Source organism: Oryctolagus cuniculus, chromosome 6, assembly GCF_964237555.1.
Source record: "Oryctolagus cuniculus chromosome 6, mOryCun1.1, whole genome shotgun sequence".
In the NCBI taxonomy this organism is placed as follows: domain Eukaryota; kingdom Metazoa; phylum Chordata; class Mammalia; order Lagomorpha; family Leporidae; genus Oryctolagus; species Oryctolagus cuniculus.
Window position 1 is genome coordinate 21,374,067 of NC_091437.1, and position 116,827 is coordinate 21,490,893.

Below are 116,827 nucleotides of genomic sequence, written 5' to 3' on the forward strand. Positions count from 1 at the left end.
AGGCCCCAGATGGTTGCCCCGGTCTTTGGGTCCCTCCCACCAACATGAAGACCTGGATGGAGTTTCTGGCTCCTGCCATAGGCCTGGCCCAGCCCCCGTTGTTCGATTTATTTGGGGAGTGAACCAACAGATGGGAGAGATAAGGGATGCTGTTGTCACAAGCATTGGTTTAACTGTCTGTGGCACAACACTGGTCCCCATAATTTTTTTAAAGATTTATTTAAAGGGGGAGAGAGAGTCTTCCATCTACTGGTTCACTCCCCAGATGGCCTCAATGGCTGGAGCTGTGCAATTCGAAGCCCATATAGGATGCTGGCAGTGCAGGCAGCGGCTGTACTGCATTTATTTTCACTGCTGTGTATTTTGGCAGTGTCACTACCATCTCCTTTTTTTTTTTTTTTTTTTTTTTTTTTACCGATTTATTTATTTCAAAGACTCCCCAAATGGCCTCAATGGCTTGAGCTGGGCCAATCCAAAGTCAGGAGACAGGAGCTTCTTCTGAGTCTCCCACACTTTCCCAGGCCATAGCAGAGAGCTGGATTGGAAATGGAGCGGCTGGGACTCAAACCGGTGCCCATATGGGATGCCTGCACAGCAGGCAGCCATTTTACCTGCTATGACACAGTGCTGGTCCCCACTTCATCTTTTAAGAAAAAAAAGGTTTATGTTCCTGCTCTAGAGCCTTTGCATTACCTTTTTTTTTGGACAGGCAGTTAGACAGTGAGAGACAGAGAAAGGTCTTCCTTTGCCGTTGGTTCACCCCCTAATGGTTGCTGCGGCTGGCGCCCCACGCCGATCCGAAGCCAGGAGCCAGGTGCTTCTGGTATCCCATGCGGGTGCAAGGACCAAGCACTTAGGCCATCCTCCACTGCCCTCCCGGACCACAGCAGAGAGCTGGACTGGAAGAGGAGCCACTGGGACAGAATCCAGCGCCCCAACCGGGACTAGAATCTGGGGTGCCGGCGCCGCAGGTGGAGGATTAGCCTAGTGAGGCGCTGCGCCGGCCTTGAATTACCTTTTGAGTAGGAAAAGTGCTGTTTTCTTCATCAGGAGGTAATGGTGATAGGTGTGGTTGGCAGTTGGTGCTCCTGCTGTCATTTTGGAATCCTCTAAGGAGGCTTCCTGCTAGTTAGCAGCTCTCACAGGCAGGCTCAGGCTGAACTCCCTCTCCCCCACCCCCTTTTATAGATTATTTTAAATAGTTGGGGGAGAAAGCACTTCTGTCCCCTGGTTCATTGACCACAAAGGCTGGGACTGGGCCAGGCTGAAGCCAGGAGCCAAGAATTCCATCCCAGTCTCCCAGATGGGTGGTAGAGGCTGAGGCACTTAGGCCATCTGCTGCTGCTTTCCCAGGGTGCATTAGCAGGAATGGACGTAGAGCAGCTGGGACCTGAACCAGTGCTCTGTACAATTACGACGTTACAGGTGGCAGCTTTCACTTGCTCTACCACAAAGCTGGCCCCATATTTTCCCTTATTCTAATGACTGCTATGGCCTTTTTTTTTTTTTTTTTTTTTTTTTTGAAGATTTCTTTATTTGAAATAGTTACATGGAGAGATTTATCCATGCATACCAGCACTGGTATGCCTTTTTTTTTTTTTTTTTTTTTTTTTTTTTTTTTTTGAGAGGCAGTTATAGAGAGAGTGGTGTTCCATCTTCTGGTTCACTCCTCAATTGGTTGCAATGGCTGGAGCTGGGCCAGTCCAAAGACAGGAGCCAGGAGCTTCTTTCTGGTCTCTCACACGAGTTCAGGGGCCCAAGAACTTGGGTCATCTTACACTGCTTCCCGAGGCTGTTAGCAGGGAGCTGGAGAGGAAGTAGAGCAGCTGGGACTCAAACCGGTGCCCAAATGGGATGCTAGTGCTGCAGGTGCAGGTGTAACATGCTACATCACAATGCTAGACCCCCAGTATTGCTTTTTAAGAATCAAAATTAAGGGTGGACATGTAATCTAGTGTTTAAATAGGAATCGAGACCCACCTCTCCCCAAACAACTCACCAGTTGGAGTACCTGGGTTCCACACCTGCCTCCACCTTCCTGCTAACACAGACCCTGGGAGGCAGCTGTGATGGCTCAAGTGATTGGATTCTTGCCACCAGCCCTGGCCACTGTGGACATTTGGGAAGTGAACCTGCAGAAGGGAACTCTGTTGCTCAACTTTTTAAGAAAGTACTAGAAAAAGTCCAATATTAAACTACTTTAAAATCCAAGAAAAATTGCACTGATTGTAAGGCAGGATGTGGGGTAGTGGCTGGGTCAGACAGTTGGACCCATACCTTAAGTGGTCATTGTTGGCCCAGTCTCTTGGCATGGTGAGTTGTCACTGCCTACAATGTCAGATCAAGTCTCGGCTGCTCCACTTCTGATCCAGCTCCCTGCTAATGTGTGTGGGAAAGCGATGGAAGATGGCCCAAATGCTTGGGCCCCCACACCCACACGGGAGACCTGGCTGAAGCTTCCCAGGCTCCTGGCATTGGCCTGGTACAACCCTGGCTGTTGGAGCCAGTTGGGGGAATGAACCAGCAGATGGAAGCTCGCTCTAAATCTTGGAAATAAATGCAGTCACTTCCATGCTGTGATACAGGCAAACAGCTGGCATTCTTCAGCTACAGGTGTCTCACTCAGAAAATGGGGCTGTTAATACACAGTCCTTGGGAAGTGGAGATGGAGCAGTGAGTGGCAGGTGTCTGGTAAGGCGGTGCAGCCTTCACAGGGGCAGGTGTCTGGTAAGGTGGTGCAGCCTTCACAGGGGCAGCTGTCTGGGGAAACCTCAGACATGGTCCGATCTTCCTGTGTGGCTCTTTGTTCACATTTATTCACAGGTCTTGCAACATGCTTGAGAATCGATGAGCGCTGCAAAACCGAAAACAGTGTAAATTCACCCAGCCTTGCCCTGCAGATCAGGCAGCCCTGCAGGCTGGGGGAGGCCCCTAGGGGGCTGGCTGTCCTCTCCTGTCTTCCTGGCCTTGTCTTACCCTTAGCCGATGTCTGTGTGCCTCTTTGAGTCCTTTGGTGATACCAGCTCTAAAGAAGCAACCTCACCCTCACTCCTCACCCAGCCAGGCACTGTGCCTGCTCATCTGAGTCCTCTGTGTCCCAGGAGTGCTCTCTGAGAACCCTGGTCTCGGCCCCACAAGGGGCTTTTGGATCACGTTAAAGGCTGCTCTGAGCCTGTCTCACCCAAGGGCTTCCCTAAGCTGCAGGGATGTCAGCCGTGGCCTGGGCACTGAGGCAGCCGGGGTGTGGAATGTGGTGAGCTGGCATAGCTCGGTGCTTCTGAACTGGATGGGCGACCTATGATGTTTTTAGGGACTTGAGAAAGGCCTTTTTAATGACAGCTGTGCAAGGCCTCACTGCCTGTGAGCTGATTACCTGGAGCCCCCAGCCCTGGGTGTGGCTGCCTCACCTGCCACTGGCCTACTTGGCTCCATTACTCTTCTTCTCCCACGTTTCTCTGGATGAAGCTCTCTTCAGTCAGCCAACACAGTCCCCAGGGTGCGGGTCTACCTGGTGCAGGCCCACAAGTCCGTGTCTATTCCAGCCAGCAAAAAAAGCAAATACACTTTGCCCCTGCATTGAAATTTTACCTGGAAAAGTTTTCCCGTTTCAGTCTTTCATCTTTTATTAGGCTCCTCCTGCTCAGGCACAACAGAGTTTCCAGTTACCACCGGTCCTAATGATCCGCCCTCTGCCTGGAAAGAGTCTGAAACAGCGGCTCCGGTATACTAGCAGGGAGCTGGATCAGAAGATTCTCAGCCTGTTTCTCCCCTTACAACCCAGGCCCCCCCTCTGACACAGAGTCCCCATGAGCTGAGTCCAGAGTGGCCAAGCTCTCAGCTAGCAAACCTCCAGGGTCATTTCTTTATGTAAATGCATCATTCCTACATCCAAATGTCAGTCCCGGGGGGGCTCCAGGTCTATCTCTCACAGATAGAACCACAGACTGAAGCCCCAAGTGGACAGGGCTGGCCTAGCTCAGCTCCTGCCTCGCAGTCGAGCAACTTCTCAAGATGGGTGTTGCTGAGGGCTGCTGAAGCCCTTGTTGGAAGGAGGAGCATGTAGTTATGTCTGTTCACTCAGCAGAAGACTTGATTTGCAGAGGGCACATGAATTTAAAAAATTAGAAATTGGCCTCCCTTCACTCTCGAGGCTGAGAGACAGCTGTGGACAACTGCTGTCAATTCAGTTATGTGCTGCTTTGCTCCTGAGTTTGGTTTTTGCTCTGAATTTAATGTAACTCAAACAACTTCTGCGCTCATGTTCGTGGATGCTGAAACGCCCTCCGCAGACACTGATGGGTGTTGGGTCTTTTGGGAGGGCGGTGGCCAAAAAGGCAGAGGCTCCAGCTGCGAAGGCTTCTGCAGTGCTGCACCCCTGGGGAGGGTGGCTCTTTTTCCCATCTGCACAAGGGGCCCAGGACTGCACACTCCTTCCTGGACTGCAGCATAGGCATCACACGTGAACGTAAAAGCCTAGTTTGTGCTCAGAATGCAGGGCCAGAAATGGAGGGCTAGGAGAAGCCCCATCTCCAGATCCCACGTGGCACGTCACCAAGGCTGCTGGGGTGGCGAAGGGGAGGCTGGCACCGAGTCTACAGACCCAGCTGGCTCCAGGACATCACGTTGTTCAGTCTTTTGCTTATCTAATCAGATCTGTGTTCTTTACCCAGTGTTCACTCGGTTATCACACAACCTCTTTGCGACCCTGCTGAAGTTCCTTACCAGGCTTCCTATCCAGAGCTATCTGTATCCAAGCTCAGGACAGGGAGGGAGCAGCTCGCTCGGCTTCCATCTGCAGAACTGTCAGGAGGGTTTGGTGTATAGGTCTACCCATCAGTGTACCTCAAGGGTAAGCAGTGGTTGCATGGTCCTGAGAGGACAGGGACTAGGACAACCTGATCTGTGAAGTCACATTTCACCCCATCCTGGCTCGAGGGCCACCCCCTCCCCCCTTAGCAACAAGCACCATAGCTGGCCTGGCTGCAGGACTGCTGGCGGCCCATCCTGTTCCCCTCTCAGCTGTGCAGTAACTCATCTACTGTTCCTTGGGGTAAGGGAGCAAGCAGGCTCTCACCCGAACACCTAACCTGGGAGTATGGGAAGAGCTGTGGGATGAGGTGTGGCCAAGTGTTTAGTGAGAAACCAAGCGGACATCTCGTTGCAGGTCTTGGCTTACCCTTCCAGGTTACAGCACGATGTAGATCTGTGGATATTTTGGACTTCAAGACAGCTCAGCCTTACACCTGCTGCCCTGAGGCTGCTGGAAGGAAATGGCCCCAGGGAACTCCTGGGAAGAAAGCCCCATGAATCAAGGCTCCCAGAAGTATTTGCCATTCTACAAGTTCAGCCACTGAGCTCCATCCTGGAGCTCCTGCTACCTCCTCATCCATGTTTTAAAAAGTAAAACCACCTATAACCACTCAGTCAACTCACCCCTGGCTCCACTAAGTCCTGCTTCAGTCCTCACAGCCCTGTGAGAGGGCAGGCAGGGAGGCCAGACAGCTGGGTCTTCATTCTGCTAGGAGAATGAAATGGCATCGTCAGGCTGGCAGTTCATACATGCAGTGGGGGGGTCCAGGGCACTGCAGTTCACATCTGCCTAAGTCCCCCCCGTCCTGTGTGTGGGAGGGGAGGGCCATGGTCAGCTAACCGCCTGTACACAGTAACCAGTGCTTCCTTCCCAGACAAGACCACAAGAGGTCAACAGTATTTCTGAAGATTTCATTGTTAGAATTCTATTTTGATGAGAGTGATCTCATTGAGCTATTTTGGAATAGAAACGTGGCCAGGTGCCTTGCCTCCCTCAGTGGTTTCACGTGGCTTTCAAAGGGAGTGCTGACTTTTGGGAAAATGGGTGAAAAAGTCCAGGCCAGCAATGCCACCACTCAAAGTCCAGATGAGGGATCAGTCAATACAACGTGCCTGAAAGGCAACTCCTGAGCACATTCCTCTGGTAGACATTAACTTATTAAACTGATCCTGATTACAAATACAAACTTTGCCCCCATCTCATCTGGCAACCACGGAGGAGGCAGACATCAGTCTATAAAAGAAAGTGGGAGCTGTCCGTGGCTCTCAGGCTCCGACATCATCCCTCTAAGATGTGGCACCTCAAACTCTTTGCAGTGCTCATGATCTGCCTATTGCTGTTGGGCCAGGTAAGGAGGGTTCTGGGAGTGGCAGTGTGGAAATGGCAATGGCAGTGGCTCCTCTGCCTCGAGTGTCCTTGGCAATGACCATTTTTCCAAGGTGTGCAGCAAGGTGTCACCTCTCCCCTTAAGGGATAAATCTGCTTTCGCTCTACAGGTAGATGGCTCCCCAGTACCAGAGCTGAGCTCAGCAAAGAGGCGGCCACGGAGAATGACCCCGTTTTGGAGAGGGGTCTCCCTCAGGCCCATTGGAGCCTCGTGTCGGGACAATGCTGAGTGTGTCACAAGGCTATGCAGGTACTCCACGAGCCTGGAGCTGGGAAAGAGTGCCTGGGAGGGCTGGGGTTAGGAAGTGAGCCCTGGGAAAGGGTGAGGCCTCCCATCTCCCATCTTCCCTAAGACTTGATCGATGGAGGCGCAGCAGAGGTGGCTCTGGACGCTCCTAGACCCGATGTCTTAAGCTGTTTTCCTTTCCCCTAGAAAAAGACGCTGCTCCCTGAGTGTGGCCCAGGAATGATGTCCAGTCTAGGGGAAGAGAGGACAGCAGTCACCTCTGACAATGCTCCGTTCTATGGAATGTTGACTATGTTCTGGCTGGAGACATCCAAGTGAAGCAACCTTGTGTTTTTAATATTTAAAGACAGATGCTTTAAATTGGTCTCCATTTCTTCTTAGAATGCTGACATATGGATGAACATAACCTTTACAATTTAGAGTTTATTTTTTTATGGATACTATTAAATGTCTCATCGAAACTTTGGCAGTTGGAGTCCAAGCTTCTGAGGGGATTCCATGTGTCTACTACAGCAAAACCCCAGCATCCATACAGTGTGGTGAGAGGTAACATTTTTTCAAAAATCTCATAAAGAACACAATGGCAGTTTAAAGGCAAAAACCTAGCAATAGCTACTTAGTCACCTGTGGCAAGTCCACACGCTGTGGCCCTTCGCTCCACATGCAGAACTTGGGTGGGGGGGCGTGGGTGTCACAAATGGGCAGGATTGGGCCCAGCTTTCTTCTTGACTGCATGAACATGAGGAGGAACTGGCAGAAACAACTGGTTTCATAACATCACAGAAGCTCAAACCACCAAGAACACCTAAAGGACTCGGGGTTCCTGTTGGGGCAGGGTGAATTTTGGTCTGTGCACAAGGACCCACAGCTGGCATGTTCAGAATTTCTGTAGTCAGAAAGTGAGACTGGGAGGACCAGATCCATGGAGACCAGTAGTATCAGACCCTAAAAGGCAAAACAGGAACTGCACGAAAGGGCAGAGTATGAGCTGAGAAAGAGCACAGTGTACACAGACTTTAATACAGAAAATCTATTTGATATTTATTAAACTTAGTTTCTCCAGCTATGGTTTGGCATTATACAAAGCATCTTAATGACACAGTAGAGTTAAAAAGATCTTTACAAATTGAAATGTGATACCCTTGTCTCCAAATATTTTAATTGCCATAAATTTGTTTAAAAATACACATTAAACGCATGTTTGACACTCTAAACTTTCTATAATCTCAATACCACAAAATACATATAATATACTATACAGATGTGGAAAAATCTAGTTAGTATATAATACTTTGCTCACCATTAACAGCTTTCTTATGTGAAATGCACATACTGACTTAGAAATCCTAGCTTTTGAACCCCAAAGTACCTCTGAAATTTTAATGTATTGCAACAAATAAAAAACACAGTATATAATTGAAATTTTGGTTGAAAATGTCAGATACCTAGGTATTTGAGATAAAAGAAATGTAGAACAAACATCTGGGTCATGTACAAAACAAAGGCGTCCTCCCAGTCACTAACAGTACCTTTCCGCTGAGTCAACAGGCTTTAAACTTATCAACAGTATCATCTCCCCTTAAAACCCTCCCCAAATATCAAACCGTTATTTACCAAATAGTTTTAATTTCAAATAAAAGGACTTTTCAATAAATATATAAGCATTTCCATCCTCCATATACAAAGTTTCTTAAAACCACTCAAAACGGAGGCTAGACAGAAAGTTTCATTTTCATAACTGTGCTTACCAACCCCGTATTTGGCCCCCAAAGGTGGTGCCTTTCCAGGTACTGCCAACTGGGCCAGTTTTGTTGGTGAGCCCTACCCTCCCACCCCAATCCCAGTACTGTTGAATGCTCATGTCAGTGATTTGCCAGGTGCGTGCAAAAAGTTGTAAAATGGGGACACTTCTTAAACAGCAACAACAAACTCAACAGTATAGGTAACCACGGCACTGATTTGAAAGGCAGTATTTTCAAAAAGCTATTCTCCAGAGAGGAACACAGAAAACCCCAATGATTAAAAGCTGAAAAGAAACCTCACATAGAAGCTGTAAGAGATCAAACTGAGTATTACTAGAACTTCTAGATGGGAGCTTTTCTATGCTCGTTCAGGAAGCTTTTTAAGAACGGCAATTTATACTCAGCTGGACAATGGTGGCATAGAGAGGCAATGCTGACATTCCTGGACTCAGCTTCCTTACAAGGACACTTGAGGCTACCAGTTTTAGGCTGCTTATTAGGATTTATACGACTCAGTTTAGACAACCAGATACCTTATCTTGTGACCAAATTCCACTAAAAGAAGACAATTAGCCACTTCTCCCATTCCCTTTTCTGCAGACAGCACATTTTTTTCATCTGTTTACAATCAATCACAGGTTCACGTGAATAGGAACTAAAGACCAGTTTCCACTCTACCAAGTAATAACTTTCTTCCCGTCGTTTGCTTGGTTTTAGGGTCTAGGTCTAAATGGAATTTCTTCATTTGTGGGTATGTGAAAGATACTCTCACAAACATGACCAATTTGGCTTTTGTCCCTACACCTTCCAAGCCATTCAATGGTTAGCTCTTTTCTATTGATATTACTGAATAGCAACCTTAAATATGAAGTATTATTACTGGAAAAAATCTGCCTCTTCCACACACAATGATACACAAAGCTGAAATGAAATCTGTGTTCCTTTCAATCTGGGAGTATGAGTTATAGGAGTCTATATGGATCTGAAATACTCTGGCTCCCCAAGTTACTTAGGTTTTTTGTAAAACCTAAGGCATCACAATCTGTCTAGAACACCCAGAATATGTCACCCCCAGGAGATGTTCCTGGGACCAGACACAATCTCCTATAAATCAAAAGCACAATGAAGCCAGTTTGTTCAATTAGCGACTGGAAAATTAAAATTCTTCCCCCCCACCCCATAAGAGCCCTGTTACACTACAGAAGGGCTCAAATATATTTTAAAAGTTAATTTACTACAAATCATAGTAATTAAGCTTTAACAATCTAAAGGAATACACATTGCACCCTTGAACATTAATATTCAAGGTGTCAACAAGAAAGTGTCTTAGATCAATTTAATAAATAATGTGGAAATAGCTGCACTAAGCTAAAATACTAAACACACACATTTTGACGAACTAATTTCATGTTTTCATACATACATACATACATATATATAAAGTGTGTATGTGTACATAATTTTAAGATCCAAAGTTGCAGACCCTCATACCCGGAAGAGTGCACAGCGTACTCTCCTCCACACAACTAAGCATGTCTGAACCTCCCCCGCGTCCTGGCCTCTGCAGCCAGTACTTTCATTCATTACAGGTGCCTTTCGTAGGCTCTTGCTTCACTGCAAGTTCATGTACCAAAGTTCCTGTCATTAAATACAAAATGATGTCTTCCGAGCTAGCTGATTAAACCTTTAATGAAAAAAAAACAAACAATTAAAACAAAAACAGTGAATCTAATAAAGCCACAAGTATGTCACTCAAAGTACAGCCCAGATGCCTGGGGAGTCACCAGTGCGAGAGCTCCCGAGAAGGACAGGCGTGCGTGGGCAGGCGCACACATTACCCTAAGCTGCTTTGATACTGGAGAATTTAATCAGTGGTGGACAATCTTCTCCACCCTTCAGCAACTATAGCTGTGAATTTATCTGAAGGATTCACTGCTTAAAAAGTCAATTCGTGGCTCCTTGCCCAGAAAAAGGTGACAATGAGGCAAGGAATGGGCTGGATGCCGTCTAGACTAGAGCCTGGGCTGGGCTGTGGAAGCCTGAATCATCTGGTAGTGCTCCCCACAGCTCAGTCAGCTCCGGCAAGGCTACCGTGACAACTTCATCCCCCACGGTTCGCTGGTTGCCTGTAAAGAGTCCAGCTGTGTGGCCTGCTGCCTCCTGGCAAATAAGTGTGGTCTCAAAAGAGCAGTCAACAGAATACCTTTTGAAATAGTTGCTATTTCTATAATTTCTACGTATTAAGCCTAGGTTTCAGACTAAGTAAGTTTTTAGCCACTTGTCAAAATTTAATTTTAGATGGTGAGGAGACCCTGAGGACACCTACTGAGGAGGGAGGAATGGGCACCTGTCAAGGAGTCCGAAGTATGTGCCGGAGCAGATGACGACACAGAATGCTGGAAACGACAGACATGGGAGACAGGGAGTGGCATTTCCACAGACTACGACAGTGAAGACCCCACTGTTTAGGATGGGATTCTGATGCATTGCCCATTTCCACCTGCTGGGAAATACCCTCCACAATGAAAAGTTTGCAAATTCATTTTCAAAGAATTGTTTTAAAGAGAAAATATCACGGAGCAGCACCATAAGACACGCAGGAAACTCGGCTTTCAGAAAATATCAGTGGGACACGAGAAGTGCTCTGGCTGCCTTTCAGGACACAGAAGAGACTAGAACATACTGGGAACTCAGAGGTGCCCTGGGGGCTGCTGCTGCTCAAAGTCGAAAAGCCCAGACGATATTGATTCCACTTCTTAGACATCACAGCAGATTACAGTCAAGTCAGAGAAATCAGAGGGCAGGGCATATGTCTAACTTGATTAACAAGTTATTTCTCACTAAATAACTATTATGATCACTGAGAAGTTCTCCTCTTAAGGAAAACTGTTTCAAGAACACACTGAAGTTACATCAGAAAGATTGAAGAGGCAATTTCTCCAAGGGAAAAAAGTTAAATCCAACATAATTTATAGATTGCAATTGTCAATGATATATAAAAAATAACTTGAGGTACAAAACAGGTAAGAACAGGCCACAGGACAATGAAATTTCACTAGTTTCAGAAAGAAGTGTAAAAGAGACTCAAACACACACAAAAAGATTCACTGCACCATTAAACTTTGAGATTTTCCATCCTGTCTTTTCCCTTTCCAATTTCAAGCCTTAGCAATCATCTATACTTAGTAGGGCAACCTTTTCTTCTGATTGGATGGATTCATTTTTGGAATGGGAAGAAGGACAAACTATTTTTTGAAGCAACATTACCCAACTGGTTAGACTACGTCATTAGTACCAAAGCATTGGTTTTTTTGAAAAGACTGATGTGGCCCTAAGGGAAAATTTGAAAGGAAAAAGAATTTAACATTACTACAGAAGACCAACCACGTATGGATGATCTGCTTCTAGTGTAAAACTTCATCTGTAAACAATCTGTAGAGTTTTCATTTAAAGGTAAGATTTAAGGCACACTAGAGAAGATATGGGCACTAAAAACAAAATACGGAGCGTCCAGCTTTCACATGTGACTTCTCCATGTCCTTCGCAGGGAAAGGTACTTTGATATACAACTCTCACGGGGCTGGTTTCTTAAGCTCTGCCCCAGGTCCCCTCCCCTTCCCAAGAGAGCTCATCATGAACCAAGTTAGGTACATTTCTAGTGTGAAATTTCTGATCCCATCAGAAACATACATCATTGATGAGGGCCTTCATAACACAAAGGGAGCAAATACAAGATCCGTTTAAAAATTGAGAAAAATTCATCATCTCCACATTAGGTATTAGAACTGTAAGCTGTATAGCAAAGCACACACACCAAAGCTCCAGCCCATCTCCACATCAGTCGCTGCACAAGCTCTTCTCAGAGCAGTGTAATCTACTATGGGAAAAAGTAATCTGAAAAGAGATTTTAACCTTCAAATATTATCAATTCAAGAGACACAGGCAACAACCCTCAGGAGCTGGATCTTTTTTTTTTTCAATAGTAACTTATTCTACTTCAATTAAGTGTCAAAGGATTAGCAACAAAAAAGAATATACGGTTTTAACAAAATCCATACAGTTCAAGATTGTCCTTTTATGAAACTGTTCAAAATGATATATTTCTCCTGGAAAGTTGCCTTTTCTCTTCTGTAATGCATTAAATGCAAATCATAGTCACCTTGTGATTGCTATAGTGTTATAAACACACATTCACAGTTTCTGAAATAATGCACACCAAATCAGACACATTTCATTTCACATCCACGTACAATGACATCTCTCATATTTAAGTGATTTTTCATGTGTAGAATATCCTTAATATTAAGCATCAATTCTACAATAATAAAATTGTAGTTAAGATCTGAAACAGTATCAGGTAGTAGGTACAGAAAGAACAGGTTCATATTTTAGATGAACCAACTCTTACTCTTAGAAGAGCTACCACAAAAAGACATTATTAGGTAACAAACCTCCCCAAAGTATATAAATAAAAATGCCTACGTTAAATTTATGCTAAATATTCAACAGAGTAAATTTATAGGCAGAAATAGCTAAGTTTTAAACAAGCCCCAGTCTGGGAACTTAAAAAATTAAAATAAATAAAATTTCATTGCATTAGTTATGAATCACAACTGGAATTCCAATCTTATTATAGATCACTAAAACCATCTTATAAGTGTGCTGCAGATTTAAAAGCATTTAAATAACTTTTCACATTGGGAATATTGAAAGGGTCAACTGACATGATGGTTTGAGTTATAAAAAACAACACATGAACCAAGGAGGAGAAAACCATTCCCCATTCTTAGTGTCAACTAAGTGGCGTGTTATGGCAGTTTTCCTTCGTGATGTGACACAGTGTTGTGGAGAAAATCAGAGGCAACAAGAATACGTTCAGTTCAAGACATCAACTTGGTATCCTGGCGAAGCCAGTGCAGTCCCTGCCGGGTATAACGAACCAGATCTGTCATGATGCTTGCATTAAAGATGAGCGGGCCCATTACTTTATCCAGTTCAGCAAAGAATTCTAGAAACAAAGATATTTATTAAATAATGTACACCCTTTCAAATCACTGCTTTAAAATTTTGTATCTAGACCATAAAAGAGCATTTACATCAAGTCAAAAATATTACTCCCTACACTAAAATATTACTGTTTATCTTTTAGAGCAAAGCACCCCCTAGTCTCTCTAGTTATATTTGTTTCCTAATAATACAACATTTTCAACAGGATGCATGGTCAGGAATTAAATGTTATACATACAAAAAGAATTCTGTTTACAGAAATTATAAATTGCTATTATACAGTAAACATCATTAAATGGAGACCTAGTGTTACAACATATCATGTGATTACTTCAAAATATTGTCTGTTTTATATGAAAAGCAAATGGCAGAAAAAAGGAAGATTACTTTTACCTGTTTCCCATAACAGCCCATGTGAGGTTAGATACTTAATGACAGCCTGTATCCAACCTTTCTGCTCTGTTTGTCATGCATCACTGATAAATTAAATGTCATATTTTCAGATTTTTTTTTAATTAAAGTGATTGAAATGAGGATTCTTCCTATATGAACAAATACAGGCTGTAAGCAAGCAACGAAGGGGTGGTATGGAGGAAAGGAAGGAGCACAGTATCCTAAGGTTGGAGCCCAGTGTAACCTCTCCTGTTATTCAAACAAGGCAAGAAGTACCTAAACACTTGAGAGGACTCTCCTTAACAGAATTTGAGTTAATAAACAAAGAAGAAATTTCAGAATAGAAAACTCTTGATGAATTTTCTATTTCTTAGCAGAATAATGGATCTAGGCAATGACTGTCAATGAATGCTACAAGTTTCAGTTAGAGTTTAATAGGGAATCTGACATCAAAATGGTCAGGGTGATACCACCAGAATGAACCCACTGACCAATTATTACATGCTTCCAAACATGATGCAGCAGGAAATCTAGAGCACCGTGCATGATACATGCTCACCCACAACGCTGAACTTTAACCTATCAAGTATCGAGATGAAGCCACTGTATAAAGAAAATGAGTGGGCAGAACAAGTTATGCGGCATCAGGAAGAAGGCATTAGTGAAATACAGAATATTACACATTCTACGGCTTCTCCTCAACAGCAACAGCACGGCCAAAAACATCGAGGAGGGGGAGGGACTAAAGAGTCTATCAGGGAAATGTAACGTGCAGACATGGCTTGGAATCTGTGTGAAATTAAACTGATTTTTCAACAGGCCTACTTGTCACAACATGATAAAGTGTGATAGGAGACTAGAGACGAGTTGGTGTAAGGTAGCTGTGGCAAACCTCAGCAGCTGTAATGAAGGTGTGGTGGGCATGGTTTTGGAAAGCCCTTAGCACTACCAAAGTATTTTCAGGTAATATGTCATTGTGTCTTGTATCCACTCTAAAATACTTCTGGGGGTAGGAAACGTTATGAGATAGAGAAAGTGAGGGAAGAAAACTGGCAAAACGCTGTGTTGTTGAAGACAGAGCTGAATGAGAGGAGCATGTGGTTCATTAAACCTTTCCCCTTCCTCAGTCAGCATTTCAAATTGCCATACAACAAATAAAGAAGAAGAAAGCAGAGGCTAGAGGACCAGCATGGGAGAACGGAGAGCAGGCTGACTGGGGAGGATTTCAGCTCCATAACCTCTCCTGGGCACTACCAACAGCATTCTAACTTTCAGAAGCAAATCAGGTTTTTAAAAACCTAACTTTATGTTAAATACTGGCATCTGTCTTCTACCTTTCTCTCTCCGTTATTCCTAGTTATCTGCGTCTGATGGTCTGTCAGTACTCTAAGTATGTAGATGCGCACTGTGACAACATCAACTGGTGCACTCCTTCAGTGATTCTCTGTAAACGATCTACCTGAGTTGATGCTAGTACAAAAGCACTTTCTTAAGTATCTCAGGTGTAAAAGACATCTGGATGTAATCCTATACCTCGAACCAAATTTACTGGCAATCATCCCAAAACAGGACATGTTTTATGACTTTTATGGTAAGGGCTGCAATTAAATGTGCCAGAATACAGGCATATTTGTTTGTCTTAGACCAAGAACCAGTTTACTTTAGTTTGAGTCGTTAGTTTCTTCCTATCTTTTTATTTATTTATTTATTTTTATTTATTTATTTTTGACAGGGAGAGTGGACAGTGAGAGAGAGAGACAGAGAGAAAGGTCTTCCTTTGCCGTTGGTTTACCCCGCAATGGCCACCGTGGCAGGCTTGCTGTGGCTGGCACACCACGCTGATCTGAAGCCAGGAGCCGGGTACTTCCTCCTGGTCTCCCATGCGGGTGTAGGGCCCAAGCACTTGGGCCATCCTCCACTGCACTCCCGGGCCACAGCAGAGAGCTGGACTGGAAGAGGAGCAACCGGGACAGAATCCAGCGCCCCGACTGGGACTAGAACCCGGGGTGCCAGTGCCACAGGCAGAGGATTAGCCCATTGAGCCGTGGCGCCGGCTGTCATTAGTTTCATGACATATATTTTTGAACAAATTCAGTTACATTTAATACGATTACTAGCAAACTGATTATACTGTTAGCTCTAAACCAGATAACAAACTAAATACAGAACAGCCACTTGTTTAACTACATTGTAACAGTTTCTTTCAACAATTCCATCCTTCAAAGTTTATCCAGAGACCTATCTACCTTTTTGCTCTTTGGAAAGCTGTTCAGCTTGGTCCCAGATTTCGGTGGCATAGAGGAAGTTGGATGTAACCTGAACATAGATGGCTGCCATCTGGTGGATCTTCTGTGAAATGGTCACTGATGAGCCACTTGCTGAAGCACTACTGGCCCCAGAAGAGTAATTTCCTGAATTGCCTGGTGACAGCTTTGGAGAAACTGGGGAAGGCATCCCAACAGCTTTGCTACACACAGAAAAACAGGAAGCATGTTCAGACAGACATGGTAAACATTATAATCAACGTATACTGGAATCCTTCTACACCATGGTTTTGGAAATTTAATGATTCTTTTAACTAGAAGGCTTTTCAGAGAAGTACCATTTTTTCTAAATAAGAACTAAACGCCACAGTGAATTATAATATTCTCTAGATCCTTTATTACAATGAGTAACAACAGAAGAATAGATGGCAGGACTGAAGAACTCATACACCTTATTGGCAGCAGTTCAGTGGCTTAGAAGCCACTCCTCCTCACTCTGGCCCAGCACACATCTCCCATCCAGTAAGACACGTAATTACCTCTTTTTCAAATTGTTCTGAACCTCATAATTGCTGGCATTTTTCAAAAGTGATCAAGCGGCACACCTTTTTAATCAACTACAATCATCTTAAAATTCCTATCAATTAAATACTTTTTAGGAAACACATACATTGAAATCTTTCATGTTTACTGAAAGAGTGCTCAATCTACAGAAATGCCAAACACTACGGTCACACACTGAAAAAGGAAAATCAAACAAAAGCTGGGGTAAAAAGCTGTTTGTTTACACTTTTACCTGCACTTTTAGCGTGATAAACTTGGCCGGACAGAGACAGAATGTCCCTTCATGCAAGTATAGTAACTGAACACATAAAACTACAAAATAAAAAAAGATTTCATTTGATTCTCCTCCTTTTGGGTGAGGGAGTGATGTAGGGTTGGAGGACAAGCCACAATCACGCCACTTTCATTAAATTCTGGCAATGCCAAGACTTGAGTGAAGCTAAGTACACTGTACACACTCAAGTTGCTGGAAATCAAATGCCAGAAGAGTGGAGGTGCTGTTAAAAAAGCAAGATTGCTGCACGTAAAAATGTTCCATCTCCAACTTTTCTAGGATTACATTCATTTATATCTTTACATTTATACAAAAGAGGAAAAAAGTTTTTAAAAATACTTCATTAAAAATGGGTTTTATTTTTTAAATAGTCACCTTTCCATTTTTGGGAACTGGACCCTACCCATTCCACCTTTATATTATAAATAAATAAACCTGTCACAAATAATATTTTATATAATAAAATTTTACCTACCTTCCCAAGCCAGGGGATGGTGCTTGAGAATTATTATAAGAATTCTGTGGAAAAATAAAATGTACTTGAAAAAAACCCTTTTACATAAGAAGTACTAAATATACTGAAAAGTACTGAGCCAGAGCTGATGTTAAGCTTTATACATTTAAGACACCAAAACATGTATGCATGGGTGTTTATGAACATACAACAGAAAGAAGTTACTAAGTGAGAGATGGAATCTGCAATAATTTACAGAAGGCAAGGGGCCAATGAATCACATTCAGAAAGATAAAGGGGAGAAGTAAGGGCAGAGAGCTGAATACAAAGAGACAACGTACATGACCCATAAAAGTTACCTACAGCAAAGGTAGGCACAAGCAAGGAACAAGATTATGAGGGCCTAAGAAGCAGGGCAAGGAGTTTAAACTGGATGCGGCAGGCACTGCTAAGCTACTGCTGCTCTGAAAAACCACAGAAGATGTTTTAGGAAGCTAAGACAACAGTTTAAAGAAGGACAGTTGAGTAAACAAAGGATGACTAATGAAGTGTAGATGTGGCAGCTACATTTGCCTGCACTGAGCCATACGTGCATTTAAATACATTCCGAGAAACCTCAAACTTGTCTGAAAGTTCTCTAACAGTAGCTCCTGGCCTGCTATTTTACCTAAACACAACAGTACTTGTGGCAACGGGAGCCAATAACTTCTGTCTCCTAGGCACTGGACTGACACACTTACCTTGAGGTGCTCTGTCAGTGTCTTTGAGTACTTCAGAGCATTCTCCTTCTTCAGCTTGAATAGCCTCAGGTACAGCAAAGACTGGCATCGCAGGCTGGCAAATGAAAAAGGGCAGTTTGCTTATTACTAGGACAGCAGACTCTGGCCACGTCTGCACAGACTATCTTTGCATTTTGCAAGAGTACAACACTGGCTTTTGACAGCAGACCCAGGTATAATGTGAACAACAACATCAACCTTTAAGCAAAACCAAAAAATGTGCTACACTTATAGTACATACCCTAGAGTAGGGGAAGATGGCTAAGAAACCTAGGACTAGGGACTGGCACTGTGGTGTAGTGGGTAAAGCTGCTGCCTGAAGTGCCAGCATCCCATAAGGGTACTGGTTCGAGTCCCGGATGTTCCACTTCCTATCCAGCTCTCTACTATGGCCAGGGAAAGCTGTAGAAGATGGTCCAAGTCCTTGGGCTCCTGCACCCATGTGGTAGACCCAGAAGAAGCTCCTGCCTCCTGGCTTTGGATTCACCCACTTCCGGCTGTTATGGCCATTTGGGGAATGAATCAGCAGATGGAAGACTTCTTTCTCTCTCTCTGCTTCTGCCTGTGTGTAACTCTGCCTTTCATATAAATAAATAAATCTTTTTTTTTTTTAATTTTTTTTGACAGGCAGAGTGGACAGTGAGAGAGAGATACAGAGAGAAAGGTCTTTCTTTGCTGTTGGTTCACCCTCCAATGGCCACAGTGGCCGGCACGCTGTGGCTGGCGCATCGCACTGATCCGATGGCAGGAGCCAGGTGCTTCTCCTGGTCTCCCATGCGGGTGCAGGGCCGAAGCACTTGGGCCATCCTCCACTGCACTCCCGGTGTGCCGGCGCCGCAGGCGGAGGATTAGCCTATTGAGCCACGGCACCGGCCAATAAACAAATCTTTAAAAAAAAAAAAAGAAAAGAAAAGAAACCTAGGACTAGTCCCTATTATTTGTTGACATTCAAACTCAAAACCCACAGGACACAAATATGTCCTAGTGATGTATGCATTAAAAACAAAACTGCTAAGGGGCAGAATCTCCAAATCAAATTATAAACAATCTGAATAAAAAAAAAAAAACTAGGAAATTCAAGTATCACCTTACAACTCTGATGGAACATATAAATCTTAACACAGCTTAGGAAGATGCTGTGAGATCGCCCCTCTTCCCTACCCAGCCACGGCCACTTCTCACCGCTCTTCTTGTTCTGTCTCCTACTTTATTCCTTTCCACCATCCATGTTGTTCCTTTCGCCTGGAGTAGGTCTCCCTGTCCCTAATTTTTTTCTTTTTAAAAAATTATTTACTTGAGAGGACTGGAGAGAGAAAGAGAGGAACAGACAGACAGAACGACTGACTCTGCTGGTGCACTCTCCAAACACTCACAATGGCAGCAGGAGTAAGCGAGGTAGGAGATGACTCAGAAACTAGAGAGCTGGAAATTCAATCCGGGTCTCTCCTGTGAGTGGCAGGAATATAATTACTTGAGTCATCATCACTACATCCCAGATGTGCAACAGGAGCTGTAATCAGGAGCCAGAGCTGTAGTCGAGAATTGAACCCAGCTTCTCTGATGTAGGATGTGGGTGTCCTAACCATTAACCTAAGTGCCTGCTCCCACCCTCTGTTCTTTTTTTTAATTTTTATTTATTTATTAATTTACTTACTTATTTATTTATTTTTGACAGGCAGAGTGGACAGTGAGAGAGAGAGAGACAGAGAGAAAGGTCTTCCTTTTTGCCGTTGGTTCACCCTCCAATGGCCACCCCGGCCGGCGCGCTGCGGCCGCCGTGCCGCACTGATCTGATGGCAGGAGCCAGGTACTTCTCCTGGTCTCCCATGGGGTGCAGGGCCCAAGTACTTGGGCCATCCTCCACTGCACTCCCTGGCCACAGCAGAGAGCTGGCCTGGAAGAGGGGCAACCGGGACAGAATCCAGCGCCCCAACCGGGACTAGAACCCGGTGTGCCAGCGCCACAAGGCGAAGGATTAGCCTAGTGAGCCGCGGCACCGGCCCCACCCTCTGTTCTTATACTCAGGGTTATATATTTTTTCCTGTCAAGGGACTTAGTTCACATAATTTCTGTCTCCTCACACCATACTATAAATTCCATGACAAACAGGACTGTGTCTGTTTTATTCACAGTTGTATTCCCACTGTTAAACACAAGGACAGGTAAAGAAAATGTCTATTAACAAAACTAACTCACAAAATCTCCCTGGGACAAAAAAACTTACATTCTGTATTCTGGGCAGGCTAGGTACTTGCTCCCTAAGGAAAGATATGCATGTGAAGGGGAGAGAAGAGGGCACCGAAAGAAGGGTCCTGGGGGCTGTGGGGAAGCAGTGTGCATTTGGCTTGGTGAGGACGCCACCTGAAACATCCACATCCCATATCCAAGTGTCTGAGTTTGACTCTTGGCTCCACTTCTCATCCCAGTTTCCTGCTAATGCACACGTTGGAAAATAGTGGTGATAGCTCAAACATTTGGGTCTGTATCACCCACATGGGAGACTGAACCGAGTTACTCCCTGCCAGCCTTTGCTTGGCCCAACCTCAGCTGTTGCAGGCATTTGGAGAGTGAGCCAGTAGATGGAACACCTTTCTAACTCTGTACTTTCCAAAACAAAAAAAAATCACAAAAGCCAGAAGACTCTGGAAAAGTGACCGTTTAAGGTCATAGAGGGGGCCAGTGCTGTGGCAGAGTGGGTTAAAACCCCCACCTGCAGGGCCAGCATCCCATATGGGCACCGGTTCTAGTCTGGCTGCTCCACTTCCAATCCACTCCCTGCAAATGTGCCTGGGAAAGCAGCAGAGGATGGCTCAAGTCCTTGGGCCCCTGCACTCACGTGGGAGACCCAGAAGAAGCTCCTAATTCCTGGCTTCAGATCGGCTCAGCTCCAGGTGTTGCAGCCATTTGGGGAATGAATTAGCAGATGGAAGACCTCTCTCTCTCTCTGCTACCTCTCTCTATAACTCTTTCAAAAAATAAAATAAATCTTGAAAGAAAAAAACAGATAATAGAGGATGGGGCCGGCACTGTGGCACAGTAGATTAAGCCTCCGCCTATAGCACGACATCCCTATGACAGCTGGTTCATATCCTGGCTGCCTTCTTCCAATCCAGCTCTCTACTATTGCCTGGGAAAGCAGCAGAGGATGGCCCAACCCTGTACCCGAGTGGGAGGTCCAGAGGAAGCTTCTGGCTCCTGGCTTCGAGTGGACTAGCTCTGCTCTGGACATTTAGGGAGTGAACCAGTGGATGCAAGACTTTTCTCTCTGTCACTCTCTCTCTCTGTAACTCTGTCAAATAAATATAATCTTTAAAAAAAAAAAAAAGATAATGGAGGGTTCTAATATCAGCCGCACCCTACCAAGGCTTTCATTAAGAGGGCAATGGATCAGAGATTGACAACAACTAAAATCTTTCCGTAAGAATTTAGAGTTATTTCCTACCCATCCATCAAGAACAGAATTATGCCAGGGTTACAGAAGGCTGACTCCAGGGTAACACTGGGAGGAGCACACACAGTTGATTAAGAAACCGCCTGTCATCAGCAGAAGCAGAATCCACAACACTCACCAGAGCACCGTGAGTCTCTTATCTGCAGCTGTGGCGTCTGGTGCTAAGTAACTCTTCAGCTTCATAGTGTACCTGTGAGTCACAAATAACAAATGACAAGCTCAATGTAAGTCTCTATCTGGATCTCACGATTTCTGTTGTCCTCCAAGCATAAGAATCAAACCTAAGCATAGGCAAAACAACAACAAAAAACAGAAAAAAAAAAACAACCCCACTGAATGATCTAGTTCTCCTCATCCAAGGAAAATAAAGGGTTAAGCATCCCCTTCAGTTCACTGCATATAGAGATTGGAGCCTCTGCCTAGACAGACCAAAAATGTGACTGCCCAGGATATGACAAGTTCTCCCACTTACTTGATGAGCTCCACTGTCTCTGAATACATGGGGAATGGGGATTTAGATTCCTGAGCATTTTTCTCCAAAGCGTTCCCACATTCAATGAAAGATACCACAGCATCAAGATAGTACACAGCTTTCTCAAACCTATCAGACTGAAGAAAGAAGAATAAAAATAGTGAGCAGTGATCTACCATTATTAAAAACAAGAAATGAGGTGAAGTTAGTATGATTAAAGACAAAACGTGAGGAGAAAATTTACATACCAATGCATCTGCATTGTGCTTTAACTTTTTTGCTTCTTGTAAATAATGGTCTGCGGAGTAACTTCTGCAATGGAAATTTTCATTTTAAGTGACATGATAAGATAATAATATTAGTTTTCTTGTCCGCAAGTAAAGAAAAGTGAGCTGCTACTACATGCTCAGTTCAATTCTTTTCTCACGAATGTTTCTATCAGGTTAACAGCATGAGTCGTATTCACCAACTCAAAGTAAATCAAACTATTTAGTTCAATACTAATTTGCCCAAGTTGCTTGAAAGAATAGGAGTAATTAAGATGCTGGCTAGCAGAAACAACCTTTTACCAAAATGGGAAAAAAGAACACTGCTCTTCTTTGTGTAAGAAAATCCCTACCTTAAACAGTGACATCAGCAGCAATAAGGTTTTTCTGGAAGGCACATCATTTACCTTGTTTATCAAATCACAGAAGTAAAGTCAATGAAGCAGTATGTGGCCTAGTGGGTACCTTTCAAACTCAAGCCTAAATATTCTATGGCTCACATACAAATATAAATCCTTCTAACTGCAGACAGAAACTAAAATGAGCTTCTGACAGGAATAATTTCTTTAGGGCATAAAAGAATCAAAAAAAACTCACCTGTCATCAAAGGCGAGCTTTGTTCTACGAGGCTTAGAAGCATCAGGAGTCGGTGTAGATGGAGGACAATTAGAGGTGCTATTTGGAGCCTTTTCCTGACGAACAAAATATATAACCACATTGAAAACTATGAGATTAAAAGTGGAACTCATAGTGTTTCTTCAGCCACTGGTAAAAAAGAAACAAATTCCACTGCCTTCAATAATTAAATCTACCCATGGATGTATGAGTATTTCACCATGAGAACACCCAACATCACATTATTTTACTACTTGGGCTTAATATCCATCTAAAAAGAACTAAAAATGTAACTCATGAGATCAGAGTAAATTCTAAGTTCTTTACAGTAAAATTTGCCTGTTTAGTTAGGAAATAGCTTTCTGAATTTTATGTTTCAATGTAAAATTTCTAGGATACCTTTTCTTCTGTTTTGTACAGACCTAAAAGCACCTGAATTTTAGAAGCCAGTGTTGTGGTGCAGCAGGTAAAAAAGCATCCCGTGTGGGTGCCGATTTGTGTCCCACCTGCTCCACTGCTGATCCAGTTCCCTGCTGATGGCCTTGGGAAAAGCAGCAGAAGATGGCCCAAGTGTTTGGGTCCCTGTGACCCACATGGGAGACATAAAAGCAGCTCTGGGCTCCTGGCTTCAGCCTGCTTCAGCCCTGGCCGTTGTGGCCATCTGGGGAAGGAACCAGAGGGTAGAAGATTCCCCTTTCTGTCTCTCCCTCTCTTTCAAATAAATCAATAAATCTTAAAAAACAAACAAACAAACAAACAAAAAAACAAATACATGGGGGCTTGTGTTGTGCCACAGTGGGTTAACACCCTGGCCTGGAAGTGCCGGCATCCTATATGGGTGCAGGTTTGAGACCTGGCTACTCCACTTCCAATCCAGCTCTCTGTTGTGGCCTGGGAAAGCAGTAGAGGTAGCCCAAGTCCCTGGGCCCTTGCACCTATATGGGAGACCCAGAAGAAGCTCCTGGCTCCAGCTGTTGAGGCCAATTGGGGAGTGAACCATCAGATGGAAGACCTCTCTCTCTCTCTGCCTCTCCTCTCCCTGTGTAACTCTTTCAAATAAATAAATAAATTTTTTTTTAATGAGTTTCGATTTAAGGAAAATGGAAAGTCTTCTGAAGAAAAAAACAAAAAAAGCCTGTCAACATACTTTATTATTACAGAAAAAATGTGTATGAAATCCTGGCCTTCTAGATTATGCAATTTTCCTTTTTCTTTTTTTTTAAGATTTATTTATTCATTTTATTATTATATTTTTTTTGACAGGCAGAGTTAGACAGTGAGAGAGAGAGACAGAGAGAAAGGTCTTCTTTTTCCATTGGTTCACCCCCCAAATGGCTACTACGGCCGGCGCTGCACCGATCTGAAGTCAGGAGCCAGGTGCTTCCTCCTGGTCTCCCAAGTGCAGGGCCCAAGCATTTGGGCCATCCTCCACTGCCTTCCCGGGCCACAGCAGAGAGCTGGACTGGAAGAGGAGCAACTGGGACAGAATCCAGCATCCCGATCAGAACTAGAACCCGGGGTGCCGGCGCCACAGGCGGAGAATTAGCCTAGTGAGCCTCAGCACCAGCCTAAAAGATTTATTTTTATTTATTTGAAAGACAGAGCTACAGAGGTAGAGACACAGAGAGAGAGGTCTTCCATCTGCTGGTTCACTCCCCAGATGGCCTCAATGGCCGGAGCTGTGCCGATCTGAAGCCAGGACCCAGGAGCTTCTTCCAGGTTTCCCACAAGGGTGCAGGGGCCCAAGGACTTGGGCCATCTTCTACTGCTATCCCAGGCCACAGCAGAGAGCTGGGTTGGAAGAGGAGCTGCCAGGACTAGAACCGAAGCCCAAATGGGATATTGGCACTTCAGGCCAGGGCTTTAACCCGCTGTGCCACAGTGCCGGCCCCCTAATTTTTCTTAGTTGAGGTGAAAAACAGCATACTCTCTACCTAAATTGTGAACTTTTCTTTTTTTAAAAAAGATTTATTTATTTATGTGAAAGGCAGAGTTACAGAGAGACAGAGATAAAAAGAGGTCTTCCACCTGCTGGCTCACTCCCCAAATGGCAGCAATGAATTATACTTTTAAAATTTAGTTATTTTCATAAATTTTGTTTTGTTACTCTGATTTCAGGGAGTTTGCTTCTGATCACAACAGTCTAGAAAGAAATGCCAACAATATAGTAAACAAATAGAAGGTTAGTCAACAGTATTGAGTTACTCTGATCCAAATCCCCATCCACAAATATGAGAAACATTCCTCCACATTATGAGCGTGCAAGGAATAATAATAATGAAGAATTTCAATGCTAAACTGAATAGATTTTTCTCTATTTCATGAATCAAAGCCAAATAGTTGCTTTGTCACTTCACGTAATGTAAAGTCTAATTCTAAAAAAACTCAAAGCCCTTTTCAAACTTCAGCAGTTGGAGCCATTCAGTTATTATTTTAAAAACTTCCGGGGCCAGTGCTGTGGCGTAGTAGGTAAAACCGCTGCCTGCAGGGCCGGCATCCCATATGTGTGCCGGTTCGAGTCCCGGCTGCTCCACTTCTGATCCAGCTCCTTGCTATGGCCTGGGAGAGCTCAGAAGATGGCCCAAGTCCTTAGGCCCCGAGCCCAAGCTCCTGGCTGCTGGCTTTGGATCTGCACAGCTCCGGCCATTGCAGCCGATTGGGGAGTGAACCAGTGGTTGGAAGACCTCTCTCTCCCTCTTTCTGCCTCTCCTTCTCTGTGTGTTTAACTTTTTTTTTTTTTGACAGGCAGAGTGGACAGTGAGAGAGAGAGACAGAGAAAGGTCTTCCTTTGCCGTTGGTTCACCCTCCAATGGCCGGCGCAGCCGGCGCGCTGCAGCCAGCGCACTGCGCTGATCCGATGGCAGGAGCCAGGTACTTCTCCTGGTCTCCCATGGGGTGCAGGGCCCAAGTACTTGGCCATCCTCCACTGCACTCCCTGGCCACAGCAGAGAGCTGGCCTGGAAGAGGGGCAACCGGGACAGAATCTGGCGCCCCGACCAGGACTAGAACCTGGTGTGCCGGCGCCACAAGGCGGAGGATTAGCCTAGTGAGCTGCGGCGCCGGCCTGTGTTTGTAACTCTTTCAAAGAAATAATTAAGTCTTTAAAAAAATAAAAAATTCTATGGTTGAGCATTTAGCTTATGATGTTGTTTGGGATGCCTTCCATCCCGTATCACAGTGCTAGGTGTGAGTTCTGGCTTTGTTTCTGATCCACTTCCTACTGATATGCATCCTGGAAGGCAGCAGGTGATGGCTCAAGTACTTGGGTTTCTGTCGACCATGTGGTGGACCAGGATTTAGTTCTGGATTCCTGGCTTCAGCCTAGCCCAAACCTGACTGCTATGGAATTTGGAAAGTAATCAATGGACAGATTTCTCTCACTTTGTATGTCTGTCTCTCTCTCTTCCTTTCAGGTAAAGTAAATATATGTAACTAAAAACCAGAAACAGAAATAAAAACTTCCAAAGCCAACTTTTCCTATTTTGGATTTCTATGTTAATTAATATGCATGTGGCCAGATGACTAACTGCTTCCATTGCCTCAGATCACTGTAGAAGCTTAGCATTAAGATTCTATCATAGGGGCCGGTGAGGTGGTACACAGTAGGTTAAGCTGCATATTGACACTGGTATCCCATATCACAGTGCTTGTTGGAGTCCCCAGTTGCCTAAATTCCAACCCAGCTTTCTGCTAATGAAACTGGGAAAGAAGCAGAAGGCCCAAATACTTGGGCCTCTGCCACTCACTTGCCCATAGGGAGTTCTGGGAATCCTAGTGCAGACCCAGATGAGCCTCCTTGGCTGGTGTGGCCATTTGGGGAGTGAACCAGTGGACAGAAGATCTCACTCTCTCCCTTTTTATCACTTGCCTTTTCAAATAAATAAATAAATAAATAAGTCATAAGAAATATGACATAGGGAGCAAAGCACACAGGCTTACATATTAAATAGGATGTTTACAAAAACTTCAAAGTACCACCCTGAAAAAGTCACATGGAATTGAGAATGATTTCCCTTATATATCATTTAATATATATATATATATATATACACACACATATTTATGATTTATTTATTTGAAAGGCAAAGCTATAGAGGAGGAGGAAGAGATAGAGAGGCAACAGCTAGAGCTGGACCAGGCCAAATCCAGAAGCCTGAAATTCTATCCATGTCTCCCACAGAGGTAGCAGGGACTCAAGCACTCAAACCATCTTCTGCTCCTTTCCCAAGCACGTTAACAAGGAGCGGCATAGGAAGTGAAGCAGCCAGGACTCAAATCAGCTCTTGTGGTTTGCCAGTGTGGCAAGTGGGGGCTTAACCTGCTCTGTCACAGTGCTGGCCTCGAGAATGATTTCTCAAAGTCTCTGAGACCCCAACACCATACCTTAACCTCCTTGGAGCTACTTGAGGTCTTCCCTTCAGTCTTTTTCAGCTTTGATGTGGAGGAACTGCTTTTGCTGCTGCCACTGTTCTCCTTATTGCTGTTACTGCTTGACTTCAAGGAAGATGACTGACTAATGGTCCTCTTTCGAGAACTATGCTCTGATTTTGGATCTTTTGAAGGAACAGGCCCAGCAGGAGAAGGCAACAAATCTTTTTCTTTTGCAGTACTCTGCTTAGATGACCTGCCAAACCAAAAAATGTTCTTATTTCTCCACATAGTAATATAAGGTTGATGGATTTTTTTCATTTTCTTTATCTGCTTTCAAGACAAATATATTTTTCCCCATTTGATTATTAGGACATAAGATTTCTACAAAAACAAGACTGTAAACTCCACAATGGTGGGCATCCTGCCTGTTTTTTTTTCCCCAATAGCTGTATGGTATCTAAACTGGCTACTATCCAATAAGCACTCAGTAAGTACTGGTTGAGTGAATCAACATATGAATCATGAATGAAGAGACCAACTTCTCAACTTACCAATCAGTCATTCAGGATTTATAGGTAAGCGTGCCATATAATGTTCTTACCCTGCGCTTACCCCTGTCCTATTAAAAAGACAGGAAGAAGTAACTGAATCTTACATCTTTTATATCCCTACTAGCTAAAAATCAAAAGCTCCCAGTATTTGATGTATGAATGCATGTGTATCACAGAAATTTACTACATCGAACACCATGAAAGAACATTAGAAAGAACCCAGTACCAATTGATAGACATGTTAACAACAGTGGTATGTAGCATGTTTGGTGGACATACTCTCGATTGCTGGATGGCTTGTGGCTTGTTGAATTCTTATCTTCTGTTTTGGGTTTCTTGCTCTCATTGGCTCGGTTATCATCTTCACTCTGGATGAGAAACAGAAAATGGCAGATACTAAGTCTGATTTTCATTCATGCAACTTCAGTGTCCAGCACCAGTCACACCTCAATTGTTTATCTTTGATAAAACTTTAGAAATAAGACAAATGAGGAGCCAGGGTGGTGACACAGTGGGTGAGGCTGCCACTTAACGATGCTAGCATTTCCTATCAGGTGCTGGTTCAAGTCCTGACTGCTCTGCTTTGGATCCAGCTTTTTGCTAATGTATTTAGAAAGTCAATAGTAATGGCCTATGTACAATGGCTCATGCCACCCATGTGAGAGAAGTTCCTAGCTTCTGGCTTTGGCTTTACCCAACTCTAGCTGTTGCAGCTATTTGGGGGAGTGAACCAGCAGATGCAAAATTTCTCTTGCTGTCTCTTTGTCTCCCCTCTTTCTGCTGCTCTACCTTTCAAAAACAAACAAACAAAAATCCTAAAAAGATGTAAGACAAATGAGAAGTCAAAGGACTCATTTAAACAATGTCCTATAAATCTGGTCTTTTGTAAAGATTAAAGACAGAATTATATAGAGAGAAGAAGAGACAGAAACAGAGAGAGAGAGATAGTTCACCTGCTGGTTTACTCTGAAAAATGGCCACAACAGCTGGAAATGGGACAGGCAAAAGCCAGGAGCATGGAACTACATCTGGGTCTCCCACATGGGTGATGGGATCCCAAAGCATTTGGACCAACTTCCAATCCTTTCCCAGACACATTACCAGGGAGCTGGATCTACGTGGAGTGGCTGGGACACCAACCAGCATCCATATGGAAAGCTGGCATTGTAGGCAATGGTTTAACCCCCTATACCACAACACGGTCCCTAAATCTGGTCATAAGGTTGGAAAGATACATCCAGTTGCAGATACATCCAGCTTTCTGATGGCATCTTCTTCATGTAATGACTTTAGGGATTGGAGATATCCATAAAAATAAAATGAAGATAAAATTCACATATCATAAAATTAGCTGTTTAAAAATGCACAATTCCATAGCATTAATATATTCATATAACCATACAACTATCACAACAATCAACTTTAGAACATTTTGATCATCTGAAAAACACACCCTAATCCACGAATGATCACTCTTCAATCTGTTCTCTCTCAGGTCCTGGCAACCACCACATAGTCTTTTTGTATTTGTTTATTCTAGACACCTCCTCTAAAAGGATCATATAGTATGTGTAGCCTTTTTTGTCTGGTTCTTTTCACTTAGCATAATATTTTTCTTAAAGATTTATTTATTTACTTGAAAAGCAGAGTTACAAAGAGAGATCTTGCATCCACTGGTTCACTCCCCAAATGACCTCAATGGCAGGGGCTGGGCCAGGATGAAGCCAGGAGCTAGGAGTTCTCTAGGATCTCCTACATGGATGGTTGCGGCCCATGGACTTGGGTCAAGTTTTGCTGTTTTCCCAGGTACAATTAGCAAGGAATTGGATCAGAAGTAGAACAGCTGGTACTCAAACGGGTACCCATATGGGATTCTAGGGCTACAGGTGGTAGCTTAACCTGCTGCACCACAGTCCTGGCCCCAGCATAATATTTCTGAGGTTCAGCCATGTAGCAGCATGGATTAGTACTTTACTTGCATTTATCCGTGGACAGCACTCCACTGTATGGATATGCCACACTGCAGTTAGTCATTCATCAGCTGATGACCATCTGGGTTTTTAAAAACTTTACTTATTTGAGAGGTTGAGAGGTAGAGCCATAGAGAGAAAGAGAGAAAGAGAGAGAGAGAGAAAGGGCTTCCATCCAATGATCAGAAGCCTGGGACTCCATCTGGATCTCCCACATGGGTAAAGCGCCCAAGCACTTAGGCCATCTTCTGGTGCTTTTCCTAGACCATTAGGAGGGAGCTGGATCAGAAGAGGAGCAGCCAGGACTTGAATCAGCACACATATGGGATGCCGGCATCACAGGTGGCAGCTTTACCTACCATGCCACAATGCTGGCCCCCGTGTGTCATTTTTTAATGTAAAATGTCGCAGTACATAAAAATGTTGCACTTATTTCTCTTACTACACTGAAAATAGTCAAAGTTTGGCAATTTTAAATTTTCCATGTGTCCAGGCAGGGAAATGACTCCTACTGATGGGGTCTATTCAACAAACTACTTTCAAGTTTGGCGATCAGCAAATCGGAACCTGTAATTAAACATGTGGGAATAAATGTTCCAGAGTGGTAAAATGTCATTCCCATAATGCCAAAGTCCTAGATGTAGACAGGAAAATCCATGTTCCTTGTATCCTGAGACAGGTGGTAAGCGACCAGGCCTGTGAGGCACCCAAAAAGGAGCGCTGGAGCCCAGGAGGGCACACCAGCTGCTGCTGCGTAGCCAGTGATCTCACCAGTAGCAACCAGTGCGGTGTAGCAAGAGTCAAAATTATGTAAAGGCATTGTTGAACCCATGTTCTTCTGTATAGTTCTCTTCTCGCTCTGTCCAGGCAGGGGACTACACTAGGCCTGCTCTCCCGAAGTCACTGGCTGCAGGCTGAAGACATGCAAGCCACAAAGCTAGGAACTACGAGCTCTTTTTGTTGCACTCTCTGAGGTACTGCCAAAATGTGTTCTAAAGGAGCTATATCATTATATACTGTATGAAAGTTTTAGCATTGCATGAAAACTTCTAACTCCCACAACTGGACCAATATTTGCTATGATCTGTCCTTCTGATTATAGCCAAGCCTAACGACTTTTCAAAAACTTTTTGACTAAAAACGTTAAGTGGTAGGCTTATCTACTGTCCGTGTTACTTTCCATATGAAAATAAGGTTTCCTATTACTTCACATATAAGAACACAAAAAAAGCAAATATTTGGGAGGGTGTTGGGATACGCTCATCCCAAGTTAGAGTGTCTAGGATTGAGTTCTGCGTCTACCATCTGACCCAGCTTTCTGCTAAATGCTCTTGGGAGGCAGCAGATAATGGCTCAAGCACTTGAGTGCCCGTTTACCATGTAGGAAACCCAGATCCTGGCTTCCGGTTTCAGTCTGGTCTAGCCCTGACTGTTGTAAGCATTTTGCAGAGATAATCAGTAAACTCTTTCTCTGTCTCTCTTCATCACTTTGCCTTTCAAATAAACAAAAGTGAATAAGTAAACAGTTTTTTAAAAAAAGTCAGTATTCTACTATGATAAAAATGTGATTGTTGCCTTGCACAAATGATTAAATATGGATAAATGAAAAAATGAAAGAAATTAATCCATACCTTTCACTGACCTTGACTGGGATCACTCTCAGTATCTGCTTTATCTCTAGGAAAGGCCTCTGACACTTTGTTTTTACCAATGTCATGAGTTTTAAAAATTATTACTGAGTTTCATAGCATATACTTTATGAAATAAAAATCTGACTTAAATAGTCATTGATATAAAACAAGCTTTCTAGAAAAAACACCAATGAGTTATGGGGGAGATATGGGGCACTTTTGAAGGACGAGGAATTTTTTTTTTTTTTTTTTTTGGTGGGGAAATGGTGGGGGGTGGTGGTGGTGGTGGAAGGACGAGGATTTTTTAATTACAAGTCTACATAGCGAACGTTTTAAACAAAAGACTAAAAAGGACATTCAATTTCTATATTCTAAATATCTGAATATGTTATAAAGAATATATAATAGGGGCGGCACTGTGGCGCAGTGGGTTGATGCCCTGGCCTGAAGTGCCGGCATCCCATATGGGCGCTGGTTCGGGACCTGGCTGCTCCACTTCCGATCCAGCTCTCTGCTATGGCCTGGGAAAGCAGTAGAAGATGGCCCAAGGCCTTGGGCCCCTGCACCCGCGTGGGAGGCCCGGAGGAAGCTCCTGGCTTCAGATCAGTGCAGCTCCGACTGTTGCGGCCAATTGGGGACTGAACCATTGGATGGAAGACCTCTCTCTCTCTGTCTCTCTGCCTCTCTTCTCTCTGTGTAACTCTTTCAAATAAATAAATAAATCTTAAAAAAAATAATATATAGTTTTTAAAAGCACAAAAGGACAATTTTTTTTAAATTTTATAATAAACAACTGTATCTAAAGAGTAGACTCTATAATATATAACATATATAATTATATAATTATTTATAATATATACTATATATAATATATAGTATGTATATAATATATAATTCCTGTTTTATACAATTCTACAAATTAAACCCCATAACCACATCTAACAATCTGAGGCTGTCGGCTAGAGGAGCCACCAGCCATACATAGTTCACTAAATAGCTTTGGAAACTCATTGGCTAGAGCAAATAAAATAATATGCCTCAGTTTCCTAGAAATTCAAATAATATGGACAATTTAAATCTCCGAAGATTTTCATTTGTTAGAATAGCATCTGCACTGGGGGTTTAATAAAAGGAGAGCAGAAAAACATCTCTGGATGATTTTGTTGAGGAAATAATCTCTATCCTGTTTGTGATTCTCAAGTCAGCTTGATTGGGGTTTATCTCCTAGGTTTACTTGATAAGGCCAGTCTCGGTACCTATCTGTTCACCCACTGAAGCTCAACTTTATGTCTTTTACAATCACACTCAAAGGTATTCATTAGGGGAAACTATAGTATTCTTCAACAAATATTATTTAAAAGTTTACTTTCCTCTAAAAATTCCTCACTATAGCAGAAAAGATCTTTAGGGCCGGCACTGTGGTACAGCAGGTAAAGCTGCTACCTATGGTGCTGGCATCCCATATGGGCGCCCATTCGAGCCCCCGCTGCTCCGTTTCTGACCCAGTTCCCTGCTACTGTGCCTGGGAAAGCAGCGGAAGATGATCCAAGCACTTGGGCCCGTGTACCCACATGTGAGACCTGGAAGAAACTCCTGGTTCCTGGCTCCTGGCTTTGAACCGGCCTAGGTCTGGCCACTGTGGCCATTTCAGGAGTGAACCAGTGGATGGAAGATCTCTCTCTGTAACTCTGCCTTTCAAATAAATAAATAAAACTTAAAAATAAAAAGCTATTTTTCCCTCAGAAGTCTCCACTATATATGTAAATTTGTGACTTACTGATATTTCCACAGCATTTCAAATTATGATGTTTAAAAAACAAATGGAGGTGCTGGTGCTGTGGCATAATTGGTAAAGTTGCTGCCTGCAGTGATGGCATCCCATTTGGGTGCTGGTTCGAGTACTGGCTGCTCCACTTCTGATCCAGCTCCATGCTAATGTGCCTATGAAAGCAGTGGAGGATGGCCCAAGTACTTGGGCCCCTACCCAGGTGGGAGACCCAGAAGAAGCTCCAGGCTCCTGGCTTGAGATCAGCCCAGCTCTGGCTGTTGTAGCCATTTGGAGAGTGAAACAGCAGATGAAGACCTCTCTGTCTGCCTCTGCCTGTTTGTCAAATATATAAATCTTTAGCAAAAACAAAACAAAACAAAAACAAACGGGGGGCTGGCGCCTGCAGTGCAGACATCCCAGATAGGCGCCAGTTCGAGTCCCAGCTACTGTACTTCTTTATGCAGCTCTCTGTCTGTTACAGCCTGGGAAAGCAGTAGAAGATGGCTCAAGTCCTTGGGCCACTGCACCCACATGAGAGACCTGAAAGAAGCTCCTGGCTCCTGGCTTTGGATTGGCCCAGTTGTGGCCGCTGTGGCCAACTGGGGAGTACACCAGGGGATGTAGACCTCTCTCTCTGTCTCTCCTTTTCTCTCTAACTCTGACTTTCAAATAAATAAATAAATCTCTTAAAAAAAAAAAAAAGTGGTACAGCAGGTTAAAGCCCCAGCCTGCAGTGCCAGCATCCCATATGGGTGCCGGTTGGAGTCCCAGCTGCTCCACTTCCAATCTAGCTCCTTGGTAATGCTCCTGGGAAAGCAGGGGAGGATGTCTCAAGTCCTTGGGCCCCTGCACCCATGTAGGAGACCCAGAAGGAGCCCCTGGCTCCTGGTTTCTTATCAGCTCAGCTCCAGCTATTGCAGCCATTTGGGGAGTGAACCAGCACATGAAGACCTTTCTTTCTCTCTCTCTCTCTCGTCTCTACAGATCTCTATAACTCTTTCAAATAAATAAAATCAATCTTTACAAAAAACAGAAACAAATGGAGACAGGCATTTGTCCTAGAGATTACCATGCCTGCACTCCCTACCAGAGTGCCTGGGTTTGATATGCAACTAGGGCTCCAGCTCCTGATTCCAGCTTCCAGCTAATGCAGATCCCAGGAAGCAGCAGTGACAGCTCAAGTAACTGGTTTCCTACCATCCAGGAGAGAGACCTGGACTGTTTTCCCAGCTCCCCAGTTTTGGCCCAGACTAGTCCTAGCTGCTGCAGGTATGTGGGCTATGAATCAGCAGATGGGAGATTGCTCGCTCACTCTCTCTAATAAAAAAGAATGAGAGTAACACCACAATCTTTACATACCTTATGTTTCCTCTTGCCTTTGTTGGACACTTTCTCTGAGGCTTGTTTCTGGGCCTCTCTTGTGTGCTTTTCTGGCACATTTTTCTTTTCCCCCTTAGGTGGCTCTGTCTCTTTGTAAGGCTTTCCTGGTATTCTAGTCAAAAGATTCAGGTCAATCTTCACAATAAGTGGATACCTGTCATCAGGCTCACTAAGGGGTGAAAGAAGTTCCTTCTCTTCCATAGGAGAGAACATTCGCTGCCGAAAAAAGCTATCTTCTTCCTCCACTGAGGAGGGTTTAACAGGAGTCCTATTGCTGTCAGGGTACTTAGGAGTTTGAGAGGAAGGAGGAAGGCTCTCACTTTCATCTGAATCTGAGGATGAGGTATCTGTTTCTATGATTTCCCTTGATTTCTGGGAAGACTTACTCGTTGACTTGTATTTCTTTTTCTCTGCTGGAGGCCGAGGGGAAGATTTAGACTCCTTCTTTATATTGGGTTTCCTTGAGCCTTTGGTGGCTGCTTTGTGTCTGCTGGAGGGCATGCTGGCAGCCATGTCGACAGGCGTCTCACTTTCTATCTTCAGGCCTCCACGGGGTTCTTCAACAGCTGCCTTCTCGGCCTTTTTGGGTTGTTTTTTGCCTACAGTTCTCCTCTGTGTTGTGCTGTCACTCTGTGCAGGAGACTTCTGCCTTCCGCGCCCACTTTCTGATCCCTTTTGGATGGTTTTAGAGTCTCGCCCAGGAGTAGCAGAACTTGTTTCTTTAGGTGCACTCGTCTCCGTGTAGCTATTCCCAGTGCTCTGTTCTCGGCCCTCCTTTTTGTAGCCTTGAGATGATGGGATGTTACTATCCACAGAAGAAGCTGGAGACACCTTATGCGGGTTCACTTTATTCAACCAATTATCTAGTTGCCATTTGTTTGTTGGTGGTGGTTCAGGCTGAAAAACAAATATATGTATATATATATACTTTTTCAATATTGAAACTCTTTTATAATCAGAAGGAAAGAATACAATGTCTAATGCAACAAAAGCATTGCTTTTTCATAGTTCTGACTGAATCAAAGCATCTTATCAGCTCTAATCACTTCAGTGAGATTATGCACTTAATGTTATATAAGGACACTTTAAAAATTCTGTGGAATATAGCATTAAAACCTAAGCTTATTGTGGTGCAAAAAAATTTGGGATCTGTGAAGAATCCATTTCCTATGAAATTTTTAAAACTTCCCCAAGTACGGGCTTTAAAACAGCAAATATTCACGTTAGGAATTCAACTTCAAAGGCATTCTGACAAATGACCACACAGAATATTTAATTCCACGAAGTAAATAATATAGGTAGCAAGACAGATTTTTACCTGAATTTTACTGAGCCACAGTGAAATTATATGACTCATTTTATTCACAATTATTACACAATATGAATTACCATTTTGAAACACAAAAATAAATTCAGTATTTAAATGCCCTGCAAGCATTTCCTAATCTAGATGAAATGTCCATTAAAAGAATAAGGAAACTGAAGTATCTAGTTTTTTTCTAAAAGACATAGTTGAATTTCCCTTTGTTGGAATATGTAAACTGCTTTCCTTCAACTCTCACACTGGAGTTGGGTCTGAAGCAAACATCACCAAGAGCCCTAAGAGGGCTATGGAAGGTAGCTCTTCCTTCTGTCTCACCTCAGGAGATGCACTCTGGGATGGCTCATTTGCCTCACTATCACTGGAACTACTTTCACTCTCGGAGTCAGATCCAGAGCTGCTTTCAGACCCACTGTGGCTGCTAGAATCATCTCTGGAGTTATCTGCCCCTTCACTATTATGATGTGAAGGTTCAGAGTTACTGAAAAAGATTAAAAATGAACATTTTTTAATATAATCACAACAGGAAAACATTCAAATCTGACAATCAACTTTATTTAAAATGTTTGCTATTTTTTAGAAGTTTTTATTTAGAGGCCAGTGTTGTGGTATAGCCAGTTAAGCCGCTGCCTGTGACATCGGCATCTCACATGGGCACCAGTTTGTGTCCTGGCTGCTCCACTTCTAATCCAGTTCCCTGCTAATGGCCTGAGAAAGCACCAAAAGATGGTCATAGTGCTTGGATCACTTCCACCCACGTGAGAGACCCAGAAGAAGCTCCTGGTTTCAGCCTGGCTTAGCCATGGCCATTGCAGCCATCTGGGGAGTGAACCACTAGAAGGAAGACCTCTCTCTCTCTGTAACCCTTTCAAATAAATAAATAATTTTTTTTTAAAAAGTTTTTATTTGTTTGTGAGAGAAAGGCAGAAAGACAGATAGAGCCATACAGACAGCTCCCATTCTCTGGTTCACTCCCAAAATACCTACAATAGCTGGACTGGGGTAGGGTAGCAACTGGGAGCTGGGACTCATTTCAGGTCTCCCACAAGGCTGAAAGTTATTGAGTACTTGAGCCACCACCATTGCTTCCCAGGATCTGCATTAGCAGGAAGCTGAAGGCTGGAGCCAAGAGTCAGGAATCAAACACAGATACTCTTATGTGGGACACAGAAGTTTTACCCACTAGGCTACAGGTGTGCTCCCTAAATGCTTATTATTTGTTAAGCTGTTTCAATTCTATGAATCCAGAATTTGAAAATAAATTAACTAAATATTAAAAATAATTTGAAGTATAATTTATATACAAAATTCATCCATTAACATAATTCAATGATTTTTAATTTAGTTGTATACCAACTATGACAATTGATAACATTTAATTTATAAGGCCACTTATTATATCACTACAATATTATCAGGTTGACTTTATCTCTCCAAATTGAAAAAAAAAAAAAAAGAAAACAATGTCTACCTTCCTGGTGTACTTCTTGGCATTGTTTTATCACAATCCTAAAATAAAAGCACAAGAAGAAAATCTATGAATGAATAAACAGTACTCTATTTGCCTAAAATGAACAAAAGTTGAATTCCTGATGAAGAAACTGGCGTTCTCTAATGCATGTATCAATGCTTACTTAACATTCATACTGTTTTACCTAAAGAATAACACAATTGTCAGGATGAGATCAAAGGCTTTGCTAATAGTCTTTCTTATCAATAACCTCCTGCTTCATGAATATCCTTTGATCTATAACAAATGTTAAGGAAAAGTCAATACTGGTAAAAGAAGAAACAAATGGAAGATAAAACACAGAGTAGAAAACTAAAACATCTGAATGTCAGAAAGCCTGCAGGAAGAAATTTATTTTAAATAAATGGATCACAAATATATGACTCAATTACACATAAAATACAATGAAACAAATACTGGATGAGACAGGCAAAAATAACATAGTAAACATACCTGTTCCCCATCACTGTCTTCACTGCTGCTGAGTTTTAAGTCATCTTTTAACATACTAGAGGGAAAAGGCAGAAAGGATTATTATATCTGAAACAGTTTAACATGGCATGCCAGAATATTAAATATCTACCAGCAATTCTAGAAATAATCATTGCAATCGTCAAAGATTTAATTGAAAAACAAAGAAAAAAGAAAGCCCAAGTCTTACTCTCAGTTTCATTCATTTAGAATACAAACAGAGTAATTTAACCATTTCATGAACTCTAACCTTTCCATGGGTAATATGTTCACCTTTCTTTTCTATTAAGTGAAAGCTACTTTCTATAAACTCTCATACTAATTTCTGTAATCTAGAAGTTTCCTCGAATTGCACTCCCACACACATTATATCACTATTAAAACAAATTAACACAGCCATACCTAACCGTCCACTAGGAAGACTTAACTCCTAAAAACAGGGAAGATAAAATGAAAGGATCAAGCAATTCTTTCTTTGTCTCCAGTATTCTATGAAGACAGATTTGTGTAACTGCTGGCAACTGGATAATTGTAAAAATCAGAAGAACACAATACCCTAAGCCAAAGTTCTAGCTCACAAATGCCTTGCTATGAAAGACAAGTGCCCTCCATAGAAGCAACACTTTTGGGTGACAGCCTTGGTTACACAACAGAAATGACTATGTAGGAGTTTTTTAAACTCCAGGTTCCAAGTCCTCAAAATCCAAATCAAGTTTAAAAACCACCCAATAATATAATTTAATACTAACTTAAAAACCACATACTAATACTAATAGATAAGCCAACAGTTTTTAGAATGTGTTTTGAAAGTAAAAATAAAGATCTAAATTTTCCTTAATGCCACAAAATCAAAACCATTACGCTTAAAAACTGAGTAACAATTTACAAACACTATGTCTTTTTATAGGAGAGGAAAAATTATTATGCAGTTTAAGGAGAAATGCAACCAGAAAATAGGTCATTTCTCATTAAAGTAGCCCCATTACCTTTCTTTTAAAAATTTTATGGCAGTCTCCCATCAGTGGGAAAGAAATGCTCAATATTACACAAAAGACCACCTTGAAATTAAGTAAACAGATGATTATAGAATTATGAAAAGAGTTTAAAAACTAGCCCAAGAAAGTGGGATGGACAGAGTATTCTTTAGGACATGAGCTTTAGAGTGGATCTCCATGCAGGGAAATATACTTATTCTGAATTCCCTCAATCCTTCTGATTTAATAATGGCAACTCAATGAACCGGTTCACACATGTTAGTATGTCCAAAATTTTATCAGACTACTTATGCTTTCTTATCTTCAACAAAACGATGTGCACATTTATAGTAGGCACTGAACAGTTTTTTGTGCATATATTTATATGATAAATAGAAATACAATTTCAATTTTTCAGAAGTGGCAGAGGGGAGCCTGTATTCATACATGTTCATTTTTACTTGGTTCTCCCAATGCTGATTGTAGTGGTGCCAGACAGATTATCAGCAGTTGGTGGCTATGACATAGGAACCTGACACTATGGGCCATGATTTCTTTAGAATTTCATTTTAGTCACTGAGGTAACAGGAATTCAGTTCATTGTGTAAGCTGAAATTTTATCATCATCCTATCACATTTTGATGTATCTTCCTGGTTCTGACTACATAAAATTGGAAAATCTTAAAGACAGTAAACTACATTGGTTCTTACACTGAGTGGTTCTGACTTATTAAATACAAACTATGAACACACACACACACACACACACACACACACACACAAACCTGTGAGATATGAGGAAAGAAACTGTGATCTCAGAGCAGAGATAGGCAAACTATGGCCCACAAGCCAAATTCAGCCTATCACCTTTTTTGCAAGGAAAGTTTTATTGCAACACAGTGATACCCATGGTCTCTGGCTGCTTTCATATTACAATGGCAGAATTAAAGACAGTACATAGACAAAGTAGTCCTGAAAGTCTCAAATATTTCACTATCAGGTCCCTTACATAACAGTTTGTCCACTCTTGCCTTAAAAGATTAAGTAAATATTTCTAAGTACTTTCCAAAATATTCAGGTATCACAAACTACTTTTAGCAAAAACATTTTAATAAAAAGTTAAATACGTAAGTAAACTTACGATTTAGGTTGGTGTCCATTTGAAGTTTTAGAAGAAGGGTTATATCTTTCTAGAACAAAAAGAATGTGTAACTAAGCAACTGATTGGCTATTTAGACTGTAAAATATCTATCCTCAACTAAATATAAATCAAAACAATGAGATATAATTCTTCACCCATGAAAATGGCAAAACATTAAAGCTCAATAATATGAGACACTGGTTGGTAAGTACTCCGGAAGCAGGCACACTTACATGCTATTGGCATGTAAGGAATGTAGACTTATATGATCTTTCTAGAAGGCAATCTGGCAATACTATCTCATCAATACTATAACTGTACTGCTATTGACCTGGCAATTCCAATGAAAGGAATTTACCTTACAGGTGTAACTGCAGAAATAGACACACACACATGAATATTTATATTTCCAACAGGAGAAACTGAAAATAAATGTCCATCAGTAAATGACTAGTTAAATAATGATTCTTTCATATAATATAGTACAATTTTTAAATTTAAAAAAATATTTTATTTATTTATTTGAGAGGTAGAGTTATAGACAGACAGAGAGAAAAGTCTTCCATCATCTGGTGCACTGATCAAATGGCTGCAAGGGCCAGAACTGAGCTAATCCAAAGCCAGGAACCAGGAGCCTCTTCCGGGTGCAAGGGACCATGCACTTGGGCTATCTGCTGCCTTCCCAGGCCATAAGCAGAGAGCTGGATTGGAAGAGGAGCAGCCAGGACACGAACTGAAGCCCCTATGGGATACTGCTACCACAGGCAGAGGCTTAGCCTACTACACCACAGCACCAGCTATAGTACAATTTTAACATTAAAAAGAACGAATTAGAGCTTTATATTGATAAACAGTTCTAAAATAACAAGTGAAAAAAATACAAAGTTACAAAGAACAGGTGCAGCTATAATCCCATTTGCCAATACGTAGCTTTGGGGAGAGAAAATGGGGGAGGAGTAAGGATGATATGTTCTTTTTTTTATTTTATTTTTTTTTTTTTTACAGGCAGAGTGGGCAGTGAGAGAGAGAGACAGAGAGAAAGGTCTTCCTTTGCCGTTGGTTCACCCTCCAATGGTTGCCGCAGCAGGCGCACCACAGCCGGTGCACCGTGCTGATCCGAAGGCAGAAGCCAGGTGCTTATCCTGGTCTCCCATGGGGTGCAGGGCCCAAGCACTTGGGCCATCCTCCACTGCCCTCCCGGGCCACAGCAGAGAGCTGGCCTGGAAGAGGGGCAACCGGGACAGAATCCGGCTCCCTGATATGTTCTTAAAAAAAGAGAAAATGGGCCGGCACCATGGCTCACTTGGCTAATCCTCTGCCTGCGGCGCCGGCACCCCGGGTTCTAGTGCCAGTTGCTCCTCTTCCAGTCCAGTTCTCTGCTGTGGCCCAGGAGGGCAGTGGAGGATGGCCCAAGTGCTTGGGCCCTGCACCCCATGGGAGACCAGGAGGAGGCACCTGGCCCCTGGCTTCGGATTGCAGCACCGGCCGTGGTGGCCATTAGGGGAGTGAACCAACGGAAGGAAGACCTTTCTCTCTGTCTCTCTCTGACTGTCTATAATTCTGTCTCTCTGTTTCTCTCTCTCTCTCACTGTCTAACTCTGCTTGTCAAAAATAAATAAATAAATAAAAAATAAGAGAAAATGTCAATTTTCTTGCCTACAGTTAGCTATTTTCTGTGTATCAAAAATATCAAGCTCCTTTTTTTTTTGAATACCTAAACCTTCAAGGAAGAACTAAGAATTCTACAAGGGTATATCAAAATCTTTATGGAAAAACGTATTTAAAAGGTAAGTTTATTTTGGTTTCAAAATTCTGAAATTCATGCAAGTTCTTACATAGTAACATCTTTATTAACTTTCTGAAAACAATGTACATGTGTGTTTCAAAATTTTTGTACCTAAATTAAAATTATCACTTAATTTTATTTTCCTCAAACTTTCTGAAGCCCCCCTCAACTCTATATATAATGATACTTCAAAATTTCATGTAAAAATTTAAATTTTCATCTTTTTATTTTTTAAGATTTATTTATTTGAAAGGCAAAGTTACAGAGATACAGAGGCAGAGGCAGAAAGATAGAGAGAGAGAGAGAGAGAAAAGAGAGAAAGGTCTTCCATCCTCTGGTTCACTCCCCAAATGGCCACTACAGCTGGAACTGGGCAGATCCAAAGCCAGAAGCCGGGAGCTTCTTCTGGGTCTCCCACATGGGTGTAGGGGCCCAAGCACTTGAACCATCTTCTACTGCTTTCCTAGGCTACAACAGAGAGCTGCATTGGAAGAGGAACAACTAAGTCTTGAACTGGTGCCCACACGGGATGTTGGCACTGCAGGCAGCGGCTTTACCAGCTACTCCACAGCGCCAGCCCCTTGGTTTCATCTCTTTTAAGATCACTAAAAAGAACTAGCAAGCATTCAAAAGTTCCACATTTTCATTTCCCCACAAACCTTAAAACCAGGATAAAATTACCTTATTTAAAAAGTTGTTACTTTTGGCAAAAAGACTACCTATTTTGTTAACAGAGGTATAGGGTGAAGCTCGCACATTTGTAATGGTTCCTGACATTATCACTATCAATTTACACAATCAGTATCCCTTGGGACCACATTTGCATTCCCTAAAGTTCTCTTCTGCTTAGGTTCTTCTGAGAGATCTAGAGAGTAGAGGTAAAGATTGGGATGTAGCACTCAGCAGACCAGGCTTTCCACCCAGACCAGAAGACCAAGGAAGCATAAATGGGGAATGTACAGACTTGGGAAGAGAAGAGCCATATTCAGCTACGATGACCCTTTCTTGCCTGAAGTTTTACCATCACAAAACCAAGTATCTTCATGAAGGAAGTAGAAAGTCAGAAGAATGAGGGGCCGGTACTGTGGCATGGTTAATACGCGGCACCAGCATATGATATGGGCGCCATTTCCCGTCTTGGCTGCTCCTCTTCTGACCCAGCTCTCAGCTATGGCCTGAGAAAGCAGTGGAAGATGGCCCAAGCACCTGGGCCCCTGCACCCATGTGGGAGACCAGAAGAAGCTCCTGGCTCCTGGGTTGGATTGGCTCAGCTCCGGCTATTGTGGCCATTTGGGGAGTGAACCAGTGGATCTAAGACTTTTCTCTCCGTCTCTCCCTCTCACTGCCTGTGACTCCACCTCTCAAATAAACAAATAAAAATAAAAAAGAAAACAATAGAAAGTCAGAAGAATGACTCGAGTTTATGAGGTGACCATCCAAATATATGAACTGTTTTAGTGAAGTTTATTTTAATTTCCCAAGACCCATAGACACTGACCTTGATGTTTTTAAGCATACCAAGATTTAGTTCAACCCATTACTACTTATCAGATCATAAAAATTAGGATAAGAAGCGCAAAAGAATTACTAAAGCAATATATGGTGAGACCATGAGAATCAAATACTTAGTAAATAGCTTACTTTGAAAACCAAGAGCAAAAAAATACTCACTTTGTTCTCCAGGACCAAAGTTGGACTGCTGAGGCTCCTAAGAAAAAGGAACATAAAATTATACAAAATGACATTAAGAAGGAAAGACTCATTAGGGAAAATGCTTCAAATTACATGAAAGAAAAGACATGGAAAGAATGTTACGATTCTGTGTGATGAGCTTCAACAATCCTGTGGCCAACAATGGACTTTCCAAGAGCATGACAATAATAACATGGGGCTACCCAATCATCTTGCTTTATCATCTTTCTTTTCTGCAGCATTCATGATACTCATCTTAATTCAGAGCTTTGAACAAGAGTAAAGAATTGCAAGTGAAGATTTGGGTCTTAAGAAAATGCTTACTTTACCAAAAAAAAGTTAACACTATAAACAGTGTACAGGTAAAAATAGCTATACACTATATACATTCAAAATATAGCACTTTTATTAGCTAAAAAAAAAATTCCATGAGGATATCCTCATGTCATGTTATTCCCTCCCTCTCTCTGCTCTCAGTATCTTATAAATAATTAGCAGCCTGAGGAAAAGACTGCCATGTATTTTTTGTAAGCCTTAGAATAGCATGGTTCCTAGCACTCAAGAAGCACCAATAGAACGGAAGCTAAAAATGTCACCTTTAGTTCAAGAAACACAGCTTTACAAACTCAACTTTCATGACCAGAATAGCTGTTTGATGTTGAAAACAGTGTCTCATTCTAGATAAAAGTCTGTGGTATAATCCCTAAAATACTTAAAAATAAACATAAGCTTTCTTCAGTAACAGAATTATCTGTGAAAGAACCATCTAAACAATAAGAAAGTTAAAATAACTTTCTTGTTAAGAAAAGCTGTAAACATGCATCTATAGTCAAAATGGTTTTTAGGAAAGGTGTCAACACCATCCCATAGAAAAAGAATAGTCTTTTCAACAAATGGACAACAAATAGGCTAGGACAACTAAGTAGCCACATGCTAAAGAATGAAGTTGTTCTTTTATGTCACACACTGTGGAAAAGTTAACTCAAAACGGATCAAAGAAGTAAATGTAAAAGCTAAAGTTATCACACTCGTAAGAAAACACAATGTCATATTTTAATGACCAAAGATTTGGCAAATAATTTTTATATACATATGTTATCAAAAATACGAAACACATAAAAGTAAAATAAACTGAACTTCAGGAAAAGTAAGATTTTTTGTGTTTCAAAGGATACCATTAGGAAAATAAACAACAACTCACAAAATGGGAAAGAATATTTGCAAATCATACCTCATAATGTACTTGTGTGTGTGTGTGTGTGTATATATATATATATATATATAGAGAGAGAGAGAGAGAGAGAGAGAGAGAGAGCTCTTATAAATTCATGGATAACAAGAGATCCAACTAAAAACTGGGAAAAGCACCTGAATAGATATTTCTCCAAGAAAGATTTACAAATGGCCAATAGCACATGAAAAGATGCATGGATGCATGATACCATTTGTCATTAGGGAAATATAAATCAAGCCCACAAAGAGAGGCCTACCACTTCACACTAAGATTAGTAGAATCAAAAAGATAGTAATAAATGTGGACAAAGATGAGGAGAAACTGTAATCTTTACGGAAATGTAAATTGGTGTACTGCTTTGGAAAAGTTAGAGAGGGTTCCTCAGATGATTAAATACAAAATTACCATATGACCCAGCAATTCTACTCTTAGGTATGTAATTATAAATACAATATAAATATATTCTTCAGTATAAAACTAAGTGAAATAAGCACATATGCCCACATAAATACTTCTACATGAATGTTGACAGCAGCACTCTCTGTAATAAGCAAAAATAGAAATAAGTGGAATGTCCATCAGATGATTCAATAAAATATGATGTACATCCATACAATGGAATATAATTTGGCCACAAAAAGGAATAATATTCTGATACATGGTACAACTTGGATAAGCTTTGAAAACATCATAATCAAAAAGACTACTTTATATAATTCATTTAACGTCTAGAATAGGAAAATCAATACAGAGAGCAGATTAGTGAGTGGTTCCTTGGGGGTGGGGGAGAGAGAGGTTAGAGGGGAAGCAGGATAATAGTCAAGGGTGAAGAGTTTCTTCCTATGGTGATGACTGCACAGATCTATAAATATAATTAATGGAATGTACACTTTATCATTGTTTGTTTTTTAAAAGTTCCTATAAAGTTAACTTTTTATTTATTTGAGAGATAGTTAGAGAGAGAGGGGGACAGAGGAAAAGATCCTCCATCCACTGGTTCACTTCCCAAATGGCCACAAGAGCTGGAGCTGGGCCAATTCAAAGCCAGGAGCCGGGTCACCCAGGTCACCCATACAGTTACAGGGGCTCAAGTGCTTAGGCCATCTTCCACTGCCTTCCCAGGCCATAGCAGAGAGCTGGGTCGGAAGTGGAGCAGATAGTACTCGAACCAGCGCCCACAAGGGATGCCGGCACCATAGGCAGAGGTTTGCCCACTATGCCACAGTGCCAGCCCTATCATGACTTTTTAAAGACTTATTTTATTTATTTGAAAGGCAATTACAGAGAGAGACAGACAGACAGACAGACAGACAGACGTCCATTTGCTGGTTCACTCCTCCCGCCCAGATTGGCCAAACTAATGCCAGGAGCCAGGAATTCCATCCTCGTCTCCCACGAGGATGCTTGGGCACAAGCACTTGGGCCATCCTTCACTGCCTAACCTGGTGCATCTACAGGGAGCTGGATAAGAAGCGGAGCTGCTGGGACTTCACTGGCACTCCAATATGGGCATGATATCAGTATCGCAGGGGGCAACTTAATTTACTACACCACAGTGCCACCCCTTGGAAGTCATACTTTAAATGAGTGAATTCACGGAGCCAGCACTGTGGCCTAACAGGTAAAGCTACTGCCTATGATGCCAGCATTTCATATGGGCACCAGTTCATGTCCTGGCTGTTCCACTTCTGATCCAGGTTTTTGCTAATGGCCTGTGAAAAGCAGTGGAAGATGGTCCAAGTACTTGGGCCTCTACCAACCACATGGGAGACCTGTAAGAATCTCCTGGCTCCTACCTCCAGCCTTTGCAGCCACTTGGGGAGTGAACCAGGGGATGGAAGATAGAAGATGTCTGTGTGTGTGTGCATGCATGTGTGTGTAACTCTGCCTTTCAAATAAAGACACCTTTAAAAAGAACAAATAAATGGGTGAATTCACATAAGTGAATATATAAGTGAGTTATATCTTAATACCACTGTTCAAAAATCTGAAAATAGAACAGTAGCCAAGAGGTCACTCTTTGTTGTGTTAGGCACTGTGCAGTGGGTTAAACCACCACTTGCAATGTCAAAAACCCTTACTGGAGTACTGGTTCAAGTTCCAGATGCTCTGCTTCTGATCCAATTTTTTGCTAATATATCTGGGAAAGCAGTGGATTATGGTTCAAGTACTGTAGCCCCTGCCACCCACATGGGAGCCCTGGATGAAGTTCCATGCTCCTGCTTTCAGCTTAGCCCAGCCCTATCTCAAATGGGCATTTGGGGAATGAACCAGCAGATGGAAACGCTCCCCCCCTCAACCCGTCACTCTGCCTTTCACGTAAATAAATAAATTTTTTTCCCGAAAATTCAAGATTCTTCTATCCCAGGCCCCCTTATAAAAGATTTATTTATTTCGCTGAAAGGCAGAGTTACGGAAACAGAGAAAGAGGAAAAGAAAAAGAGTACACGCTCTTTCAACTACTGGTTTACTTTCCAAAATGGCCAGAATAGCTGGGGCTGGGTCAGGGTGAAGCTGGAAAGCCACAATTCCATCTGGGTCCCCCACATGAGATGGTCCAAGTACTTGGACCATCTTCCTCTCCTTTCCCAGGAGAGGAGACAAATAGGAAGTGGAGCAGCCAGGACTCAAAGTCACTCGAATGGAAGGCTAGCATCACAGGCTGCCACTTAACTTGCTGCATCACAGCACTGAACATTTCCATCCATTTTAACTGCTTACTGTCTTATTTACTAGGTAAACGGCCAAAAATTAACAGCACTGGGACCAACACTGTGGTGCAGCAGGTGAAGCCACTGCTTGTGACACTGGATTCTCACATTGGAATGCCAGTTCAAGTCCTGGCTGTTCCACTTTTGATCTGGCATTCCTGATAATATTTGGGAAGGCAGAAGATGGCCTAAATATGTGGGCCCCTGCCACTCATGTGGGAGACCAGGATGGAGTTCCTGGCTCCTGGCTTCAGCCTGGCCCAGCTATGGTTGTTGCAACCATGGGAGTGGATGCACAGATATTCTCATTTATTCTCTCTCTCTCCATCCTTCCCTCCCTCTCTCCTTCTCTGTTGTTTTGCCATTCAAACATTCAAATAAACAAATCTCCTCTTTAAATTCATAGTCAGAGCTTCCAAATAATCACTGACAATGTTCTCTCATACTGATATCCCCAATCTCACTCTGTATCATTACTGCTATTCTATTTTACAAAGGAATCAAAATGGCTCTTTGTTTTTCCTAGGGAAGAAACCCAAGTTCTTTGGCATCACATTCACTTCTGTACCTAAATACTGGGAATACATAATGATAGGCAAAGACAGACAAGGGTAGCTAGTGCTGTGCAGTGCCAGGTAAAGAAGCCGCCTGCAGTGCCAGCATCCCATATGGATGCCAGTTCAAGACTCGGCTACTGCACTGCTGATCTATCTCTATGCTACAGCCTGGTCAAGCAGTACAAGATGGCCCAAGTGCTTGGGTCCCTGCACCTGTGTGGGAGACATAAGAAGAAGTTCCTGGCTCCTGGCTTTGGATCGGCCCAGCTCCACTTCTTGTGGCCACTGGGGAGTGAACCAGCAGATGGAAGACCTCTCTCTCTCTCTCTGCCTTTGCTTCTCTGTAAGTCTTCCTTTCAAATAATTGAATAAATCTTAAAAAAAAAAAAAAAAAACCTAAACAAACGAGGGACTTGCTGTCAGAGAGTTTAGCACCAATTTGAATAAGATGAATAATGACTATCTTTGCAAGTACTCATGCAAATAAAGGTAAAACGGCAACTATGATCAGTACAATAAAGGGCAAGTACACACACAGTTTCATGTAAGAGCTGTCACCTGTGTGTGTGAGCAAGAGAACTAGGCAGGAGGATAAGGAAAGGCTTTCCTGAGGAAGTATCATTCACGGTGAGATTTGAAAGATGTTTAGGAAGGAAACTGGGAAAAGACAAAATAGGCAAGTGCTCAGGGAAGAACTGACGTAAAGGCCAAAGGGGGAAGAGAACAGCCCATATAGGGTCTTACAGACAGCAGAGAGGAAAAAGCAGAGGGAGAAGAATGGTAAGAAATTTATAGACCATATTAAAGATTTGTGTGGTCCAAGTTTATTAAGTGCAAGACTTACCCAACCATTTGTACAAATTGGGAAAATCATTCTAGGAATTAAGTTGACAACAGCTTTGAGAAAACTAGAATGGAAGTAAAGATAACCTGCTAGGAGGCTATTGCAGTGGTACAAGTAGATGACTATAGTGGAAACAAGCAAGTTGGCCTCCAAGTTCTTCTGATCATGTACTCCATTTCTAAGACAAATTTGCTGTTTTACCTCCAAATTAAGTACACTTATGTATTCCTATTTAACCAATACACATGCTATATATAAAATTAAAATGTTGAGATTTTAAAGGGACAAAATAAAAATGAAGTAAGCTTTTATAGTCATTTTTAAATTCCTCTTATTACTGAAAACAAAAGCATTCTTACACAAGAAAATATAGTGCTTCAAAGGTCTGACACTAGATGGACTTACTCTGACATTTGGTTCCTTCTGATGCCACAGTCACACAAAAGATACAATCAACTACGTACCCAACTAAGCACTAGCATATAATTTCTTTCTTTTATTGCATTTCCACAACCAAATATTTGGCACTCTTGACATAAAGAATATTTCTTCTTTTGTATATCCTTACAGTATTCACCAAATTGCTATGAAAACTGTTACCACAGGCAGTTATAGAGAGGAGAAAAAGAAGCAGCCAGAGGGAATAAACCTGGATGAGCAATGCACCAAGGGACATAAGGAAGAACTGGATTAAAAACAGTATTCGGCCGGCACCATGGCTCAATAGGCTAATCCTTCACCTGCAGCAGCGGCACACCGGGTTCTAGTACTGGTTGGGGCGCCGGATTCTGTCCCGGTTGCCCCTCTTCCAGGCCAGCTCTCTGATGTGGCCAGGGAGTGCAGTGGAGGATGGCCCAAGTGCTTGGGCCCTGCACTCCATGGGAGACCAGGATAAGCACCTGGCTCCTGGCTTCGGATCAGCGCGGTGTACTGGCCGCAGCGCGCTGGCCATTGGAGGGTGAACCAACAGAAAAAAAGGAAGACCTTTCTCTCTGTCTCTCTCTCTCACTGTCCACTCTGCCTGTCAAAAACAAACAAACAAAAACAAAAAACAAAAAAACAAACAAAAAAAAAACACCAGTATTCAAGGGGCGACACTGTGGCGTAGTGGGTTAAAGCCCCAGCCTGCAGTGCCTGCATCCCAAATGGGCACCATTTCTAGTCCCAGCTGCTCCTCTTCTGATCCAGCTCTCTGCTAATGGCCTGGGAAAGCAGTAAAGCAGTAGAAGATGGCCCAAGTGCTTGGGCCCCTGCATCCACGTGGGAGACCAGGAAGAAGCTCCTGGCTCCTGGCTTTGGATCGGTCCAACTCTGGCCATTGTGGTCATTCAGGAAGTGAACCAGTGGATGGAAGATTCTCTGTCTCTCTCTCCCCCTATAACTTTGCATCTCAAGTAAATAAATAAACCTTTAAAATAAAAAAAGCTAAAACAGTAAAATTCTTGGAAAACCAGGTATAAATCTGTGTAACTTTGGATTGTGACTTGGTTTGTTAGGTATAATATCAAAAGTATAACCATCACCACAAAGTAGGTAAATCAGATGTCAAAATTAAAAAACTTTTATATTTCAAAAAATACAAGAAAGCAAAAAACCTACAGAACAGGAGATATTTACAAACCATGTATCTGACAAGGAACTGGTCTCCATACCATATAAAAGCTCCTATACTTCAATAATAAAGAAAGATGGGGCCGGCGTTGTAGTGTAGCAGGTAAAGCTGCCATCTGCAGTGCAGGCATCCCTTATGGGTACTGGTTCGGGTCTTGGCTGCTCCACTTCCGATCCAGCTCTCAGCTATGGCCTGGGTAAACAGAAGAAGATTGCCCAAGTCCTTGGGCCTCTGCAGCTGCATGGGAGACCCAGAGGAGGCTCCTGGCTCCTGGCTTCGGACTGGCACAGCTCTGGCCGGTGCGGCCAACTGGGGAGTGAACCAATGGTTGGAAGACCGCTCTCTCCCTCTGCCTCTCCTTCTCTCTCTGTGTAACTCTAACTTACTAATAAAAAACCAATCTTTAAAAAAAAATAAAGAAAGTACAATTTAAAAATGAACAAAATAGACTTATTTCTCTAAGTAAGATCTATAAAAGCCAGTAAGCACATTAAAAGGTGTTTAACATTGTTATCCATCAGGGAAGGGCAAGTCAAAACCATTTCACATCCACTAAAATGGCTATAATAAAAGGAAGATAATGACAAGTTGGCCAAGATATGCAGTAATTAGAATTCTTAAATGCTGCTGATGGGAGTGTAAAGTGTAACAGCCACTTTGGAAATTATTTGGCAGTTCCCCAAATGATTAAACACAGAGTTACCATATAACTCAGCAACTTCACTTTTAGGTATACAACCAAAACTGAAAACATGTCCACACATACATACTTCTTTATGCAATGCAGAAACATTCATAACAGCCAAAAAGTGGAAAGAAAACAAATATCTATCCACTGTGGAGAAATAAAATGTGATACAGCCATATAATGGACTATATACAGTCATTAAAAGGAATGAAGTACTGATACATGCTACAATAGGAATAAACCTTGAAAACCTCATGCTAAGTAAGAAAACTCACAAAATAACACAGTGTATGATTCTATTTATAACAAAATGTCCAGAAAAGGCAAATCCATGGAGATACAACATACAATAGGGAGAGCCAGGATGCTTAAAGAAGGGGACTCTGGAAGATGAGGGAGGTGACTGCTAAAGGGTATTGGGTGTCTTTTGGGGCTCATGAAAATGTTCCAAAATGATTCACATGAGTACACAAAAAACGAGTGAACTGTATATTTAAAAAAAGATTTATTTGAAAGGCAGAGTTACATAAAGAGAGGGAGAGATGGAGATCTTCCATCTACTGGTTTACTTCTCAAAGGCTGCAATGGCCATGGCTAGGCCAGGCCAAAACCAGGAATCAAGAGCATTATTCAGGTCTCTCACATGCTTGGCAGGGGCCCAAATACTTGGGCCATCTTTCAATGCTTTCCCGCATACATTAGCAGGACGCTGGATTCGAAGTGCAGCAGAAAGGGCTTGAACCAGTGCTAATGTGGGATGTCAGCATCTCGGGCAGTGGCTTAAGCTGCTGTGTCACAATGCCAGTCCTGAATTGTACTTTTTTTTTTTTTTTTTTTTTTTGACAGGCAGAGTGGACAGTGAGAGAGAGAGACAGAGAGAAAGGTCTTCCTTTTGCCGTTGGTTCACCCTCCAATGGCCGACGCGGCCGGCGCGCTGCGGCCGGCGCACCGCACTGATCCGATGGCAGGAGCCAGGAGCCAGGTGCTTTTTCCTGGTCTCCCATGGGGTGCAGGGCCCAAGCACCTGGGCCATCCTCCACTGCACTCCCTGGCCACAGCAGAGAGCTGGCCTGGAAGAGGGGCAACCGGGACAGAATCCGGCGCCCCAACCGGGACTAGAACCCGGTGTGCCGGCGCCGCTAGGCGGAGGATTAGCCTAGTGAGCCACGGCGCCGGCCTGAATTGTACATTTTTAAATCAAGGATTTATTTATTTGAAAGCTAGAGTTGAGAGAGAGAGAGAGAGAGAGCGAGCGAGCTCTTCCATCTGTTGGTTCTCTCCTGAAATGCCTGCTAACAGCCAGGGAAGGCCCAGGTCAAAGCCAGAAGCCAGGAGCTTCTTCTAGGACTCCCACATGGATCCACGGGCCCAAGCACTTGGGCCATCCTCCACTGCTTTTCCAAGTACATTAGCAAGGAGTTAGATCAGAAGTGGAGCACATGGGACTTGAACCAGTATCCAGATGGGATGCCAGAGTTGCAGGCAGCCAGCTTAACCTGCTATACCACAACACTGGCCCGAAGAGTTCTCTTTACTTTTATTTGTTTTTAAGATTTATTTATTTATTTATTTGAAAGAGTTACAGAGAAAGAGATCTTCCATCCACTGGTTCACTCCTCAAACAGCTGCAAAAGCCAGGGCTGGGTTCGGCCAAAGCAGGAGCCAGGAGCTGCCTCCAGGTCTCCCATGTAGATTCCAGGGCCCAACGACCTGGGCCATATTCCACTGCTTTCCCAGGATCATTAGCAGGGAGTTGGATCGGAAGTGAAGCAGCTGGGTCTTGAGCCAATGACCACAGGGGATGCTGTCATTGCAGGCTGTGGCTTTAACCCACTGAGCCACAGCACCGGCAGCTGAACTGTACATTTTATATGGGTAAATTATGTACTATGTTTGTCTTGATAAAAAACTTACCAAAAAAGTTGGTATTAACCAGAACAATGAATTTATATTCAAAATATTCTGATAGGCCGGCGCCGCGGCTCACTAGGCTAATCCTCTGCCTTGCGGCGCCAGCACACCGGGTCCTAGTCCTGGTCGGGGCGCCAGATTCTGTCCCGGTTGCCCCTCTTCCAGGCCAGCTCTCTGCTGTGGCCAGGGAGTGCAGTGGAGGATGGCCCAAGTCCTTGGGCCCTGCACCTGCATGGGAGACCAGGATAAGTACCTGGCTCCTGCCATCGGATCAGTGCGGTGTGCTGGCCACAGCGCGCCGGCCGCAGTGGCCATTGGAGGGTGAACCAACGGCAAAGGAAGACCTTTCTCTCTGTCTCTCTCTCTCTCACTGTCCACTCTGCCTGTCAAAAAAAAAAAAATCTGATAAACACTAGCTTTAATTTTACAACTAAAAAAAAGAATGATTATTAAGTATATGACAAATATGGAATATTAAAAAATAGTAATTTAATCCAAAAGAATCTCAAGAAAGGAAACAAAGAAACAACAGATGCAAGGAAGAATGAACGAACAGTAAAAAGATATATTTAAAACCCAAAACATTGTTGGACTGAAATAAACTTGGGCTAAGTCTGTACTCTGTACTTGATTTGACAAATTTGTTCCAGAGTAGCTTTTATACATAGTACACTGTGCCCTAGCTGGACATGCACACAAACTGTAAACTAACCTAACAGCATACCCTTTTTTGGGCCAGAGTTGCCATATGAGCGCTGGCTCAAAAACAAGCAGCTTCAGTTTTGATCTAGCTCCCTGCTAATGCACCTGGAAAAGCAGCAGAAGATGACCCAAATACTTGGGCCCCTACTTCCCATGTGGGAGACTCGAGTGAAGCTTCTGGCTTCCAGCTGAGGTCCAGCCTAGCCTGCGCCATTGCAACCATTTGGGGAGTGAACCAGTGGATGGAACATACATCTTTCTCCCTCCCTCTCTCTGCCTATCAAATTAAAAAAAAAAATTTAGAATCCTTAAAAAAAAAAAAAAGTATATCCTTTTCACTAAACAACTGAATCTTAGCTAATCACAGGCTGCATACTTATTACATCACGTTCATATAAGGAAAATGTCAATTGCAGACAAATCAGATTGCTTCTGCATATTACTTTCTTTTCAATGACTATAAAATATAGCTTGTAGGGGGGCAAAGAGAGAAAAAGAAGGAATGGGCACTCTGATTCATCTTTAGTCTAGAATGATATCCTGGAGACAGTGCTGTGGAGCAGTGGGTTAAGCCACTATCTGCATGACAGGCATCCCATATGGGCACCAGTTCATGTCCCAGCTGCTCCTCTTCTGATCCAGCTCCCTGCTAAATGTGCCTGGAAAAACAGCAGAAGATGGGTCAAGTGCTTGGGTCCCTGCACCCAGATGGGAGACCTGTAAGAAGCTCCTGGCTCCTGGTTTTCAATCAGCCCAGCTCTGGCCACTGTGGCCATTTGAGGATTGAACCAATGGATACAGGATCTCTCTATCTCTGCTTTTAAATAAATAAAAATAAACCTTTAAAAAAAATAGAATAATGTCTAGATGTAGAACTTTGTTCTCACCCAGGTAAACTTCGTCATCGTTTTCTTTTAAATTAGTAATAATTACACTAAAAAGAGACAGTTTAGGAAATGGGCATCTATCCCTAGCAGTTAAGATGCCCATATCCCACAGTAGAGTGCCTAGGTTCGATTCTAAGCTCTGGTTTCTGACTCCAGCTACCGTGAAATATCCTGGGAGGCAGTGTTGATGATTCAAGGAATTGGGTTTCTGCCCCTACATAGAAGATATGGATTATGTTCCTAGCCTGTGGCTCTAGTCTCAGCCCATTGTCATCAACTGTGCCCATCTCAAGAGTGAACCAGTAGCTGGGTGTCTCTCTCTCTCTCTCTCTCTCTGTCTCTCATATAAAAATCTGAAATTTAAAAATAAAAAATAAAAAGAAATAGGTTAAATATTCCATGATTAAATATCAAAGACTTGTAGACTAAGGAAAAAATCAAGACTCAATAACATGCTTCCTTAAAGAAATCTACTTTAACAGATAGATTAGAAATAAAAGAACAAGGGGCCAGTGTTGTGTCCCAGAAGGGTAAGCCATGCCCTGTAGTGCTGACACCCCATGTTGGTGCCATTTCAACTCCTGGCTACTCACTTCTTATCCAGCTCCCTGCTAATGTGCCTGGGAAAGCAGCAGTAGATGGCCCAAGTGGTTGGGTCCCTGCACCTACATGGGAGACCTAGATGAAGCTGCTGGTTCCTGTCTGGCCCAGCCTCAGATTCGGTGATCATTTGGGGAATGATGTAGAGGATGGAAGATCTCTTTCTCTCACTTTCCATAACTTTGCCTTTCAAATAAAATAAATTTAAAAAAAGGTAAAAGAATGGCAAGTGGGAAAATGCCTAAAAATAAATGAAAACTGGAGTAACTATATTTTAGTATCAGACAAAACAGACTTCAGAACAAACTAATAACAGAGATAAAGACAGAACTCATAATTTAAAAAGGATTGGGGGCAGGCATTGTGGCACAGCAGGTCAAGTTGCCACCAACAATATAGCATCCAACCCAGCTTCCTGCCAATGTGCCTGGGAAAGCACTGGAAGGCGGCCACATGCTTGGGCCCCTGGCACCCACATACGAGACCCACAGTGAGTTCCATGCTTCTGGCTTCTGCATAGCTCAGCCCCAGCTGTTGTGGCCATTTGGGCAATGAACCAGCTGATGGAAGATCTAGCTATCTATCTTCCCCCCACTTCTCTGTAACTTCACCTTTAGAAGGAAGGAAGGAAGGAAGGGAGGGAGGGAGGGAGGGAGGGAGGAAGGGAGGAAGGGAGGAAGGGAGGGAGGATGGATGGATGGATGGATTAGGGTGGGCATTTATCCCAGCAGTTAAGACACCCACATCCCATATTGCATTATCTGAGTATCTGAGCTTGATATCTAGCTCCAACTCCTGACTCCTGCTAAAGCACAACCTGGGAGGCAGAGATGACAGTTTAGATACTAGGTCCCTATCACCCAAGTAGGAAACTTAGACTGAGTTCCAGACTCCTGGCTTCAGCATGGCCCAGCCCTGGCTATTAGGTGCATTTGGGGAGTAAACCATCGGATAAGAGATCTCTATGTGTTGCCTTTCAAATGATTAATCAAGAAAAATAAAACAAAGATAAATTCAATCAGAAAGACATAGAAATCTTTCATGTGTATATACCTAAGACAAAGTTTCAAAATACATGAACCAAAAACAGACAACTTTTTGAAAGGAGAAATAAGACAAAGCTACAAATTCTATCAACACTCCTCTCAGTAATCAGTAAGTTGATGGACATTAGTGATCCTCAACCAAGATGATCTGAGATATATAAACTATTTACACTATGTCCAGTGGACATCAAATAGCAACCAAGAAATATCACATATAGGACTGTGAAACAAATTTCAATAAATCTTAAACAAATAAAATCATACAGGATTTATTCTCTGCTAAAAATATAAATAAACTGAAAACCAGGAACAGTATCTAGAATATACTCAAATACTGGAAAACAAATTCACATAATTCCAAACTATCCATGGATCAAAGAAGCCACATAAGAAATTAGAAAGTATCTTCACTGAATATAATGAAAACAGAACACAACAAAATGCACGGGCTATACCTAAAGCAGTACTTGGAGTGAAACTGATAGCTTTAAAGCTGTATTAGAAAAAAAATATTTAAAATCAATTATCTAAGCTTCTACCTTAAGGAGTTAGAAGAAAAACAAATGACACTCAACATATGCAGGAAGATAACAATCACAATAAAAACAAAAATACTCCTAAAAGACAGTTCTTAGAAATCACAAAAATGAGCATACTTCAATAAAAAGCCTGTAGAAAAATGGAACTAAAATATAAATTTTGGGGGCCAATGCTGTAACATAACAGGCTAAGCCTCCGCCTGCAGGGTTTTCGTGTGCCAGCTACTCCACTTCCAATGCAGCTCTCTGCTATGGCCTGGGAAAGCAGTAGAAGATGGCCTAAGTCCTTGGGCCCCTGCACCCACATGGGAGACCCGAAGGAGGCTCCTGGCTCCTGGCTTCAGATTGGCACAGCTCCAGCAGTTGTGGCCATTTAAGGAGTGAACCAAGAATGGAAGATCTCCCTCTCTGTCTGTAACTCTACCTTTCAAATAAATAAATAAAATCTTAAAGAAAAAAAAAGACAAATTTTGGTGTAAAACAATTTTGAAACCCAAATATAGTTTTTTCATGAGATGCATCTCCCATAAACTTTTGGAATACACTTTGCACAACTCTCTGGCTGAATCAATCAATGAAAAGCCAAACAAAACTGGAAATGAAAAATAAGAGATAACAAAAATCATCAATATCAGGGAAAAAAAGGACTTCACTACATATCCTATAGACATTATAGAATAAGTATACATTAGAAATAACTATATCCATAAATCTGAGTACTTACATATAAGGAACAAAATGTCAAAACTGACACAAGAAGTAGAAAGTGTAACTCTTGCAAGAATCTGAATTCGTAATTAGAAGCCTTCCAATAAAGAACATTATATGCTCAGACAGCTTTACTGTTCAATTCTTTTTTTTTTCAAGATTTAATATTTTTTAATTTTATTTGAGGAGACACACACACACAGAAAGAAGAGAGAAAGAGAGAAAGAGAGAAAGAGAGAAAGAGAGAGAGAGAGAGAGAGAGAGAGAGAGGTGGATCTTTGATCTTTAATTTGCTGGTTTACTCCTCAAATGGTCCTAAAAGCCAAGGCTGGGCCATGCTCAAGTCAGGAGCTGGCAACTCCATCTAGTTCTCTCCATGTGGCGGTAGGGGCCTAAGCACTTGGGCCATCTTCCAATGCTTAACCCAGGCCCATTAGCAGGGAGCTGGATTGGAAGCAGAGCCACCGGGTCTTGAACTGGGATGCCAGCATCACAGGCAGAGATTTTTTTTTTTTTTTTTTTTTTTTTTGACAGGCAGAGTGGACAGTGAGAGAGAGAGAGACAGAGAGAAAGGTCTTCCTTTGCCGTTGGTTCACCCTCCAATGGCCGCCGCGGCCAGCGCGATGTGGCCGGCGCACCGCGCTGATCCGATGGCAGGAGCCAGGAGCCAGGTGCTTTTCCTGGTCTCCCATGGGGTGCAGGGCCCAAGCACCTGGGCCATCCTCCACTGCACTCCCGGGCCACAGCAGAGGGCTGGCCTGGAAGAGGGGCAACCGGGACAGAATCCGGCGCCCCGACCGGGACTAGAACCCGGTGTGCCGGCGCCGCTAGGCGGAGGATTAGCCTAGTGAGCCGCGGCGCCGGCCACAGGCAGAGATTTAACCCATTATGCCACAAAGATGGCCCTTTTACTGCCCAATTTTAACAGTCCAGAAAGAATTAATACTAATATTCCACAAACTTTCAGAAACAACAGATGAAGGGGAACATTTCCCTGCTCCTCTGTAGAAGTCAGCACTAGTTTGATACCAAAACCAAATAAAGGCATTATAAGAAACTGCAATAAATATCTTTCCACTATCAGGGGCAAAAAAAAGATTTGAACAGACATTTTGAAAAGAAGGTACTGGTTGACCATCCCTAACCCAAAAATCTGAAATGATCCAAAATTCATCATGACATCCCAAGTGAATAATTCCTCACTGATCTTATGATAGGTGGCAAATAAAATGCAGATGTACTAAAATTACTGTATAAATTACTTGTGAACTCTGTATTAAGGTATATATAAAACTGAAATGAATTTCATGTTTAGACATGGATCCTATTCCCAAGATACCTAAGTATATTTATGCAAATGTCTCAAAATTCAAAAAAATCTGAAATTCATAACACGTTTGGTCTCAAGAACTTCAGGTAAGGAATACTGAACGTCAAATGTGGTTCAATATTATCAGTCATCAGGAAAGTACACATTAGAACCAAAATAATACACCTCTACATGCCCAATAAAATGGCTAAAACAGACTGATAACAGTAAATGTAGACAAGGGCAAAGAATAATGTAACTATCACACACTGCTATTAAGTGAGACTGGGCTAAGGTAGGAATGTGGTAGAATAATTTCCAGTTTATCCTAAATTTAACATGCACAATATCATATGTCCCAGCATTTCTACTTTTTGTTAGAAAACTCAGTTTAAGTTTACCTAAGGGAAAAGAAAACCTAAGTCATATAAAGACTTATAAATTAATGTTTATAGACTTACTCAATTATTTAGTTTGAAAGGTAGAAAGACAGAGATCTCCCATCTACTGGTTCTCTCCCCACATGCCCACAACAGTCAGGACTGGGCCAGGCCAAAGCAAGCAGCCTGGAACTCAATTTGAGTCTCCTATGTGGGTGCTAGGTATCAAAGACCTTGAGCCATCACCAGCTACCTTCCACAGTCTTAGCAGGAAACTGGAATTATAAACAACACTGGGACTGAAAGCCAGATGTCCTCATACAGATCAAGGACATCCCAAGCAGTATCTTAATTGCTATGCCAAACACCTAGCCCAGATGCTTTATTCTTAATGGTTTAAATCTAGAAAAAACACAAATGTTCATCAAAAAGTAAATGGATAAACAAATTTTGATACTGTCACACAACAGAATACTAACTTGGAATAAAAACAAAAAACTACCAATATCCTCAAGAACATGGAAGAATTCCAAAAGCATATGCTAAGAAGGCAAATACACAAAACAAATATACACTTTTTGGATTCTAATTCTGTGAAATTTTAGAAAAGTAAAAATTATCTACAGTGACATAAAGTAATTGTGTGCTGCCAGTGTTAGGGATGAGGTGGACTACAAAGGAACATGAATGAATGCTGGAACTGATAGAACTATTCTAACCCCTGAGCAGGGTGGTGGTTACAGAGGTACATAGAACTCACAAAACTCCAACTTTACATTAAATACAAGTGCATTCTGTACAAAGCAACAGAGTGACATGGCATGCATATAGAAATAAAGTTATCCTCTACCTCACATCATCCACAAAAGTAAAATGAGCTAAAGATTAAAATCAAAACTAAAACTAAAACTACATTAAAAGAAAAACAGAGGGTAGTTTATAAGCCTTAGTAGGCAGGGGGGAGTGAAAATTCTTCAACAAAAGATTAGAAAGCAAAAGGTAAAGGAAGAGAAGGATACATCTTATTCATCAAAATTAAAATCTTCTAGACTACAAAACTTAAAAGACAAGTATCTAATTGAGAGATATATTTGCAACATTGCTAGAACGAGAATTCTAACAAAATAAACAATGTAAAACAAAAAATGTCCCTCTAAGACTCATTAAAGTTGCAACCCAAAGGGCAAGGAGGAACAGCCAAACTGATACAAAAAGAAGTCATGTGGATGCCAACTGTATAAAGACGATGAACCTCACCACCCATCTAGGAAATATAATGCCATTTTTCTCTCAAAAGATTGGTATTTAATAATATCAGCTGGTGGTGTGCATGTAAGGAACAACAGTTAATGCAAGTGGGAGCATGGACTGGTACAAATCTTGTCCTACAGACAGAATTTTAGAGTATGCATTACATATACTTTTAATGCTTAGCAATTTCACTGTTTATTCTAAAGAAATTTATATGCACACAAGAAGGCAGGTACAGAGAAATCCACTAAAGAAACAATATATCACAGAGAAAAGGCTAAATAAACTTAGATGCATGTACACTATGAGAGCAGTTACAGAAAAGAAACACCTCTGCATGTACTGATGTGGAAAAGTCTTCAAAAGACCCATTGCTGGCTGATTAAAGATACATAACAACATATCTGTGTAGAAACAAATTAAATGGAAAAGTCTTACAGATAATGATTATACAAATATATACAAATGCATATAAAAAGACCTGCAAAGGTACACATGAAAGGAGGTGGCAGATTAGGAGAAGACCTATGTATTATTACAGATCCTGGTCAAACTTTCAAAAGGGAAATATATTTTTGTATTATTTTTCCAAGAATAAATTAATGCTAAAAAAAATTAATCCACTGATTTTAGATGTGCTTAGAAATGTTTTCTGAGGAACCTCTTTCCAGAGAACACTGGGACACAGGTGCACTGCCATGTCCTGTGGAGAGTGCTCTGTCAGTGAACGGCCTGAGAAGCCCATACCACCTCTGGCCTGTAATATACCACAACAGTTTGCAACAAACATCAATGCCTTGTAAGTCTCTTCCCATACTTCCTTCAAAGCTTTCTCAAGTACCTCTCAATCCAAATGCTCACACTCCATTACCCTGTTTAATTTTCTTCTTAGCAACTGTCACTATCTGAACTTACCTAGTTATTCACTTACTTATTGTCTGTCTCCCACTAGAATGGGAATGGCAAGACAATTCTGAATTTCATATGATTAGTCAAGCCATTCAGAGTTTTCTTACAGTATCAAAGACACATTTTATTTACTTACCTTAGTTGGAAAAGGAAATTTGGAAGGTTCTGTTTTGCATGGTGTATGAATAGCCGTTAGAGGGGGAGGCCATGAATGCGTCATCTCCTGAAATGTAATTATTACAGTTTGTTTTCAACCAGGTTAAGGATAAAAATTATACAGCTAAAAACCAGATTTGTATTTATAAATGCTGGTTTCATGACTGCTCCTCCAAAATTATACATAATGAGTCAATAAGTATTAATCAAGCACAATTGTGTGCAAGGCACTATGGGGTTGGTGAAAAGATTATAAACAAACACTCCCTGGCTGCAAGGAGTTTGCAGTTAGGACAAGCAAACCTGTGAATAGTTACAGAAATCAGCTTGTGATGAAATACTAGGCGCATAACAAAATACTACCAAGGGACAGCTTGCTGTGGGAGTGGTAGGAGGGGGAGAATGATCAGGAAAGCAGCTAACATTTATTATGTACCTTTAATGTGCCAGACACTAGGCTAAATGTTTTACATGTCTGTTACTCATTTAGTACTCACAATGCCATTGTGAGGTAGACATTATTATCCCAACTCAGGATGAAACTGAAGCAGACAGATGAAGTCATTTATTCAAAGTCACACAGTAAGTAGTGGACATGGAATTTCATCCTAGAAAAGTCTGGCTACAGTGAGCCCATGTGTTGACAGGAAAATCTCAGGTGAGAAATCAGAAAAGAGATTTCAAAAGCAAATAAAGAGGAAAACAGAAAAGGAGGGCCTTCAGCCTTTTTCTATGTAATCATATGCCTAATATGGTCAAGTGAGATTTGGATAAGATCACAATGTGTATGTTAAAGGAGCTGGTGTGTGTGGAGGGATAATCATATTTATAATAAAGAGGGAATATTTTGTTTTAGGCATTTAGTTCAAAGTAAGCCATCAGGTCAATCAAAGGTGGTATAGAACCTAGGATTTTATCTTATAGCTATACCCACAGTTAAATGAAGATATATATTCAAAGGCTCACACCTAAAAACTAGAAACAACCTTCGACTACAACAGCATAGTAATGATTAAAGCAACTGCCAGCCAGCCATGCAATGGAACATCAAGCAGACAAAACAAGAAATTAAGTAACATGAAATGATGTGCACAGTATTATTGTTAAGTGACAAACACAAATCACAGTCTATGTCCTAGTAAATGTTTACATACGGAGAAAAAAATCTATGGAAGGACAGCTACTATTAGCTACCCTTAGGCAAAAAAAATAACAGAAGGAAGACAAAACAAGGTCACCTGATCTAGTCTTGTGAACCTCTTAGAACAGCCACCTGTACGTATTTGCTCCTTATCTCTCACAATTCTTTATTTCTTATAGCATTTCACTTTCTTTTATTTATTTATTTTTTATTTATTTGACAGGTAGAGTTATAGACAGTGAGAGAGAGACAGAGAGAAAGGGCTTCCTTCCATTGGTTCACTCCCCAAATGGCCGCTACAGCCAGCACTGCGCTGCCGATCTGAAGCCAGAAGCCAGGTGCTTCCTCCTGGCCTCCCATGCGGGTGCAGGGGCCCAAGTACTTGGGCCATCCTCCACTGCCCTCCCAGGCCACAGCAGAGCTGGACTGGAAGAGGAACAACCGGGACTAGAACCCAACGCCCATATGGGACGCCGGCACCGCAAAGCGGAGGATTAACCAAGTGAGCCATGGCACCGGCCACAGCATTTCACTTTCTGAATAGGACATAGATGCTTATTTCCCACCTCTTGCTACAGAATGTGAAACAACTGTCAATATATCCCCAGTGCTTGACATGTAGCAGGTGCTCAATTAGCATGTTCTGATCTAATAGGTCAATTTTTTAAATAAACATATATTACATTTAGATTTAAGAAATTATTTTTTAAGTTCACATGGGGCTCCTGAAACAGTATAACTACAAATTTGAAGAAAACAAAAAATGGAGGTGAATCAGAAGTTCCCTGCCCTCGGCAAACAGGGAAGGGGAAGGAAGCAGAATCGTATATGCCTCCGGGTTTTGGGGTTGGCATTTTGTATCTCAAATACTCTCATTGAAAAAAAAATCTACTGAACTCTCTATCATGAAGTGACTGAGCACCTATTATATTCCAGGCCATGTGCCAACCTCTGTATATATAAAATACAGGATAAACGGCCTGTACTGTCAAAGATATAATTAAATGTAAGGCAATGTTCCAACTAAAATTCCATGCATTGCTGAAGATTCAGGGAAATAAGCACATGCTCCCTCAGAATTTTAATACACATGGCAACTGAAAAAGGCAAGTTACCACTGTGGTCTGATACAGGTGAGAAGAAGGATTTCATTGGGATTCTAAGAATACAGAGAATCTATATATAACTAAAGAGGAAAGAGAAACACAATCCAAGAAAGATTACTTTAAGGAAGTAAAAAACCAAAAAAGTATGGCTAGGGAAACCAGGATAGCAAAAACAATCAATACGTAATTGAGAAGTTAGGACTGGCCTGTGGGAGAACTGCAACACTAAATTTAGATACTTCTCACTCTTTAATGGGTCTTCACAGAGTCACTGAAAATTTCTTAAGGAAAAAATTATGAAGTCCAGGGACTGAAGTGAAGAATATGGTAGTAATTCAGAAGACAGAGAAGCAGGTAGACTGGAGACAGGCAGACTGAGGTCTCTGTTACAATCACTGAAGCTCAAGGTCACAGAACCAGAAACAATGGGTATTTTCAAACAAATATGAAAGTCTACATCTACTTTAATGATTAAAAAGAACATGAGAGGAATAATAATTAGATTCTATATTCTACAGGTTTGACAGAATGGTAGTACTACTAACAGAAGGAAGTCTGGTAAATATGGCTGTAGACGTGTTAAATTTGAAGAAGCAAAGAGAAATCCAAAAGGAAACCCAGCTAAGAAGCAAACGAGGCCAAGGAGGTAATAAAGACCAAAGAACAGAAAAAGCTGTGACTGGCGGAAAGAGCCAAAGAGCATAAAGAAAACCGATGGAGCTGCAAGGACGCCCTCGTACTTAGAGAACAGAAGACACCAGGATTCCAAAAAGGTAGCAAGAGAGATAAGGAAAATACCAGCGAAATAAAAGCAATGCAGCTTTACAACAGTCAAAGGGAGAATCATGCTTCCAGAAGGAAGAACTTTAAACTCTTAAAATAGCATGAAGCCCCTAGATGAATGAGAAGGTAAAATGACCTGAAACAGGTTCAGCAAAATGGCAGAGGAGAAAGGAAAGTTACAGTGGGCTCAGAGAAGGAACCTGAGAGAACAGAGTTGAAGCAGCTGATGCAGGTAGTCCCAGAAGTATCTACAGTGCAATACAACTATAGACACAAAAATTTAAGAGCTCACAAGGTAAAAAAAAAATCCAAGAAAGTACAAGTAATATGAGACTGACAGTTTTTTCTAAGGAGCAAAACAAGGCATTATCACTCACTCAGTTACTAGACTTTTTCTTTTTTCAACAACATTTCTTCTAACAAAGAAATGCACACTTTGGTCACATGGTGATTTTAAATGCATTCCATTAAACTACCAAATTCCATTAAATTACAAAAAGTACAGTACTTAGAGGTCTTTTACTGTCAGATTTTTAACCAGTATGTACAAATGAATTACAAATCCAGCTATTTTCAAGGTAAAGGTTTGGTAACTACTGAGTTTTTTAAGCACTTCAAATTATTAACTGATAAGCTGAGAAAGTACAGTTATGTTTCTTTTCAAGGTAAACTGTTAGGACAGGAATTTGTTTTACTTAAAAACAAAAAAACAAAACCAGCTCTTTGAAGGCAAACAATAAAACAAAAAAGCCACATGATTCAGAACACAGGTATAAGCAAAACAGTCAATTATTTATGATGAACAAAATCAAGTTATACACATAAGCCATTTGTTGCTTTGAATCCTTTGTGAAATTTTGGTGGAAAGAGGGTAAGAAGGTGGCAAAGAATCACAATAAAAAGAATGAAACAATTTTTAAAAAAAACTTACTTTTAGAATTTCATCCACACAGCTCACATCACCAGAAGCTGATGCCTTAGAAAGAAAAAAAGAAACACACATTTGAAGCACTTTTAGTTTTTTAATACTAGTTGCATAGATTTTTTTTAAAATTATCAGAAATGAAATAAAATTTAAGTAAATATTCATGAGGGTTGGTGTCATGGCACAACAGGTTAAGCTGCAGCACATGACACCAGCATCACACACTGGAATGCCAGTCAGTGTCCCAGCTGCTCTGCTTCCAATTCAGCTCCCTGCTAATGTAACTGCAAAGACTACGGAGGATGGCCCAAGTGCCTGAGCACCAGTCACCCATGTAAGAGAGGATGAAGTTCCTGCTCCTGGCTATGGTATAGCCCAGTTATTGCAGGCACTTCAGGAGTGAGCAAGGGAATGGAAGATCTCTCTCTCTCTCTCCCTGTCACTCTGCCTTTCAAATAAATAAATAAATCTTTAAGGAAAAAAATGCATTCATGATCCTACTAGTTTATTAAATCAGAACACTAGTTAGAACCATTTGATTAATTTCCTTAAATACAAATTTTGAAGCATTTGAAATTTTAATCACCAAATAATACATAAGCTTGGGGAAATCTGCATTTTTCAAAGTTTTAAAAATTTTATCTTTTCTTATACTTCAGATTGAGAAACAACTTTTAAGACATGATTTTTCAGTAAGCAGCTTGTCGAAAAATTTGTTTCCTTATATACAGAATAATCATGATACTGAAATAAACCATTTCATATAAAACAACAGAGGAAGACAAGTATTACCAAGAGTACTGGCCTGGAACATGACATACATTTTACATAGTCTTTCTTAAATCACAGACAGCAAGTTGCTTGTTTTAAAGCACAAATAGGAATTAGAAAGCTGAACTCAAGACTAACTAAGCACCATGCTATTTGAAGAAAAAACAAATCCTCAATTTACTGCTAGCTTGAGAGGCATAATTAGATGACAAACGTCACTAACACCAAGTTTCCCAGAACCACAGGAAAGATTCTTATCTTGCCTATCCCTAACTCTTAATCCCATTCTAAGTTATTAACTATGATTTCTGGTTAATAACATTCTGGCCTTTTTTTTTTTTTTTTTTTTTTTTGACAGATAGAGTTAGAGACAGTGAGAGAGAGAGGGAGACAGACAGAAAGGTCTTCCTGCCATTGGTTCACCCCCTAAATGGCTGCTATGGCCGGAGCTACGCCAATCGGAAGCCAGGAGCCAGGTGCTTCCTCCCAGTCTCCCATGTGGGTACAGGGGCCCAAGCACTAGGGCCATCCTCCACTGCCTTCTCAGGCCACAGCAGAGAGCTGGACTGGAAGAGGAGCAGCCGGGACTAAAACTGGCGCCCATATGGGATGCCGGCACTACAGGCAGAGGATTAACCGAGCCACGGCGCCCACCCCAACATTCTGTTTTAATATCCTTATTGTATGAATTGTACTGAAAAGTAAAAATCTCACTTGGTTCACAATAAATGCTCACTTCCCTGATTATTTTGAGTTTCACATTGTAGTATACAGTTATAAACATGGTAAATTTCAAACTACCCCTATCAATTCAGAGCAACTGGCCCAATTCTCTAAGTATAACCAAAGAAAAAACCCACAGCATTCCAACTCTACAACATCCCCATCTCCATGGACCCACAGTCCCTATATTTCTCACCATGAATCAGGGCCCACATCTCATCCCTAAGTATCACTATAATAGAGAAGTCGGAGTGGGTGTTTAGCTTAGTGATTGAGATGCCTGCGCCCCACACTGCAGTGCCTCAGTTTGATTATTGCCTCTGGCTCCTGACTCCATTTTCCTGCTACTGCAGATGCTCAGAGCAGCAGTGATGACTCAAGTAATTAGGCTCCTGCCACCCACATGGGAGACCAAGATTGTGTTCTCATGTCCTGTGTTCAACCCCGTAGCTGATGTGAACATTTGGGGGAGTGGACCAGTTTATACAGGCTCTATACCTCAAATAAAAAATAAATAAGTAAAAAGAATAGAGAAACTAAGTTTCTTTTTAAACAAAAGAAACACATATATTATTTTATATCAAAAAATAGGAAATACAAGACATTGATGAATCATGCTTTAATTTTCCCTAATTAATTTGTCATTTTAATATCTGAAATCCATGAAGGACGTTTTCTCTACTTCCTAAGAATGGAAGCTAACAGTTGCAAGATCCAGTTGGGAGTCACAAGTCTTCCTTTGGACATTTTTTTTTTTTTTTTAATCTTTAAACTTTACATTCCTTACTATTAAGGCAAATAGGCAGTTCAAGTTCAATCAGAATTTATGGTCAACATGTTCACAAAGTCACAGTGTTAAAAGCTCTACATGTAAGACTTACATCCAGTGGTTGGGAGGGTATTTTCAGCTTGGTAAGATGAGCCTTGCTGCTGGGCTTCAGCTCAGTCGTGCTGTTACCATGGGACTGGCTGCTGTAGTGCTCAGAGGATAGCTTTGGTTCCATGGACTCCTGTCCATCCATGGGCCGCACATAGGCAGTGGGTTTCTGTAACATGGAACTAGACTTTGACATCAATGAAGGTGGGAAAGCCTGATTTGAGTGTTGCCCACTCGAAAAAGGTACACGAGAAGGAGAATCCCAGTGTGCATCAGGGTCCCGAGGTGATTTGGAACGCTGATGTTCCTTGCTATGGTGATCATTCCCATGAGATCTGGAATGACTAGAGCTTAACGAAGAAACAGCCTGGGGTTTTCCAGGGCTAGAAGAGCGTGATTTGGAGTGTTCTGATCCATGTTGGCTTTTTTTCCGGCTACTGCTCCCACTACTGCTGTATGAGTCACGGTCATGCCTCTGGCCACTACTGTTAGTGCTACTACCTCCACTTGCACTGGTCCGCTGGCTACTGTGTCCACTCTGTAAGCCTGAGGACCGTTTCTGAGACTGAGAAGTGCTGGGTGCAGGTCCTACCGGAGTCCATTTGCTACTCTGATGAGAACCTCCATGTCTTTGTTCAAAGAAATTTGGACTAGATTTTTCATCTGCTGTTGGTGGTACTGTAGGCTTGGGAATCGCAACAAGCTTTGGTATAGATCTGTCTCCTATGAAATCCTCCTTCATTTCATCGTAGTCTCCAAGCATACTCTGAATGCGACTTGATAACTTATCTTCTTTGCTAGTCTAGAAAAAAAGTAAAATAAAAGTATATAATTAGTATATTCAGCAATAAAATATGCTTCAAAATTTATTTTCCAAACGTCAAATGCACAGAGGATTTTCAAATGAAGGGCCTCATAGCTTAAAGTCAACATTTAGAAGCAAACTAAATATGTAACTTTATAGTGAAAAAAATTCACTCAATGTGTCTAAAACTAATCATGCTAAAATATAAATATTCTAGGGGCTGGTGCTGTGGCACAGCAGGTAAAGCTGCCACCTGCAACACTGGCATCCTATATGGGTACCAGTTCAAGTCCCAGCTGCTCCTCTTCTGAGCCAGCTCCCTGTAATGGCCTAGGAAGGGCAGTCAGTGGTAATGGCCCAAGTACTGCCTGGGCCAGCCCTCACCATTGTGGCCATCTGGAGAGTGAATCAGCAGATAGAAGTGCCCGTGTGCATGCACACAGGTGTTCTATGTATGTGTGTGTGTGTGCGTGCATGTGTCTGTCTTCCTCTCTGTAACTCTTTCAAGTGAATAAATCTTTAAAAATATACATCTATTACTACATATGTACTATATATGCACATATACTATAGGACAACGAGATAGATATACAATAGATTCTAAGGGGATGGGGGACTTACTGGAACAGCAAAAGTCTTTAAAAAAAAAAAAGAAATAAAAGTAATATGCCCTTAAATGTTAACTTTTAGGCCAGCTGATTAGCTAACACTCATGTTTTGTTAGTCTTTCAAAAATTTTATTCCTCCTAATTCAATGAAGAATTTATTCCTCATAATTCAGAAGCAGAAAAAAATTTAGTAAAACAAGTTATATATCCAGGTTGACTGTTTCTTAAATTTCAACCTCCTCTGTAATTGTGAATCACCATGTTAATAAAAGTCTTCGAACAAATTAAATAGATAATTCCTTGATAAAGTTTTAAATCTTGGCTATTATCTCTGACCAAGAAATGTTTCAACCTTCCAAGTCAACAGTACATACTTTAAGTTATAAAAAATCATTCATGGGGCTGGCGCTGTTGCGCAGTGAGCTGGCGCCCTGGCCTTAAGCGCCAGCATCCCATATGGGCACCAGTTCTGGTCCTGGCTGCTCCACTTCTGGTCCAGCTCTCTGCTATGGCCTGGGAAGGCAGTGGGGGACACGGAGGAGGCTCTGGGCTTCGGATCGGCGCAGCTCCGACCATTGCGGCCATCTGGGGAATAAGCCATCAGACGGAGGCCCTCTCTCTTTCTCTGCCTCTCCTCTCTCTCTGTAACTCTGACTTTCAAATAAATAAATAAATCTTTTAAAAAAATCATTCATAAGTGATAAAATGTCCAAGATGTCTATAGGTTTTAGGAGTCTTTAATATTCATACACAAAGAATAATACTGATTGCATTAAAGAGAAATCAAGAGTGAGCCACCAATATTTATTATGATATTGGCAAGAATCAATGACTTTAGATTCTTTAAAAATCTATCTAGGCCGGCGCCGCGGCTCAGTAGGCTAATCCTCCGCCTGCGGCGCGGGCACACCGGGTTCTAGTCCCGGTCGGGGCACTGGAGTCTGTCCCAGTTGCCCCTCTTCCAGGCCAGCTCTCTGCTGTGGCCAGGGAGTGCAGTGGAGGATATGCACCCCATGGGAGACCAAGATAAGCACCTGGCTCCTGCCTGCGGATAGGCGCGATGCGCCGGCCGCAGTGCGCTGGCTGCGGCGGCCAATGGAGGGTGAACCAACGGAAAAAAAGGAAGACCTTTCTCTCTGTCTCTCTCTCTGTCCACTCTGCCTGTCCAAAAAAAAAAAAAAAAAAAAAAAAATCTATCTGATCCTACTAAATGAGAAATACAGATCTATTTAGACAACATCAAGATTAGAAATCAAACACAGTTCTTTGCAGTACAATTACACAATAAATGATAGCATGATTCAGACATTCTGGAATAAACGTCTGGTCTTCTTTTGGCTATTGCACTTTTACTCTCTAATGTAAACCCTAATTTTAGGTTTTGTGTTACATTCACATAAATGATGTCAGCATGATAGCCTTTGAATTAGAAAATGCTTAAAAGCTCTGGACAACTGGCTTTTACAGGTAAAACACATAAACAGCTTCCACAAAATCCAAATGTTATGAGTATACTAGATTATGCTGTTCCTTTTAATATTTCATCAGAAAAAAAAGTCTAACACAATACCATACTATAAAGGAACAATCATTACTGTTGTAATACAGGGTACATGAGTACTTCTAAAAGTTTTTGGAAAAATAAACTTACCTTCATTTTTCCATGAACCTTTAAAAGTACCTTCATATTTTTGCTATTATACATGTAGTATAACCTTTAAAATGTAAAGAACAATTCAAATACAATCCAAAACCAAATCAAATGATATGTGTGGCCACAAAAGTTACATTACAATCACCAAAAATGGTACCATTCAGTGTTTTATGTAACATCTCAAACCAAGTTCAATGATACTAATGAAAATAGTGATTGATTCTATTTATTAAACATGTCTGGCAGCATGCTTTAATATAAATCTGATATTGTCAATCACTGAAAGTATTAGAAGGAAAATCAGAGAATTTGGTCGATCATACAAAAAGAGCTGAATTGATACTAAAGACACATTTATTCAAACCCATTAATAATCACTAAAATTTAGTGAATTAAGCATGTGAATGGCAATTAACAATGTGAATGGGAGAAAAAAACGCATCTATGAAATATTCATCTTTGATTGACATTTTATCCAAAAAGCACTTAGGAAATAACATACTGATTCACAAAATTTTTAACTTTAATTCAAAGCTCAGGAAGGTGAATGCCTGCCCATGGATAGTGGCATAGCCAGAAGTAGGAGATAAATGCTGGAGGCAACTCAGACCACACTGTTGGAGTACAGATAAGAATGGAGGTGCAGGAAGTGCTTTTAGTGAATACTGATTACATGAGGTCATTTACATTGTAAAATCTGCTCAACCCATAACTGTTTTTTCTGTACTGTTTTATATGCATATTATACTTTTAAAAAGTTTATTTCAAAAAATTATGTTCTACTTAGATGAAAGGAAACAATGCTAAATAATATTCATAGTAATTCTTTTCTATGTAAAAATTCAAGATTAAAACATTTTAAAAGCAAAACTGTCTTATTAATGAGGAAAACAAAACATTCAAAGCAGAATAACTTACAACTTTGTAAGGCTCAGCAAAGAGAGGAGAGCTAGGTGGGAAGGCGTCTTCGCCCTGCTGAATTTCCTGATTCCGCCTTTCCCGTTCTTTCATACGCAGCACATTCCGGTCTTCACGGTTCATGTTGCTATGAAGAGAGAAACAAGCTTTACATCACAAAAAGAAAAAAGGGAAAACTGAATTCTCTGTACTTATTTTGTCAATTTCATGTTCATCTGGAGATTTCCTAGTAATAACCAGCATTAGAGCAGAAGCTGGGTCTTGGCAAGCTTTATCAACACCAACAACGTCTTTGACAGCATCTTCCACAACTATCCAGAGGAGAATGGGAGGACCCACTGATGAGATCACTTAATCCTATCAGTTTTCAAAGCGCTCTTCGAGGTGAATGTGAGCCAAAGCTTGTGTAGTACTTTAAATCCAAAACTTCACTGTTTCCTACAATGGCTTCCTCTCAAGGAATCTACTCTTTGTTCTTAGTGGCAGATAGCCCATTCCTACCTACCACCCTCCTCCCCTGCCCCAGAGTCCAGTTCTTTTCTCTACTTTGCATCTACCTTATCTCGATTTCTTTTTGTCCCAAATACAGTTTCTTTGGTGTCCTTCCTTATGGCAGCTTGACCTCAGCTTTGCTGTTGCTCTAGATTCCCTAAAAAATGACATTTCTGCTCTAAAGATATTAATATTGCAAGTAACACCTCAAAACAGCAAAACTGAGGCTTTCAATAACATTCTAAAGTTAACTTCAGTTAGTAACAGAACCTGAAATTGAACTGAAAAAGTCTTGAGAGGTAGGTGAAAAAATGGGAGTGTCACTTCTATAATCACGACAATATATTGCATTTCCACTAAACACACCAAGAGAAACAGCTCATTTATTTATTTTTTTTTATTTATTTTTATTTTTGACAGGCAGAGTGGACAGTGAGAAAGAGAGACAGAGAGAAAGGTCTTCCTTTTGCCGTTGGTTCACCCTCCAATGGCCGCCGCGGCCGGCACGCTGCGGCCGGCACATCACGTTGATCCGAAGCCAGGAGCCAGGTGCTTCTCCTGGTCTCCCATGCGGGTACAAGGCCCAAGCACTTGGGCCATCCTCCACTGCACTCCCGGGCCAACAGCAGAGAGCTGGCCTGGAAGAGGGGCAACTGGGACAGAATCCGGCTCCCCAACCAGGACTAGAACCCGGTGTGCTGGCGCCGCAAGGCGGAGGATTAGCCTATTGAGCCACGGCGCTGGCCAACAGCTCATTTATTAACAGCAAGGATTCTGGTTAAATAGACAATTATGAAAAACTTGTCAAACCCTGAAACTAGAGATTATCAGGAATTCTGCAACACTCTTCCCTGCAGACACTTTATAAACTATGTGTCCTGGTTTTAATACAAAAAAATAATAATAATAACGGGGGTAGGTGGCTATTGGAAGCAAAGGGAGAAAAGCAGGTTATACCTATAGAGTATTTCTAGAATAAAATTCACGAATCAAATCAGAAAATTAATATAAATCGAAATCAAGGGAGACTATAAAAATACAACTAGAAATGACAAAACCAACACACTGGGGGCTGGTGCTGTGGTGTGGTAGGTTAAGCATTTATCTATCTGCCTGTGGTGCCAGTATCCCATATGGGGTACCCATACTGGCTGCTCCACTTCCAATCTAGCTTCCAGATGGCCTAGGAAAGCAGAAGAGGAACGGCCAGGTGCTTGGGCCTGTGCACCTGCATGGGAGAACTTGGAGGGAGCTCTTGGATCCTGGCTTTGGATGGACCCAGCTTTGGGGCGTGAACCAGCAGATGGAAGACCTCTCTCTGCAACCCTGCCTCTCAAGTAAATAAATAAATCGTCAAAAAAGAAAAAAAAACACTCTTGAGGGTGGACATTTATCAGTGATTAGAACAGTGAAAGCTGACATCCAAAAATAAAACTTAATTTGTACCACTTAGTATTATGGAAATAAAGCAATTTAATGTACAAAAAATGTTTTAAATGTTTCACATTCATATTCAAGTTGTTTCTTACTTGTGCAATATCCTAATAAATTTAGTCAAGAATATGAATATATTGCAGCCAACAGAAATAGTGTGTGCTTTCTTTGGCTTCCTTGGTACTTAGCACCCTACAGAACCACAGAAGGTATTTCAATCTTTGCCGAATGATTATCATAACACATCTATACTTAAGTATTCAGAGGCAATATATACAAAGAAAACATTATCCTTCAGCACATTTAGATCAACCAATGATTTTATACTAACACCCAAGCTTGTTTCAAACAGGCCTCTTGAGCTATAATGTTACCATTTTACAAAGCTGTTGATAGCTGATAAGGTATAAGGGGCATGTTAGCTACCAATATTCTTAAATTTGCTAAATTCAATCTCTAAATGACCAGAAAATTTACTGAAAATAATTTAATTTTCTGTATGCAGTATCAGTAAAATAATCATTCAATAAATACTTATACACATATAGTAAAAATAGATTCCTGGGGCATTCCATTGTGAGGCAATGGGTTAAGTCCACCACCTATGATGCCAGCATTCCCTATTAGAGTGCCGGTTTGAGTCCCAGCTGCTCCACTTTCAATCCATCTCCCTGCAAATGCACCCAGGAACACAGTGGAGGATGGTTCACTCCCCAAATGGCTGCAACTGGCGGAGCTGGGCCAATCCAAAGCCAGGAGCCAGGAGCTTCTTCTGGGTCTCCCACTCAGGAGCAGGGGCCCAAGGATTTGGGCCATCTGCTGCCGCTTTCCCAGGCCATAGCAAAGAGCTGGATCGGAAGTAGAGCAGCTGGGACTCAAACCAGCATACACATGGGATGCTGGCACTGGAGGCAGAGGCTTTACCCGCTATGCCACAGTGTCGGCCCCTCATGCACTTTTGACTGCCTGCTCTGCTTTCCCTTCCATCTTGCATCTGTGCAGTCTCACTGGAGTTTTTTAAAGTTTCTGTGAGGCAACTAATTAATCTAATTAAATAATTTTAATTCCCTATTACAAACACTATAATTTTTATTTCTCAGTTACATAAAATGAAATTTTATATGAAATATTTGGGATCAGAAATATTTCAGATTAGGGTTCCTTTTTTCTTCATATTTTGGAATATTTACCACAGATTCTAGTAAGTTGAACATTCCTCACCCCAAAATGCAAAATTCTTCCAAATCTGAAAACTTTTGTGTCATGTAAGCACTTAAAAAGTTTCATATTTAGGAAGACTCCAGACTTTCAGAGTAGACATGCACAACTAATACATAAAGAAATAAAAAGTGAATCTAGCTGTGGACAACATGGCGTTGGGGTGCTCTGGAAAGGAAAGGTCTGGCTTTGACGAGCATCTTTTACCACCCATGGTTATATAACAGTTCCACTTCTTATCTGTATATGTTCTAAGATCTTTAGCAGATGCCCAAAATCTCAGACAGTACCAAACCTCTCATATATTATATTTTTTCCTATACATACTTACCTATGATAAAGTTTATCTATAAATTAGGCAAAATAAATCAAAAGCAATAAAATTAAAATGTAACAATATAATACAACAAAAGTTACCATGGGGCCAGCACTGTGGCACAGTGGGTTAAAGCCCCAGCCTGCACTGCCAGCATCCCATCTGAGCACCAGTTTGAGTACTGGCTACTCCACTTCTGATCCAATTCCCTGCTAACATGCCTGGGAAAGCAGCAGAAGATGGCCCAAGTCCTTGTGGGAGACTGAGAAGAAACTTCTAGCTTAAGACCAGCTCAACGGCCGGCGCTGCGGCTCACTAGGCTAATCCTCCGCCTTGAGGCGCCAGCACACTGGGTTCTAGTCCCAGTCAGGGCGCTGGATTCTGTCCCAGTTGCCCCTCTTCCAGGCCAGTTCTCTGCTACGGCCTGGGAGTGAAGTGGAGGATGGCCCAAGTCTTTGGGCCCTGCACCCACATGAGAGACCAGGAGAAGCACCTGGCTCCTGGCTTCGGATCAGTGTGATGCGGTGGCTATTGGAGGGTGAACCAACGGCAAAAAGAAAGACCTTTCTCTCTGTCTCTCTCTTTCTCACTGTCCACTCTGCATGTCTAAGTAAATAAATAAATAAGACCAGCTCAGCTCTGGCCCTTGTGGCCATCTGGGGGTGAACCAGTAGATGGAAGAACTCTCTCTCTCTACCTCGCTCTGTAACTTTGTCTTTCAAAAAAAATCAAATAAATCTATTAAAAAAAAAGTTACCTAAGCGGCTTGGTGCCACTAGTTTCAAGGGATCCCTTGCTGAAGACTTCATATAGGCTCACCGCTCCTTCCAGCACAATACAATACCATCAATCAGAATTCATTTTCTGTTCATGTCTTCCACCTACATAAATTTTAATGCATATTTCTGTCTCTCAACACTGGCCAATCACTGTGGCTGTTAACCTTTTTTTTTTTTTTAAAGAGATTTATTTATTTATTTGAAAGGAAAAGTTACAGAGAGAGAGAGAGAGAGAGGTCTTCAATCCACAGGTCCACTCCCCAATTGACCACAATGGCCAGACTTGCGCCAATCCAAAGCCAGGAGCCAGAAGCTTCTTCCAGGTCTCCCACCTGGGTGCAGGGGCCCAAGGACAGGGGACATCTTCTACTGCTTCCCTAGGCTATAGCAGAGCTGGATAGGAAGTGGAGCAGCCAAAACTTGAACCAGCACCGATATGGGATGCCGGCACTGAAGGTGGCAGCTTTACCTGCTACCCCAGCTCCGGCTATTAATTTCTGTAGTTTGCGATACATTAGCAAAATCTGCATGAATTTCTTTTCCCTTGTTCATAATTTCATGGGCAAAAAATTCATTTTTTAAGCTTTATTTATCTTGACAGGCAGAGTTACAAAGAGAGAGAGAGGTAGGGAGAGGAAAAGGGAGGGTGGGTCGGAGAGGGACAGGGAGAGGGAGGGAGGAAGGGGGACAGGGAGAGAGAGGGAGGGAAGAAGGAAGGGGGAGGGGAGGGGGTAGAGAGAGATCTTCCATCTGATGATTCACTTCCCAAATAGCCTCAACAGCCAGAACTGGACCAGACAAAAGCCAGGAGCCTCTTCCACGTCTCTCATGTGGATGCAGGAGCCCAAGTACTTGAACCATCTTCTGCTGCCATCCCAGGCACATTAACAGGGAGCTAGATCAGGAGTGGTGTAGCCAGCACTCAAACAGGCACCCAAAATGGATGCCGGCGTTGCCAGCAAATGCTTAACCCACCACATCACGGCGCCAGCCCCTGAAAATCAATGTCACTTCAGACTTGAGCAATCTCAGCAGCATACACTATTTTTCTTTCCTCACTGGAGAACTTTCACCTTCCCAGTTTACAGAAGTTGTCAAAGCTTCTCTCTGGCACATCCAAATTGCCCGCATCACTACTCTTGCCCTTTGGAGATCCATGAAACAACACGAACACTGCAATAGGAAAGCTGATGTGATAACTGAGATGACTACTAAGTAAGTAACAGGAGGGTAGCATGTATAACACAGACTTGATGGGCAAAGGAATGATTCCTGTCCCAAGCATGATGGAACTAGTTGGCAAAGCATTTCATCATACTACTCTATAATACTCTATAATCCACATTAAAAAGGCTAAGGCAGTAATTTTCAGATGACCCTTTATCTCCCAATGCAGCTCCTGAAATCATAGACGATTCAGGTGGTTTAGTTATAACTAAGAACTACTGATTGATACGGATTATTCTGATGTAGAGCAATATCCTTGATAATAAACACTGTCAAACATAAACAAAAATCAAATGCAATTTTCTCTAATTAGCTTCTTAAATATCTTAACAAAGTACTGTAAGGGCCAAATCTCAAATGAATTATAAATAGCTAAGGCACTGTAATTTAGTACATGGGACAATTAAGGACACCTGATCTTCAAGTTCTGCTTATATAACATACTTGATACATGGCTCAGGCAAGAAATTTAGCTAAATCTGTTTTATCTTTTATGAAAAGTTCACATCACTTAATCTGATGATAAGGATTAGAAGACTAGACCTGAAAAGTACTTGAATATATTACAATCAGTCTCCCAGAATTTGAAATGTTGAACATGAAAGATACTGCAATAAACTAGACCTGCCAGACATTTAAACTATATTTCATGCAACATTTCCCAAAACAGATTACATGCTAAGCCATAAAACCCATCTAAATAAACTTAAAAGGAATCAAATCATATAAAGTATGTTCTCTAATCACAATAGAAAGAAATAAGAAACTAAAGAACATAATAAAAATTGAAAATTCAGCAATATGTGGAAGTTAAACAACACCCTCCTAAATAACCAATGGGTCAAGAAGAATTATAAAAGGAAATTAGGTGGCCTGGCATTGTGGCAGAGCAGGTTAAACTACTGCCTGTGATGTCAGCATCCCAAACCAGAGCACAGGATGTAGTCCCAGGTGCTCCATTTCCAATCCAGCTCCCTGCTAATGTGCCTGGGAAAACAGGAGGATGGCCCAAGTGCTTGGGTTCCTGCTACCCACATGGGAGACCTGGATAGAGTTCTTGGCTCCCGGCTTAGGCCTGGCCCAGCCCCAGTCATTGTAGCCTTTTAGGGAATGAACCAGTGGATAGATCTCTCTTTCGCTGTCTCTCTTTGCCATTCTTTCTTTCTTTTTTCTTTTAAAATTTATTTATTTGAGAGGAAGAGTGACAGAGAGACTAAGAGACACAAAGAGAGGTCTTCCATCTACTGGTTCACTCCCCAGATGGTTTCAACAGCCAGAGTTGGGGCAGGAGCTTCTTCCTGGTCTCCCACATGGGTGTAGGGGCCCAAGCACTTGGCCCATATTCTACTGCTTTCCCAGGCCATTAGCAGAGAGCTGGATTGGAAGTGGAGCAGCTGAAATTCAAACAGGTGCCTATGTGGGATGCTGTTGTGGCCGGCAGCTGCATTATGCCACAACACTGGCCCTAACATGTGTCTTTTTATACTTACCTTAAAACACACACACACACACACACACACACACACATAATCTTGGGGCCAGCCAATGCTGTCTCTGTCTTTCAAATACATAAAACAGGGGCTTGATATTGTGGTATAGCAAGTTAAGTTACTGCCTGCAAGGCTGCCATTCCATATTTGTACTAGTTTGAGACTCAGCTGCTCTACTTCCTATCCAGCTCCCTGCTAATGCACCTGGAAAAGCACTGGAGGATAGCCCAAGATAGCTCAACTACACCCACATGGAAAATCCAGAGGGTCCGGGCTCCTGGCTTCAGTGTGGTCCAGACTAAGCCATGTGGCCATTTGGGGAGTGAACCAATGGATGGAGGATCTCTGCCTCTCAAAAAAAAATAAATAAAATAAATCATTTCAAAAAAGGGATAATGAAAAGAAAAACACAACATACCAAAATTTATGAAATGCAGCTAAAGCAGTGCGTAAAGGGAAATTTACAACACTGATTTTAATAAAGAAGAAATATCTGGTGCAGGCATTGTGATGGAGCAGGTTAAGCCTCCACCTGTAGTGCCCGCATCCCATATAGGCAGGGGTTCCAGTCATGCTTGCTCCACTTCCAATCCAGCTCCCTTCTAACAGCCTGGGAAAACAGTGGAAGATGTTCCAAGTCCTTGGATCTCTGAACTCATGTGGGAGACCTGGAAGAAGCTCCTGGTTCCTGGCTTTGGATTTGCTCAGCTCCAGTTGTTGCAGCCATCTGGAGAGTGAACCAGCAGATGGAAGGCCTCTCTCTCTGTCTTTCCCCCTCTCTCTCTACCTGTGACTCAGCCTCACAAATAAATAAAATAAACCTAAAAAAAAAAAAAAAACACACACACACACCAGGATCTCAAATTACTAACCTAATCTTAAGAAATTAAAAGAGCCTGGCAAACCCAAATCAAACAGAAGGAAGGAAATAATGTTCAGAGCAGAAAGAGAATAGGAAAACAGCAGATAAACATCAGCAAAACCAAAAGTTGGTTCTTTGAAAAGATCAACAAAATAGACACACCTTCAGCTACAATGACGAAGAAAAAAAGAAAATTCAAATTACTAAAATGGAGAATGAGAAAGTTGGCAACCTTGCCAATCTTACAGAAATAAAAAGGATTAAAGGGAATACTAAGAAAAATTACACTCAGCAATGAACAAAATGGACAACATTCCAAAAAGGAAATAAAATACCAAAACCAGCTCAAGAGACAATACACGGACCAGTGCTGTGGTACCGCAGATTAAGCCACCACCTGCAACACCAAGCACTCCATATGGTTGCAGGTTCAAGTTCCAGTTGTTCCATGTCCAATCTAGCTCCCTGCTAACATGCCTGGGAAAGCATAAGATGGTTCAAGTACTTGAGCCTCTCACATCCTTATGAGAACCTCTTATGAAGATTTTGGCTCAGTGGCTTCCACGTGGTCTGGTCCTGGCTTGTGCTTATTTGGGGAGTGAACCAGAGGATGGAAGATATCTCTTACTCTGTCTTTCCTTCTCTCTGTAACTCTTTCAAAGAAACAAATAAATAAATCTTAAAAAAAAAAAAAAAAAAAAAAAAAAAGTAGCCGGTGCCGCGGCTCCCTAGGCTAATCCTCTGCCTTGCGGCGCCAGCACACAGGGTTCTAGTCCCGGTCCGGGCGCCGGATTCTGTCCCGGTTGCCCCTCTTCCAGGCCAGCTCTCTGCTGTGGCCCGGGAGGGCAGTGGAGGATGGCCCAGGTACTTGGGCCCTGCACCCCATGGGAGACCAGAAGTACCTGGCTCCTGCCATTGGATCAGTGCGGTGCACCGGCTGCAGCACGCCAGCCGCGGCGGCCATTGGAGGGTGAACCAACGGCAAAAGGAAGACCTTTCTCTCTGTGTGTCTCTCTCTCACTGTCCACTCTGTCAAAAATTTAAAAAAAAAAAAAAAGTAATAGAAAGCCTGAATAAACCTGTAACAAATAAGGAGATTTTATTAATCATACAAAAAAAAAAAAAAAAACCTTCCTATAATGAAAAGCCCATAATCAGATGGCTTCACTGGTAAATTCCTACAAAAATGTAAAGAGGAATTAATGTTAATTCTTGCCAAAGTCTTCCAAAAAGGAAAGAAAACTCCCAACTCATTCCATACGGCCAATACTCCTCTGCTTCTAAGAAAACTGCAGATCAAAAAAAGTTTATAATATAAATACAAAAAGTTCTCAACAAAACACTAGCAAACTAATCCAATGATTACACACAATGACCAAGTGAGATTTATACAGGAAAAGTAGGTTGGTTTGACACCTAAATATCAATCAATGTAATATACCACATAAATAGAATAAAGGACAACAACCAGATGATTGTCTCAACAAATGGAGGGGGAAAAAATCTGACAAATTTTAAAACGCCTTCTTGCTAAAAATCATTCAACAAAGTAGGAATAAAAGAGGTCTTCTTAAACCTAATAAAGGGCATTTTCCAAAAAAAAAAAAATCATAGTTAACATCACAATTAATGGTGAGAGACTGAATACCTTCCCCCTAAGATCAGCACCAAGACATCTGTTCTCACCATTTCTATTCAACACCATATTGGAGATGATTAACAAAGGAATTATGCAGGGCCAGGGCTGTGGCTCAGTGGGTTAACGCCCTGGCCTGAGGCGCTGGCATCCCATATGGGCGCTGGTTCTAGACCCACCTGCTCTGCTTCCTATCTAGCTCTTTGCTATGGCGTGGGAAGGCAGTGGAAGATGGCCCAAGTCCTTGGGCCCCTGCACCCGTGTTAGAGACCCAGAGGAAGCTCTTGGCTCCTGGCTTCGGAACGGTGCAGCTCCAGCTGTTGTGGCCATCTGGGGAGTGAACCATCAGATGGAGGATCTCTCTCTCTGCCTCTCCTGTCTCTGTGTAACTATGACTTTTGTCGCTCCCCGTTTTCGTGGAGGAGCAACACAGGACCCTGCGCTGTTCTTTCGTCTGCTCGGCCCTCCCCGGGTTTGCTGCTGGTTCTTCCCGGGTTGGCTACTATCCCTTCCACCTCCGTGGAAGGGCAGTTCCCCCTGGCCACATTCCCCACTTCCGCAGGGGAGCGGCACACCGCCGGCCGGCTCTTCTCGGGGGCTGCACAGGTGTTCCCCTTAGATGTTCCCCATAGGTGTTCCTGGTGCATGCCGTCTCTCTCCTCCTTTATAGTCCTCCTCCGCCAATCCCAACTCGGCTGCCCACACGCCGAGTACGCTGCTCTCCAATCAGGAGCAAGTCCTACAGTTAATTGGTTGAACTGGAGGCAGCTGTGCGGAAGCTGTTTTCTCTTCTCCCAGCGCCATATTGTGGGAGAGCAGATGCATAGAATAAGTCTTAATTCCAGTAACAGTCTAGTCCGGTTTGCTCCCCACAGATCCCCCTTTCTTTTTATTTTTGGCGTTGATACGCGCCTGTCTTCGGTGTCCCGCGGCACACACTCTGCTCTACTTGCTAGAGTTGCCACAGGCTCTTACAAGTCCTATCAATCAGGAAAACCGAATCCGGGTCCTCTCTTCGCCATTGTGAGGAGGTTTTTAGGCGCTGATGCGTGCCTGTGTTCGGTGCCCTGCAGCGCATGCTCTGCTCTGCTAGAACTGCCTGCAGGTGTTTACAAAACCTATCAGGCAAACCGAATCCAAGCCTTCTCATTGCCGTATTGTGGGGGAGACTTATTAGTGTTGGTTTGTGCCTATCTTCGGTGACCTGCAGCTCATACTCTGGTCGAGCTTTGCTGGCGCTTACCGCCTTAAATCAGGCAGACCGAATCCAAGCTTAATATTGTTGTATTGTGGGGAAGCCTTACTGATGTTAATTCGTGCCTGTCTTCGGTGACCTGCGGCGCATAAGCTGCTAGCTGCCCGCAGGTGCTCATCGCCTCACTTGATTAGGCAGACCGAATCCAAGCTCTCACATTGCAGTGTTGTAGGGAGGCCTTTTTATTTCTCTATTTCTCTATCTCCGGGCATTCCTATTTCTCCCATTTTACTTCTGTCTGCCAACATTCCTATTTCTCTCACTTTACTTCTAAACTTCTGTTTCTCTTATCCCCGCGGCTTCCCGGCGCCCGCCCCGAGGCTGCTTCTCGGCGGCTTTCTGGCTCTGAGCCACTTCAGCCCGCGCCTCTCTCATCTGCGCGGCTTTGCACTAACCCAGCGTTCCCTATCTACTTGTGGCCCGCACGCTCTCTCTGCGCACGGCAGCCTCCGCGAGTCACACAGCCCCAGCTCACGTCTCCGCCACTAGCATTCAATCCAAGTTCCCCGGGCTAGCCTGGCGAATTCAACCCAGCTTACGTCTCCGCCCCACGGTTTGGCTTCCCGTCCTTTGCTCCCCGGGCTAATCAGACGGATCCCAACCTGGCTTGCGTCTCAGCTTCTGGTTTCAACTTTTCGCCCCCTATTCCCGGGCTAACTTGAGAACCCCAAAGTGGCTTTCGTCTCCGCCTCGGCCTGCCCCCCGCGGCTTCAATTTCCCTAACATTTTTCTCTACCCGGTATGTTTCCCCAAGCTTTCCTCCAACGATATTCCTCCCTCATTTCTCCTGGCCTCTCCCCACAGTCCGCGTCCGAGTCTGTTTGTTCTAGCTTTCACTTTCGCTTTCGACCTTAGAGATTTCTCCCAGCTTCCCCCTGTAGTCCGTATCCGAATCTATGCCTAGGCTTTCAACAGCTTCTTCCGGCACCCTTTTCGTCCGGCTTTTCCCTAGGCTGTTTGCTAGTCTCTCTCTCCGGTAATTTCCACTTCTTCCCGTTTCTTCCCTCCTAAGTTTCCTATCCGAGTCACGGCACCATTATGTCGCTCCCCGTTTTCGTGGAGGAGCAACACAGGACCCTGCGCTGTTCTTTCGTCTGCTCGGCCCTCCCCGGGTTTGCTGCTGGTTCTTCCCGGGTTGGCTACTATCCCTTCCACCTCCGTGGAAGGGCAGTTCCCCCTGGCCACATTCCCCACTTCCGCAGGGGAGCGGCACACCGCCGGCCGGCTCTTCTCGGGGGCTGCACAGGTGTTCCCCTTAGATGTTCCCCATAGGTGTTCCTGGTGCATGCCGTCTCTCTCCTCCTTTATAGTCCTCCTCCGCCAATCCCAACTCGGCTGCCCACACGCCGAGTACGCTGCTCTCCAATCAGGAGCAAGTCCTACAGTTAATTGGTTGAACTGGAGGCAGCTGTGCGGAAGCTGTTTTCTCTTCTCCCAGCGCCATATTGTGGGAGAGCAGATGCATAGAATAAGTCTTAATTCCAGTAACAGTCTAGTCCGGTTTGCTCCCCACAACTTTCAAATAAATAAATCTTAAAAAAAAAAAAGGAATTATGCAAGAAAAGTAAATAAAAAGCATCCATACTAGAACAGAGGAGGTAAGATGATTAACTTGTATACAGAAAATTCTTAAGAATCCACTAAAAATCTATTGGTGTTAATAAATGAATTCAGCAAAAATGCAGGACAGAAGATCAATACATAGAAAATCAAACGTTTTTCTAAACACGCATCAAAGCAATAAACAAACCAAAACAGAAATTTAGAAAATAATTCCATTAATCAAATGGAATACAAACTCAACCAAATAAGTATAAAATTTACACTCTGCAAACTACAAAACCATAGTAAGATGTCTCTTCATGCCCATTAGGATGGTTGTTAACAGTTTTTGTTTTCTTTTTTTTAATTACAGAAAACGAGGGGCCGCTATTGTGGTGTAGTGGATAAATCTGCCACCTTTGACTCCAGCATCCCAAGGGGCACCGGTGTGAGTCCTGGCTGCTCCACTTCTGATCCAGCTCCAGCTAATGCACCTGGGAAGGCAGCAGAGGATGGCCCAATGCACAGCCTTGAGCCCCTGCACCCATATGGGAAACCTGGAGGAAGCTCCCCATTCCTGCTTCATTCTGGCCCAGACCTGGCCATTTTGGTGGTATGGGAAGTGAATCAGCAGATGGAAGATTCTCTCTCTCAGTGTCTTCCTCCCCCCTCTCTCCTCTCTGTATCCTGCCTTTTGAATAAATAAATCTTTTCTAAAAATTACAGAAAATTAATGTTGGCAATCATATGGAGAAATTGGAGCCATCATGCATTGCTGGTAGAAATGTATAATCGTGTAGCTGCTGTGCAAAACAGTCTGACAGTTTCTCAAAACTGTAACAAAGAATTACCATATGATTCCGCAATCTTATCCCCAGGTAGTATTCATAAGAATCAGAAAAGGGAAATAAGCAGATCCTTGCTCACAAATATTCATAAATGCATTATTTACTATCATCAAAAGATGGAAACAACCCAAGTGTCTACCAACAGCTTAATGGATAGGCAAGATGTGATATATATATATGCATATATATGTATATATATCACAAACCAGGGAATATTATTTGGCAGAAAAAGTAATATATATATAAATTTATATGTGTATATCTATGTGTGTGTGTGTGTATATATATATATATATATCACAAACCAGGGAATATTATTTGGCAAAAAAAAAAAGTAATGAAATTCTGATACATGCTGCAACATGGATGAATTTTAAAAATTTATATGAAATAAACCAGACACCACCACACATATATGATTCCACTTGGGGCCGGCAACGTGGCTCACTTGGTTAATCCTCCAGCTGCGGTGCTGGCATCCCATATGGGCACCAGGTTCTAGTCCCGGATGCTCCTCTTCCAGTCCAGCTCTCTGCTGTGGCCCGGGAAGGCAGTGGAGGATGGCCCAGGTGCTTGGGCCCCTGCACCGGCATGGGAGACCAGGAAGAAGCACCTGGCTCCTGGCTTCGGATCAGCGCAGTGCTGGCCGTAGCAGCCATTTGGGGAGTGAACCAACAGAAGGATGACCTTTCTCTCTCTCTCTCTCACTATTAACTCTACTTGTCAAATAAAAAAAAGAAAAAGAAAAAAAAAGATTCCACTTAATATCAAACACCAGGGATAGGCAGATTCACAGGGACAGAAAACAGAACAGAGATGGAGGAACGGAGAAATACTGTTTTACAGTATTTCTGGGATAATTAAAAAGTTCCAGAAATGGACGGTGCCGACAGATGTACAACACTATGAATATATGTAAAGTCACCAAATTACATATTTAAAATGATAAATTTCATGTGTATAGTTTACAATAAAAATTAGCACCTATTGAAAATTTAAATGTGCATTCCCAATCAACTGGAAATTCATCTTCTACAATTTTTTTTAAAGATTTATTTATTTGACATACAGAGTTACAGACACAGAGGGAGGGACAGAGAGAGAAGTTTTCACTCCCCAAATGGTTGTCAATGGCCTGAGCTGGGCCGATCCAAAGCCAGGGGCTAGGAGATTGCACCAGGTCTCCCAAGTGGGTGCAGAGGTCCAAGCACTTGGACCATCCTTCACTGTTTTCTCAGGCCATACAGAGAGCTGGGTCGGAAGAGGAGCAGCCAGGACTCGAACTGGTGCTCATATGGGATACCAGTGCTACAGGCAAAGGCTTAAGCTACTATGCCACAGCCTCGGCCCCTACAATTTTTTATAAACACATATATTGTAATTCTTTAAAAGTTTAATTTAAAAATTCTAAACAGGTTAAAGGTAAAATGTATAACTTTTAACTTTCCCCTTTTAAGTGGAAATCAATCTGTTACACTGTTTCTTAGAATAATTTTCTTACTGAAAAATGGGGCCATGCAACTACCAGATTATTGAGTAATTTGAACTCTGAAACTCAAAATGAGACTTGAGCTAAGATTTCAATTCCTTTCAGGGGCCGGCACTGTGGTGTAGTAGGCTAAGCTTTTGTGTGTGGTAGACATCTCATATGGGTGCTGGTTTGTATCCTGGCTACTCCTCTTCCAATACAACTCTTTGTTGATGGCCTGGGAAGGAAGTGGAAGATGGCCCAAGTGCATGGGCCCCTGCACTCCCACGATAGACTAGGAAGAAGCTCCTGGCTGCTGGCTTCTGATCAGCCCAGCTCTGGCCATTGGAGGGTGAACCAGCGGATAGAAGACCCCTCTCTGTCTCTGTCTGTAACTCTGCCTCTCAAATAAATAAATCTTAAAAAAAAAAAAAAATCCCTTCAAACTCCAAAGACAACAGCTGCTATTTAACTGTAAATTCACAACGCACTGTTAAAGTATAAAGCTTCCTGGTAAGGAAACCTATCTTGCCTTATTTGGCAAGATTTCTCTACTCATTATAGAGTCTAAAGAAGCTACTTCCTACGAGGCAGGTAAACAACAATTGTATACTCAGAGATCAGAACAAAACTAACAGAATACTATCCCAAGACAGTACACGGCACAGAGGCTCTCACCCCAAAGTTAGTCATGAGACTTTTCTAGCCTTCAAATATAAAGTGATTTGGTGAAGAACACAGATGCAAAGATAATTCCACACAATTTTTGCCTTCTTCATCACATCTTTAATTATTATCTGAGTTTCTCATCATCCTACTACACAAATCAGACCCAACTAAGTCCACAAAGCTTCTCCGAAATCATCTGATTTTTGTCTGGTGATTGCTCTTTCCTATTCTGCAAGTACTTCTTGCAATCTTACGACTTTCCTTCAAAGCCACTTTCCATTCCACAAATGACTTTGTCTTAAGATAAAGATTTTTAAAAATAAAGTATAAATTTGAGCCAGCACTGTGGCATATCAGGTAAAGCCACTGCCTGCAGTACCAGCATCCCATATGGGTGCCAGTTCAAGGCCCGGCTGCTCCACTTCCAATCCAGCTCTCTGCTATGGTCTGGGAAAGCAGCAGAAGATGGCCCAAATTCTTGGGTCCCTGCACCCATGTGGGAGACCGGAGGAAGTTCCTGGCTCCTGGCTTTGGATCAGCACAACTCCAGCCGTTGTGGCCAATTGGGGAGTGATGCAGCGTATGGAAGACTTCTCTCTCTGCCTCTCATTCTCTCTTGATGTAACTCTTTCAAAAAAATAAATATTAAAAAAAATAAATAAAGTAAAAATCAGAAAGCTTCCCATTAACCATCAGCTTTCAAACTATTGGCATCTACATCTATTCTCCTTTAAGGTTAAAAAAAAAGCTCTCTTCCTATCAAAAAACAATTATCAGCCAGTACCATGGCTCACTAGGCTAATCCTCCACCTGCGGCGCCGGCACTCTGGGTTCTAGCCCCAGTTGGGGCGCCGGATTCTGTCCCAGTTGCTCCTCTTCCAGGCCAGCTCTGTGCTGTGGCCCAGGAGAGCAGTGGAGGATGTCCCAAGTCCTTGGCCTGCACCCACATGGGAGACCAGGAGAAACACCTGGCTCCTGGCTTCAGATCGGCGCAGCGTGCCGGCCACAGCGCACCGGCCATAGCGGCCATTCGGGGGTGAACCAACGGAAAAGGAAGACCTTTCTCTCTGTCTCTCTCACTGTCCACTCTGCCTGTCAAAAACAAAACAAAACAAAACAAAACAAAATTATCCCTATTTGTCTATCTTGTGGAACTTTATCAGTCACTGCCTTCTCTCTAGCAACTTGATCTTCTCGCTCTCCAATGAATCCTTTCCATGATCAAACATATTCTTTAAAAAAAAAAAAAATGTCTTCATTGATTCCTTACCTCCAGCTACCACCTTATCTCTTCTCTACTCTCCTTCAGGGCCAGGCTTCACAAAAACACTCAGCAACCATTCATTTTGTAAAAAGTTGCCCCCAAAACAGATAAGGGGCTGGGGCCGGGGCCGTGGTGTAGCGGGTAAGGCCGCTGCCTGCCATTGCCAGCATCCCATAAGGGTGCTGGTTCGAGTCCCGGCTGCTCCACTTCCAATCCAGCTCTCTGTTATGGCCTGGGAAAGCAGTAGAAGAAGGTCCAAATCCTTGGGCCCCTGTACCACATGGAAGACCCAGAAGAAGCTCCTGGTTCCTGGCTTCGGATCGGCACAGCTCCGGCCATTGTGGCCAAATGAGGAATGAACCAGCAGGTGGTAGACCTCTCTTTCTCTGCCTCTCATGCTCTCTCTATGTAACTCTTTCAAATAAAATAATTCTTAAAAAAAAAAATAAGGACAATATAACACTTGTTTATGTATCAACCACTGTAGGAAATCAAGCATCCTCAACACAGTTAAGACCATGTTGCACTCTTCCTGGAACATACCTAGTATGCTTCCTCCCCCACCAGAAATAGCCACTATCCTGATTTTAGTGTTCATCATTCTCATAAATTTCTTTATATTTTCACTATACGTGTACATATCCCTAAACAAGACACTAAAACATCTGCATGATTTTCAGTTTGTTTGTTTGTTTGTTTTTTGACAGGCAGAGTGGACAGTGAGGGAGAGAGACAGAAAGGTCTTCCTTTGCCGTTGGTTCACCCTCCAATGGCTGCCGCAGTTGGCGCACTGCGGCCAGCGCACCGCGCTGATCCGAAGGTAGGAGCCAGGTGCTTCTCCTGGTCTCCCATGGGGTGCAAGGCCCAAGCACTTGGGCCATCCTCCACTGCACTCCCTGGCCACAGCAGAGAGATGGCCTGGAAGAGGGGCAACCAGGACAGAATCCGGCGCCCCCACCGGGACTAGAACCCGGTATGCCGGCGCTGCAGGCAGAGGATTAGCCTATTGAGCCGCGGCGCCGGCCTATGATTTTCAGTTTTATAAAAAGGGGCATATTTGAAAGATTCTGAGCCTCTTTAATCCTCAGCATTATGAGGTTAAATTCACCTTGACATATGTTATTATAGTTCCTTTTCTTTTCTTTTAAAAGATTTAATTATTTATTTCAAAGGTAGAGTTACAGAGAAACAGAGGCAGAGAGACAGAGAGGTCTTCTAACCGCTGGTTCACTCCCCAGATTGCCTCCAACAGCTGTAGCTCCACTGATCTGAAGTCAGGATCCAGGAGCTTCTTCCGGATCTCCCACGTGGGTACAGGGGCCCAAGGACTTGTGCCATCTTCTACTGCTTTCCCAGGCCACAGCAGAGAGCTGGATTGGAAGTGGAGGATCTGGGACTGCAGGCGGCGGCTTTACCCCCTCTGCCACAGCAGTGGCCCCAGTTCATTTATTTTCAATGCTGTGTTTAGTTAACCACTCTCCAGCTGACGAATATTTAGGTAGTTTCCTCTTTTTCTGCCATTATAAACAATGCTGTAATTATAACTGCTATGCATTTCTCTTTGTGCTAATGAGATTTTCCAAGAACAGGTAACTGGAAGTAGAACTACTACGTTTTAGTCTAAGCATCTTTATTTTTTGTAGATCTACCTAAAATGCTTTCCAAAATGTTGTACCAAATCAGAATTCAACATTCCACTGTTTCCAACTTGCCACATTCCACTCCTTGTAGATCACTAGTGATTTCCAGGTTGCTACATCCAACAACCACTTTATCACTTTACCAGTCAGCCATCCGTGACTCCTGACATAAAATAGAACACCTAGCCTTCCCAGTTTTCCCAGCCTCTCTGGCTCCTCCCACTCATCATACCAGACTTCTTAAAAGTCGGAGCTCTGAGGCCAGCAGTGTGTCACAGGGTTAAGACGCTTCTGGCAAGGACAGCATCCCACGTCAGAGTGCCAGTTCAAGTCTCAACTGCTCTGCTTCCAATCTAGGTCCCTGCTAATGAGCCCAGGAAAGCAGCACAATATGGTTCAAGTACTTGGGTCCCGATCACCCAAGTGGGAGACCTAGAATGAGTTCAGCCTGGCCTAGCACTGGCAATTGCAGACACTGGGGAGTTAACCAGTGGAAGAAGCATTTGTCTGTCTCTGTCTTTGAAATAAATTAAAATTAAATCATTTTTTAAAAAGTAAATAAATTCAACTAAATGATGCACTGTTAACTTAAAAAAATCCAAGCATCTAAAATCCTAAAAGGTATTTGAGTAATGTATGCACATATCCATTTCAAAGTTTACCATAAGGGGCCTGCGCTGTGGTGTAGCAAGTAAAGCCATGGCCTGCAGTGCTAGCATCCCATATGGGTGCCGGTTCAAGTCCCAGCTGCTCTGCTTCCAATCCGGCTCTCTGCTAATGTGCCTGGGAAAGCAGCAGAGGATGGCCCAAATCCTTGTGCCCCCACACCCATATGGGAGACCTGGACAAAGTGCCTGCCTGGCTCCTGGCTTCAGTTCAGGCCATTAGGGCAATGAACCAGCAGATGGAAGATCTCTCTCTGACTCTCCCTCTCTCTGTTGCTCTGCCTTCCAAATAAATACATAAATGTTTAAGAATTAAAAAAAAAGAATATAATGTTAGGGCTGGGTTAATGTTTTAAGCTTCCCACTTGGGACATAGCATCCCTTATCATCACCAGTTTGAGTCCTGGTTGCTTCTCTTCTGATTCAACTCCACGCTAATGTGCTTGGGAAAGCAGCAGAGGATGGCCCAAGTACTTGGGCCCCTGCACCCACATGGGAAACCAGGTTGAAGCTCCAGGTTCCTGGTTCTGGCCCAGCTCTTTGCAGCCATCTAGAGAGTGAACCAGTAGATGCAAGATTTCTCTCTCCATATCTTTCCTTTCTCTGTAACTCTACCTTTCAAATAAATAAAACAAATCTTAAAAAAAAAAAAAAAAAAAAAAGAACCTGATGTTATTCATCTTTTCCTACCCACAGATAGTCTCTCATTTGCTCCCTAAGATTTTTGATGTATTTGATAACATTAAGAAAGGTCTCGAGTCTGGCATCCTGGCATAATGGGTTAAGCCGCTGTCGGCAACACTGGCATCCCATACCAGGGCAGTTCGAGTCCTAGCTGCTCCACTCCTTATCCAGCTCTCTGTTAATGCTTCTAGGAAAGTGACATAGGATGGTCCAAGTCCTTGGGCCCCTGCACCAATGTGGGAGACCTGGAAGAAGCCCAGGCCCAGCCACTGTGGCCATTCGAGAAGTGAACCTGAGGACAGAAGATCTCACTCACTCTTTCTGTATCTCCCTCTCTTTCTCTGTAACTCTGCCTTTCAAATAAATAAAATAAAAAGAAGGTTTTGGGGGCCAGTGCTGTGGCATAGCAGGTAAAGCCACCACCTGCAGTGCCAGCATCCCAAATGGGTGCAGGTTCAAGTCCTGGCTGCTTCATTTTCTATCCAGCTCTCTGCTATGGCCTGGGAAAGCAGTAGAAGATAGCCCAAGCCTCTGGACCCCTGCACCTGCACAGGAGACCCAAGGTAGCTCCTGGCTCCTGGCTTCAGATCGGTGCAGTCCAGCCGTTGTGGCCATCTGGGGAGTGAACCAGCGGAAGGAAGACATCTGCCTCTCTGCCTCTCTGTAACTCTACCTTTCAAATAAATAAATAAATCTTTTTTAAAAAGATCTTTTTCTCACATATTAATAATACATTAATAATTCATTAAAGCAATAATGACACTAATAATTCCACTGTTTTTTTTTTTTCTTTTTGACAGGCAGAGTGGACAGTGAGAGAGAGAGACAGAGAGAAAGGTCTTCCTTTGCCGTTGGTTCACCCTCCAATGGCCGCCGGGGCCGGCGTGCTGCGGCCGGCGCACCGCGCTGATCCGAAGGCAGGAGCCAGGCACTTCTCCTGGTCTCCCATGGGGTGCAGGGCCCAAGCACTTGGGCCATCCTCCACTGCCCTCCCGGGCCACAGCATAGGGCTGGCCTGGAAGAGGGGCAACCAGGACGGAATCCGGCGCCCCGACCGGGACTAGAACCCGGTGTGCCGGCGCCGCAAGGCGGAGGATTAGCCTAGGGAGCCGCGGCGCCGGCTATTTCCACTGTTTTTAAAAGTAGTTTTTCTAAAATAATATATCTAAGATAAAAATAACATTGCGCCGGATTCTGTCCTGGTTGCCCCTCTTCCAGGCCAGCTCTCTGCTGTGGCCCGGGAGTGCAGTGGAGGATGGCCCAGGTGCTTGGGCCCTGCACCCCATGGGAGACCAGGAAAAGCACCTGGCTCCTGGCTCCTGCCATCGGATCAGCGCGGTGCGCCGGCCGCAGCACGCCGGCCCCGGCGGCCATTGCAGGGTGAACCAACGGCAAAGGAAGACCTTTCTCTCTGTCTCTCTCTCTCACTGTCCACTCTGCCTGTCAAAAAGAAAAAAAAAAATTGCAAGGAAAATACATGTGCAGAAATGATCCACTTCTGTTTTAACTTAAATCCTTTACTTTTTTTTTATTTTTTTAAAGATTTATTTATTTATTTGAAAGAGTTACAGAGAGAGGAGAGGCAGAGAGAGAGAGAGAGGTCTTCCATCAGATGGCTCACTCCCCAACTGGCCACAAAGGCTGGTCTTCGCCAACACAAGGCTTGGAGCCAGGAGCTTCTTCTCGGTCTCCCACATGGGTACGAGGGCCCAAGGCCTTGGGCCGTCTTCCACTGCTTCCCCAGGCCACAGCAGAGAGCTGGACTGGAAGTGGAGCAGCCAGGTCTTGAACCTGTGCCCATAAGGGATGCTGGCGCTCCAGGCTGAGGCGTTAACCCACTGCGCCACAGCACCGGCCCAATCCTTTACTTTTCAAAGTTCACAAACTATAAATAAAATCTGCCTCTTCAGGACAGGGCTTTACTGTTAATGCAATTCGTTCAACAACTACTTAACTGGTGAATATACTGTGCCAGGGACTGCACTAGAGCTAAAGATATACAAATAAAAGCTACATGAATTACCTTTGTTCCAGCAGGTGCATTGTCTCTCACCTTAGGTAAGATCTGCTGGCAGCTAGCCTGCCTAGGAGGAGCATTTGTGCCAGGCAGAGAGAACAACATGTGCAATAGCCCAGAAGAGGAGAGGGTACTGTAAGCCCAGAGAATGGAAGTAGTTGGGAAGCAAGATCGGCAGGAGGTACAAACTAAAGATGACTGCAAAGGGTTGAACTAATAAGCCTGTGAGTTTGTTTCTCAAACTGAATTGTTCAAGATGCTATATTAAAGGCAAAAAATCACGTTCTCCGTTATGGCACAATGGGTTAAGATTCCACCTGAAATGCCAGCATCCTGTATGAGAGCCAGTTCAAGTCCAATCTGATCCACTTCCAATCCAGCTCCCTGATAATGCACCTGGGAAAGCAGTATAAGATGGTCCAAATCCTTGGGCTGCTGCACCCACGTGGGAGACCCGGAAGAAGCTCCTGGCTCCTGCCTTTGGATCGGTGCAGCTCCAGCCATTGCTGTCATCTGGGGTGTGAACCAGCAGATGAAGACCTCTCTCTCTCTGTCTCTACCTCTCGCTGTAACTCTGTCTTTCAAATAAATACAATAAATCATTAAGAAAAAAAAAGGCAAAAAAAAAAAATTCTCAGAACTTGAGTATTTACTTCAATTATTCTTATTACATTAATTATAGTATAAACATAAAATTGGGGCCAGCGCCACGGCTCAATAGGCTAATCCTCTGCCTTGCGGCGCCGGCACACCGGGTTCTAGTCCCGGTCGGGGCACCGGATTCTGTCCCGGTTGCTCCTCTTCCAGGCCAACTCTCTGCTGTGGCCCAGGAGGGCAGTGGAGGATGGCCCAAGTACTTGGGCCCTGCACCCACGTGGAGACCAGGAGAAGCACCTGGCTCCCGGCTTTGGATCAGCGTGGTGCGCCAGCCACAGCACACCGACCGCAGCGGCCACTGGAGGGTGAACCAACTGGTAAAGGAAGACCTTTCTCTCTGTCTCTCTCTCTCTCTCACTGTCCACTCTGCCTGTCAAAAATAAAAAATAAATAAAATAAAAAATAAAAAACCATAAAATTGGATTTAAGCTCATCTTAAAGCCCTGATATAAGTCTAGATATAAAACTTTCAAAATACAAAATTTAAGATAAGATTAATAAAATTTGACCAACGATGCATTTAATCATTGAAATATGGAGTCTTGTGTCTGGTTCTATATATATATATATATATATATATATATATTTTTTTTTTTTTTTTTTTCAGTCCAGCTCTCTGCTGTGGCCTGGGAAGGCAGTGGAGGATGGCCCAGGTGCTTGGGCCCCTGCACCGGCATGGGAGACCAGGAGGAGGCACCTGGCTCCTGGCTTCGGATCAGCACAGCACCGGCCATAGCGGCCATTTGGGGAGTGAACCAACGAAAGGAAGACCTTTCTTTCTCTCCTTCTCTCTCTCTCACTGTCTATGACTCTACCTGTCAAATTAAAAAAAAAAAAAATTGCAGTTTACAGAGGAAAATCACTTTGCTACAAGGTGAAGATTAGACTGCAATAAAGTCACAAATGAACAACCTATTATATAATTCAGGTGAGAAATGAAGACTTGAATTAAGGCAGAAACAATAGAAATGTTGGTAATGTCAAGAAAGGACTTGGATTCAAACATGTTAAACAACTAAAATCCTGAGTGCCAGCTAGATGTGAAAAGCAAAACAGAGGGGTCAGCACTGTGCCATAGCAAGTAACGCCAACGCCTGCGGTGCCGGCATCCCACGTGGGCACCGGTTCGAGTCCCGGTTGCTCCATTTGCAATCCAGCTCTCTGCTATGGCCTGGGAAAAGCAGTGGAGGATGGTCCAAGTCCTTGGGCCCCTGCATCTGCGTAGGAGACCTGGAAGACGATCCTGGCTCCCGGCTTCAGGCCGTTGTGGCCATTTGGGGAGTGAACTAGTGGATGGAAGACCTTTCGTGCTGTCTCTCCTCTCTGCCTGTAACTCTACCTCTCAAATAAATAAATAAAATCATAAAAAAAAAAAGGAACCATTTGCAGATTTCTTGGAAGAGTGGTATTAGTAGCAGCATTCCCCAGGGAAAGGGGGGAAAACTAAGATTTGGAAGTGAGGGGATTGAGAAGCAGTAAAATCATTCATCTATATGTGCTGAGCACTTCCAGAGACTAACTGATAAGTTTCTAGCCTCACTTATGCCCAGCTTTTCTGGAAATTCTCTCCCCATTCACAAAATCGAATTAAGAACAAACATGTTCCAAGGTAATATAATATGATCCTGCTCTCAAGGTACTACTGATCAAGGGTGCTAGATTTCCCAAGTAAAACTAGGTCAATGCTCAGATTCACCTGTTGTGTGTGTCCTTCAGAAAGTTCATGGAAAATGTGCATTATGAAAGAATGATGCATAAATTTTAAAATTTTGCATCAAAATAAGCTTAATTCCATTTACACAAACCTTTTCAGGTAATCGCATATGTAACTAAATATACACACTATACATACTATGGAGTATATAATACGAAACAGCATTACTACTGTACAATGTGCCATATATATTTATACCATGTAGTATATACTCTAGAAATCTATATATAATTGTTTTATAATATTACACATTTCATATAATATATAAATATATATCAGTCTACACACCAAAAAAAAAAAAAAAACAAAACAAACAAAAAAAAAAAACCTCTAATAGATGCCAAAGTAAATAGAGAGCCTGTAACTAACTGTTCAATCTTAAGACAATCCTCAGCCTCAAGTTCCACCTGATTTGCTAAAGCAGGAGTCAATAAACTTTATTAAGGCCAAGCAGTAAATATTTTAGGTTTGGTAGGCTATGCAATTCTCCCTCCATGGCAGCAAAAGCAGCCACAGACAATTCATAAACAAATCCATGTGCTGTTTTTTATAACACAACTTTATTTATGAACACTAAAATTTTAGTTTCCTGTTACGTTCACCTACCAAAAACAATGTTTTGATTTAAAAACTTTGAAACTCACTGTCAACCCACACAACATATAAAACCAGGCAGCAGACTGTACTAGGCCTACTGGATCAAAATTTACCAACTCTTATGCTAAGGAATTACCCTCCCCTCAAATGTTTTCCCAAATGTCTTCTTGGTGTTAACCTTAACCTAAGATAATAGAGGGAATAAGTGTTTGGCACAGCCGTTTAGCTACCACTTGGGACATCTGCATCCCATATTGAAGTGCCTGGGTTTGAGTCCCAACTCTGCTTTCATTCCACCTCCCTGCTAATGCGCACTCTGGGAGGCAGCAGGTGGTGGCTCAAACGCTTGGACCCTGCCACTCATGTGGAAGACCTGGACTGAGTCCTCAGCTCCCAGGCTCAGCCTGGCAAGCCCTGGCTATTGTGGGTATTTGGAGAGTGAACCAGAAGATGGGAGAGCCCTCTTTTTCAAATAAACAGAGTATTATACAAGAGAAGTTAGTAAGCTGGTCTCTCAATTCTTTAAAAAAAAGATAACAGACAAAGAAAATCACCTCAGTGGACAGAGTTGAAAACCTTCACTTGGCTGACCAAAGAATCCATTATGTCTGCAAGAAGTGATCCAACAAATCACAGCATACACAAAGAACCAGTTCTATCATTTACCTTATACTGTGTCTGTCCAGAGAGGTCTGGTTTAAATTTTGGGACAATGATACCTTCTTCTCCCCTAAACTTTGTGTATCTGTTGTTAGAGATGATTACATTCAGTACTTAGTCACAGTTTTCAGACTTGTGACAAACCCTATCTAGGCCATATTAACAGAGGACATCAACTTTAGAATTTGGAATTTAAGAACTGTGATCTCGGAGTATAGTGGTTCAGTGGGTTAAGCTGCCACCTGCAACATCAGCATTCCATGAGGGCACCAGTTCAAGTCCCAGCTGCTCCACTTCTGATCCTGCTCCCAGATAATGTGGCTAGGAAAGCTGCAGAAGATGGCCATTTCCTTGGGCCCCTGTAGACCCGTAAAAAACTCCTGGCTCCTAGCTTCAAAGCAACCCAGCTCTGGCCATTGCAGCCATTAAGGGAGTGAACCAGCAGACGAAAATTCTCTCTCTGTCTCTCCTTCTCCCTCTGCAACTCTGATTTAAAAAAAAAAAAGGACCAGTGACATCTGGATGTGGTTGCTAGTTATGAAAATCAGTTCTCTCTCATAGAAGAAGAAACAAGGGTATTTGCCGATGTACATAGATTATGGTAAACAAAAAATATTTACTATACCTAGAAAACAGTAGGGCTATGAACATGTACAAAATGGCCACAGGATAAACCAGGTGGACAGTTAGGCTTTAAAGTGTCCTTTACTCCAGTTCTTCACAGGATGTCACAACTAAAGTGTGTTACTGCAATATAGGATCCTAACCAAAGCTGATGATCCAAGAAGTCAGGTCTGATGGCAGAAGGTAAGACCCAAAACTCAGAGGATATTAGTAAGCATTAAAATCTATTTGCAGCAAGAGATAACTAACTGAATATTGTATCTTAGATGACAGACATTCCCAATCAGATTTTTGAGCTCCTAGATCCAACTGTTCCTGAGTTGCAGTTGCCCTCTTATGGCTTGATCATCTTTCTTAGAATTCATAGGTACCTAGTATATTCACCACAAATTAAATTTTTTTTTTTTTTTTTTTTTTTTTTTTTTTTTTTTTGCTTAAGTTAGGTATGTATTCAGAGGGCTGGCGTTGTGACACAGAGGGTCAAGCCACTGCCTGAAATGCCAATATCCCATAAGGGCACTGTCTCAAGTTCTGGCTGCACCACTTCCAATCTAGCTCACTGCTAATGTGCCTGGGAAAACATCAGAAGATGGCCCAAGTGCTTAGCTCCCAGCTACCGCGTGGGGAGATTTGGATGGAGTTCCAGGCTCCTGACTTTAGTCCAGCCCAGTTCTGGCTGTTGTGGCCACTTGGGGACTGAACCAGCGAATGGAAGATGGAATGATATCCAACTCACACACTCTAAGTTTGACTTTCGAATAAATAATTAATCTTTAAAAAAAAAAAAGAGGTACTCAGTTAGATGAAGCAATTTTGGTGCTCACAAAATACAGCAACAGAAATGTATGAGATCACCAAGAAGAGAAAAAAGAAAAGGCCAAGGCTAAAATCCAGAACTACCAATAGCAATATCTATATCAAGAACTACCAATATCAAAGGATTAGCAGAGAACTAACAGTGTGTACAGAACAATAGCCATTAGAAAAAAAGGTAGGAAAGAGGTAGTCATAAAAGTCAAGGAAGAAAACAATATGGAGAAAATGGTTAACAGTATCAGCTATAGAAAGATGTAAAGAAATCAATGAACATATAATTTGGCAATACATAGATTACAGACAGCCTCAGTAACAGCACTATCTCTGGCATGATAGAAATAAGAATAAGGCTGAAGATTCGAGTAAACAAGAAGGGCCAGCACTGTGGTACAGCTGGAACAGCCACCACCTGCAGTGCCAGTGGCCTATATGGGTGCCGGTCTGAGTCCTGGCTGGTCCACTTCTGATCCAGCTCTCTGCTATGGCCTGGGAAAACAGTAGAAGATGGTCCAAGTGCTTGGGACCCTGTACTCCCATGGGAGCCCCAGAGGAAGCTCCTGGCTTCTGACTTCAGACTGGTGCAGCTCCAGCTGTTGTGGCCATCTGGAGAGTGAATCGGAGGATGGAAGACCTTACTCTCTCTTCTCTTTCCCTCTCTCCCTCTCTCCCTCTTTGCCTCTCCCTCTCTATAACTCTGCCTTTCAAACAAATAAAATTTTAAAAAAAGTAAATGAAGCACACAACAATATCGAATTAGTATTTTGCCTTTAAAAAATTCAAGAGGTCAGCATTATAGTGTAGATTAAGTTGCCACCTCAACACCAGCATCCCATATGGACACTGGTTCAAATCCCGGCTCTCCACTTCTGATCCAGCTCTCTGCTAATGCACCTGGGAAGGCAGTGGAGGATGGCTCAAGCCCTTGGGCACCTTCACTCATATGGAGGACCCAGAGGAAGCTCCTGGCTCCTGGCTTCAGCCTGGCCCAGCCCCAGTCATTACAGCCATCTGAGGAGGGAACCAGCACATGGAAGATTATGTCTGCCTCTCCCTCTTTTTCTGTAACTCTGCCTTTCAAATAAATAAAGTCTTTTAAAAAATGCTCAAGTCTGAACTCTACAAAGTTTCTTTCCTTTTTTTTTTTTTTTTTTTTTTTTTTTTTGACAGGCAGAGTGGACAGTGAAAGAGAGAGACAGAGAGAAAGGTCTCCTTTTGCCGTTGGTTCACCCTCCAATGACCGCCATGGCTGGTGTGCTGCGGCCGGCGCACTGCGCTGATCCGATGGCAGGAGCCAGGCGCTTCTCCTGGTCTCCCATGGGGTGCAGGTCCCAAGTACCTGGGCCATCCTCCACTGCACTCCCTGGCCACAGCAGAGAGCTGGCCTGGAAGAGGGGCAACCAGGACAGAATCCGGCGCCCCGACCGGGACTAGAACCCGGTGTGCCAGCGCTGCTAGGTGGAGGATTAGCCTATTGAGCCGCGGCGCCAGCCTAAAGTTTCTAGATATAGTTAATTTACATGAAATTCAGGGGAGAGAGGAATACACATGCAACCACAGGGATGCCAGCAGCACAATTCAGACTCTGAGAACTCTCAAAGACTTGGTATTTTCAACAAACCAATAGTGTGAGAACAGTTACAACAAAAAGATAGAGTCTACAGATTCAGAAAATAAAACAGAGGGTTTTATGATGTAACGTATGAAACTTCTTTGTATCCTAATTCAAACAAATTGTAAAAACAGAACAAGAACTGAAATGAAAGAAATGTGAACACCGCCTGCATATTGATGACACTAAGTAACTGGTGTTAATATTTTTAGTGTATAAAATTGTAACTACTGTTTTAATCTTCATCTTTAGATACTTAATGAAATGCTATAACACTTAGAATCTTTCCTTTCTTAGTGTGTCTTCCCTGACACATTGTGCTTGATGTACCCCAGCAGTCTGTGTTTCCAGTATAGCCGCATAACAAATAACTACCATAAATGCAACATGATGCAGAGATTCAAAGAAAGTAGATCACAATTGGCACAGAGTGAAGAATCAAGCAAAACTTTAGGAAGACAATGGTACCTAAATTAGGTCTTAAAAAGATGGTCAAATTTTACCAGGTAGAAAATGAAAATGGAAAACCAATAGTCCAGATGGAGGAGACAGAAGCAACGGTCAAAGGACAAGAAGGCTGTCTATCTCAGCTTTCCACAGAACTCCCTTCCCTAATAATTACATGAGGAGAGTCAAAGTGAACCATCATAACCCACCAGGCAACTCCAAATTGACCAAACGGTGGGAGAGGCATTCAACCTGAAGCAGTCCCTGGCAGCCAGGTCCCAGGACAGCACACCAAAATCTCGAGGTAACCAAAATGCACTGGCTTCCCAGGGCAATCTATGCATGTCAGTCTCTGACTTTACCCCAAAATCTTGGATGGGGGTTCTTTCACCTATACTAGGAAATAATTACCATAATAATTAGTTCAAAGCAGTACTCACTAACAAACTGTTTCTTTGCCTAAAATCCACACCATGATTCACCAGGTACTTCAAGAACAGTAAAGTTACAGGAAATGCCTTCCTGGAGACATTCCTAAGGTTACATGCTTTTTAAATAAAGTATAATTGATACAGCAGGTAGATCTCAAGTAAAATTTTTTTCCCTTCAAAAATAGAATAGTGATCCCAACATTAAAATGTTTTGGAATATTTTGGAACTAAATTCAGTGGTTCTAATGTTTTCTATGTGCTAGTACCATCAAAATTCTCCAGATATGATGCCAGTGAAAATGAACATCGAGACAAAAAGGAACGCAAAGGATCAGCCAAAACTTACTACCTAGAATGCTCATTACCAATCTCTTCCAAGTATTAGAGAATCACTTCAAAAAAGCAAGATGGGTGGGTATGTGTAGGGAGTGGGGGTGCTTCCCTTAAACCAAAGGAAAAATCACCAAGGGAATAGGTCACGTTAGCCTTAAGCAGTCTTTACTCACTAACTACATCTTATTTCACAATAACTGAGGCTGGCCAACACCCTCCCAGAAATCAAATAGAATCATTCCAAATTATCAGAGAAAAAGAAAATGAGTAAAACATAATGAGTAGTGGGGAGAAGCTAGAAACCCTTTATAGTACACAGAAAAGTTGTCACAGAAGATACCCTTAGAATAGGGCTGACTTAAAAAATAAAATCTAACTCATCAATTTTTGAAATACACTACACTGCACTTCTTAGTTACTGCTCAGGTGTGCTCTCAATACTTCAGAACGCTTCTCTGATTGTATGGGAAATACTACAAAGAAAAGGGAGGCCTCATTCATTTTGGACTCCATTCTAAACCAGTAGATGGCCACAAAAGAAGAAATACCTGTTTTCTTTGTTCCTGTCAGGTAGTACACATAAAACCTTGACATTCGCCTTACCTCCTCAAAAAAGCTAAGATCCATAACTTTTGGAAGCCTGCATATTCTGAAGCTGACACTCTTCCCCTTCAAATGCCAATCACTTCCTCATATAGCTTTCTTAACCTACACTACCCTGACTGTGAATCTCAGATTGGGTAACTTAATACAACTGTAGCTTCAAATTCAAAATAGTACCACATTCAAATTAATCTAATAATTGTATATAATATTGGGGAGGATAAATAGAAAAATTAATACTGTACTCACCCTAAACACATTATAAAAGACTACAAGAAAACTACATTCACAGCAGAATATATCAGCTGTTTGAGTAAGTCAAAAACAGAGAAGATAACGTATGACTCTGAATGTGAGACTCTGACAAGCAGAGAGTGAACTGGAACAAAAATATTCTGTCTTTACGAATTCTTAACTACACAGCTTCAGCAAAGCACTGCAATCACCTTTACACCCCAAGATTGTGGACCACGTTCCAATTAACACAGCTAATCAAACAGATTTTCCAACCTTGTTCCCCTGTGAAGCAAATTTTTACTTACAAGTAAAATTTGCCTACTGCTAGAGAGCCAACAAAAATTAAAGTCCTAAGTCTGCAAACCACTGGAAACGAAATGAAACTTCTGGTGTAAAAAAAAACTGGTAAGCTAACTCAAAAATATAATTAAAAATAACTTCTTGAGATTTTTTTTCTCATGTCTAGACTGAAAGATGCAGTGATAAATAAGGAAAATAAACCTGAGAGTTTTAAAGAAGCCAGCTTTGTTGAAAACCAAGTGGCCACTTGCCAACACTTCTTTATGCATATATGACCAAAGATGATTTCAGGCAGACCCACAGCCACAAAGGCCCCTTATCAAATCCCAAATTAACAAAGTTCTCATAAACGTTTCCATTTCGATAGGTTAAAGGACAGTTAAATAAACGAAGCACTTTACAAAGCTTTGCAGAATCAACACAGAAACAAAGCTTGCAGCTTTCGGCTTCTGAGCCCTAAAAAAAACAGCACACATTTCAAACGTCACATTTACAAACAGCCTAGTCACCTACAGCTTAGGTTCCATCAAGAACAACACTGGTCACTGGAAAAGGCACGGGCCTTAGTTTAAAAATCTCCCTAAGGTTGGCCGGGGGAAAGAAGAAGAAGAAGAAAAAAAAAAAAACCCTCACAATTCTGAATTGCAACTGAGCCAACTCTGAGAACGCTAAATAGAACTCCCGGCCCTAGTCTGAACTCCATACACAACCATTTCGCATTTGTTCTCTCAACTCCCAATAGATGATGCCGTCTGTGAATGAAAAGGCAGTAAGGGACGTCCCCCAAACTCCTACACCCCAGGATCCATCCTCAAAGAGGGGAAGGAACAAAGCACTGACGTCAATTACGAGATTAACCCCGAGCTCGGGCAGCTGGAGGCAAGGCCGCGACAGCCCGATCCAAAGGCAGCCAGGGGGCCGAGCGGGGCCCCGGCCGCGCGCAGGCTGCGGGGGTCGTCGAGCTCTGCACCCCCACGTCCCCATTTTCAGTCACCCCCCTTCGCCAGTTAAAGGCGGAAATCCGCCCCCCCCCCCCGCTTTTTTCTCTTGCAGAGGGGGAAAGAGGGAGGCGCGCAGAATCGCGAGAAGGCAGGCGAGAACTAGTTGGGTCTTGATAGCCAGAATCTGGGCCTATTTTCTCTTTCCCTGGACATAACATAACAGAGGAGGGCAGCGCAAACTGACAAACTGACAGACCAGCCGCTGGCCTGTCTGAGGTACGGAGTGGATCCAGCGCCGAGGGAGGAAGGGCGAAGCGGCGCAAAGATGCGTTTCTGGGAATGCTGGGTAGGACGGGGTCGGCCTTTCTCTCTCTCTCACTGGTTTGTGTTCTCATCTGGCTGGCAGCCGGGACGCGAAGACGAGGGCCGAAGCCGTGCGCGGCGGCCCCGGCCCGGGGGAGCCCCGCGCCCCGGCCCCTCCCCCGCGCCGCCGGCGCTCCCTCCTCACCTCCAGTCTCGGCTCCGCTAGGCCCGAACCATCTCCCGGCTGCGGCAGCGGCAGCGGCAGCGGCGGCGCCGGGCCTGCACCTTCACCGGACGCGCATTCGGGCCCGCCCAGGGGGCGGCGACAGGCTGCCAAGGGCGAGGGGCTCGGCGCGGCGACGGGGGTTCCGGAGGCCTCGGAAGGCTGAGGCGGCTGAGGCGACGGCGGCGGCGGCGGCAGCGGCGCACCTCAGTCGGCAGAGGCCGAGGTCCCGCCCCGCTCCATGACGGTCGGGCCCAGCCGGGAGCTGCTGTTTGAGGCGGCGGGGGCGGCCGGACGAGGACCTGGCACCGCGATCCCCGCCCCGTCCGCTGGCGGCGGCGGCGGCGGCGGCGGCGGCTCGTCTCCCGCAGCCAGGGCTGTGACTGACGCAGCGGCCGTGCCACCCATGTGACCGGGGCCGGGCGGGTGCGGGGCGTCACGTGACGCCTCCGCGCCCCGCCCCGCCGGCAGAGTTAGGGGGCTGCGGGCCTGCGGCGCTGGGAGCCGACGCCCGGCGGTGCTGACGTGCCAGGCTGTCGGCTCCGGAGACCCGAGGCCGGCCGAGGGCCCGCCCAGGTGGTTCAGACCCGAGCCCCTGGGCACGGCGGTCGCGCCGGGCAGGGCTGGCCAGGCAGGACCGGGCCTGCAAGTCCGGGCGCGCACGCCCTCCCGCGCGTAGCCCGCTAGTGAGGTTCGGAAGGGCGAGGCGGGCCGAGCCGGATCGACAGGTTCTGGGCTGAGGTGAGGGGCCCAGGCCGCCGCCCCTCGGTAGGGTCTGGCTCAAGCTGAAGCCCTGTGGACCCGGCTTCCCGGCCGTCCGGCCTCGAATCCAGAGCAGGTCCCGCGGAAAGCACAAGGGACAGGGAATTGTGCGGGAGGCGGCGCAGACCGCGCTGGAGCGGCTCCAACGCAGCCAGGCTGGCCGCCTTTCTTCTCCTGCTTGTCAGCTCAGCACTTCCTTCCACGAGTGGTTTTTTAGAACGTCACTCTCAACCCTTTGCTGCATGTCTTTCCTCGCCCAGAATTGAACCGAGACTTACGGCAGAGTTAGGAGACCTCTCAGGATGGTCACAGGGTCTCAGCCCAGCGCGTCGCCCGTCCAGAGAGACTACCTCTTGTCCATCCTTTGAAAAGCACTTTGTCAACTCATGGCTCTTACTTGTTTTCTTTATTTGAGGGAGGCTCATGAAGTATGTGTGTGTGTTTTAAGCCTTCCTATTTTGAAGGACCCGTTTTAAAGATTGTTTTTCATGAAATCCGAAGGTTTGGGAGGATTGTCATGAAGTAATATAAGAAATGTGCATAATCGCATGCTTTTATCAGCCCCCAAGGCTGGTAATCCACTAGCACCAATAGAAATATAATAATTTTGGTTTTAAAATTTCTAACGGGGGGCTGGCATTGTACCATTAGGTAAAGCCAAGGCCTGCAGCACCAGCATCCCGTATGGATGCTGGTTGGCATCCCAGCTGCTCCACTTCCTATCCAGCTCCCTGCTAAGGTGCCCGGGAAAGCAGTTGAAGATGGCCTAGGCCCTTGGGCCCCTGTACCCAGGTGGGAGTCCTGGAAGAAGCACCTGGCTCCTTGGCTTCAGCCTGACCCAGTCGTGGCCATTTGGGGATTGAACCAGCAAAAGGAAGATTTCTCTAGGAGTCTCTCTTTTTCTCTCTCTTTAACTCTGCCTTTCAAATAAATAAATTAAAAAAAAAATTCTAACAGAACACCTACTATTTCTTTGAAGCCTCACTCTTTATCTAATCTTCATAAATTTTTATCTGTATAAATTAAGAATTTTGCTAATGCAAAACTCAAAACATGACCTAATAGAATGAGAAATAATTGCTTCTGCATCCCTGCTTTTCAACTACTCATCTTGGAGGGAACCATTTAGTGTTTTCTAATGGATCCTCCCATATATATGTTTTAAATATATATATATATATAAATACAGGGATAGGTTTTTTTTTACGATTGATTTATTTGAAAAGCAGAGTTAGAGGTGGAGGCAGAGAGAGAGAGAGAGAGAGAGAGAGAGGTTCTCCATTCACTGGTTCATTCCCTAGATGGGCCTAATGGCCAGAGCTGAGCCGATCCAAAGCCAGGAGCCAGGATGATTCTTCTGATTCTTCTGGGTCTCTCACGTGGGTACAGGGGCCCAAGGATTTAGGCCATCCTCCACTGCTTTCGCAGGCCATAGCAGAAAGCTGGATGGGAGGTGGAGCAGCCAGGTCTAGAACCAGCGCCTATATGCGATGCCAACACTGCAGGCAGCAGTATTGTTATGCCACAGCGCCAGCCCTGATAGTTATTTTTACACAATTGCTACATGGCACTGTTCAGTCCTTCGTTTTATTGCTAAAAATATTTTGAGTGTCCTTCTATGTTAGTAAATAAAAAACTGTCTCTTTCTTCTTAGAAGCTATATAATATTCCATTGTGTGCTGCAGGTGGGTATTTAGTTTAGCTGCCATGAAATATCCAATACATTGGGCAATTGTGCCTACCTCATAATTAGACTGGAATCCTTACATCAAAAGATATTTTTAATTTCAATAGATACTGCCAAATTACATTGAAGTACTGCCAGTTTCATTTGCTTTCTTTAGAATTAAGCTTAATATTTACCATATTGTTTAAGGTGTGGGAGGAAAATAGGAAAAGGAAAGAATATTTGTCATTTTGCACAATAATAAATTTAAGTAAATGATTATTAAAATGCATATTGAAAAAATATTTTAAAGACTTCTAATAAAGTGTCTTTGCTTCTTTTGGAACTTTATTTGATGAACCCAAACAATACTATGCTTTTTGTTCCATAAAGGATTGTGATAATTTTTCAGTACAAATGAGACCTTCTTTAAAAATCGAAGGAGAGAAAGTATGGTGAATGTGGACTTTTCTTTAGCATTCTCCTGCAAATAAGATGTTCCTGCTTTAAACAAAGTGTTTGCTTCCCATCCCCACCCCCCAGGCTGCCTTTAGCAACCCTTCGTTTAATCATGACAATAGGCTAGATAGAATTACCAATTCCATTCCTCTAAGGGTTTTTATCCCTGCTTCTGGTTCTTCTTCTTCTTTTTTTTTTTAAGACTTATTTATTTATTTGGAAGGCAGAGTTCTGAGAGGCAGAGGCAGAGAGATAGAGACAGGTCCTTCATCTTGGTAGTTAACTCCCAAATGGCCACAACAGCCGGAACTGCGCCAATCCAGAGCCAGGAGCTTCTTCCAGGTCTCCCATGAGGGTGCAGGGGCCCAGGGACTTGGGCCATCTTCCACTGCTTTCCCAGGCCACACTAGAGAGCTGGATTGGAAGTGTGGTAGCCGGTACTTGGAGCCCATATGGGATGCTAGGCTAGCACTGCAGGTGACAGCTTTAGCTGCTTTGCTACAGTGCTGGCCCCCCCCCACCCCCACATTGGTTGTTATCCTAGTCCTCTGATTGGTTGTTATTCCAGTCTCCTAATTGGTTGTCATTATACCTATTTGATTGGTTGGTAGCTGTTATTCTACTCCCCTGATTTGTTAAATCTAGATAGTCACTTTTGTGCATAAAAGAGCCAGTACCCAAAGGCTTCACCAGGTAACTCCTCCCTTGCAGCCCTGCTCGACTGATGTGACAGGAGTTTTCTCACTTCAGTGAATCTTGCCTTGGTGACACAGACAAAAGAATTTCCTACTCTTTCAGCAAATGAGAGGAAAAAAATCTAAATTTACTTCCAATTTTTAACATTTTATTATTCCATCATTTTTATTTAGCCAGATGCTTCCATGTAATACAGATTTTTTTTTCTAACTTCATGTTCAGAACAATGTAAGATTATTGCATAATACAGAAACAGCAGGAAATACCTACCATAAAACAGCATATTATTTTTAAGAGAAAAAAAAGATTGTCTCATTAACATGCAAGATTTTAATAGTTTATTGTTAGAGTAGCAGTTCTGAGGAAAGTATTGTTTACAATTAAGCGATATAATTTACTATAGTGAAAATCACCCTTTTGCATGTACAGTTCTGTGATTTCTGACAAGCATAAAGTTGTATAACCACTACCATAACCAAGATACAGAACATATTTATCACCCAGGCACTCCCGTTTTCAATGTGGGCATCCTAACCAGCATCTTAACTGCTAGTTGAAACACCCACCCCTAAACTGAATTTTTTTTTTTTTTTTTTTTTTTTTTTTTTTTAGGCAGAGTTAGAGAGAGAGAGAGACAGAGAGAAAGGTCTTCCTTTTTCTGTTGGTTCACCCCCAAGTGGCCGCTATGGCCGACTAAACTGAAATTTTATCTTATTTTTTATGATTTTCTTTCTTTTTTTTTATTTGGAAGAGATGGACAAAGAGAGGAATCCCCTCTACTGGTTCACTCCCCAAATGCCTGCAACAGCGAGGGCTAGGCCAGACCAAAGCCAGAAGCTAGAAGCCAAAACTTCAACCAGGGTCTCCCACACGGGTAAAAGGATCCCAAGTACTTGAACTATTATCTGTGGTGTTCCAGGGTGCACATTAGCAGAAAGCTGGGTGGGAAGCACAGGAGCCAGGACTCAAGCCATATTTCCAGTTTGAAATCTGGGCATCCTTATGTGGTAAGTTCACCAATGTGCCAAATGCCCAACCCGGAATTTATCTTTTAATTACATTTTCCATGAATTTTTTGAAATACCCTCATATATATTATATAAAAACATAAACTTTAAGGACACTTCTGATAACTTTGGGCCAACTTAGATAATCAAGAATTTAATCTCCCTATTTTAAGATCAAATGAATAAATAACCTTAATTCCATCTGTCACCTTAATTCTGCTCTGCCATGTAAAATAGCATATATTCGCAGGGTTCAGGGATTAACACATGAACATCTTTGAGGGAGCTTTTTAACAATGATTATTTAAGAGAAAGAGAAATATAGACAGACACAAAGACACACAAAGCTCCTAGCTACTAGTTCATGCCCCGATGCCCACTCTGGCCTTTGACTCCAGCTTGCTGGTATTGCAGACTCTGGGAGGGTGCTGCTGCCTACTTGGGAGAACTATATTGAATTTTTGGATCCCCACTTCCACTTTAGCCCAGTCTTGGCCATTTCAGGCATTTGAGGAGTGAACCAACAGATGGGAGTTCTCTCTTTGCTTCTCAAGTTAAAAAAAAAAAAAAAAAAAAACTATTAAAATCTTGCATGTGGCAGGTAAAGCCTGCAATGCAGCCATCCCATATAGGTGCCGATTCATGTCCTAGCTGCTCTACTCTGAGCCTCCTCCCTGCTAATGACCCAGGAAAAAGCAGCAGAAAATGCCCAAGTGCTTGGGCCCTTCCTAGCCGTATGGAAGATCTGGAAGAAGCTCCTGGCTACTGGCTTCTGCCTGGACCAGCACTGGCTGTTGTGGCCATCTGGGGAGTAAACCAGCAGATGGAAGATCTCTCTGTCTCTCCCTTTCCCTCTTTTGACTCTGCTTTTCAAATAAGTAAATATATCTTTAAAAAGTTTTGAAACGATTTCAGATATTCTTCTGTTAATGCTAATCTGTAATAAGATTACTTGTAATTCACTTTTGAAAATATATTTTGCTGTCTTTAAGATATATTTATTTATTTGAAAGGTAGAGTTACAGAGAGAGAGAAGGAGAAACAGAGATCTTCCATCTACTGGGTCAATCCTCAGATGGTCACAATGACCACTGCTGGGCCAGGTTGAAGCCAGGAGCCAGGAGCTTCCTCCAGGTCTCCCACGTGGGTGCAGGGGCCCAAGCATGTGGGCCATCCTATGCTGCTTTCCCAGGCACATTAGCAGGGAGCTGGATCGGAAATGGAGCAGCTAGGACAGTAACTGGTGCCCATATGGGATGCTGCAGTCAGTGGCTTAACTCATCACACCACAGCACCAGCCCCCTGCAAACACAGAAAGGTACTGCCAAATACTGGTAATCAGTCCACTGGCAAGTGATCTTAACTGAGACTATTCATTGCCTGGAAGACATTTCCAAAATTCAGTTAGATTCTTCTCTTGATGTTTTTAAGCATATTGTTACAAATCAAAAGCAGTAACCTCCAGCTGAGGGCTGGAGGCCTAGTAATCTGTAAGTATTCCAGTTTCTCCACGCCTTACTAACTACTGAAATTCTCTGCTCTTGGCCATGATTATCTTTCTTTTTTTTTTAATTTTAAAAATTTATTTATTTATTTGAAAGTCAGAGTTACACAGTTTTATCTATGGCGCGATCTACACCCTGATTTACATCCTAGGCTCTAGCCCCCACCGCCATTGCTGAAAGCCAGGTAGCCACATGGCCGATCCACCAGTGTCAAGCTCCACCCCCATCCTAATGGGATTCACTGCTCTTGCTTCCCTGCCCGCCCTCCGGCAAAGTTTTAAAAGGACCTGTTCCTGAACACGTGGCTCTAGCCTTCTCTTCTCTCTTGGCTTCTCTCTTCCCTCCTGCTCACTCTCTCTTCGATCTTTTCTCTCTTCTCTCCTCACTAGCTCCTCTCCTCTCTGTCTTTCTCTTACACTCTCCTTCTCTCCCTCTATCCCTTCTTCATCCCACCCCTCCAGTCTGCTGGGTTTTCCCCAATAAACTCCCTTACTCCGGTGTTTGGTGTTTTTGTGTCAGCCTAGCACCTTTCAGGCCCCCCAGCTCCCTGCTAATGTGCCCGAGAAGGCAGCAGAAGACGGCCCAAGTACTTGACCCCGTGCCACCATGTGGGAGATCAACATGGTGCTCCTGGTTCCTGGCTCGTGGCTTCATCCTGGCCCAGATCCGACTGTTGTGGCTATTGGGGGAGTGAACCAGCAGACGGATCGCTCTCTGTGACACTCCTTCCCTGTCAACCCATCTTTCAAATAAATAAAATAAATATTTTTTAAAAAATTAAAAACTTTTGTACTTCAAGGGACACAGTCAAGAAAATAGACAATAGATAATCCCAGTTTTTTTTTTTTTAACTGAGCAGAGAATTTCAGTAGGGATTTCTCCAAAGAAGATGTACAAAAGACCGAAGAGCACTAAGAAAATGATCAACATCATTAAACATCAAGAAAATGCAAATCAAAACAGTGAGATGCCACTTCACAACCCTTAAGATGGCTGTAATGGAAAATGACAGTATTAGTAAGGCGTGGAGAAACTGGAATACTTACAGATTACTAGGGAGTGTGTAAAATAGAACAGCTGCTTTGGAAAGCAGTCTGTCAATTAATCAAAAGGTTCCACATGGTTGCCAAATGACCCAGAAATTCCACTCATACATGGATACCCAAGAGAATTCAAAACACATTTCTACACAAAACCTGTACATGAATATTCATGGAAACATTATTTATAAGAGCCAAAAAGTAGAAAACAACTTAAATGTTCTTCAAATGATGAATGGATAAACACAATTAGTATGTATGCATAATGGAATATGTTTGGCAATAAAAAGAAATACTAATACAAGTCACAACATGAACAAACTTTGAAAACATTACACTGAATGAGTCAGTCACAAGGGAAAATTTGTTTTATGATTCCATTTCTATGAAATGTTCCCAACACACAAATCTATAGAGACAGAAGACAGATTAGTGTAGTCTATGGCTGTTTGCTTGTGGTCAAGGGGAGAGCAGGGGATGGGTAATGATTCCTAATAGGATTTCTTTCTGGGGTGATGAGAATGTTCCAAAATTTATTCTAGTGATGGCTGCACAGTTCTGAATAGTACATTTTAAATGGGTGAATTGTATACTATGTTAGTTACCTGTGGCAAGAAAGTATTACTGGACTGGTGCCGAGGCATAGTAAGTTAAGCCTCTGCCTGCGACAAGCGCTGACATCCCATGTGGGAGCCGGTTCTAGTCCTAGCTGCTCCTCTTCCAATCCAGCTCTTTGCTATGGCCTGGGAAAGCAGTGGAGGATGGCTCAAGTCCTTGGGCCCCTTGCACCTGTGTGGGAGATCCGGAGGAAGCTCCTGGCTCCTGGCTTCAGATCAGCCCAGCTTTTGCTGTTGTGGAGATTAGGGGAGTGAACCAGCAGATGGAAGATCTTTGTCTCTGTCTCTCCCTCTCTGTCTGTAACTCTACCTCTCAAATAAATAAATAAAATCTTTTAAAAATAGGCCAGTGCTGCGGCTCACTAGGCTAATCCTCCGCCTGTGGCGCCGGCACCCCAGGTTCTAGTCCGGTCGGGGCACCGGTTCTGTCCCGGTTGCTCCTCTTCCAGTCCAGCTCTCTGCTGTGGCCCAGGAGGGCAGTGGAGGATGGCCCAAGTGCTTGGGCCCTGCACCCGCATGGGAGACCAGGAGGAAGCACTTGGCTCCTGGCTTCAGATCAGCACAGCACGCCGGCCGTAGCGGCCATTTAGGGGGTGAACCTTTGGAAGGAAGACCTTTCTCTCTGTCTCTCTAACTCTGCCTGTGGAAAAAAAAAGAAAGAAAGAAAGGAAGAAAGGAAGGAAGGAAGGAAGGGAGGGAGGGAGGGAGGAAGGAAGGAAGGAAGGAAGGAAGAAAGGAAGGAAGAAATTATTAATAAAAACCAGTCAGAGAACAATCATTCAAGGAGGCGGCGCTGTGGCGCAGTGGGTTAATGCCCTGGCATGAGGCGCCGGCATCCCATATGGGCGCTGGTTCTAGTCCCAGCTGCTCCACTTTCAATCCAACTCTCTGTTGTGGCCTGGGAAAGCAGTAGAAGATGGCCCAAGTCCTTGGGCCCCTGCATCCACGTGAAAGACCTGGAAGAAGCTCCTGGCTCCTGGGCTTCAGATCGGCGCAGTTCTGGCCATTGTGGCCAATTGGGGAGTGAACCATCAGATGGAAGACCTCTCTCTCTGCCTCTCCTCTCTCTGTGTGACTCTGACTTTCGAATAAATAAATAAATAAATCTTTAAAAAAAAACAATCATTCAAAACCACTTGCTTTGTTTTTTGAATTAATTACTGATGTTCCTCAATGCTAAGGAATTGTTCTAACCAAGAGGCTAATACTCTGAAGCAAGTTGATTTTCTTCGGATATATTTCTTTGGCTGATGAAATCAAATATGATTTGATCCACTCCCAGGAGTCAATGGCTTTCCTTGCTTGGCTAACAAGTCACTCAGAAACTTAATTTGGTTGCAGCGTCCTTTTCATTTTTTATTTTTGTGATAAAATATTCCATTTTGGGGGCCAGCACTGTGGCGCAGTGAGTTAATGCCCTGGCCTGAAGCGCCGGCATCCCATATGGGTGCAGGTTCTAGTCCCAGCTTCTCCTCTTCCAATCTAGCTCACTGCTATGGAAAGCAGTAGAAGATGGCCCAGGTCCTTGGGCTCCTGCACCCACGTGGGAGACCCTGAAGTTCTTGGCTCCTGGCTTCAGATCGGCGTAGCTCTGGCCATTGCGGCCAATTGGGGAGTGAACTATCAGATGGAAGAACTCTCTTTCTCTCTCTCTCTCTCTCTCTCTCTCTCTCTCTCTGCCTCTCCTCTGTGTAACTCTGACTTTCAAATAAAAATAAATAAATCTTTAAAAATATAAATATTCCATTTTGAATTTTCAGTTCCTTCTTTGACCTAAACTGCGAAGTCACACTCTTCATTTCTTCACACCTTATTGGTTGCACAAGCCAGCCCTGTTCCATGTGGGACAGACTGTACAAGGAAATGAATACTGAGAGGCAGGGGTCATGGGGTCATTTCAGAGGCTGCCTATCTCAATGCCCTTTGAAGAAGGCATCAACAACAATAACAACAAAAAAAGGTGAAAACAGTATTTTTCTTTTTTATTTGTATTTATGTATTTATTTATTTTTTAAAGATTTATTATTTGAAAGTCAGAGTTACACAGAGAGAGGAGAGGCAGAGAGAGGAGAGGCAGAGAGAGAGAGAGGTCTTCCATCCGCTAGTTCACTCCCCAACTTGCTGCAATGGCCATAACTGTGCCGATCCGAAGCCAGGAGCCAGAAGCTTCCTCCAGGTCTTCCACGCGGGTGTAGGGGCCCAAGGACTTAGGCCATCTTCTAATGATTTCCCAGGCCACAGCAGAGAGCTGGATCGGAAATGGAGCAGCCAGGTCTTAAACCAATGACCATATGGGATGCCAGCACTCCAGGCCAGAGCGTTAACCCACTGTGCCACAGCGCCGGCCCCAATATTTATTTTTTAGATTCATTTATTTATTTGAAAGGCAGAGTTACAGAGAGAAAGAGGGAGGGGGGGGTCTTCCATCTGCTGGTTTACCCCCAAAATGGCTGCAATGGCCAGAGCTGGGCTGATCTGAAGCCAGGAGCCTGGAGCTTCTTCCAAGTCCCTCACGTGGGTGCAGGGGCCCAAGAACTTTGGCCATCTTCTGTTCTCCCAGGCCTTTAGCACAGAGCTGTATTGGAAATGGAGCAGCCAGGACTTGAACCAGTACCATGTGGGATGTTGACACTGCAGGCGTCGGCTTTACCCACTATGCTACAGTGCCAACTCCTATTTTTCTTTTCTTAAGAAGTTTTTGTTGTAATGATTCTAATGCAAACATTAAGAAAAACAGTAGAAATCCTCATATAGCTCATAATCTTTCAGACTTTCTCGTCCCACCTAACTAAAAGTCCATATATATATATAATTAAGGCAAACATAAATATTCATTAATTAATGTATCCATTATTTCAACAATTATCTACAGTGTTCTGATTGTATACCAGGAAGCATACTAAGTACTCTAGGCTTTAGAGGTGATGATGAACAAAATTAAGTCCTTGTGCTCATAAAAATGGGGCTTCTATGTTGGTGGAAGATAAAAGACACACATACACACACATTTGTATATAATTGTCAGGTGTAAACACCAAGAGGAAAAAGTGCTGTCTTTGGTTGGCCAGGAATACCTGTAAATTTTGAGTAAAACTTGAATGTAGTCTTAAAATTTTGTTAAATTTAATTGGGTTGGCAGTAAGGGGGAGGGGAGAGAGAGAGAGAGAGAGAGAGAGAGAACATAGCCATCCACTTGTTGACTGCCATGTACCAACCAGCAATAGTACCCAGCATCAGGCCTGAAGACGGGAACCAGAAACTCAATCCAGGTGTCCCACGTGGGTGGCAGGAACAGTTACCTGAGTCTATTGTCACTGCCGCCTCCCAGAGTCTGCATTAGTAGGGAGTTGGAATCAGGAGCCAAGCTGAAAACAGAACCCAAACACTCCAGTGCGGGACACAGGCATCTTAACCAGCATCTTCACCACAAGGCTAAATGCCAGCCCCCTAAATGTAACCTTTGAATAAATGTTATCTCTAAAACGTGAATTAGTTTATTTTGTTACAGCATAACAAACTATTCGAAACTTAGTGTCTTAAAACCATAATAACAATTTATTATCTCTCGCAATTTCTGTGGGTCAGGAATTCAGGTGTGGCTTTGCTGGGCATCCTGTCCTGGGATCTCTTAAGCTGTGGTCATCTGAAGATTTCGCTGAGGAGGCAAGGCTGGCTCCCATGACTGACAGGCTGGTGCTGTTCGTTGCTTAGAAGGCTCAGTGCCCCCTCATGGAGGTCTCCCTACAAGGCACTTGAGTATCCTTGTGCTGTGGAGGCTGATTTACCCCAGAGTGAGGCTGTAAGAGATAATACAGAAGTGTAATGCCTTTTATGACCTAACTCTGAAATCACTTTTGGGGCATTCTATTGGTCACATAGGTTAGCTCTGATTCAGTGTGGGAGGGGATTACACGATAGCAAATACAACTGAAAGTGAGAATCACTGTGTCCTTGGTCTGTGTTTATCACAATCCAGACCATCATGTACTTTTACATGATTGGAATGATTTTAAGCACTTTACCCAGGGGGAAAACATCACCAATGAATACTAAAGTCTAAGTTTTTTATTATTATTATTATTGGTTCCATTTCATTTGCAACACTTACCTACAGGTGCACCACATATAAATATCTTGTTTGAAGTTTATTCTCCCTTGGTGTATAAATCAAAATACTTAACTAGAAAAAAAAAAACATGAAACCACATTTTAAAAATGGGAATTCTCTCAGTGGGAAGGTTTCAGACACGAACTCGGTTTCTTTAATAAACATACAGGTATTCAGGTTGTCTGTTTATTCTTGAAGGAGCCTTGGTAGTTTGTCTTTCAATGAGTTTGTGCATTCTTCTAAGGTTCGTACTACTCTTCCCATAGTGTGTTTTTAATATCCTTGGGATCTGCTGTGACGTCACTTTTCTCATTCAAGATATTGGTAATTTGTTTCTCGTCTCCTTTTTTATCTTAAGCAGTCTGGCTAGAGGTTTATCAATATTATTCATCTTCTCACAAAATTACTTTCTAGATGCACCAACTTTGTTGTTTTTCTATTTTTAAAAATTTTCCTCTGATATTTACTATTTTCTTTCTCCTGCTTATTTTGAGACTTATTTATTTTTAATTTTCTAGTTTCTTAAGGTGCAAGCTGAATTCATTGATTTGAGACTTCACTTTTTCTCAAAAATTTAGTGCTATGAGGTTCCCCCTAAGTACTGTTTTAGTGGTAATCTACAAATATTCATGTGAATATTATGGATTTAAAAATATTCTAAGGGGCCAGCACTGTGGCATAGTGGGTAAAGCCTCTAACTGCAGTGCCAGCATCCCATATGGGTGCCGGTTTGAGTGCCCGCTGGAGTCCCGGCTGCTCCACCACCAATCCAGCTCTCAGCTATGGCCTGGGAAAGCAGTATAAGATGACCCAAGTCCTTGGGCCCCTGCACCCACATGGGAGTCCTGGAAGAAGCACCTGGCTCCTGGCTTTGGATCAGCCCAGCTTGCCCATTGCAGCCATTTGGGAAGCATACCAGCAGATGGAAGACCTCTCTCTCTCTCTCTCTCTCTCTCTGTAACTCTGCCTTTGAAAAAATAAATCTTTTTAAAAAATTTTTGGTATCAAAATAAACTTATCTTTTAATTCTATCTTCAACAAACTTTTTAGACTACTCATGTATGTTTTATTTTTATGTTTAGTCAGTTAAAAATATGTTCTAATCTTCCCTGCATTTTCTTCTCTGATCATGGGCTATACAGAAATAATTCAGTAAGTTTCAGTGTACTGAGTGATTTTCCAAAGATGTTTCTGATATTAGCTATACTTCCACTGCAGTTACAGAATAGATCTGGTATGATTTGAATTCTTTACATTTATGGAGATTTGTTTTATGGCCTAGAATATTGACTACCTTGGTGAATGTACTTTACTAGATGCT

General features: G+C 42.8%; 2 protein-coding genes and 1 long non-coding RNA gene across 6 annotated transcripts; 1 reads left to right on the top strand and 2 right to left on the bottom strand.

The window, feature by feature from the left end:
* Window positions 1-2,722: 2,722 nt before the first annotated feature.
* On the bottom strand, window positions 2,723-5,525 carry LOC138850145 (uncharacterized). Its single transcript, XR_011389727.1, has 3 exons — window positions 5,434-5,525; window positions 3,408-3,533; window positions 2,723-2,854 (listed from the first exon to the last, which is right to left on the bottom strand). It is a non-coding gene; the product is annotated as an uncharacterized lncRNA (long non-coding RNA).
* Window positions 5,526-6,101: 576 nt separating this feature from the next.
* LEAP2 (liver enriched antimicrobial peptide 2) lies at window positions 6,102-6,666 on the top strand. The gene is made up of 3 exons (NM_001171258.1): window positions 6,102-6,158; window positions 6,307-6,446; window positions 6,630-6,666. Exons 1-3 carry the CDS (start codon window positions 6,102-6,104, stop codon window positions 6,664-6,666), a joined length of 234 nt encoding a protein of 77 aa, NP_001164729.1.
* Window positions 6,667-7,458: 792 nt separating this feature from the next.
* AFF4 (ALF transcription elongation factor 4) lies at window positions 7,459-104,027 on the bottom strand. Of its 4 annotated transcripts, XM_051843317.2 has the most exons (21): window positions 103,629-104,027; window positions 71,646-71,772; window positions 67,665-68,462; window positions 65,296-65,340; window positions 61,315-61,401; window positions 43,270-43,306; window positions 39,813-39,861; window positions 37,680-37,734; window positions 37,188-37,225; window positions 36,035-36,197; window positions 34,375-35,292; window positions 27,926-28,014; window positions 27,108-27,348; window positions 22,707-22,801; window positions 22,092-22,155; window positions 21,844-21,980; window positions 21,490-21,561; window positions 17,882-17,975; window positions 17,163-17,206; window positions 15,832-16,052; window positions 7,459-13,193 (listed from the first exon to the last, which is right to left on the bottom strand). In XM_051843317.2, exons 2-21 carry the CDS (start codon window positions 71,766-71,768, stop codon window positions 13,066-13,068), a joined length of 3,498 nt encoding a protein of 1,165 aa, XP_051699277.1. In that variant the 5' UTR covers window positions 71,769-71,772; window positions 103,629-104,027; the 3' UTR covers window positions 7,459-13,065. The 4 variants fall into 4 exon arrangements, with proteins under 4 accessions (XP_051699277.1, XP_051699278.1, XP_051699279.1 ...); XM_051843318.2 differs by lacking the exon at window positions 61,315-61,401 and having other exon boundaries at window positions 103,629-104,001; NM_001171499.1 differs by lacking the exon at window positions 103,629-104,027 and having other exon boundaries at window positions 13,066-13,193; window positions 71,646-71,768.
* Window positions 104,028-116,827: the final 12,800 nt, after the last annotated feature.

Bases quoted from the DNA above. Each gene is read 5' to 3' on its own strand.
- LEAP2 (NM_001171258.1), top strand. From the start codon at position 6,102: ATGTGGCACCTCAAACTCTTTGCAGTGCTCATGATCTGCCTATTGCTG. The intron at 6,159-6,306 runs GTAAGGAGGGTT...TTCGCTCTACAG, and splicing joins GCCTATTGCTGTTGGGCCAG to GTAGATGGCTCCCCAGTACC. The intron at 6,447-6,629 runs GTACTCCACGAG...CCTTTCCCCTAG, and splicing joins TGTGTCACAAGGCTATGCAG to AAAAAGACGCTGCTCCCTGA.
- AFF4 (XM_051843317.2), bottom strand. From the start codon at position 71,768: ATGAACCGTGAAGACCGGAATGTGCTGCGTATGAAAGAACGGGAAAGG. The intron at 35,293-36,034 runs GTGAGACAGAAG...TTTGTTTTTCAG, and splicing joins CCCAGAGTGCATCTCCTGAG to CCTGAACCACCACCAACAAA. The intron at 21,981-22,091 runs GTATGTAAATTT...TTCTTTCTTCAG, and splicing joins AGCACAATGCAGATGCATTG to TCTGATAGGTTTGAGAAAGC.